This window comes from Drosophila albomicans, chromosome 2L, assembly GCF_009650485.2.
Source record: "Drosophila albomicans strain 15112-1751.03 chromosome 2L, ASM965048v2, whole genome shotgun sequence".
NCBI lineage: Eukaryota > Metazoa > Arthropoda > Insecta > Diptera > Drosophilidae > Drosophila > Drosophila albomicans.
Window position 1 is genome coordinate 30,251,206 of NC_047628.2, and position 141,923 is coordinate 30,393,128.

Here is a 141,923-nt window from a genome sequence, read left to right on the forward strand (position 1 = left end):
TATTAAAGTGAAATAATTTTTTGTTCTTTCATGGATGTCGCATTTGCATGTTTGCAAGTTGCGCAGCTTTTCATTCACTACGACATACGGCACATTTTACGAGTAAACAGTGTTAATGAAGTCGCATTAATTTGAGTGCATTATACACGACTACAACAGCAGCAAAGCCGGCTAGCAGCACACAGCACAATACGAGTATAGCACAAAGAAAGTATATAGCACGCAACGAATTTCGAGTAAGATGTGTTGAGCAGAGGCCAAAAAGGCAAACAACAATACCGAAACACATGTAGTATACACACGCTCTCGCCACAGAGCAGAGCCAATGACAATCCAAACATTTAGTATCTGGGTAAAATGGCTAAATGGCACGTGGAAGAGGAAGAGCAACAGGAGCTGCTTGCAAGCAGCCACCGAGCAAAAGAGTTTGAAAGCGGAGTCGTCTCCGTTGTCATCAGCGCCCTCATCGTCGTCGTCGTCGTCGTCGTTGACGTTGCCGGCGCTGGCCTCCTGCAGCGTCGTAAAAACGGTGTTGGCAACATGAAAATCTTGTCATATTTTTCTTGTTTACTGTCAACATCTTTGTACTTCAAGTCCCATTATGTTAATTATGATGAAGTAAACAGGACACAGTTGTTATTTATTATAATTACCAGCAGTCAAGCTCCGAGCTGAGTTGAGTTGAGCACAATGCCAGAAGACACAAGGCGCCAACGCAACGCAACGCAACATAAAATGAATTTGTTGCCAGTCCTGACCCATCTCTTCCATCTTTCCTCTACCCCAGCAGCCAGTAAAGAAACTGAAGTTAAAAGCCAGTAAGGAAGTGGCAAATTCTGCGACCAGTGAAGGGGGTAAATAATTGACCGGGTTGCTGGCATTGTAGTTACTATTAAGTTCGGCAACTGGCTTTGAGCTTGTCAAGCTTCTCCTTTAACTAATTCACTTTAATTGAAATCGTTGACATTCTTGCTATCTCTAGAACTTGCGACAGCAGCCAGCAGCTGATTGAGAGATGCAAACCCAAACCCAAACCCAAAGACACGTCATCGAGAGGAATAGGAGGAGGAGGAAGAGGAAGAGGAGAAAGCCATAATAATTTCCTAATTACATATGTATACAGTCAGACAAAGACACAACGCCCCATTGAAGAGTGTTTAACATGGAAACGGTTATGATGAGTTTTATTGAAACTTTGTCTTTTGTTTTCAATAACAAAAATACAATGGAAATTCCTAGCATATTTTGCTGCTGCATTGTTAGACAGTGCGATAGGCATAGCATCGGCTTGTGGGTAGTGACTGAGAATGAGTAAGGTGCTTTTTCGTATTCAGCACAACAACAACAAAATACAAAAACAATCAATAGAAAATGGTATGCAAACAACCTTTTGTATGCGGGTCTGCGCTTATTTGTTCAAGAAAGTAAAAGTAAAGAAAAGCAAAAGCCTCGCATCACACGCATACACGCACACACGCATATAAGCATACATACATATTCACATTCACACACACCCACAGACAGACAGCGAGCTATGAAAAAGCACATACGACAGCAAATCGATGCTCAGAAGTGTTTTTTACCGAGAGCAGTCCTCTAGTCCTGTTTCCTAGCTCTGTGGAAGGCAGTCAGGACATCGCCGTTTACTCTTGAGTTTGTGGTGCACTTTACAAGTGGTCGTCTGCACCACGCCAACGGTTCGGACTGCGTCGGATCTGCTCCGTTGCATTGTTTGTCCCCGCCCAAATGCATTTTTAATAATGCAACGAACGCTGTGCTGTCCAAAAACAATGACATTAATTAGCAGCTCTTTGTGATTGCAGAACAAAAAGCAAAATGCAGTCATGGTTTGTCTTCTGCTGCCTTGCTTCAGTTACTTGCCTCATTCTCATAGCTATTCTACTGATTCTTCTTCTACTACTACTACTGCTGCTGCTGCTCCCTCTCTTGTTGTGCTTATTGTGTTTTGCTGTATGCTCTGTCTATTTTTTGTATTATGTGCACAGACAGCGGAAAAATTCATTACACTTTTGCAAAGCGTACAATTTTTATATTTAGAACAAAAACGCTTGAAATTGAGTGTAAATGAGAGAAATGGAGCCTTGCATAAGAGCCACACTAAAATCAACGAAAGTACGATAGTGTGTATGAGTAATATTTCTTTACTTGAAACATATTTTAAACTGATTTTAGAGGCGATGAAATCCATTATGCAAGTTACGCATTTACCCTATGCATCTAATTTACTAGCCTTGTCTATTATTTTCCGGCTAACAGTTAACAGTCAGCCTGTAAATACAATAGCATAACCTTCAGTTCCATGGAATTGTTGTTCGACGTTATTGCATTCTTCTGCTCAATGTGCTGATAGACAGCCCAGAGACTATTCAATTCCCTCGCCTTTGCAGTTCACGCTCTCCTTGCTCCATGCCTAGCAACTAGTTGGCTGGAGCCCACACTGAGAATGGCGATTGATGTCCTGCAGGCAAGTTTTCAGCACACAGACCTCTTAAACATACAGAAAATTCAACTCCAGAGTCGCAAAAGCAGCAGCAACATCAAAAAAGTAGCAAACATGTACGTCGATTTATATAATATATCTCACACAATTTCAAGTGCTAGCTAGTTTGTGTGTATATGTGCATGTGTATGTGTGTATGTGCCACTGGTTGTGGGTGTCTGTCTATTTGAAAAAATAAACAAACCGCGCCATAAATTGCAACTTTGTAATTTCGAGAATGTAAACAGGAAATGTTTTGTTCATTTTACTCACGACTTTTCCACTGCAGTTTTTATTTATATTTTACTAAGGCGACAAGAACAATATCCTTCGGCTCAGTTTGTGGATATTACTGCTTTTAAAAGTACTCAACCAAAAATGTTTGATCACAAAAATAATGATATGGTTGACCAAATTAATGGGATACGTTTGTATATCAGTGTTTATTAAACCCATGCCAATAAATATGCTACACTTTATAACGTTATGTACAGCCAGTTGCAAAGATGGCATATAAGAAACTTCGCGTCATTAGTAAAGTCTTGTATGAAAATTCTGTATAAATATCAATTACTCGAATTTCGTAATGACCGCAACGCCAAAATGACGCCATAAGACAAAGACAGAAAGCAATCAAGCTAATTTATTTTTAAATTTTCCATGTCCCTGGCTATCTTAACAAAATTACCTTATTTAAATTTTACTCAAATGTGATGACATTATTATAGATTGCAGTACTAAAGTATAATTAGGCAATACATAAATGTGGCGTTACACTAATTGAAGCTCGCACATATGAGAATGCTAAGTACATAAATGGAAATATACAAATATCCTAGCGCTCACCGCCAATGCATTTAAAAGTTATTAATTCCCGAAAAATAAGTATTTCCCCAATAAAGCAGCGACCTGAGCTGGAGAAGAGAACGGCAGCATCGCAGAAAATATATATAAAACAAATTTATAACAGAGACGTGACGAGCTTATTGATAGACAGCTATGGTCATGGAGATGGTAATGGGATCGCTCCCCATACAAGTGATACAATCCTATATTCGAGTTTGTATTCGGACATACATAGATGCAATGAAATTTTATTGCGCATTGTAGTATGAACAAGAGTCCCGTATATTAACTTAGCTATGTACAGTATGCATTAAATCGTTAACTCTGAGACAAGGATAATTCATTTAATAAGTCATTTAATTATTGCACCTCAATTGCTTTGAGTTAAATTAAAATGTAATTCGATACTTCGATTTAGATTAAACCCTAAAGCATATCCTGTTGTAGTGTTCATATTCTAATATCCTTCCGACTGAACACATCTGAAGTCATCTTTATCTCCGAGAAATGAGCTTTCTTAAATCCAATTCAAAATACCTAATTTCATTACAAGACATCAATGTGCTCTCACCGAAAAATTTAATTTTCCAAATCACGAAGAGCATTGGTGGTTTTACGAAGGCTTCGAGTTGGTTGAAGGTGGTTTTCACAAAATTTCTGGTTTGGCAAAATGAAGGCTGAAGTGAACAAGAACAACAAAAAAAAAAAACGCAATTCCCATAGACTTAACACAGTTTTTCGAACAGCCCAAAGACGTGACCTTAGGGGCAGAGGGTCAGACCATCAGTTGGTCGAGTCTGTCGTATGTCGGGCGTATGTTTGTGAGTTTCGTTTTCAATGAATTGCGGCAATTGGAACCCCTAAAATCTACGGCAGCAAGTGCGAGTACGTCATATCTGTTATGTCCTTCTTGACCCTGCCCTACTTTACCTGCTCAGCGGCAATTCCATTTACCGAAAAAGGTTGCAGCGGACACGAACAACAACAAATGAAAATAAAAACGAGAAAAATAAAAGTAAGAGGAAGAGACAGAGACAGACCTGAGAAGTATATTGAACCAGTTTTATTTTTAGAGATTATAACAATTTTGTACCCGCTACCTAAAGATTAGAATAACGTGTTAGACAGTGGGAGGCACTAAGTTTGAAATCTCATTTATAATTCATTGCGCCTTAAATTAGAATATTGAATAACCAGTAGAATTGTGAAGGTCTAAAACATGAAAACCCTACAACTATATAATAAGCGCAAAAGTAATGAAACAATGAATACACTTGACTATTAGTTTTCTTCATTTGTTCATTTTCATTTTGCTATTCGTATTTCGTTTGTTCATTCATTTTTTCGGTCGTTCGTTGTCTAGTTTGTGGTTTCTTTTGGCTTGTGCATTCCAAGCACTTCTGCTTAACTCATACACAAATATACTCATATATGTGTGCAAGTGTGAGTGTGAGTGAGTGCACGATTGAAAGGTAAAGAACAGGGTAAGACATGCATGTGCCTTGGCCAACCCGTTGGGTGGGTAATAAGTAAGTAGAGTGTACGTGTGTTCGAATAAACAGTGACAGAGACCGTGGCAGAGACACAAGCAGACCAGAAACTAAAGAGATGCAGTGCAGCTAAAAGCAACGGCAAAAGCAAAAGCACGCGATCTCCAGCTAACGTCGCGCTGTCTAGCTGCTTCGCACTGCCTGCGCTGACAGTCGCCAGCGAAAATAGATTGTGGAGGCAGCTGCTGCACCAGTTAAAATGGGCGAACGAAAGGAAGTATTGCAAGTGGCAGAGCGGAAACGGAAAAGAAAAATATTGTTTCAATTCAATTGAAGTTGAAATTGCATGATTGTGACCAAGCCGGTCGATAGAAGAGACGTATCGAGGCCAGGCAATACCTTAAAGAGAGCATCTTCCTGCATCTCTTGTGATGCAATGAAGTGAGAAATTACACTAAGTACAAACACGACTACGAACAAACTCCAATCTCTCTGAGCATGTTTTATATGACATCCGAATTAAGGTCTAGTTAGTCAACTTACAACTTAACATCTTTGCCGAACTTTCAGTTGTTTACAAGTTAAGCAAAACTTTTGGAAACATGTAATGTTTGTAATAATAATAATAATAATATTTGTAATCAATATTTTAAATGTGTGCAAAATTAAAGAGAAACAATGTGCAGGTGAATTTAATGAAAAAGCTGATTTATCGATAATAAACCAGTATAAGGCATAACCAATCAAATTTTGCAATAAGTTGAGACTTCTATTAGGTTTCGATTAATTAATTATTAAATAGCGGCTAAACGTGAATGTTAAGCAAATTGAGAGCACGGCAGGGAAATGCGCTTGCTTAAACATTTATGCATAATCTACATGTATAACAATGGGAAGTTAATAAAAACAGAGAAGAGCACTAGAACGTATGTGTATTTGCAAGCAATGATTAAATGATATGTTTGAAACGGTTCTGTTAAAAGTTTCTCTGTTCCTCCTATAATAAATAACTGTGAATCAATACAAGAGAAGAGAGTGTTCTCAAGTCATCAAATCATGCTATCTCAAAGCGTCAACCGGGTTGTGTCCTGTCTTTCTTAACACGTAGCTCTGAGACCGAAGCCAGTATAATAATGTTTGCATAGCTTTTGGGTTTTATTACTCGGCTGTGTAAATGCAAGCGCAGCATGTTTGCAGCTCCACCGGTGCTAGGACAGCAACCAGCAACCAGCTGCCATTGCTGTTGCTGTTGCTTTCAACGTTATAGTCATAGTCGTGGTCGTTATGGTGCCACAAAGTCCTTCTAAATACCTTTTGTTTTACAGTGCTTGGCTGCTTTGCGGACGGCTACGAACCCGTCATCAACGCTACACTGACTCTGTGCGGCCATTTACATGTTTTACTCGCTTCAGGATTTTATCTAGAAGCTGTTGCCTCTGTCGCGTGAAAGAAGCATCAACTTCTCTTTAGTCTCCAAGTACCCCCAGTCTAGCTGTTCCCGTCTTGTTCGCCTCGCTCTTTTGAGTTGATATACTTAGCAGTACATTTGTTGTCGTCCTTGACAACGACATCAGCAACCTCCTTCGTGCTACCGCCTGCTTCGCGTCAACCTTTCTCTCTACCCCAAAAGATGTTTTGGTGCTTATCTAGTCGTACTTGTCAAAAATTCGGTAGCTTCCTCGCCCATCGCCCATCGCCCAACGTTTTCGCCCATTTGCCCACCGCTTATTGTTGTTGCTTTAAAAGCTAAAACTTATAACTCTTGTACTATTGCTTGTTCTTGGTCCTTCGGTCCTTGGGTTCGTCATTTTAGGCATTTTCTTGTGCGCTTTTGTTTTAGTTATTTCTTTTGTTTCTTCATCTTTTCGTCTTTTCTTGTCCTGATTCCGCTGCTGTTCTGCTGCTGCGGCTTTGAAGTTTGTTGTCTTGTCTTTAATGACATTGGAAATTGCGGTCAGGACAATTAATTTCCGGTTGAAGGAACATTACTTTAGTTTTTGCAACCAACGCACAATTCCTGACACTCCACCTGACCATCATCTGGCCACGAACCTGATCGACCATTGCAACAATATAATAAGTGGTCCATTTTGGGAATAGGGTTGCTAAATTTAAAGATATTTTTATTTATCTTAATCATTTGAAAGCAACCTATCAGATCAGCTCGGCAGAAATATAAACATACCGCTTATAATAAGCATAATTTAAGATCGGATTCGGATCGCAAAATATGCAAAAATTACTCAATAAATAATTTAATGGCATCTCATAGTTAAATACTCTCGACTCAGCTTTCTTCGTTCATTTCGATTTTTCATTGCGCATATATCTTACCCGGCATAAATATGAGAAGTTACCAAATTTCGGCGAGTCTTGTAAGTTCTATTGGCCTCTATTGTCCCCCACACAGCACAAGGATTGACATAAGTTACAAATCACTTACTAACACATAGTCACACTATGCATGTACAAGTATGCAAGCGGACTTGTGTGTGTGTGTGTGTCCCTATGCGAAAAGTGTCGGAAAAGAAGCCGTACCTATTTAGCATTCAAACGAACTTATTCACCAACACCCACGACGAGTATTCTATACACACTATACACACACATGTGTATGTTGTACGTATGGTTGTGTTTATGGATTCGGGAGAATGTACGTGCATGGGCCTAAGTGCTGGCTGGCTTGGCAATAGGAGCCAAGCCAAGCCAAGCCAGAGCTAGTCTCTGCGACAACCGAGCGAGCGCATGGAATACTCATTAAAATTTCAGCCCACGTACCCAATCTGCACTTAAAGGACCTTTCGAGATTTGAATTTTTCACATGTTTGCAGCCAGTCAGTCAACGATTATTTTTTCCGATGCCCAAACTCTGCCCAGTGCCCAAAGTCTGTACTCGTGCCGTAGCGTAGTTGCGTCACCTCAGGCCAAGTGAGTGGAGTATATAAAAAAGTGTAGCATACATATGGGCTGAACGGGAGTGTAAACTATACTCGTAAGTGCTATGACATGTTATGCACGCACTTCCGCGCATGCTGAGGCTGGGATTGTGAGTGTGAATGTGTGTAAGGGTGAATGCGAGTGTGTAGAGAGGTTTGTAGTTTGGAGGCCCATTGTTATGGACAAACAAACAAGCATTGTTAGCAGCAAGGAAGCTATTGGCGACAGTTCTTGAGTTCTTCACTGAGGTAACTGAGAAAAAATACAAATTTGAACTGTAGAAAACGGTTTGGCTCCTGCTTCTATGCTATTTTAAGTATGGCTGGGTGACTGTTGTCCTGGCATCGAAACCACTTGGACCACGACTCACCCACGTCGTTATGGTTACGGATGCGGGTCGTTGTCGTTGTCGTTCTTATTCTTTTTCTTGTTACTGAGGTAAGGCGGTTGTGCCTAGACTGGGCCCGGCCATCTTGACATGTCATCAAAAACACATTAAATGAGTTTTTATGAGCTCGTTTATCCAAACTGTTGTCCACCTTTTAAGCGGGATCTAGGCAAAAGTTCTACAACCAAAGTTATTCTCATCAGACCGAATCCGAGTCCGGAAATTGCCATTGCGTGGTAATTGAAAAGTTTTTTCTTTTCTGCTCAAGCTCTCTCTCTTGCTATCGCTATCGGGCTCTCTGCGTTTGGCAACAAAGTGGCATTGCTGTAAATTAGTTTTATAATTTTTTACGCTTGCCACAACAATAAGCAAACTTGACGGAAATTTGACAAGTTTTTGCTTTTTGTCCACATCCATTGTTGTTACCAACAATTATTTACAAATCGAAATAATATATTTAAACATTGGTTTCCAATTTGCTTTCCCGCTGACGCAGTCAAGGCCACAAAGGTAATATTATATGTCAAACGGATATAGAAGGAAAGCAACGATTTAAATTAAATTCTATCGCAATCTGTGCTATTAAATACGGTCGTAAGAGTGCAAACTGTTGCTATACTGCGATAAGTTCACCTCTCAGTTTTGTCCATTGGCCTGCGCATCCTCTTTACTCTGAGAAACTGATGCAAATTTAGCTCACAACAGACCACAGGCTCACCAAACTTTCAACCAATATTTATTGTGTAAAAATTCACGCCTAGTCGCAGTGCCCGGCATGCTGAGAGAGAAAAAAATTGAGATGAAGCACAAACTAGAAACTTTGTCCTTTACGTTCAACATAGTCATACTCATTAAATTTGCTAATTGAAGCTATTAGAGAGGAAGACAGAAAAGGATGAGTGCAGCAAAGAATTTATCTAGCTCGTCGAGCTCGTGGCGAAAATGTTTGTTAAATTATACAGCAAATTACAAGTAAATGCGATTAGTCGAAAAAGTTCAAGCAATCTTTAAAGTGCAACTTTCCTATTAGAAAATCGAAATTTCTAGCAGCTTTAAAGTATTACACCCATAAATTATAGAAGCGACAAAACCTATAGATAATAAATGAATTATTCGATGTAAATTACACACATTATAAAAAACAAAGAAACAAGGAGTCTAGACTGCACAATTGACCAACTGCTATGGAAGGCAGTTTAGTTGGCTGAGTTGACATTCTTTCGCTAGATCAAACTTTGCACAAATGTTGGCATTTCCATTGTGGACATTAATCAGAAATGCATGAAATTGCTAAAGTTTCAGAAAGCTCACGCCCTGCAGAGCAGCTGTATGCTATGCTTGTAGCTAGCTGCATTACATTGCTCAAGTCAAACTTCCAATCGAAAGATTTCGTGTGTTTTGGACATTGAAGCATAAAACAGGCTCCGGAGAATTGCTTGTACTTTCCAATGTGCTGTTTGTACTGCTTGATTCTTGGTCTGTGACCTCCAGCTTATTGATATATTAATAGCGGACCAAAGGGGCTCTGAGGTTTGATGGCCAAACGCCAGAGGTGGCAACGTGTTCTCGACAAGTCCCCAGCGCAATTTGCACACGCTCTACAACCATGTTTTGTGGTTGCTACACTTAAATCTTCGAGCAATCCTGGCTTAGCAGCATATGCATTTGGCCGAAGGAGCAAATAGCGAGTGGAAGCTTTTCACGTCCGCGCATAATTGCATGAATAATGCACTTAGCATTTGGCAAACGATATACGCTCTCTAAGTTCTCGATTCTCTTGCAAGCAATGGTTACCTTCCAATTTAAGGTAAAATCAAAGAGTTAACTGCCTGGCAGCAGGCTTTGGTCTGAACTGTAGAACAAGCAAGCTCACAAAAATTACGAAATAAATTACAAGACGTGCGGACATGCCTGATGAGTATAGGACAAGACAATAGTTACGCATATAAAGTGTTGGCCAAATCGAACACAAGTAATTTAGAAATAAGTGCTCTCGAGCAGTCTAAATCGAAATAAGCATGCACAGTAGGCCAGTGGGAGAGCGGAGAGCGGTAAAGGTTTGCATATGCGAATCGCATGTTTGCATTACACTGGAGTCGACTGACAAAACAATTGAACATGCAGGGCATGTTACAGCTTACGAAATGTACTGTCAAAAGTGCCACCCAAGCAACCCAGAAAGGAGCCCAGCAAACTCGACCCGAAACCGACCCGAGTAACCCAAAAACGCAAAACAAAACATTAAATGAACTTTTCATTTGCAGAAAGGCCAAGCAAATTTTGGGTGAATAGTTGGCATGGAAAACTGAGCAGAAAGCTCTGAGTAGAGCATGCTTCCGCTTAACTCTTGCGTTATTTTATTTAGGGGCTCAAGTTTGTTTAGACTTAGGGAACTGAGAAGGAAGTGAAACATTTTCAAAAATTTTCTATGCACTATTAATGGACGCAAATAAGGCCTTCGACTGCGAGGGGTGTCCAAGACATTTGTATGTATATATTTTCATTCCAGCACCATAAAAGAAATATGTGAAGCGACTTACCCTCGACTAATTCCAGTTTGTTTTTTCAACAGCACTAATTGGACAGACTCCTCGACGATTTTAGTTTTATTTGAAATCAAGCAGCTTCTAGAGAAAAGGAAATATGCATTAATATATAGCATAGGCAGCCGTCAGATAAACAGTTAAACAAGTGCGTCACAATCTTTTTGATCAACTGCCACACACGAAGGAGTCTCGTAATGGATCAAGGCGAGGCGAGCTGAACAAGATAAGTAATGAATGTGCTTCTTGGGTAAGATGTAAAAATTGTATATTTTAATAGTCAAGTTATTCTGCATTGATGGGAGACACGTCGACGGCTTAGCTAACGCTTGGATTGGTTCTGGCCATGCCGCTGTGGTTAACCAAAACACTACAAGGGGCCAAAAAGTGCTTGTCTTGGCCAGTCAACCGTAAGATCGCTACAGAGCGAAGCGAGAGCACTTGTAATCTAAAATCAAGTGCTGCTCCTCGTCCATTCGAAATTTGTTGTCGTCCTGCAAGGCAAAATGGCAATATGGCAATACGGCAAAACGGCAAACCGGCAAACGACTCTAGTCAAGTGCTCTAGCCTGGCCTGGCAGCCAATCTGTCTATCTGTAGCATTTTATTTATGCAAAAGTAGCATTTTTTCTTGCAAGCCCCAATTTAAAGTTGCCCAGCAGAAGCAGTCGAGGTCTTGCCAGCTGAAGAGGAAGGAGAGGACGAGAAGGGCAAGAGACGGCGTGGTAAGAAGAGGGCATCATTTGCCTGGCCCATGGCCCATTTATAAAACAGGCAAACGAGCAGCCAACCGTTCGACCAACAAACAACTTCGTCGTCGTCCCACAAGTCCTTGTCCTAAAGTCGGAGTCGCCATCGCTGGTTTACTGCTGGGACAGCTGGTCAAAATTAACAAGTTCCAGCGCATGCCTGGATTCTGGTCTCCAGCATCTCCTTCGCTATCTGTACGAGTGTCTATATGTGTGTGAATGCGTGTGTGTGTGTGTGTGTGTGTGTGCGTGCGGGCATCTGTATATCTATATATGTATAGGTGTATGTATGTCACAACATAAGCAATTTGTTGCAAACTTTCGTACAGCTGGCTTTTGTTAGGCCCCAGCTCAGTGCAAAAGTGTGTCGCTGTATTGGTGTGCTGTCGTGTCTCTGTGTTGGTAGCTTGGTGTATCGGCGTGTCGGTGAGACAGCCCGCAGAACTTTCGTCTCTGATGCGTGTGCGGAGCGAGCAACAATGGCCTCAGACTCAGCATCAGCCGCCTTTGGGCCAACATCAGCTTGTGTCCGGCCGTGGGCGTAAGCCTGGAAACAGGCGCCGTTTGTTCGCCTCGCTTACTTCCGTATTTTCGTCAGAGTCGGAGTCGGAGTTGGGAACGGTAAAGGGAGCGGGAATGAGAATCTGAATGCGCCGGGTTGGTTACTTGGTTGATGGCAAACTTTTTAAAAGATCTTAAATTTCTGTTGTTTTGTAAAATTGATGAAGTAATTTGTTTGGTGATTGCACAAACTTTGCGTGTCAATATTTAAAAAAGAAACACCAAAGTTAACCTAAGTTGGCACACACACATACACACCCACTACTTCAAAATTCGCATAGCTTAAAAAGGCTTTTAAGTACAACCAAGCAGTAGCAAAAATCGGTCTTCACTGCAACCACAGCACCAAGTTGCAGATCAGATCAATAAGTCGTTTGCACTGTTAATGATTCAAATAGCTTAGGAACTTTATGAGCACTGACTTTATGGCCAGTTGAAATCTACAATTTAGAGTGGACAGCGCCAAAAAAATGGCAATTGAAATTTACTTTAAAATTATATATAGGAAATATGGAACACGAAATGATACTATCAATTTTTGACATGAAGACATGAAATATTTAAACCCAAATAATGAAGAAATAAAATATAAAAGTAAAAGTGATTTTTAAGTTGAATTCGATATTAAAAAAAGGTAGTTAATATCGGACAAAATATAAGCAAGAAATATATGCTAGTTTCTAGCTAGTAGATTGTGGTGCACAGTGAATATAAAATAGAAGCAGCGAATGTCGCCAAATTTGTAAATTTGTGAAAGCAGTTAAAACCTCGCTCCAAATCCCTTTTGTATTGGCCTAACCAATTGTTGTAACATAAGAAGAGCAGTAGTGGAGTAGTAGTAAGAGTAGTCTAGTGTAGTTGTAAATGTTATTGTGAGTCAACCGCCCCACTTTAGCCCCGGCACTTAAGTGGATTTTTATTAAGTATTTATCAAGGAAATCAATATGTCATCTAACCGGTTGTCTGTCTGTTGCTTTGTACGTCTGTTTATCCTACGAGTCGAGTCTGACGGTCGAGTTTCAATGCTTCCGCTTGGATTGAGCTTATTGCTATTGCAAAATGCTCATTCATTCATTGCCTGTGTGGCTGAAGAGTCCCGCAAACAAACGTCCCATACCCATTACCTGCTTCTGCCGCTGCCTCTCCCATCCTCAACATCTTCCATTGAAGCTCACACTCAGAGCCAGAGTCAGAGTCACAGGGAATGCTCGCAAGTACGATTGAAATTGAATAAAATGACTTTTCAAATTATTTGCGATACAACAAAGCGCCATGTGGCAGAAGTGCTTATCTGCGGAAAATGTTAACTGTATGACAAAACATAAATTGTAGATATGCAAAACCGAAGAAGCACACACACACGCGCACACACATAATAGCGCACACAGAAGTCAGTCGTACAGAGAATTGTATTCTACTCATAGATATCTGGCTGGATGCTCACACACTCACACATGTAAGTGTTTGAAGGGTAGATGTGGAGTCGACTCACATGTACACATCAGCATATGTGTGCATTTGTACGAGCGTGAGTGCGAATATGCGTATGCTGCGGAAGAGTGAGAGGGGGAATGAGGATGGGGGTGCAAGTCTGAGGGGATATATAAAAACAAATAACAATTTTGCGCTCAAAATAGAATACAAACAGCACAATGCGTTCGAGGCATGCCAATGCGCGAATGGTGGATAAAGAGAGGAAGAAGTGCGGGGATGTGTATATTCGTATGTATGTGTGTACGCATGAAATGTAAATGTAAAGCGTGGAAAGAGAAAGCCGGGCAGAGTATCGATTTATGCATATTAAATTACACGCGCTGCGTACAATACACATTTGTATCGAACGAAAGCCTTACACTTGGCGCTCCTTTGAAAATATTTATACTCATCTCTTATTGGCCGCCTGACATCTCAATTGGCGGCTACGCCGATTACCGCCTACACCCACCACCACCTCCTCTACCTATACAATACTTGCGGCATACACATACATCCATACAAAACAACTACTACTCTCCCTGTATGAGCCATTATTACCATTGTGATCCCACACTTGCGACCAATTTATAAACGTTTGGCTCTTCGGCTTATCTTTGTCAGTTTTTCTTCTTGCGTTTCGTCTTTTTTATTTTCTTGCTGCTTGCCGCTCACCTTCTCTCCTCCTCTTGCGCCCATCCTCTGTTCATGTGTGCACACAAAGATAGTAAGTTTGTATATCTGGTGAAACTTAACGCTGCCCAACTGCTGAATTGCCTCAACTGTATTGAACCCAACCGCAACTCGCACTCAGATCCACTCTATTAACAATTTGTATTCAGTTAGCTGGACCCTCATTTCACTCTTCAGTTGGACAAACGACACCGATTATAGCCACTGCACTTGTTCTGACAATGCAAACGAGGCTGAACACACTTATACATATTGTATACACAACAGTATCTGTGGATATAGTGAACACCCCATATAATAATCATCAAATATAAACAAGAAAGCATGAGGTTCAATAGATCGGATATTCTCGTAGTAAGAAGACATTATATTTTCCTACTAATAAATTTTATAGGTCTCATAAATTTAAACACACAAAGTGTAGTTTGAGCAAACGAACTGAGTATTTGATATAGTGAACAAGCTTAATACTTTGCAGTAATCAGTTCACTATACCCAGACATGACTATAGTACATACACTGACGAGCAAAACTGTAACACGAGTTCGTTGTTGCAACTTCAAAGGTCTGTAACTTTTTTTCTAATGGACGGATTTTAAAAATCTTAGTCTTGTTTTATTGGTTATATAATTTACTATTATTAAGCAAAATTTAAAGCCATTTGTTATCAGATAAAGAAAATGACACGCCAAACTGTAAAAAAAGTCAAATGTTACAGTTTTGCACTCACAATGGCAAAACTTTGGTTTTTAACTCTAAAGCTAAGTTAACCGTTAATGTTTATTTGTTTACATTTTACTCGCTGAGTTTTTATATTTTAAAGCCTAATGGTAATTGAATTTGTAATGGCTAGTGAAAAAAATAAGATCATTCTTGATTTACTAGAAGCTGGTGAATCTGTTCGAAAAGTGGCTAAAAAATTCGGTGTTAGCCATATGACTGTGCAGCGACTAAAAAAATAGGAAACTAGGAAACTTTCCAATAAATCCAGGAGGCCGACCCAGAGTTTTGAGTGAACGTGACACACGCCACGTCGCTAACTTGCTAACAGGCAATCCTGATCTCACACCAATAAAAGCAGCGTCAATGCTTAATTTGAGTGCCAGTGCTTGGACAGTTAGCCGTAGCCTCAACAAATTGGGTGTAAAAGCTAAAGAAATTAAAAAAAAAATCAATTCTTACAAAAAGACACATAATGCTGCGTCAGAACTTTGCCGCAACATACACAAATTGGACATTAGCGGATTGGGATACTGTAGGTCATTGCTACCAGTGTCTAAAAAAGCAAAAAATTCCAAAATATTTTTGTTTCCAAGGTTATATGGTCGGATGAAACCAAAATTTATCGGTTCGAGTCAGATGGACGATCCTGGTATTGGACTAGAGATCCTACGATCCAGTCACCAAGGAATGTGCGACAAACCGGCAAGCACGGTGGCGGTTCCATCATGGTTTGGGGGTGCATTCACTCAAATGGAGTTGGTCTCTTGGTGCTAATCGATGGAATTATGCGAAAGGAGCAATATCTAGCAATATTGCAAGAAAATCTTCCGAAAGTTATTGGGAATATGGGTCTTTCTGTCGAAAAATGCGTCTTTCACCAAGACAACGATCCGAAGCACACGTCCATATTAGTTAAAAATTGGATTTCAAAACAGAAATTTCAATTTATGAAGTGGCTACCACAATCTCCCGATATGAATCCGATTGAAAACTTGTGGAGTCACGTAAAATCGCAGCTGGCGAAATATGCAGTTCCTCCAAGTGGAATGAAGGAGTTGTGGGAACGGACACAGGATGTAAGGTATGCTATTCCCCCGGAAATGGTACAATGGTATACCCAAAGTATGCCCGATCGCATAGAAGAGTTGGAAAAGTCCAAGGGGATGTGGACTCATTATTAAAAAATCATTAATAAAAATATTTGTTAAAAAAATAACCAGAGTGCAAAACTGTAACATTTGACTTTTTTTACAGTTTGGCGTGTCATTTTCTTTAACTGATAACAAATGTCTTTAAATTTTGCTTAATAATAGTAAATGATATAACCAATAAAACAAGACTAAGATTTTTAAAATCCGTCCATTAGAAAAAAAGTTACAGACCTTTGAAGTTGCAACAACGAACTCGTGTTACAGTTTTGCTCGTCAGTGTATGTATTAGTGTAAGGAGTGGCCTTGGATGGTGTGTGGTTGCGCCACCCGCACACTCTGCAATATTAATGCTGCTGAACCGCCCACAAAGTTAATGCCAAGAAAAGCAACTGAAAGTGGCCAAAAGCATCAAAGCAGCAGCAGCGAGACTTTGTTGGAATCGCGCCCTGAGCTCTTGGGAGTGATAATTTTTGGGTCACTCGGAGACTGCGACGACCATTGTTAATTATTCTGGTCACATCTGTTATGTAAACTACGTCCCAAGCATAAAAAAAGAGCAAGGACAACAACACGACGTACTTCAAAACGGACTCCAAGCGAACTCGTGCGCCCAAAGAATTAAAAAGTTACAAAAAGCGCGTTAAAAAGCCACCCAAAGTGTTGGATATATTTGAAGTGTACCTTTTTAAGCCCTCTTTTTGTAATTTGCCTTCAAACGGCCGCCAGATCCCAAAAGAATGTAGAAACTGCACTTTGTTAATTTTTTAAATATTTCGCTTCATGTTCAAGATGCCTAGTTATATATATTTCATGAAACCAAACATAAGAACAGACTATGCGAACAATAGGGTAAGTTTCCAAATAAAACCATCGGACAATTTAAATTGCCCTTACTACCGTTTTTGTGTGTTCATAAGAGAACAATCCAAGCTGCATGGACATTTCCCATACATACTGAACATATAACAATTGACGAGACTTTCGACATTCTACAAGTTGAGGACTAGAGACGAGTAATGAATATGAAAACCACTTACATATTCAGAATGCACAGTGATGAAATGAATCCTAGGGTAACAGCTTAAGTTTTCTGCTCAACACACTTTTTTGGAGATTGCTCGCGAGACCATAACAAAACACACATGAAACTGGTACGAAGCGCCTTTCAGCAAGTAAATACATTTCGCTCTTAATCATCTTGATAAATTTACAAATTTATATTTACTTAATTGAATAGACGATGATCTTAAAAAGCGCCCAGACAATTAAATGTCCAAAGATGATGTTTTGGGCGGGCGTTCGAACAGTAAACTGCAAATGGAAATGCGAATCATCTACTTCAACTTCTTCTTGGGGCGCAGGTTGTTTGTGTGTCCACACTTCTTCTTGCGGCAGTTGGTGGCACGTGGATGCAAACGTGCGTAGCATTTGCGGCAAATCATCTTGTCGCAGTTGTACTTCTGGGCTAGGATACGCAGAGATGGTTCAATGATACCACCACGCAGACGCAGCACCAAGTGCAAGGTCGACTCCTTCTGGATGTTGTAGTCGGACAGAGTGCGGCCATCCTCCAGCTGCTTGCCAGCGAAGATCAGACGCTGTTGATCTGGGGGAATTCCCTCCTTGTCCTGGATCTTAGCCTTGACATTCTCGATGGTGTCAGAGGGCTCCACCTCCAAGGTGATGGTCTTGCCAGTCAAGGTTTTCACGAAGATTTGCATTTTGACGGTGTTGCTGGAATCGTAACATAGAATGCAATTTAGATGATTGTGTTGGCAATTTGTTGTAAACGACACAGTTGAATTTCCATATCAATTGTCAATTTTGTCTACGGTGTCTCATGTCTCCCATTCGAGGTTATGTTCGACACAAGTCATTGGGCGGCGATTGTTTGTTACACTATTTTCACGGAATAAGTTGTGATTATAAGTAATTATGTTGCACAAACGCAATTATTACACTTTACCAGCACAACTGAATCCATGATTTCACTTTCTACCATTTATTTTTCGTTATTTTCCGCAACTTACCAAGAGAAACGTGCAACCAAATGCTAATTCACAAAAGAAAAGAGTGTGTACACTGTATACAAGCAGCGAACACGTATGTTTAACATAGATAGAACAACACTGAACAGTTTCGTAGCAACATGCTTTTGAAATTATGTCAAAAAATATATCGATAATATTATTAAATAATTCTACGTAAAAGAATAGTTGAAATAGAAAATATGCTAAATATATTAAAATAATTATTTTGTTGTGTTGAAGAAGTTATCTTTTTACTTATAATATCAGCTGTTTTTAACAGACTTGTGGGCACACTGTTATCTAACATTTTGAGTCAATTAAAACTAGTTTACATGAACTGTTAACACAATTCGTTCATTGCGAATGCAGAGTGTAATTAATAAAAACACTATTCGTTTAATTTTCACAAGCATGGTAGTCAAGCCGCTAATAAACCTGAACATTTGCAGTGTATCTTAAATTGAACAGTGAACAAGTTGAGTAGTTCGTAATTGAACTGGTTCAGAACAACAGACAACTCTTAAATCTAGGCAACGAGAAAAAAAGTTGTGTAAAAGAAACGTGTATTAATTAAAAGTACACGTACACGCAGTATGTCGAACAATGATGTCGCCGTGCCGGCGACGGGAGAGGCTCCTGTGAGTTTATATTAAATTTACCGAATATCGCCCATCTTAATTACCCTTTTCTCAAATTTAGGTGGCGGGTGCTGAGGGTCAACAGCAACAACAACAACAGCAGCCAACGCGCATGGAATCTTTTTTTGCCATGACAAAATCGTTGATTCTGCGAGCGCTGATCATTTACTTTGTTAGCTCGTTCTTTCGCCGACCACAGCCAAACGCTAGCCAAGACAACGCAGTGGCCAATGCGGGTCCCAAAATAACCGCGTGGAACTTTTTCGAGAACGGTACAGATTTCGACTTGCACGTTTGGCTCTCTGAGGAGCCAGATGTGGTAAACTTCCAGCAGAAGGCGAATTTGTTGTGGCTGCAAGAGGACCTCACCTATGGCGACTGGATCTCAGGCCCCACTGGCAATGGCATTTATACACACAACCTTAAAATCAAAGCCAGCTCGCATTTGATGAACAATGGCAGCGTTTATCTACACGCATTTGTAACCCGCGCCGGCGAAAGCCCCGATCCTAAATCACCGAAGTACTCGCGAAATGGTCACATGGGTCATCAGCAACACCAGTTGAACAAGTACAAGAAACTGCGCGTAAATCGCAACTATAATCTGCTGGCAAGCGAGAAGGAGAAGTTGGAGCACGAGCTGAAGCACGCCAATCTCAAAGATCAGATTGTGTCCCATTGGCATCCCAACTTGACCATTAACCTGGTGGTAGATCAGACAAATTGGGCCCAGGGCAGCGTGCCTGCTCCACTGGATGAGTATGTGAAGTTCGTAGATGGCGGCAAGACTTATTTGCCAATCGTGTTTGTCAACGACTACTGGAATTTGCAGCGGGAATATCAACCGATTAACCAGACAACGCCTGAGTTGGATTTGCAGCTGACCTTTCAGCCTCTAGGCATGTTCAAGTGGCAATTGTATGCCGCCAAGCAGATGAAGAGCAAATGGGCTGGCAACATGCTGGGCGAAATAATGGCAGCTGGTGCTCCCGAAGAATCAGACGAGGATCAGGACTCGCTGAAGGAAACTTTGCTTGATACAAACATCTATCTGCTGGGTATTACAGTTGCCGTATCCATATTGCACTCGGTGTTCGAGCTGCTCGCATTTAAGAACGACATTCAGTTCTGGAACAATCGCCAATCTCTGGAAGGACTCTCAGTGCGATCTGTGTTCTTTGGAGTGTTTCAATCCTTGATTATTCTGCTATATGTGCTTGACAATGAGACGAACTTCATGATTCGTGTATCCTGCTTTGTTGGTCTTGGTATCGAGGTGTGGAAAATCCACAAAGTCGTTGATGTCAACTACAACAACCAGCAAAAAGTGCTGGGCATCTTTCCGCGCATCAGCTTCAAAGACAAGGGATCGTACTCGGAGAGTTCCACAAAGGAGTACGACAAGTTGGCATTCAAGTATCTGGGATGGGCATGTTTCCCACTGCTCATCGGCTATTTCGTCTACTCGCTGCTCTACAACGAGCACAAGGGCTGGTATTCCTTTGTGCTGAACATGCTGTACAGCTTCTTGTTGACCTTCGGATTCATTCTGATGACACCGCAGCTGTTCATTAACTATAAGCTGAAGTCAGTAGCTCATCTGCCTTGGCGAATGATGACCTACAAATTCCTCAACACCTTCATCGACGACATCTTTGCATTTGTTATCAAGATGCCGACCATGTATCGCATTGGCTGCTTCCGTGACGACATTATCTTCTTTGTGTTCCTTTATCAGCGCTGGCAATATCGCGTTGATCTTAAGCGCGTCAATGAGTTTGGCTTCTCTGGCGAAATGGAGGAGCAAGCCGCCAACAAGCGGCAGCAACTCGAGGGTGAGAAATCCGCCGCCGGTTCAATTGAAGGAGTGCCCAACAATACCACAGAAGCAGGAACAGCAACAGCAACCAAAGCAACGCCGAACGCGACGCCGACCAAAAAGACAGCTGCACAAAAGAAGAAGGACTAGATAGCCGTGCATCCTAGACTATGCATTAGAACAATTTTAACAAGTAATAATCGTGACATATACTCCATTTGTGTGTATGTATTGTACTATATATATGCAAAAATAATCACACTTTCAGTATACATAGCAACGGACGGTTAAGCAGCCAAATGTTAGCCCAGTAGCAAACATATTTTAGTGGTAATTGTATGTGTATTTGTTTGTTTTTGACCCCATGATGGTCCATAGCATTCGTCATTGAAATAAATTCAGTGTGAGAAGTATATCTCTTAATCTTATCTTATCAATCAAAAAACATGTCGTTTTTATCTTCTACCTTTTTTTTGGGATGCAACAGGTGTTTCGAACTCGAGATAGGCCATTTTTCTCATGCGCAGTACCTTGAAAACTAATGCACCCCACTAAGAATTTTTTATTGGAGTCAAATAAATATTTGAAAGTTTTGACAATCAATACATATTAAATGCGTTTGCACCAGAGGATTAGGATAAATCAAAAGTCAATTTTAAATGCCCGCGTCAAACTGTAATCGAAGCTATCGAATAGTTACATGATGTTTTGCAACACTAAAAACGACCGCTGACGAACACTTGAGAAGAAGAAAAAAGAAACAAACCAAAATAAAGGAGTGTACAATTGGCAGCAGAAAAATATTTATAAAATTCATTTGAACTGCATTATACAGTCATTCAATACCAGGGACTATCCTTAACTTGGAATGCATCGTTCTGAACCATCTTGTCATTGCAACAAAGTTAATTTGTAACGAGCGACTACGAAAAGTTCAACTGCTTGGAAAGTGGAAAGTGTTGCGAGTGAACAATCGCCATGTACTCTGAGTGGGCTTCGCTGTCAACCCAGATTAGTGCCAATAGCTGTGGTGCGCAATGCTTTAGTGTTTTAAATAAGTTTCCCGCATCTGCTGGACGGGAAGTGGTTATATCTGTGGTAAAACAATTAGGCACAAATTTGGGAATCACGCAAAATGCAGAACCTAGCCACTTGGTCAAGGATGAAGAGGTAAATACGACGCACGCAGCCAGACAGAGAGAGAGAGAGCTCAACTATCATCTTCCTCTAACAGGTCAAATGGTGCATGGATGTCATTTGCTTTGGCCTCTCGTTGCCACTTCAGGAGCATGAAACCATCAAGGATTGCGTCAATGTTTATTGCGAGTGGTTGACGGCTTTGCATCCGCAGCCTCGCATTAGCGTTCCCAAACCCATTTGTGAGGATGCGAATCTCTATGCCAGACAAATCATAAATCATTTCCACAATCTCTTTGTGCCGCGCCAGGGTGAAAGTAAGTTGGCACAAGTTTTGAAAATAACACTTCACTACATATTGAATATTTGATGCCTGCAATCATACAATAAATCTATTAACTGCAAACCGTAACTATTCCATTTAAATATTTCAAGTCTTGCCATTTCTATACCAATCGAAGCTTGGTAGGTGCTGCTTGGATCTGTTATCATTTGGAATTAATTATCTTATAGTAACATAAATTCGAAATACTTGCAGGCAGTGACACCATCAAGCGTCAGGCTGTCCTTTGTCATCGCGTGCTGCGAACTCTTCAGCAAACTGCTCAAATATCACAGCAAATGGATCGTCAGACTTGGGACACACTGCTGCTGTTCCTGTTGGCCATCAATGAGATTCTATTGGCGCCACCAACGGTGAAAGATGATGTTGGCGACCAGTTATGCGAACGAGTGATCTCTGTGCTCTTCGAGGTTTGGTTGTTGGCCTGCGTGCGCTGCTTTCCATCGCCCTCGTTGTGGAAGACCTTGCAGGAGTCATGTGCTATGTGGCGTCACCGCGTTGCTCTGGTGGATCAATGGAACCGTGTCAATTTGGCATTAACGGCACGTTTGCTTGAGTTCAGTTACGGACCCGATTTTACTCAACTCAAGATTGGTAGGTGGCAATTACAAATATGCCAAATTTTATAATTGAACTAACATGCCTGGCATTTCGTTCACTTGCAGCCGACGAGGATAGTCAGCTTATACCTGCGGGCATGTCAAACGACTGTGTGGCCCAGACTTGGTATCGCTTCCTGCGCATGATCGGCAATCCCACCGCACTATGTTCTCCGCATTTGATTAGCAAGTCCTCGCACTTTGTGCAATGGGCGCTGACTCATGAGAAGGGCGCCGAAACACATCAACATCCGTGCCTGCAAATGCTGCCGCAGATCTTTCTCAATGCTATTAAGGGAATCTCCAGTCAAGTTGATGCATTTTTGGGTAAGATAAACCATAAACCTGTCTGCGGTATTTGATTTGATGGGTTTAGTAGTCTAGATGGTTCATTGCTATCTCTGTAATTTTCTCAATCTCACAACTTAAATTTTAAATTATCGGCGATGTAGGCGTTTATCAGCCAGCAGCTAATCAGCAGGACAACGTAGTTACGAATCTGCTTGAGATACGGCACTCCCTCAACGAGGCCACCTCGTCCACGCTTCAGCAATTCATACACTCGAGCAGCGTTTCAAATATTAGCACTCAACAAGCTGGACAGCAGCAGCATCCGCATCCGCATCATCACCATCATCTTCCGCATTTGCATTTACATGGCGCCGGTAGTTTTCTGCGCGACAACTTTGTCAGCAGCTCGGCTAGTTCTGCTTTAAATGCCATCATGGGCCACCATCATCAGCAGCAACCACAAACCCAGGCAACAGCAGTAGCAGCAGCACAAACTCAAGGGCATCTCAGCCATGGCCATGCTTCTCCCACCAACGTTTGCCACGGACCATCAACGTCAACAGTCCCTGTAGGCAGCGTAAGTGCAGGTGGCAGCCACTCAGCTGGCGTGGTAGGCTGCATTTCGTTCACTCCAGCTGAGCCAATGCTAATGCCATTGGCGAACTCGACTAGCAACAGCAGCTGTGTGACGCCAACGCCGCCTCTTCAGCGTCGCTTAGCCAAAAGTTTCAGCGTAGCTCCGTCTATAACGCAGCAGAAGGGTGCGATTTCATTAAATAGTCCATCGATATGTTGTGACGCATTTCACTGTTGCAGTTTATGTTTATTTTATTACAAATCTGCAGTTGACGCATTATTATGCCTGAATTTTTGTTTTTTCATTTTTTCTTGTACACCTGCATGATTTGATTTGCTGTGGTCCTCACATTAATATGTATTCTACTGCCTGAGTTTTTGAGTTTGCACATTCACTCTCAAGTCTGCGATGAGTTTGTTTGTACTCATACATACTCTGCTAATAGTACTCGTTCTCCCATGCATAATAGAATTTAATTTATCTATTGTACGCCCACAATTAAAGCCTCGCATGCTCCGCTGCATGTTGAAATATCCAACGATCCGCTGGCAGATGTACTAACTAATTTCTCACACGCTTTCCCTTCCCACTCGCTTTGCAGGCTTAAGCAAAACTGCGCTTATCAGTCTAACACGCAGTTCGGCGAATGCGGCGGCCCCCACAACGCCAACTTCAGGTCCGCCCTCATCGAGCAGCATCAATTGTGAGTGTTGTTGTGCCAAGTACTTGTTGCTTCTTTTTTCTCTCTCTATTAACTAGCTAATTACTCACGCTCTCGCTATGAATTCCATCTACTACCTATGCCTCTGCCTCTATAGCGTTGCCATCCATTGGAACTGAAGTTCGGACGACGTTGTCTGTGGCTCGTCCAAAGTGCAACAGTATTCTGCATTTATTTGGCGAGTGGTTGTTCGAGGCAGCGCACATAGGCGGCGACACTTGGTTACAGAACCGTAAGAGTGAGTATTCGCCTGCAGTTTGAAATACATATATAATCAAACAACAAATATTTTTTAACATTTGCTCCAGGACAAGCATGTGAAGCCAGCAAGCGACCGTCATCAATGATAATGGAAAATCGCAAGGGCTCAATATCGCTTTCACAACCAAATTCACTGAACGACCCGTCATCATTGCCGCCCACTCTGACCATAGACAAGTATGAATCTGGCCGTGCTGAAGCTATCGGCACTCTGTGTAAGATTTTCTGTGCCAAGAAAACGGGAGAAGAGATCCTGCCAGTCTATTTGGCCCGCTTTTATATGGCACTACAGCAGTGCCTAAAGATTACCGAGTCGAAAGAATGCGATGAAACATTGGCGAGTATTTTGCTGCACTCAGCCGATTTATTCCGTTTGGATCTGGATGGCATTAATGTGCTACTACCTGGCTATATAGCTGCATTGGAAATTGTGCTGCCCGACAAGGACTTGAAGCTAAAAACTCAGGCAACTGCATTTAATCGAACTGATCTGCGTCGCTCAGCAATTAACATTCTTCTGTCGATTATGGTGCTTCCCCTTCACTACCACAATTTGCCTATCCGGAATTTGACTTCGGACTCAAATGAAAAGTAAGCGTGCAAATACATTGAATATTCTGCGACTATATTTCCAAACTTAATGCTAGGCCGCTGACCTTCATTCAACTTAAAGCGCGCTTGATGAATATTTTAATGAATGCCCTGCAAGTTGAGACGGATGCTCAGAACACTCATATGCTGCTTGGCGGATTGTTGCTCTGTGTCCAGGATGCGGTTACTTTCGAAGAGTGCGAGTTAAGCGGCAATGAGCATTTAAGCGGACCAACTGGTCAAAATCATGAAGATAATTTGCTTAGCTCCGGTAAGAGAACATTGTCAGATTGATAGCAAATATTTAATTTGATACTTTTTCGTTTCAATTATTTATAATTTTTTGTGCATTTTGTTTTTGTTGATCTATCTGGTTTGAATTGGTGTTGCCAATGTGATTGTGTCATCAGCCTGCTCGGAGCGTTCCGCTTCGTTAGTCAGCGGCACAGTAAGCTTTGGTGGGCAAACCCCAGCAATGAGCTCGCGTGACACGGCCTCAGCTCACGAGTATCCGAGTCTGACTATATCCGATGATATATCGGTGGATTTTACACATGATTTTGAGAGCATTGCATCATATGGTAAAGTAGATCCATTTCAAAATTCCAATTATGTTATATTTATGTTTGTGTATTTGTGCTTCATATTGCATTTTTTCTCCACGTTAATCTTGTGCTTTTTCTATTAAATAATGAAAAACAATTCGAAATATTACAGATAACGCACACGCTTTGTTTGTACGGGCTACTTATTTGGTTTGCCACCGCCTCATTTCCTCGTGGAAAACGGATTTAAATGTTTCACTAGCGGCTCTGGAGCTGTTGTCCGGATTGGCACGCCTGCACATACGTGAAACAGGTAGAGTACTTGGCTTGCACACATGATTTATGATGTGTTTAATTCTCCTATAATATAGCAAATGTAAATTCTTCTCATCCTCACTGTTATTTGTCCTGTTCCTCACCACACTCTATTTTCCATTTGAACTTGTTAATGTTAATAACTAAAACACTGCAGCAAGGAAATTAGCAAATGGTAATTTACTAACTATACTAACAAATCTCACCACTTTTATTTTTTTCTTTTCTTTTGTGTTTCTCTTCTCTAACACCCACTCAATAATCCTTATCGGTTCATATCGCAACACTAAAAATATTAAATCACAATCGTACGGCGGTAATTGTTTTATTTGATAACTACATATATGCATATTTATATGTTTTGTGTTTTAATTTCAACGGTCACCATGTAAATAACCCACACAACCAAACAAACACCACCTGAACCCACATACATACATCTTAGATTCTTTAGTCAAAATTGTCGAACCAAGCCAAAATCTAACGATAATCTCCACAGACGCTCTAGAGTGCAAGCGGGCAGTCAAGTGGATATGTGACTATATTTGCTATCAATGCTCTCGACCTCCGCCTGCCCACAGTAAGGATCTGCACAGCACAATCGTTGCAGCGTTTCAATGTACAGCAGCATGGCTGATGCAGCATCCATACTTGCTGCAGGATAAAGATTGCCTGCAAACAGTCCTGGAGGTTGTCGAGCTGGGTATATCTGGTACGAAAAGCCAAAGCAAAAATGGCGATTTACCCAAATTCAAAGATGAAAAAGAACTCAAGCCTGCTTCAATGAGAGTTCGTGACGCGGCAGAGAATCTGCTTACAATTATTCTGGAGCAGGTCGGCTATTTCCCAAGCGAGTGCGGCCCAGAGTCCATATCTTCACTCTTAAATGAACTGGCCTTAATCAAACATTGCACGCATCCGACTGGAGATGGATCTGTTGGTGTTTGCAACACTGAGCAAGCAATTTCCAAGTTTAAGTATTTTGTTACCGAAAACTCGACTATTTTGGCGCTTCTAGAAGAGCCTTTAGGTAACGATCAGGATCCGCAACCAACAATCACTCGTAAGTAGAATTCGTACACTAATTTCATGATTTAATAATAATCCATTTCATTTAAATTCGCAGTCCTTATAAGGGGTCCATTTGGTCGACATGCCTGGACCATGCAACTGCGCCATCTACCGCGCAGCAAGTCTGGCATCAAGTATCATGCCGTTAATCCAGGTCGACCCATACCCTTGAATGACATAACACAACGTCCCGAGTGTGAGCAAAAAAATTTCCCCGAAGGTGTTGATAAAGTGCAGCCCTGCGTGGCCGACTACTCAATACCAACCATTGAGCAAATACGTGAGCAGTATGGTGCCAGTATAATAGGTGATTTAGAAGCAATGCTTGAAAACCAAAGCATACATGAGAAGCTAGCTTGGGCAGAATCTGACAATAGCATGGACAGTCTGTCACATGCTCAGGAATGCATACCTCCCGCTGTCTGCCACGAGTTCCACGCGGCTCGTCTGTTTCTATCTCACTTTGGTTTCCTTAACTTTGAGATACGTAATCCGCAGAATCCAAATGAATCTTTGGGAGCACCGCCGCAAAGGCCACTGATTGTACTTGACACGACTGCCAGCGCTTTTGCAGCAGACTTAGAGAATCTAGATAAACTCAGCGCTCGCACACACGATACTGTTTATGTATTCTACGTAAAGGTAAGGCGTAACTCATTGAAATCATTCTATCAAAATCGTTTCGAAACATTGTCTTTGCCTTTTTCAGGCGGGTCAGACAAGTGCGTCTCAAATAATTGGCAATATGGCAGAGGATCAGACATATGACTCCCACTTTGCCAACATGCTCCAAACATTAGGTTGGCCAGTTCAGGTGGCGGATCACTCGGGATGGACTGGCTTCGTACACAATTCATGGTCCCTCAAAAACACAACGGAATCGACAGATCGCAATCAATCAAATGTATCTAACGAATTGTCCTATAATGGTGCGCAACATGTACTTTATTGGGCGGATGTGTCCGCTGAGATAGCTTTTGTAGTACCCAATGCTTGGAATATGCGCTATAATAGTGACATTGATAGCTGTAGCCTGTCGAGCAATATCAGCGACCAGAGCACGGCGAGCAATGTATGGATGCGCGGAGAGGATACTGGGCCGTTAAAGTCGAAGCCAAGAAATCTCAGCTTAGAGCTTGACACTGGCAGTAGAAACAAGGAACCAATACCACCCACTCGACGAAAGGGTACTGTTTCGAAGCCTGTGTTGCTCGCTCAAGCTCCAACAAAGATATTTCTCGTATGGCTGGAGAGCTTTGAGGATTATTTGAATTTCCCTGTTGAAGATCTTCTGGCCTACGCACGCACTGGAGAAGAGCTACATTCGATGCAAATGCCAAAAGCAGCTGATTGCCATGTGATTTTTGTACATTCTCTGCAGTCTGGTTTGCTGCGAGTAAAACTCTTGGGACCATCTGGACGCATGAGCTTTGCTACACCACTTGTCGACGGCATGGTGCTCAGTCGTCGTATTGTGGGCAATTTGGTTCGTCAAACGGCGCTAAACATATCACGGCGCAGACGTTTAGATAACGATAAGTAAATACTAGTAATTTGTAACCAGTTTGAGTAAGTAAAATGCTAATTGCTTGTTTACTATTTGTAGTTACCAACCACCACACGTGCGTCGTCGCTTGAAGGTGCAGGACATAGTCCAAAAGTACAAAATGGATCTGACCGAGGCAGAGCTCTTGGCGCATTTGTTCCACCGCTCCATTTAAATAGAATCAACTAACAATAAGTTAACTTATTTTACTGGTATTGGCGCTATTCTAAATGCATTTCAATGTATTAAGCTAAAATAAACTAACAAAGTTAGGTTCTCAAAAACACAAGCAAACAAACAAGTTAACTTTTAAGCTATAAAGTCACACCTTGTCTCAACTAGCTAGCCACTTTTGCCTCATCGCCCACATGCTAACAAGACGCGATTAAAGCATTTACAGAATGCGCAAACTCCGTACTGAAATAACCCAACCACTACGTACAACTCATAGAGGCTGGCCTCGAATGCAGGCAGGCTGCATATATTTTTGACCGCAACTGCACAACGGCAGCAAAAGGCCTCTGCGTGTTATTGCAATATTTCTCAAAAGATAAGAATGTGACTATAGCTGGGCTTGGGTGCATGCCGAAGCTGAACGTTTGACGCTAACATTTTAGATCATACACAAATAAAATCGGGCAAAACATATTTTTATGCGCATTTTTACTATTTTAAGTGACTGCTTTACGAGACAGCCGCTGGTTCTTGGTTTCTGGCATGTCTGCCAGCTTGGCTAAACTATTTCCCATTCTTTTGGCAACCACGCTTTGTTTTTCAATAGGCACTGCGAGCGATTCAAATGACTTAGACAACGAACATGGCTGTCTCAGAACTCCAGTTTCTAAATAACGTTACCTCACATATTGTAACTAAAAGCTGACCCACAAAATAACTAATTCTCAAGTAAAAGAGCAAGTCTTAAATATACACTATGAAAGGCGGCATTTTAGAATCAATCCAAAAGATTGCTACCCCTTTACATGCATTTGACACTTGTCGGGATCATCTACTCGTAGTGTTCGTCAAACACGCATACTGGCATTTTAGTTCACACTAACACCGAAGCAAACTCAGGTCGAATCACCAAACACCAAAACAAAACAAAAAAATTATAAAAGGAGGCATCTACAAGCAAAACAACAGCGGCAAAGTAAACGACAACTAGCCATAAGAAAAATGACCAACGATAATTTTAATTTGAAACCAGTTTCTATGCTAAACGAAAATTCAGCGGCGCTGCCGAAGACCCAAAAGCAGCGATCCAAGGAATCGAAAAGAAGTGGCAAGCTAAACAACAGAAAATTATCAATAAGAGACAAAACTCATGGAGAGAGAGTATCCGCTAGTGAGAGAGCAGAACAAAAACAGTCACAAAACTAGAGCTTGGTCAACGCAAAAGAATTTCTTGTTTCCAAAAGACAGGAGACACTGAGTCACGGCGAACACCGAAACCGAGTGAATACGATCACAGCCAATAGCCAGCAATACTAGCAGCAAGTGAAGTAGTGGTCATGGGACCAGCAATATCAGGCGAGTAATTCTTATATTCTTATTCTTATTCTGCTTATATACGAGTTGCCGGTGGCTATAGAATCTCGTTGGATTGGCTATCGCACATACATACATACATATGTATAATATATAGCAAATGCTGGAAACCGCAGCTCTCGTGAAGTCTACGTAGTTATAGCAGCGAGAGCGAGAAAAGCGGGAGAGCTGTGTTAGAGCGTTAGCTGAGTTTCCGAACAAGAAAATGAAAAACGAAAATGCAACAAGTGAAAAATATGTTGCGGGCGACGGCAATGCAGCGGCAGCGCACTCTGTTCATTGCGCTCACTGCTCACTGTTTGGTGTTCAGTGCTTGCTCCTAGCATTGTCCGTCTATGCGCTTGCGATACAACAGGTAGACGGCTGGGTCTAGGGGCGAGACAGGAGGCAGAAGGCAAAAGGAAGGCGCAACAACAACAACAACAAAACAAGCTACCGCATTTGGTACGTTTATGACAAGAGCAAGAGAGCCATTCTCTCTCATTGTGTTTCTCCAGTTTTCTGTGGCCCAGTCCGGCTGTCCGTCCTTACTTCTCTCGGTATCGGTCTCGGCCTAAACCTGTCAAGCGACTTTTCGAAGCCAGGCTGCTGCCACTATGATCATAATTTTGTGTGCTGCTGGCTGCCTTTGAGTTGCAAGTTCTTCTCGCAACTCTCAGGCAGTTAGTAACGTTGCGACCACAGAGCGAGTGGCAGTTGGCTGAGTCTTTAGCTGGGAAACGTGTCCGCGTAAAATAAAGTCTTGACAAAAGTGAAGGTGCGTCGGATGCTCAAATTTCGTTCGCTCGTTCGATCACATAAATACGGTTACCCACACTCAGGCCCCCTCTGTTAATGTGTGTGCGTGTATGCGCACATGTGTGCGTGTGCTTGTACTTGTGAGTGTGCTACATATTAAACCAATAATTAGATTTATGTATAGATATTATACATACCCCAATACATAAGCACAAATTCCAAAAAATCTCTGATAAATTAAGTGCGACCAGCATTGCGTATGGGCAACACGGTCCGCGAGTGGTTTTAAGCCTTCTATCAGTTTATATGTGTGTGTGAGTTTGAGTGTGTCTCTCTTGTCGCTGTCGTTGTATTTTTATAAGTGAAAAATTCCAACAACGTTGCAGCCCGCACTGCACTGCAGCCACAATAAAAGAGCACAAATGAAGCAAAACACGTTTTGTTGAAAAAAATATGCTGCGTCTGTTGTGGCTTCTGACGATGTTGCATTTGTGTTTTCGTGAGTGCGCGTGTCGTATTTGTACTATAGGTGTACCAGCTCAACAAACACCAACAGCAGCATCGAGACTATCACAACACCCATTTTAAAATGTGAACTAAAATGGTAGGTATTTTTATTCGTCTAGTGCGAGTAGATGAAAACAGTTTTCTATTTCTATTTTCCCATTTGCTATTGCCCAAAAGGTCCAGTACAACTGACGAAACATCACAATAAATTTGTCAAGAATCAATTAACCTTGCAAGTGCTTACCTAAGGAATTTCATATATCTTTCTCTCTTTATGGCTCTCTCTCTCTCTCTTTGATTTGAGCTCTGCTCTCTCCCTATCTCTCTTCCTCTCTTGATGCGGGTAAAAGTAAAAAACTTATAAGTCAATCTAGAAAATGGCGTATATGTGGTATGTATGGTAAAGCAGCTTGTGAAGCTGCGGCGCATTGTGAGGTAAAAAGCTAAGCACAGAAAACTAATGGAGCGACAAACCTAACTTTGAAATTCAAACAAGATTAATTGTTAAAATATTATAAGGCAACGGTAACGTAGGCAGCGAGTCGTTATTGTAATCTTTGGCGTCTTTTGTTGTCTGAGGAGGCTGGCACTGTCAGTTGTTCAGAGTTGAGCTGAGATTGAAACGCCCAGCGTTTGTTGCTGTCTCGTAATAGCTTAAATTGTGTTGTTGGCGTCGTTAGAGACATGTAAGAAAGAAGCATAGACGGAAAAAAGAAATACCTTCTCTCTCCCAACTAACTAATCTTGTACCTTTTCTCTGCCGCCTGCTTGTCTCCCTCTTTCTCTCTATCTGGCTCTCTTTCTATGCACAAAAAGAAAACATTTGAAGCATAGACACTGCTCAAAAGCGAAATGTAAATGACTATGGAAATATGAAAACACGTTTTTGTCAGTCATTTCCCAGCTTTTCGGAGTAATAAAGCGAAAACGCAAATAAAAAAGAAAATACATAATAATAAAGATTATGTATTGATGATGATCTATGTACATGTATGTATATTTCTATCTGACCTTATGTACAATCAATTTTGTAGGCGCCTCTTACCAACGAGCATTAATTCCAGTTGATGGTTGATATTACCATGATTCCTTGACCATATGGCCAAAGTCAAAAAAATACGACTTTAACAAAATTCTATCTCCACCTGAAAGAGCCTTTGCTCGTATTAGCATTGCAAATTATACACACAGATATGGTATTTATGAGCTCTTATAAATAGTTCGCATAACCATCTTGAAGTCTATGCATAGTAAAATAGAAGCTGCTTCCATATTGATATTCAGATCAATCTTTGCTAAACCACTTATGTATATGTGGGAACTATTGAAATGGACACTGCAAGTGAGAAATATGTTTAATAAATATCTTTATGAAACTGATTAAAACAAACGAGAAGAGCATTGGAGAGAGCAGACTCATATTAGTCAAGCAAGCGGCACTCAATCGATAATTCACGCCAACTGAATTTATATCTTTCTTTCTTTTTTCTATTCCCATTCATTCACATGTTTATGTTCGTAGCCATGTACATACAGCTGTGACCATTGAAATAGCAGTGCGACAGAGAAAAGACTATGTAACCGTTTTTTTTTGGTTATTCCTTTTTGTTAGTTGATCGCTAGCACATTGTTTTTGTAAAATGAAGCATAAAGATAAGAAAACAGCAAAAACCCCGTTAGTTTTGATCAGTTTTTCTGAAATTTTGATATTTTTACCCAAGCGCACCACTTTTGGGCTGACCATTAGAATAGCAGTTTTTTCTTTTCTTCCACTAAAAAAGCCGAAATTGTTTTTAATTTTATGAAAAGTGAGTTTAATCTGGTTTATTATTGTAGTTTATACGACAATACACTATAACTATAAAAAAAAATTAATTTTAGTGTGTAAAGGACCTAACTGGTCCAATATAGAGAGGAGGTCCTTTCTTGAGCTTAGGAAGGAGCAAAATTGTATAAAAAAGTTCTGTGTCGCCTAAAATGTTTTACCAAAATGGTTTTCAATGACATAAATTATAAATCAAAGCCTGAAAACCGTAGTGTGATACAAAAAACCACAATTTTAGAGGACCGATGCATAGTGCTCTTCAGCTAAACTAATCCTTTTGCATCCTGTAGGGATATTAAAGCAGGGCTGAGTTGGGGAATTAGTGAAGTGGCTATTGGCCGAAGACTGGTGGATACAAATTTGAATACCCGAAGTCCAGAAAAGGTGCAATTACTTGGTTATAGACATCTCAAAGCGAGGTGGGAGTTTGCCAAGCGCCACTTGAACTGGCCACTTTCCAAATGGCGTAATATTCTTTGGACAAATGAGTCTAAACTGGTGTTAATTGTTAGAAAAGTTCAAGACAATATGTCCGTTGACCACCAATCACCGAAAATGACCTAAACCATACCCTTAAGACCGCTAACCATGGTGGTCTTCAAATCATGATCTGGGCATGTTTCTCATACAGTGGTGTGGGACCTATAAATATGATCGATGAGATCATTGACCAAGAAATCTTTGAAAATATATTAAGAAACATCATGCTGAAGTATTCTCAGGATGAAATGCCCCTTCAATATGGACTTTTCAGCAGAGTCACGAAACCTAAACACACCGGCCAACTGGTCACGGAGTGGTTTGGTCATGAAAAAACTGATGTAATGCCATGTCAGCAGAGTTCCCGGATTTAAATCCGATTGGGAACTGATGGAGGACTTCAAGCATTATGTTGCCAAGAAATCCCCGACATCTAAGCCACACCTTTGACAAGTTGTACAGGAGGTATAGGGCCAGAATCCCTGCAAGCGTTGCGAGGACGTGGTGGACTCCATGCCACGTAGCTGTGAGGCTCTAATAGCCAATAAAGGCTACACAACAAATTATAAGGTCGTATTCAACTCGAAATTTAAAAGGATTAAGTTATTTATAAGATTTTTTGAAATTTATTACATTTTTGTTTTTTCACTGCTATTTCAATGATCTTCATAATACGGACATTTTCATATGTTAATATCCACATTCGGAAAAATATTGAATTATCCAAAATGAAAAATATGTTTAATTATCGCAAATTAAATATATTAAGCTGATATAAAAAAATTTTGTCTCGAAGTTGTGTTTATAATAATATTTTTCAACTTTAAATGTGTAGGTCGTCTGCACTGCTATTTCAATGGTCACAGCTGTATGTATATGAAAGGGTATAATATAATACGAAACACTAATGCGTCTATGATTGAAAAGAAACAACAAAAGAAAACCAAAACGAAGATAGAAAAAACAACTAACAATACTCTTAGAACAGGTAGATTTTAAAGATTAATGAACGGGTTCAGTTTCAAAAGCTTTCGACGAATACAACATATCTAGGGTAACAAATTTACGATGGATGTGTCTTCAGTGCTTCAATGTTGATTAGCTTTACCCGCATAAGAAACAAGAAAAAACTAGGAGATATCTCTACATATATTTTAACGTGTGTTTTGTTTATAGATTCATTGGCATTGTGATGAAATCATTTTCTATGGTTAGAATGCAATGTTTGGGTCGAATTTATAGTATGTCAGTACTTACCTTTATCAATTCCATATGTAATCATCTGTGATCATGTTGTCTTTTGATGGCGTTTAAAGTTGCATAGACATAAAACATGTCTTTAGTTAAATCGCCACACACGCGATATAAACGGACGCTTTGACTTTACGATTTGTTGTTTATTGAATTATTAGGTCGGAATTCCTTCGAAATCACCTTTTGTTTGGTGTTTAGTAAGATCGATGAGCAATCAGCTTTCAATTAAATATGTGTTGATATCAATTATTCTGATAATTTATTTGTTTATAACTTCTGAAAGTAAAAAGAAGGAAGTGTTTTCATTACTAAAAGCGGCAGTCGAGTGTTACAAGCTTAAGCATTGGGGCCGTCATAGAGTCATAAGACCACAGCAAAGACTGTAAAAAATGTTATGCTCGACGAAGTATAAAATAGGCAGATAAATTGTTAGAGGCGTTAGCACGTTAACAATTAAATCAAAAGTATGTGTGAACTTAAACAGAGGGGAATGGATATAATAAAGTAATTTACTAGTTTGTATAATCATTTGACGCATGCTTATATATATAATATTTCAGTGATAAATTATTTGATTTTTTCTTGCTGTATCTCTTTTCTACTTATATAAAATTATTTTAATAAAATGTTGACTATATGAATATAGGTAGAATATTTATTTTTATATTTATTTATTTTAAATAATTATTCAACAAATTCTTCCTTCTTTATTGCAGATGTCTGTGAAGATTAAAATGAATTAAAAATATGACGTGTTGTAAGTTAAGTACAAATTGTCAAACAGTTAAAGAAGAGCAAAAGCTAATTGCTAATGAAAACTTTGCAAAGTAAGAAAACAAGTGAATGAAAGAAAATCTGCGAATCTCACCAAAATCTTTAAGGTTCTCAGAGAAGATGCACTCACATCTCTCGATCCGCCACAAAAAGAGATGGGGGATCCTGTTGCACTTGATCGTGCTAGCAAATTGCTGGCATGTCACATTTCAAGTACCTGAGGATTCAAGAGCTACGCTGGAATTCTCATCTCCCCGTGGACGCAGTTATGCGACAACTTATGAGCAATATGCTGCGTTTCCAAGGCGTCGTAGCTCCTCACCATCAGGTGAAATGCAATCACGTGCCGTGGATACTAGCGCCGATTTTGAAGTATACGAAGGACAGCCTCGTGGAACACTTGTTGGATTTATTCCAACGAAACCCAAATTCACATATCGCTTTAATGAGCCACCACGGGAATTTACACTGGATCAAATAACGGGAGAAGTCAAGACGAATGCTGTGCTGGATAGAGAGGGAATGCGCAGTCACTACGATCTTGTGGTGCTCTCCTCACAGCCAACATATCCCATAGAAGTACGAATTAAAGTGCTCGACATCAATGATAATTCGCCAGAATTTCCAGAGCCTAGCATTGCAGTTTCTTTCTCGGAAAGTGCTGTGACAGGAACTCGTCTGCTCCTTGATGCGGCAACAGATGCAGATATTGGCGAGAACGGTGTGACAGATCATTACGATATTGTGGCTGGCAATGTGGACAAAAAATTTCGATTGGTGACTACAACGAATCCCAGTGGAGATACTTCCTATTTGCATTTGGAGACAACGGGCAATCTAGATCGTGAATCACGTGGGAGTTATCAGTTAAATATATCCGCGAGTGATGGTGGGACTCCACCTCGACTAGGCTTTCTTCAAGTCAACGTCACTATACTGGACGTAAATGACAATCCTCCGATTTTCGATCACAGCGATTACAGCGTGACATTGAATGAAACAGTCATGCCAGGATCGCCAGTTCTGCAAGTGATGGCCTCCGACAACGATCTGGGTGATAATAGCAAGTTGACTTATTATTTGGCAGAAACAGAACATCAGTTCACGGTTAATCCCGAAACTGGTGTTATTTCTACAACGGAACGCCTAAATTGTCCGCAACAAACCACCGAACAGACACGAGAGCCCACGAGCAAAAATCATGCCCTGAAAAGTTGTGTTTTTACAGTCTTTGCTCGTGATCACGGTTCGCCTCGTCAAGATGGCCGTACTTATGTGACTGTGAATCTAGTCGACACCAACGATCACGATCCTATCATACGCTTCCAATACTTTCCGCCTACGGGCATCGTAGCTACCGTCGATGAGAATGCCAGCAATGGAACTGTGGTAGCCGCTGTGTCCGTAATAGATTCGGATGATGGCCCGAACGGTGAGACAACCACTCGAATTGTCTCCGGTAATGAACTACATCACTTTCGTTTGGAGAAGACGCCGCTGTTTCACATTGTGCGCGTAAATGGAATCCTTGATCGCGAGGAGATTAGCAAATATAATCTGACTGTTGTGGCCACCGACAAGGGAACGCCGGAACGCACAACGATTGCATATCTCATAATAGATGTAAACGATGTGAACGACCATGAGCCAGTGTTTGAGAAGTCTGAATATTCTGCTGTGCTCAGTGAACTGGCGCCAAAGGGTAGCTTTGTTGCCTCAATCGCGGCCACAGACGAAGACACAGGCGTCAATGCTCAAGTTTACTATGAAATTTTGTCCGGTAATGAACTCAAGTGGTTCAACATTGACACTGCCACAGGTCTTATTGTAACAGCCGGATCATTAGACAGAGAAGTCCAGGGCAGTGTGGAGCTAAGCATTTCCGCTCGTGACGGCGGACCAAATCCTAAGTTCGCTTATACTCAGCTTAAGGTCACTATTCTTGATGAGAATGATGAGGCACCACACTTTAGCCAGCAGGAACTTAACATTATCTTAAGCGAGGATGTTGAGCCCCAGTCTATGGTCGCCTTATTATCTGCTACAGATAACGACCAGGGCACGAATGGCTCGGTTACATATTCTTTGGCGCCTAGTGTGGAGCGACTGTACCCACAACAATTTGCGATCGACTCCATAACGGGCCAATTAATGACGCGCCGAACTCTTGATCGTGAGACAATGGCGAATTATGAAATTTTTGTGATTGCACGCGATCAGGGAGCACCGGCTCCGCAATCTGCCACAGCTACTGTGCACCTCGCTGTTGCCGATGTCAACGATAATAATCCTGAGTTCTATCCCAAGCATTACATATACACACTAAAAGACACCGAGTCAGATAACAAGGAAGGTAGTATGAGAGCTCTGCTAAATGTCACGGCCACTGATCGCGACGAGGGCGATAATGCCTTAATTACATACAGCTTGGAATCTGGCGGTGAGGATATTTTCAGTGTCGATTCAGCAACTGGTGCTGTCATCTTTAAGCTCCATGGCAACAATATGAAAAAATCTTACTACAGTCTGCGCATCTCTGCTCGAGATGCTGGACAGCGGCGTAGTACTCTGGACGCCATTGTAGAAATTGTATTGGAATCGACTACTGAACAACTCGAATTTAATTCACAAAAACCATACGAATTTCAAATAGTTGAGGATGCGGATCAGAAGACAGCAAAGGTCGGGCGGGAGGTGGGCATAGCGCAAGTAAAGCGTGCAAGTGGAGCCATTGAATATATGATAATATATGGCGACAAAGCAGAGAATTTTGCGATTGATCAGCGCAGTGGGCGTATAACCACAGCACGCCCAATTGATCGAGAAATGCAGTCACAGTATCAGATAATTGTTGTCGCTCGCAGCATTGATGCAACCACTTCTCAACATCGGTTCGCCTATGGCAAGTGTTCTATTCACATAACGGTACTCGACTTGAACGATAATGCGCCCAGTTTTGTGCAAGAACGAGATGCAGAGACTTCTATTTGGCTGCCCGAAAATACGGCTGCGGGACAGGAAATCTTTTTGTCACGTGCACGGGATCGTGATGCGGGTGTGAATAGTCGTATCACCTACAACTTGACCTATAATCCAGATCAACAGTTTCGCATTAACGCAGCAACAGGAGTTCTTTATTTGCAAAAGCCTATACGTGCCGAGCCTGGAAGTGTCTTGCAAGTGGAGATTATGGCCACAGATGGTGGGTCGCCAGCTCTAAGCAATAAACTTAGATTGCCTGTTCATGTTGCTGACATCAATGATCATACACCTGTCTTTGATCACACATCTTATGAGACTTCACTCTTAGAGACGACAAAAGTAAACACTCGTTTCTTTGCCTTAGCTGCTTCCGATAACGATCTAGGCGCCAATGGTCGAATTTCCTATAAGATCATCGAAGGAAATTCCGATCGTAAATTTGGCGTTTTTCCTGATGGATATTTATTTGTTCGTGCTCCTCTAGATCGCGAAGAACGTGACTATTATGCGCTCACAGTATCCTGCAATGACGGCGGTTCTCCTCAACGATCTTCTATGGTTCCCATTGTCATCCACGTCATAGATGAAAATGATAATCCACCACAATTTACCAACAGCACATTTACTTTTTATATACCCGAGAATGCACCGCCAGATACATTTGTTGGCAAGCTTACTGCAGTCGATCGAGATATTGGTAGAAACGCCGAGCTGAGTTTTAGTGTCCTAGCGAGCTCCCAGGATTTTGCTATAGATAAGCACAATGGGTTTATCAGAACACTGCGACCGTTCGATCGCGAGGCTCTAGTTCGTAACGCCCGTGGTGTGGATACCGCCGACGACGAGGAACGCAATATAAATAGTGGTGGCTCCAACTATCTGTTACTGGAGGCCATGGTTTCGGACAATGGTGTTCCCCCACTTCACGATAAGGTTAAGATTAAAGTCATAGTCACAGATGTTAATGATAATGCGCCAGAATTCTTGCGAGCACCTTATCAAGTAACCATTTCCGAAGAAGCCCCCGAGGGCACTCATATTATGCATGTTTTTACTCAGGACGCAGATGAGGGTCTCAATGGTGATGTATATTATATGTTGTCTTCCGGAAATGAAGGAAACCAATTCAGTTTAGATAGTGCTACAGGCCAGTTAAGTCTGCTTCGCAAATTGGACCGTGAATCACAGGAGGTGCATCACCTAACTGTGACAGCGCGGGATGCAGCACTAAAGAATCCTCTTAGCTCAACTGCCAATATTACCATTACCGTACTAGATGACAACGACAATGCGCCGGAGTTCACGCAGTCCAGTAGCGAAATTTCCGTATTGGAAACTAGTGTCATTGGAACTGAACTAATGCGTTTCCGCGCAAGCGACGCCGACTATGGTGTCAATAGTCAAGTAGTTTTTAGTATTACGGCGGGCAACAGAAGAGATACATTTCACATTGATAGCATTAGCGGAAGTTTGTATCTGCATAAGCCACTTGACTATGAGGATATCACCAACTACACTCTGAATATTACTGCATCTGATTGCGGCACGCCACCTTTGTCAACAACGGTACTTTACAATGTCATCGTTATGGATGACAACGATAATCCCCCGATATTTCCAAGCACGGCAATCGTGCGACAAATCAAAGAAGGCATACCACTAAAGACCCCAATTGTCACAGTCGTCGCAGATGATCCTGACTCTGGTCTTAATGGAAAGGTTACATACGTCATAAGCAAACAGGAACCAGAACTGACCGGTGGTCGGCACTTTGGAATTAACACGCAGACGGGAGTGATTTATACACTACGTGAAATCGATCGCGAGTCTATTGATAACTTTCGATTGACAGTTGTAGCTACGGATCAGGCGCAACCCTCGGATCGTCAACTGTCCACCGAAAAGTTAATCACAGTCATAGTCGAAGATATCAATGACAACGCTCCAATATTTGTATCAATGAATGCAGCTATTCTTCCTAGCCTACCCAATACGAGGGGCAATGGAGGCTATGTTATGCAGGTGTTAGCTCGCGATGCAGATTCTTCGAGCAATGGCCTGGTAACATATGAAATTGTTGGCGGCCATCAAGAACTGTTCTACTTGCAACGCAACACAGGAGTCATCACTCATGTCCATGCTAATCACTTGCAGGACAACTTCGAAGTGCGCTACCAATTAACCCTAAAGGCCACGGACGAGGCAAGTGGTGAGCGCAAGAGCACTGAGACTTATATAACAATTATAACGCCAGGAGCAGCGATGAGCGATGAACCAGTTTTTGATAAGCACAACATCTTATTTGGATCGGTTTATGAGAATGAGCCGATTGGTACTAGTATCTTAACCGTAAATGCTCAACTCGGGGGGGCAGAAATCGAATACTATGTGACAAATGTGACTGCACCTATAGACTCGACCTTTGGACAGTTAAGCAATAGTGAATCACGAGTGCAAGTTGATCGTCTTTTCGACATCGATGCAAAGCTGGGAATTTTATCGACGGCTGTGGAACTGGACCGCGAGGCTGGGCCTCCAGCCTATGAGATAGACGTGTATGCCATCGCATTGGGTGGAAGGCCTCGAACCGCCCTCACAAAGGTAAGTTATTCTATATATTCTTTATTCAAAACAAAAACAATTTTGAAAAATTGTGTAATAGAAACGTCAAACGCTAGATTATTTTGTAAAACATTCACTCTAGAAAAAAGCCATAAAATGTTAGCCGTCAAAGTTCAAATTCCTAATTGCTTATACATATGTACATATGTAGTATAATTTACTTATCCCAATAATAAGAATCTGGCTTTAAATAACAACTTGAAATATTATATATAATAATATAAGAATTATATGTCTTTTGTAGATACATTTAGATTTTAAAGTGAATATTTTTTACTTAAATTTTTAACGGAACTTATTTTGTATACACACAAAGTGCTATTTGCAGCTCAGATATTATACATACATACAAGTGAAACCTCAACTTTTTGTTCATTAACAATATAGCTGCAGTTCAGACTGGAGATGCAGAAGGAGATGTAGTTGTGAATGCTGTTGGGATGGACATTATTGGGCCTGTTTCAAGTGCTTATCAGTATAAGTTGAGGCCACGCTAATGCGCTTTTAATGTCTACTGTAGATATGAAATGTTGATTGTACGCAAAAGCTGGAAACTTCTCGAGATTCGGTCACCTAAAGAGCACATGGATACAACACTCTGTTTGCTAGTGTGTGCATGTGTGGAGGCCTTAAAATGCAAATCACATCAGACATGAGGAGCGATACCCATGTATTCTACTCAATGAATGCGGTGCTCGACTAAAAGAATCATTATATCCAATCATTCCTGTACCAGCCAGTAGGGGAGCACATAATAAATAGGCCGTAGGGATAAAATTATAATATATAAGTTGTTTCATTGGCAGTCGCCTTTAATTATGGAGAATGCCCCACCAGAATCCTTAAGATGTATTTCAGTTGGAGACCCCTTTCCGTGTTGGTGTGTAGCGCATACCACAGTCGAAGTCCTGATGTCAAGAATTGCAAAATCTTCGACCTGTTTTCACTCACAACAGTAAACATTTTCGGGTTCTCCTCTCGTCGCTCTCACATTCGTATACACATACATACATACATATATATACAGTCATTCTCGCCGTCCGGCCCTTCAACGGACGTCTTGTTATGCGCCTCACACTGTTGATTCGATGCCAACCCGACGCTGTTTACTGCTTTCCTCTTGGCTTTTTCTGGCAACCATTGGTGTTTCTTGATCCCCCTTCAGGAATCTTCCGCTTCCCTTCCCCCTTCCCCATGACCTGATGCATGCGTAGGTATGCCAGCAATGCACGCATGCAAATGTGTATACGAGTAGTTCCAGTTCTGAGCAGCGCAGCTTCTTGAAAGAATTGCTTGTACCAGCGAAGGTTTAAGTGCACGCACACTTCCTCATGCATACACCATATGTACATATATACAAATACGGGTACACAAATTCACACATCTTTCACATACATGTGAATCTGCTGCTTGCGTGTTAAAAGTATTTCAATCAATTTTATTGTTTCTTTGATTTAAAACGATTGTCATGTTTTTTCGGAATTTGTGTTAATTTTGAAAATATGCATTACCTGTCTGCTGAGTACATTGCAATGGCTTCAAATGCATATAAATGAAGGCATTGATATATATATATTTCTGAGGGGGGTTGTCGATCCCCTATTTCCCCACAATATATGTTGGTATATAGTAAAAGAAAAGAGACAATAAGGAGACGAGCCTGGCATTGCCTACGGAAATAGGAAAGTTAAATTATTTACAGCTTATTCAACGATTCCTTTGGAACCCCTTTATATTTGCAGGTCAAAGTAAATGTACTGGATAAAAATGACAGCCCGCCAAAGTTTCTTGATACGCCACTAATGTACACAGTGAGCGAAGACCTAGAGATTGGTCATACCATAGCAACAATTCGAGCGACTGATCCTGATCCGGATACAATGGGCAGTATGGTTTTCTCTCTAAGGGAAGGCCATGATGGCAAATTTACCCTTGAACCAACAACTGGTAAACTTCAATTAAAAGATGCATTGGACCGTGAAACAAAAAGTAAATACGATTTGCGTATACGTGTTAGTGATGGAGTCCAGTACACGGAAACTGATATTGTGATTCAGGTAAGCATTAACTTCGTCACTTCTTAACGGTAACTTATTACTGAATCTTTAAGGTGGACGATACCAATGATAATCCGCCGGTATTTGATGAGTCTATTTACTCCTTTGATATACCGGAAAATGCACCACGAGGCTATCAAGTTGGTGAAATTGTGGCCAAAGATGCAGACTTAGCACAGAATGCTCAAGTGTCATATTCAGTCATTTCTGATTGGGGCAATGATGTGTTTAGCTTGAATCCTCAAACTGGAACGCTTACTCTAACAGCGAAATTGGATTACGAAGAAGTAAATGTCAATTGACTATTTGAGATAATTTCCTTACATAAATATAAATATTTATATTTATAACCAGATACAGCATTACATATTAATTGTACAAGCCCAGGACAATGGTCAGCCCAGTCTCTCAACTACCACGACTGTATATTGCAACGTGCTCGACTTGAATGATAACACACCATTATTCGATCCTATGAGTTATTCGAGTGAAATATTTGAAAATGTTCCAACAGGCACAGAGGTGGTGACCGTTTCCGCAAAAGATATTGACTCTGGTAAGTAATATTATATATACAAAAATTAACAATAGAAGTCCGAAAATATCTCTTATTTTGTTATAGGTAAAAATGGTCTTATTGAGTTCAGTATAACAGGCGGAGATATGGATAACGAGTTCGAGATCAACAGCAATGGTACTATCTCCACTCGCCATCAACTTGATCGGGAGCATCGCAGTTCTTATACCTTAACAATTACTGCTCGCGATTGTGCTGATGAAATTGCCACATTCAATGATCTTAAGGAGACACAAATGAGGCTGAAATATCGTTCGCCAAGACGTTTCTATAGAACACATGAGGAGAATCATTTTCTGTCGCATCAAAAACAAGAGCGATTATCATCGACGGTACAGGTAAGCTACTATGCTCGATAAAAATGTAAAGGTAGATAGTTATAAAACCGAATAAAACTTAAGAGAGCTGTGCCATTTAAGAAAATAAGTCTGAGTCTGATCTATGGCAAGGTCTGTTTAAAATTTGTATGTTACTTTGGCAAGCCCTCATTAAAAAAAAAGAACTGGTTTCACTAAAACTGAAACAAGTATCATATCACATCGTTGGCCATGAAGATCGCAACATTATCTAGTTTACATTGCGCAATTACAGTCGACAGATTTTCTAATCTCAATTCTTTCTCTTACAATATACAACAGGTCACCATACTTATCAAAGACATCAACGACGAAGTGCCCGTGTTTATTTCCGCTAATGAGACAGCTGTTTTGGAGAATGTGGCCGTGAATACAGTTGTGTTTACTGTGAAAGCCATTGACAACGATGAGGGACGTAATGGCTATATTGATTATTTCATCGATAAGCCTGCATTAACTGGAGGTTATAATGGAGTAAAGCTGCCGCCGTTTACTTTAAACCCAACTGATGGAGTCCTACGTGTAGCCGATGCACTGGATCGGGAAATACAAAATAGCTACATTTTGAATATAACAGCTCGAGATCGTGGAGATCCACCACTTAGTACGCAGGCGCAGTTAACTATCAAAATACTAGACGAAAATGATAATACTCCAGTGTTCGACCCAAAGCAGTATTCAGCATCAGTCGCTGAAAATGCCAGTATTGGTGCCATGGTGCTGCAAGTGTCCGCTACAGATATGGACGACGGAGACAATGGCCGTGTGCGTTACTCTATCTTTGCAGGCGATCAGAATCGTGACTTTACCATCAGCGAAGATACTGGTGTTGTTCGAGTGGCCAAAAATTTGAACTACGAACGAAAGTCGAGATATGTATTGACTGTACGTGCTGAGGATTGTGGTGAACAGGAGAGTGCCAGTGATACGGCTGAACTGATAATCAGCATTATTGATATTAACGATAATCGACCTACATTCCTTGATTCCCCATACATTGCTCGCGTAATGGAAAACACTTTGCCGCCCAATGATGGATACCTCCTCACTGTAAAAGCTTATGATGCTGATACACCTCCTCTCAACTCACAAGTGAGATACTTTCTAAAGGAAGGCAATGTCGATCTGTTTCGCATCAATGCATCAACAGGCGAAATAGTTCTATTAAGAACTCTGGATCGTGAATTGCAAAGCGAGTATATTTTAACACTTGTAGCCATGGACACTGGATCCCCGCCCTTGTCGAATACTGGCATTGTCAAAGTTGAAGTTCAGGATATAAACGACAATGATCCCGTCTTCGAGCTTCAATATTATCAAACCATTATTCAAGAAAATCTTCCCATTGGGTCTTTGGTGCTTATAGCTAATGCCTCTGACAAGGACACTGGTCCCAATGCCAAGATTCGCTTCAATTTGCTGGGAGAACATATGTCTCACTTTCACATCGACACTGATACTGGAGAAATTGTCACGGCTGTAATTTTGGATCGGGAGAGCATTAGTGTTTATCACTTAACTCTCATGGCGCAGGACAGTTCTATTACCGAACCAAGAGCAACTTCTGTGAATCTAACAATTATTGTGGGGGACACCAACGATAATATGCCCAAGTTTGATGCGAGTACTTTCAATGTTGTCGTGCCAGACAAGATACAAGCGGGCGAGTTTGTTTTCGGCGCTAAAGCTACGGACTCTGATGAAGGATTGAATGCAAAGATCATTTATAATATTAGTGGAAAGGATCAGCAGTATTTCGATGTACATCCCACAACGGGTGTTATACGCACTAAAATGGAACTGGCGCATAAGAATACACCCCACGTTGACATAGTTTATAACATAAAAATTCATGCAACTGACCAAGGTAGCATGCCGCGCAGCTCCACAGCTGAGCTAACAGTTCAAGTGCGTCCTGCTGAACTCTTCCCTGTATTTTCGTACATGCCCATTACACAATTTACGCTACCTGAGGATGTGCAACCAGGGAAATTAATTGCCAAACTAAATGCTTCATCGCCAAAAAAGGGTACTGTAGCTAACATAAGATATAAGATTGCTGGCGGTAATATGGCTCAAGCTGCAGAAGTGGATCCAATAAGCGGTGTGCTAAGTGTTGGATCTGATGGACTCGATTACGAATTGGCTCATCAATACGAACTGTGGATTGAAGCAGCTGACTCTGATAAACCAAGTCTGAATACTGTCACTCTGCTCAAAATTAATGTCACCGATGCCAACGATAATCCTCCAGTTATGGAGAAACTTGTGTACAACAGTGAAGTCATGGAGGAGGAATCTCCACCACAGTTAATTGCAACTGTCAAGGCTAATGACAAGGACTCTGGTGATAATGGCGAAGTCAGTTATCGTTTAAAAAATGATTACAATGGCACATTTGAGATATTTAATTCCGGAGAAATATACACGACTATGCGGCTAGATCGAGAGGAGCTCAGTAATTACGCCCTGATCGTGGAGGCTGTCGATCAGGGAGCACCTCAGCTAACAGGCACAGCAAGTGTTTTGCTCCATCTGCTCGACAAAAACGACAATCCACCAAAATTTACACGTCTCTACTCACTGAATGTGACGGAAAACGCGGAGATTGGCAGTTTCGTTATTAGCGTGACATCTTCAGATCTGGACTTGGGGGAAAATGCACATGCCACATATTCGTTCAGTTCAAACACTGGAGACAAATTTAAAATTGATCCACATAGTGGAAATATAACGGTAACGGGTCACATCGACCGTGAGCAACAAGATGAATATGTTTTGAAGGTAGTGGCCTCCGATGGCGCGTGGCGTGCTGAGACGCCGATCACAATCACCATTCAGGATCAAAACGATAATGCACCTGAGTTTGAGCACAGTTTTTACAGCTTTAATTTTCCAGAACTGCAGAATGCTGTCTCATTTGTGGGCCAAATTATAGCTACAGATCGGGATAAGCAGGGACCCAATTCTGTAATCTCATACTCCTTACAATCGCCATCGCCCATATTTAGCGTCGATCCCGCTACCGGGGAAATATTTAGCAAAACTAAAATTCAATACAAGCACTCACAGTACACAAGTTCACCAGAGAACATGTTTGCACTCAATATTCTGGCCACGGACAATGGCAAGCCGCCTCTGTACTCCGAGTGCTTAGTTAACATCAACATTGTGGATGCCAACAATAATGCACCCAAGTTCGAAAAGGAGGAATATCTGTCTCCATTGCCAGAGCATGCTAAAATGGGACAACGTGTGGTTAGAGTTCGAGCAAATGACGACAATGATGTTGGCGTAAATGCAGAGATTGATTATGCTCTGGTCAGCTCCAATACAAGCTTATATTTTGCCATCAACAAACATGATGGTTGGATAAGTCTGAGAAAAGAAATTGGTGCTCGGCCAAACACACGATTTGAGTTTAAGGTCAGAGCCACTGATCGTGGTGTGCCACCACAATCAGATGAGTCGCATGTCGTTGTAATTGTAACCGATGAGAATCGTTTTATTCCCGAATTTATCCCACTCACTTATCAAGTGATTGTGCCCGAAAACGAGCCCATTGGCTCCACAATACTCACAGTTACTGCTACCGACAAAGACATCGGACCTAATGGCATGTTGCGATATGCTATTTCTGGTGGCAACGAGCGAGAAGACTTTAGTGTTAACGATAAAACGGGAGCTATTACCATAATGCGATCGTTGGACTACGACTTGTTGCAGGACTACCACTTGAACATTACTGTCCAAGATCTGGGCTATAAGCCACTGTCTGCTGTGGCCATGCTTACGATTATACTAACTGATGTCAACGACAATCCGCCAATCTTTAATCAATCGGATTATCATGGTTATATAGCGGAAAATCAGTCAGTGGGCGCTAATGTGTTCCAGGCCCATGCCACAGACAAAGATTCGCCAAAGAATGCTATTATACACTATTCATTCCTCGCAAGCGATCCAGATCGTCACTTCTTCACCATTGATGCCAAGAGCGGAATAATTCAATCTGCAGCTAGTTTCGATTATGAAGAGCGTCGTACTTATACACTTCATATAAAGGCTAGAAATCCCGACTCGATCATGGAGAGTTACGCAGTGCTGCATATTCACATCTTAGGCGTCAATGAGTTCTATCCTAAATTTTTGCAACCTGTTTTCCACTTCGATGTATCGGAAACTTCCATTGTCGGTACTGCTGTGGGATCGGTTCAGGCCACAGACAAAGACAGCGGAGAAGATGGACGCATCTATTACTTGTTGGTTGGATCTAGCAATGACAAGGGATTTAGTATCAATGCTGACACTGGCTTACTGCACGTGACAAAGAGTTTGGATCGTGAGACTCAGGATCGTGTCGTGCTTATGGTGATGGCAAAGAACTATGGCAGCATACGAGGCAACGATACGGATGAGGCACAGGTGATAATTTCCATACAGGATGGAAATGACCCCCCAGAGTTTGTAAAGCATTATTATACATCGAGCATATTGGAGTCGGTGCCGGTCGGAACATTGGTGACCACAGTTAAGGCTATAGACAAGGATGTGCGTCCGCAGAATAATCAATTTATCTATTCAATTATCAACGGCAATCTAAAACACAGTTTTAAAATTAACGAGGAAAACGGCGAAATAAGCACGGCTGCCTTGCTGGATCGAGAAGACATTGGGCGCTATAATTTAGTGATTGGGGCTATCGATACGGGATTGCCGCCTCAAACTGGCACAGCCACAGTACGAATTGACTTGGGCGACATAAACGACAATGGACCAACTTTTAGCGCCGAAGGTCTCCTGGGTTATATATCAGAAAACGAGCCAGCAGGCACAACTATAATGACCTTGGCAGCGAGCGATCCTGATTTGCCCAAAAATGGCGCACCTTTCAGTTATAAAATTGTAGGTGGCAAACACAAGACCTGGGTAAGTGTTGATAAAAACACAGGTCTCGTAAAGTCTACCACCAGCTACGATCGCGAAACAACTTCGACTCTAGAAGTTGTTATTGAGGCAGAGGACAGTGGCATTCCCAAGCAACGATCCCAACATAAACTCATTATTAAAGTCCTCGATCAGAACGACAATCCATCAACTCCACGCACTGTGCACGTCGCTGTCAACATATTCAACAACGAATTGCCAGCCAATATAAAGCTCGCTGATGTACATCCCAACGATGTCGATATTGTTGGAGATTATCGGTGCAGTTTGCACGGCAACGGTCAGCTGGCCATAAAGAGTGGCTGTGACTTATATACAACATCAGTGACAAGTCCAATTGCATATTCTTATAGTGTCAGGGGTAGCGATGGCAAGCACAACGAAGTGAACTCAAATGTAACTGTTGATTTCGAGAACTTTAATAATTTAACCATAGCCAACACTGTGTCACTACTTATAAGAAACATGTCTGCTGTGCAGTTCCTTACGCAACATTATCAACCCACTTTGGAATTAGTAAAGTCAAGATTTGCTTCCAACGATCAAGTGCATATTTATAGCCTGATAGATGTGGAAACCAACCAGACGAGTAATACAAATGTTGAAGCGCTTCTTGCGGTACGGACACAGCAAAACTATAAACAGCCAACTAAAATTGTAGAACGACTGCGAGAAAAGCGCTCCGCTCTCTCAGAGCTACTGCACTCCGAGGTGGTCATCGGATACGAGCCTTGCAATACACCCGAGGTGTGTGCCAATGGAGGTGTCTGCAGTGCAATGATTCGACTATTGGATATGAACACCTTCAGCATAGTTGACAGTCCAACACTGATTCTCAGTGGTCCACGCTTCGTCCACGATTACACTTGTCAATGTGCTAAAGGATATGCTGGAGAACAATGTGCCAGGAGACAGGACCCTTGCATACCCAGTCCGTGTCAAGGGCAGGCACCATGTCGACGGATGGGCAATGATTTTCAATGCGACTGTCCCACTAATCGAGAAGGCAAGCAATGTGAAAGGGAACGTAGCGATGTCTGCTGGGGCAAGCCTTGCCGTAATGGCGGTAGTTGTCAACGCAGTCCAGATGGCTCGTCATACTTTTGTCTATGTCGACCGGGCTACCGTGGAAGTCAGTGTGAGAGTTTAGCTGATTCATGTCGTCCAAATCCTTGCCTGCATGGCGGCTTGTGCGTAAGTTTAAAGCCGAGCTATAAATGCAGTTGTCCTTCTGGCCGATATGGCCGACATTGTGAACGTTTCAGTTACGGGTTTGATCCGCTCTCCTTCATGAGTTTTCCGTCTTTGGATCCTACCACAAACGACATTTCAATTGTATTTGCTACAACTAAATCGACTGCCCTTTTGGTCTACAATTACGGTCTGCAGACTGGCGGGCGTTCCGATTTTCTGGCGATAGAGTTAGTGCAGGGACAAGCGTACTTTTCATCAGGTGGCTCACGAACTGCAATAAGCAGAGCTATGGCTGGCTCCAATCTCGCCGATGGCAGTTGGCACAAGGTTACTGCCACTCGCAATGGGCATGTCATGTCATTAAGTGTCGCCAAGTGTACTGAATCTGGTGATGTTTGTGCTGAATGCACTCCAGGAGACTCCAATTGTTATGCGGATGTTGTCGGTCCAGTGGGGTAAGTCATTTTTTTTAATTTCTCAGAGAAAAATTTATCAAAAGCAAATTACAAGAATTGAAATTTTTTTCCCAATACACTCGCCTAAATTAAAAAGGAATGCATTCTACTTTCAGAACTCTAAATTTTAACAAGGAACCAGTGCTTATTGGAGGCCTCGCATCCGCCGACCCTGTTCTTGAGCGACCTGGTCAAATACACAGCGACGATTTTGTTGGCTGTATTCACAGTGTTTCAATTAATGGACGAGCCTTGAATCTGAGTGCACCGTTGCAACAACATGGCATCACCCCAGGCTGCCATAAACAATCCTGTCAGCCATCTCTGGCAGCAGAAAGATGTGGCAAGTTTGCTGGGCAGTGCATTGATCGATGGACAACTTCGCTGTGCCAGTGCGGAAGTCACTTGCAATCGCCGGACTGTGGCGACTCGCTTGAGCCTGTAACTCTTAGCGATGGCAGTTTCCTTGAATTTAAAATCTCAGAGCAATATCGTCGCATGCAACTTCTTGATAGTCTTTACCATGACAAGAATGCATGGACCACTCGCTCAAAACGTCACTCAATTGACAATAATAATGTCAATACATCGACGTTGTTATTTGAGCCACCTAAGCTGATAAGCTTGCTCTTCCGCACTTACAAGTCACAGGGTTTAATTCTGTATGCCGCAACTAATCACATGTACACCACAATCTCTTTGCTGAGTGGACAGCTTGTGTACTATTCCAAACATCATTTGTCCATTAATATGACAGTGTCCACACCAAAGGCGCTTCACGATGGCAAGTGGCACAACGTTAGTCTACACAGTCATAGCCGTATACTGCATCTACTCTTAGATGGCCAGCGAGTTGGCGATGAATTGGACCTTGCTGGAGTGCATGATTTCCTCGATCCCTATCTGACTACACTCAGTGTTGGAGGTACAACTAATGGTCAGTTAGATACTGAACCATTTGCGGGTTGCATTGCCAATTTCACAATAAACAACGAACTGCAGCCTTTGAACGGATCGGGAAGCATTTTTCAACAAGTGAAGCACCACGGCAAAGTAGAGCTGGGCTGCAGTGGAGCGGATCTTGGAGTTGACGCTGCCCAAGTTGCCGATCCATTGAGTATTGGCATCACACTGGTTATTGTATTCTTTGTTATACTGGTTGTGGCCATATTTGGCTCGTATATCATCTATCGTTTTCGCGGGAAGCAAGAGAAAATCGGTAGTCTCAGCTGCGGAGTTCCCGGATTTAAAATCAAACATCCTCCACCAGCAGCTGTGCCACAAAGTCAAGTGGCGGACCATGTCCTAGTACGCACAATACACACTAACGAAACTCCCACTCCCGCTACAGATCACATACGTCCACCTGGACATCATTTGGCTGGGCCCGAGCTAATTACAAAGAAGTTCAAGGAACGCGGTGACCTGCCACCCACAGCAGATCTTCCGCAGCCTCAGCAAAGGCCTCAAAGGCCGGACATCATTGAGAGGGAAGTTGTTGGGAAAAGTCCGCCAATTCGAGATGAACATCATCTTGCAATTCCACCACTGAATCCACTACATCCCCTCGATCACGGCAGCTCCGTTGACATGGGCTCCGAGTACCCTGAGCACTACGACTTGGAGAACGCAAGTTCAATTGCTCCCTCTGACATTGATATTGTATATCATTATAAAGGATATCGTGAGGCAGGTGGCATGCGCAAATACAAAGCAACCACTCCACCAGTTGCTGCATATACCCACCACAAACATCAGAGCACAGCAGCCCAGCAGCAGCATCGTCATTCTCCACGTCACGCTGTCAACGCCCCCTTTGTACCTCGCGTGCCCAATCAGAACAATCAACCACCACCCTCGACATCAACATCTAGAACGCATCAGACAACACCACTAGCACGCCTCTCGCCCAGTTCTGAGTTAAGCTCGCAACAACCAAGGATTCTAACCCTTCACGACATTTCCGGCAAACCTCTTCAGAGCGCTCTTTTGGCGACCACGTCGAGTTCAGGCGGTGTGGGCAAGGATGCGCTTCACAGCAATAGCGAACGCAGCCTCAACAGTCCAGTGATGTCCCAAATGTCTGGTCAGAGTTCGAGTGCAAGTCGCCAGAAATCTGTGGCTCCTCCCCAAGCGCCACCACAAAGCTCAATGGGTCTAACTGCTGAGGATATCGAAAGACTTAATAGTAGACCCAGAACTTGTAGCCTAGTTTCAACACTAGATCTATCATCGAGCAGCGAAGCGCCAACGCCGCGTGTTTCAGGCGGAGCACTTCATCTATCGCTTGGCGGAGATGTTGATGCGCATAGCTCAACATCGACAGATGAGAGTGGCAATGATAGTTTTACTTGCTCGGAAATTGAGTACGACAACAATAGCTTAAGCGGCGATGGCAAGTACTCCACCAGCAAGAGTATGCTTGACAGCCGGAGTCCTGTGGCTCGAGCGCTGAGCGGGGATCCAGCGAGAAATCCAAATGCGGTTAAGACTCCGCCGATACCACCACATGCGTATGAGGGATTCGAATCGTCTTTTCGTGGTTCACTTAGTACACTTGTTGCAAGTGACGACGACCTGGCGAATCACTTGAGTGGCATCTACAGAAAAGCTAGCGGCGCCGCTTCGCCATCTGCCACAACTTTGGGCTGGGAGTACTTGCTTAATTGGGGACCCAATTATGAGAATCTAATGGGCGTATTTAAAGACATTGCTGAACTGCCTGACACAAGCTCACAACAACAACCACAACAGACAACTCAGCCCGTGTCAACATTACGTATACCTAATGTACAAAAAGCACCAGAGGAGTATGTGTAAATGACTCTCTTATGTATCGAATTGTATGTATATTTTATGAAAACTATGCCTTCCTAAATGTTAAGTATTGCCATTTGATTTTGTAATGTACAACATAACCGCAAGGATGTTTTAATTAAGACCCAATATAACCATTGCATTAATATTTATCAACTGTAATTATAGTTAAAAACAATCATTAAACGCCTTGTATCAAGGTTACACACATCCTAAGTGCATTCCTACTTCCATAAACATCAAAGGGAATGCACTGACTGATTTTTGAATATGCCAATAGAAATAGTAAGCTAATGCACAACTACAAAAAGACACTATTCTTAGTTCTTAAATATGAATGCAAGTACTTGTGCATGTGTACTTCTGTTGTACGAGCATGTACGATATATGTGCTATATTACATTAGATTGAGCTATTCTATTTATTGCCATTTAAGTACATTGTAATTTTCACCAGCATTTATACTAAACTGCATTAGTCTCTACAACTTTCGCATGAATACAAAATTTATTAGGAATCTAGATGTAATATTCTGTAAATTACAATTAACAAATAAATACAAGCGTACATATCTTTAATCTCGAATTATTCCCAATTAGATGTTCAAACTGCTGATTAGTCAATTTGACACTTTTCATTTGCCAGACTTTATTTTCGAAGAGACAACCTGCGCTTGTGACCTGCGCAGAAAGTGCTTCTAATTTTTCCTTAAATAAGGGGTACATTTGCCACTACAAAAACAGAGCAAAATTAACTAAAAGTTGCAGTCGTTGCTGACTACTGGGAAACACCAGACACAAGTGAACAAAGTTGAAATAATCGATGCCTTAAATTTCTAAGTATATTTCTTGAAATACGAGAACTAATTATGAGATACTTTAGTTTGAATTTTAGTAAGCAAACTCAATTATTCAAGTGAAAAGACGATGCATATTGTGAAGCTCTGAAAGTTGGTTAGATAATTGCAGTAGTGTACCTGCGGTTCCGCCATGTTCTTTCAGCGAATTTTTGACCGAAAACCCATTTCACAGAATGGATACACCGAAAACAATGAAAGTGTCATTTATGATTTGAGTGGCACGAGTGTTGGCATTGACGATACCAAGGATAACAACAACAATAATAACAATCAATCAAATAACAGCGAAGTAGCCCCCGTCAGCGGCAGTGATAATAGTAAAATGCATCAACGACGCACAGAACCTACAGTAGGATCAGTGCAACTAACCCCCCTATGGGAACATGTTCTACGTACGCGGCGCTTGCCGGAAGCAATTTGCCCGGCTACAATGTTTGGCGAATTCCATGAACGTCTACAGGATCCAGAGTGGCAAGTGCGGCAGCATGCTCTACGCGTTCTCGTCGACGTTCTGGTGGTGATGAAATCGAAGGCCGACAAGTACAGTATTCATTTCTTAGTGGATCTGATCAAAAATCTGGGACATCAAGCGCCCACAGTGCGCAAAGGAGCTTTAGATTGTTTGAGAGTATATCTCGCAGAGACAGCCATACCCGAGGTGGTCATGCTGCAGATTTTAGACATCGGTTTGAATCACCAATCTATCTATGAGCGTTTGAGCTGTGGAGTTTTGCTGTCACTGCCCGCATTGCTTCAATCAATTTTACACACGCCGCAACGACACTTCATTGTGAAGCATACTATTGAGCGTATACTGCAGCGATTGCAGCGTAAGCAAGCCCAACAAGAATTTTCAATAAAAGTTCTGGCAAAAATTAGCGAGCTGCTTGGTTTGCAAGAGTTCGAGAGTTATTTGCATGACGTGAATGGTCAGGACGCCTTGGCCCTGTACAGGCATCTCTGCAAAGTATATCTAATTTCAAATAAGCCTACTACTTCTACAAACGGTAATGCTGGAGCCTGGCGAGCTATTCCTCGAGAATATACTTGGCGTGGCAGTGGATTTTCTCAAGCATCTGAGCCAGAATCTTTACTGATGACCGAGAAAGGCGGCAAGGTGATTATGGAAACGGAAATTAAAATCAACGATGATACCCTTACTATGCGCATCCTCGAAGCAGAGACTGAAACCGAGGAGACAGATAGTCCCATTATGGGTTCAACTGAGCTTGTGTGTCGACCATTAGCAAGTGCTACGTCTCAAAGAGATTTAAATGCGGGTATTCTGCAAATTATTAGCGACTCGGAAATGGAAGAAATAGCAGAGCCATCTCACAATGAAAACAATGAACTTGGCACGCCCATTCGTGGCTTGAAGCGCGTCACTTTTGGTGGCGAGGTTGTAAAAATGCGCACACCTGACAGCGATGCAGCATCTTCGGCACATAATAATGAGAGCACAACAACAGACCAAAGCAAACTCAGCGCTATTTCAGTATCAGCGATTAAAGGACATTCATTGTTATCAACGCCATCACCATCACCAGCAGAAGAGCTGAACTCAGAAGAGAATTCGAACTCACCAAATGAAAATGCCATGACAGAATTAACATTGGAAATTCCCATTGATAACACAAAGCCCTTGCCTAGGGCACATAGTGCACATTCCCCAAAGCGAAGTTACAGTGCCATGAGCGAGCCCCCAATTTCGAATTCCAGCAATTTCACATCACCAAAGCCAGAAATGACACAGTCTCCTGCCTTTCGCTGCCGTAGCATAAGTCCGGCTGGCAGCAGCAACGTCAGTCCGAAAGTGCCCCACAAAGAGATCGAAGTGCTGCATAACCTACAACGTGATTTAGATCCCTCGCCGCGTTCAATGCGTCGCATCGACTGTGTGGCAACTACAGACACAGTTACACCTTCGCCTACAACAGCATCTGTAATGTCAGTAGAACTGCCTTCTACACCAAATACGTGGGAAGACCTAGACATTGTGAGCTATAAAACAATAATGGACCTTCGCTCAGGGGTGAGTGTATAATCTGATTTTATTGAATTTATTTCTGGACTTATTGCTCTGGCAAGTTGAAATTATTATTTTGATTTTAATTTATTCAATATAATCGAATATAAAAAGTATTTATAATTATGCGTCTCATATTCTCGAGACAACTATTCTCTAATCTTCTACACTGGGCATGCTGTCATTAGTTTTATTGTTGCTTGCACATAAAAATTAAAAAGTGAAATTGTAACGCACGCTACCCCACTGCCAATGACCATTCTATATGCCAACTGGCTAACTGGGTTACTAGGATATATACATTTTCATATGCGTTCATAATTTGCCTTCATAATGGCCACCCAAATTTATTACGTACACGACACGCATTGCCCCCTCTTCCTCCAACATCAATATGTACACATAGCTGCTGCTATTATTTTACCGGCAAGCCGGGTGCTTACTAATGAAAACTTAGCGATAAGTGCAGGGTTCAGTCATACACATATTAATGGCAGGCAGAACAATGCTAGCCACTGCCACTGAGGAAAGCTGTACCCTTTTTGTTTGTAGTAGAGAACTCCAACCAATGACCTATTAATTTTTGACATGAACTATTCAAAAGTTATATATTTTATGAAACGATTTTGTGAGTACTTCGAGTAACTATGCTCGTCAAACTTTTAGGTAAATCGTGGGCGCTGCAAATTTGAAAGCAACTTCATTTGAATTGGAACATGTGATATGCTTGTAAAATTGAAGTTGAACTGTGACAGCAGAATACGATTTAAAGTCTTAACCAATCCTTTTTATTTTGATACTGTATAAACGTGTACACATGTCACAATCGAACGACTCGAATAGTTGACAAAAATTGTGCTATCTATATTCTCATAATAAGAATTAAAACATTAATTCAAAATTTATTTCTTGAGCATTCAAAACATTGGATCTTTTTAATTTTAATCCGAAGTTATTGGGAATGAAACTCAGGTCATAATTTTTTCTCTGTGTAGCAAAACTCTTAAGAATTTTTGATAGAGCTGCATGCTATTTGTAATGTGTTATTGGTAGCTGCTGCAGAGTGCCAATGAGTACGGTGCCAGTGGTTGGTCTAGCCGGCCAATCATTTAAATGCACGCGATATTTGTAGCTGGTAAAAAAAAACAACAACAATAACTCACTAACAGCATGCATACGAGTACGAGTACACGGCGATAAAATAATAAGAAATACATTGGGTACTGTTGGTTGCTGTTGATGGAAACGCAGCGTAACTTGGAATGGGTTGGGATGAAGAGAGCCAGAGCCAGAGCCAGAGCCAGAGCGTGCCAACAACTGGGTCAAACACAAAAATAATAAAACATTAACAAAAATTATAGCGCGTATAGAATACAAAAAGGCGCCAAAGAAACCCACTTACGGAGCATGGAGGATGGCGCATGGGTCAAAAATGATTACATTTAAAGTAATGTTCTCGTTGAATACTTTTGCATTACTTTGAAACATTTCACAATTCAACAAAAAGTGCCAAGTAACAATGGAGGCAATTATTGAAATGCTTCTTGACAATAAAGCATTATCCATTTTCACCCAACTCTCAGGACTGGCGCAATCGTTTGCAGGGAATATCACAACTAGAGATAGCATTGAGCTCATCAGCCAACTTGGTACAAGTGCTGCCCTGTTTGGATAGTCTGTTGCGCACCTTGTTGTCTTCCGAGCGCAATTTAAAGGTATCTGAGCTGAAGCGCGAGGTTTTAGTGAATCTTATCTCACGGCTTCCGTTGGACAATTTAGAGGAGCGTACACACCAAATTCTTTCAGGTCTCTGTCGCCAAGGCAACGTCGGAGCTAATCGTGTTTGCAAGGCACTTATGCAACATCTTCCAGCTGGCACAATTGTTGCCAAACTGACAGCACCAGAGTATTTGCATGCCAAGAGCTCCAAGGTGAGTATACTGTTCTCATATATATTTTTTGATGTTGTTAACCTATTTTATATTCATTTGCGCAGTTTCGTGACCATGCGTTGCAAATGTCCATATTCGCATTGATGACTTTTCCCGGTACTTGCTTTGACATCAGTAGCCTGTCCGAGCAAGTTACGTACGCCGCCCTTAATCGAAAGCGTCGAGTGCGACAGGCTGCCCTAGAAGTGTTAGCCGTGCTTGCTGATATATCATCGGCGGAGCAAGTCTTGGAAATCGTAGCAGACATTGCAGCTGGTGTAGAATCGGGAACTGTCCTGTTGACGGCTGTTAAAACACGTTTGTCACGTCCACAATTGCCCGTTATAACGTCGGACGGAGCAGTTTTATATATTTTTCATAAAATGGAGCAGATGGGCATCTCAAATACAGGAGCTGATATCGATTGGATTACCCAAGGGGACGGATCAGCCTCGCCCAATTCTATGAAAAGGCGTCACATGTCAAATAAAAAACGAGTTCTCCAAGAAAGAACGGATGTGGATAATAAGACTGGAGCAAGGTTAGTCGACACATATGATATGTATGACAAGATATGTAATATATTTTAACTTATATTATCTTTTAGTTTTAAGACTTATGAAAATTTGCACCGGCATTCCTTTCATTCGCCACCTGAAGCCCTAGACATGTCTAGACCAAATGTAAGTACCAACAATAATCGATTTAGAAAACAATTTACGCACTATCGTTTATCAAAATACAGGATTTTTCTCAAAAGAAAAACTACGGTACTAGTGGTAAGTACTACCGTACTTTTCATTTTATCTTTTGTATACTACAATATATTCTTTAAAAACGTAGTCATTCAAGGCAACTTCATGGAGCGCCGTCTAGTCACCCAGGCATACTCTGAATCTTCTATTGACGGTAGAAGCTCTGACAGTACAACAACAACTTGCAGTAGTGGAAGCGGGAGCGGAAGTGGAAGTTTTATACAATTGACTCCCTGTAACGCGGGCTTGAACCGACGATTGGTCAGACAGAATTCACGGTAAGAATATCAAAGCATACACTTATTAAACACTAAACGCATTTGCTCTCAGGTTTCCCGTTATGCGGCAACACACGGATTTCATCAATAATTTCATGCGTAATGGACAGCGAACTACATATCCTTATAGTTTTGAGGATTCCAATTATCCGAAAGTACACTGTGCATCCCACAAAATAGAAAAACAGCAGCCGACTAGAAAGCCACCGACATTGCATCAACAAGCTAACAACCAAAAAAACTGGATTACCACAAACAATGAATCTCAGGGTAAGTACATTTTAGTAACAAATTCATTAAATACTATTTATATTTCAAACTCAAAATATATACAGAAAACGCAAAGGTGAATGAAACAATTAAAAAGAATTCCAACATTGGATTAGAGGTAGCCATTCAAGATGTACCCACGAGTAAATCCATGTAAGTCAACAAAGAAATATGTTATGTGTCTAATATTAATTTTAGAAATTCGCGATTATAAACTAGTCAGGTCAGAAGTGGAAATACTTTTACTTCCGTCCTCATCGCACTAAGAATGGCAAGTAATAATAATAAATTGACTGCCAGCGTCAGCAAATGAGTTTGTCGCGCTTTTGACCCAAAAATTCGGCAACTTACGCATTCGATACATAACGTTGACTGTTGGCGACTTAAAGGTGCCACAAAGAACCAAAACCATTTCGTTATTTAACCTAAATAATTTAAATGCGCCCTGAAACATTTACCACGACCATTTAGGATATAGACCCAGAATGGTTAGCAGAGCCAGTGACGAACCTTCAAGTGACCACTACAAATACATATGTATACACACATAGAACTTTAGCTACCTATATCATAGTCGGTATTATTCTAGTTACAAAGTCATTCATTCCCAGCTTGTAAACTGTTTCTTCTGGGGAAATCAATTTTTTCTTTTGTTTTAAAAATTACATGCAATTATGGGATTTCTTCCTCACGCAAGCAATATATGTTATTCGGTCATTAACTTGCTCTAAATAGTTTCAATACTTGTTGCTTTATACTATCGACAATAATAAATGTTTGAAGGATATGGAATTCTTGAAGTTAAGTTTTTTCACTTACCATGCGCTTACAGGAGGTTAAAATGTCGACATAGCCGACGGTGGTTTTTTTCTCCGTCACAATCACACGAAGAAACCCGAACTTGGCTAAGAAGGTACTCGTTCAATAGAGAGAAAGTCAAACTGAAATACCACCAGTGCTTTGTTAGCCAGACCAATGGCTAACTCTTCGTCATCGTTGTGGTCGGTTAGCGTTATTGGGGGTGCTCCTTTTGTCGCAAGGAGTGAGTGGAAAACGCAATGTCCTCTTTTACATTTGCAACTTTTGTTGTTGTATTTTCCTGAAATGGAAATAAAGACTGTTGTGTATAGTAGGGAACTGGACTCGGCATTTCTGCCCTCTTGGTGAAAGAGACTGAAGAAGTGGTCAACGAGAGCGTTACAAACAGTTTGTAAAGCGACGTTGTTGCTTAAAGTGCTCAACCAGCCGACAGCCAGCGAGTGGCCTTAATAGTTAACAAGAATTTATTACTAAAATGTTTTCTTATTTAAGTTTTCACTAAAACGAAATCAGCATTCTACAATGCAAAATATATTTTCCTGTAGCGGTCAACCCGCAAATCTTTTGCGACAATTGCAAACTTTCTGGTACATAGCTAAAGATTATTTAGTGGCAAAGGCCACGGCAGCGCGTCAAACTCTGATACCCTATGATCGGTGTCTATGTCCATGTGGTGTTGGTCACACCAAGCCGCAACGCAGAAAATCGATTGGTAAAAGTGATACAAATGTCGCTGATAATGTGACGTGGCAAGTGTTGCAAACGCCCGAGGTAATTGATAAAAGTTCAGTCAATGCGTTGCCCTCTCAAAAGGATTTGTAAGTTTATTACCGTTTATTTACGAATTTAATGCAATCATATATTATTAACTAATATGTTATTGAATATTAATAAAATGAGTAATTTTTACAGGATTATGGTTGAGCCAGAAAATAAAATTTCAACAGCCCCATCAACGTCATCCTTGATGCTAGAAACTGAGTCAGTTAACGTTACCAATCATAATGTAGATGGCTCTCCACTGTCAATCAAATCGACAAGCTACTCTCAAAAATCAACAGCTTCAGCTAAATCGTACAGTTGCCACAGCGAAGATAGCAGGCAACCAATCGAACAATCTGCTACTCGGAATGATTTAGAGTCGATAAACTTAGAGCAACAATTTGGGGATCTAGTTGTGAACGATGTAGAGGACGAAACGGATTCACTGTCTCAGGAGCCAGTATTAAAGCGCAACGAAAGCGTCAATAGTCTGCACAGCAAAACAGAAAGCATCAAGACACAGTTAGAAGATGCCACGCCACAGATGTCTCGAGCACAGTCCATCAAATCGCTTGCTATTGAAGAGGAGATTGAAAGTACCAATAGCTTCGTAGTGGTTGAGGAACTGCAGCACGAGCTTGAATCGCCGGCTGTGGAATCTCCCGTCGTCAAGATGCAGAAAAAATTAATCGATAATCACGGAACACCCTCACGAGCTTCAAGCAGCAGAAAGTCCGCTAATGCACATGACGAAAGGACCATTCATTCACGAAGTATCTCTCTGGATTCTCTGTATGGCGCACGTCCCGTATCGAAGCAAGACTCACTGGATACCAGCCTCTGCACGACAGATAACAGCTCGCACACAGGGTCCCAACTGGAAAACATACATTTGCCTGCGAAAGTACAGCACACTCCATTAAAACAAAAGTCAAAAACATCATATTTTCTCCGAGGTCAACGGCGAATTTCTCCGGTGAAGCAGGCCATCAAAATGTCGCAGACGGAATTGTTCCCGCCGAATATGACACGTTTTGAAAAGCCACGCGACGCCCTGATAAAGACATTCGATCAATTGGATTCCAGCAATTGGGAGATTAACATGACTGGACTGAAATCCATTGTACGCTTAATCCGCTATCACTCAGATTTTTTGGATAGTCACATGCACATGACATGCATTCAGCTAACGCGATCTGTTCGAAACTTACGTTCCCAAGTAGCTCGGGCATCATGTCAAGCAGCCACTGAGCTGTTTACTTTAAAGTGCAAGTCGCTTGAGGTTGAGTGTGATGATTTAGTCTGCGCGTTGCTCCATCGCACTGCAGATACTAATCGCTTCTTGCGTGCAGATGCCACACGTGCCTTGGAGTCGATGGTCGATCACTTGCAACCGCCTAAAGTACTCACTATATTAACGACAAAAGGCGCTCAACACCAAAATGCGCTTGTCAGGACCACAACTGCAAAGCTGTTATTCAGACTAGTCGAACGCTTAGGAAGCGATCGCATCTATGCGATGGCCCGTGAAAGCCGTGACAAGTTTTTCATGGTGGGAGCAAATCTATTGCTTGAGGGCAGTCTGGAAACACGCAGCTATGCCAAGTCTCTGTTCCGCGCCTTGTCAGAGCACGCAAGCTATCAGCGTATTATATTGGAAGTTATTCCCCCTCGAACTTATCGCAATGTGGAGAAGACACTCAGAAGCATTACTCGATGATCTCTTTGATATAATATGTAAGCATGCGGATACAGTGATATGATATACATACATATGTACATAGACAATTAAAATAAATCTATTTATTCTTAACATAAAGCTGTACACTGTACGCAATAAAAATATACTAATTTATATGTGGCAATGACTTCAATTGCAATAATTTCTCTAACTATGCTTAACTGTGTGTAAAAAGTTGAATAAAAAATATTGATTAGTCAAAACTAGTGAAATAAATGTTATTTTAATTCTATACATCTTTTGATAACTATTCTAAACCTTAAATCAATCTTTTCTTGCCATGACTATAGCGTTGATCAGATCTTCGACTACCTCCACTGCTGTTATGCGGATGTTGTTGATGCATTCTACGTCGATTGCTCTCTATAATTGCACTATCGGATTGTCGTCTTATATCATTATTATTAAATTTGTTTTTGTTATCATGCATGCTGTGACGAGAATGCCTCGGACCGACATGGTCATTTAGTGGCATTGCAGGAGGACCCATGTCGTGGGCGAACGGATTTCGTTGGTTACTCCGGTTGGGTGTAGATGATTTTGATTTATCCAGACACTGCTGCCTAATTGTGACCTTCTTTTGGAACAGCTCCAATCCTTGGTATAGCTCTACTGCATACGGCACTGCACTTCTGTGCTGATATGTAACAAAACCAAAATTCCGTTGTCTTCCAGTATTATCCAAAGGAATACGTGCGCTTTCAATGGGGCCAGCTTGTAGAAATACTTCATACAGAATCTCTTCTGTAACGCGCTCGTCCAAATTATTGCAGAACAGGGTGCGCATCTGCTCTTCATCCTCATCATCTTCATCATCGTCATATTCCTCATCAGCAGCACCATTAAATGCTTGGAATTGCGGCCCAGCTTGCGGCCCGTAACCAAGGTAAGCGCCATTCATAAAATCCACGGCATGCGCATTCGACAATGTTGCATAGGCATTTCTTAAAGCGTTGCACATTTGCTGCTGCTCAGCAGAATATTGCATAGCCGTCAAAAAGTTATCCATTGCTTAATAATTTGATTTAAATAACTAAACTGTGAACTTAGCTTGTTCAGCGTATAAAATATAAATGCCTTTTTTTTAATCGATAAATTCAAATGCAGCTCTGTGCATGGCTGCCAACTCGTACAATTATGTCAATGTGACCACATTTAAAAAAAAAATTCAAATCAAATTTATCGAAACAAATAAGTATATTTAAAAATTAACAGCATAGTTTGTTAATATATTTATTCATTGGCTATACGAACAATCATCTCAAATTAGACAAATTACATATATTAATGGGAACTTTTGATTCGCAAATGCAGGGTACAAAGTAAACGGTATTATTCGTTAGACGATAACATTGATTGTTGTTGTTGATGTCTCTGCCGCAATTGTTCGAGTTATTTCAAATGATATCAGTACTACACAGTGCTAGTAATCAACACGAGACGATTCAAATCAAAAGTACCTTGTGTTTATTCGGGGTACGATTGCTGAATGAACGAACAGAACCAGAAATGAAAATAGTAGTTCTACAATTCTGTTTATCAGTTGAGTTGAGCAAATTTTTCGTTTTTGCGAGAGCCAGTCATGTTATAATGCGAACACACGGCAGCAAGTGTATAATCATTTTTTATTATCAGCAGACATATGTAGATATGCACAAACATACATACCTTGTATATATGCTTTACAAACACTACTCAAATGTGCTGAGTGCTGAGCCTAGGCTAGAAAAGAAATTGCAGTCCACTATTACAATTTCAATCAGTCGTCGTGAATAAGCGGAATAACATAGCACAGCTCGCAGAAATGGCTGAGGTCCCGAAAATCATCGATTTACATAAAATTGTTGAACCTTATTTACAAGGTGCTACACTTGAGTCTTATGAAAGTGGCTATCTAACAAAACCTGGCGATAATTATGGCAGTATCATGCTGACCATCAATTCAAAAATAAAGCAAACTAATGGTGAAATTCAGGATTTCCCACTGATAGCGAAATTGCCGCCTCTTACCAATGATTTGTATTGGCAGATCTTCCAGCCAGAACGTACATGTATCACTGAAAATGCAGTTTACAAGTATTTGTCTCCAGAGCTTAAGAAGCTTCAACTAGAGGCTGGTGTACTGCCTACTGATGCATTCGATGGCTTTCCGCGTTACTATGGCTCCCGCATCTCACTTAATCCGGATACCCCCAAGGTCGATCGAGATGCAGTTTTAGTACAAGAAAATGTCACTAAAAGCGGTTACAGACCTGGTAATAGGCATAAGCCGTATGATCTAGAGCACACTGTCCTTATTTTGCATTATCTGGCACAATATCATGCTTTGCCACTAGCATTGCGTCTAAAGAAACCAAAAGTATATGATCAATTTGTGCGGCCGTATTTCAAAAAATTTAACATGAACGACAATATGGAAGCAGACCTAAAGAATGTATTAAACGAAGAAGCTTTAGCAGACATTAAAGAGATCTTAAAGGATAACGATCGTGACATTCAGCGCGTTCAGGAGCTGCAGGATTTGAACGAAAAATTTCAATCTTCAGAAGATGTACAAGATGGACTCTGGACATCTATAGGTAAGTTTAATTTTGCCCATAATTGACTAAATATTAAGGATGCCACTCATTAATTTTAGCTCATATGGACGCTTGGATAAATAACATTATGGTTAAATATGGTGAGTAATCAATTAACTATTGTGCGTTGAATAAAATGATTTAATTTTGTTTAATTTCAGATGAAAATGAAGTTCCTGCTAAGCTAAAAATTGTCGACTTTCAAATTGCCCAGTATGAATCAGTTGTGCACGATATCATCTTTTTGCTTCTGTCGAGCGTAGGTGAGAGTAATTTTGTAATGTTAAATGCATTTACTTGATAATGACACATTTATCTTGACAGACACACCAGTACTGGAGGAAAATTATTACAATTTTCTAAAGATATACTACGATGCGTTCATAAAATCACTGCGCAGTGTTCATGTAGATACAAGTGAATATAGTTATGAAGGGTATGCATTTGTATGGATATTTAAGCGTTATAGTTGTAGAAACATATCAATTGTGCAAACGTAAATAACATTTATTAATTGTTTTCTTACAGATTTCTCGGTGAAGTTAAACGTGTGGCTCATATTGAAATCCCACATGCTCTGTTTATGACCAAAGTTGTTTTGGCTGAAAACGATACGTTACCCGACGACTATAAAGATGTGGATTTGACTGTCTTAACCAAAAATAGAGGAGTTGGAAAGATCATGGATAAGATTAGGGACATTTTGCGTTTGTCCAAAAAGTTTGGAATATTTTACTAAAATGTAAAGTGATTAGCCCGAAATATAATGTATTTCACCATTTTCTAAACGTACTCGTGCATTTTTGTTTAGTATTTATTTGACAAGCCCTCAAAGTAAAAGTCCAGCGGAAAAAAGAAATAAGTTTCAACGTAATCAGTTTTATAAATTACCACAACGACCACAAAGCTTATCAGTGCGATAACGATAAAGAATATAAAACTTAAAGCTCAGCGACAAACATGGGATGATGGTTTAAGTGTTCATTAAACTATAACATTTATTAACACGACACGCCACATTAAGACAACACAACATGGAAATTCTTCCAGAAATACAAGAGCTAAGTCAGGTGATTGAACCATCACTGCGTGGCGACAGCCTCTTTCGCTACGATGTGACCAACTTGACGCAACCAGGTGATAATTACGGAAGTGTTCTGATATCTATAAGAGCTCACCTGCAGCGACCTGGCGGGGAATTATATTTCAAGCGTTTCGTGGCCAAAGTCCCTCCAACCGACGAAAAGTATTGGCGATTCATTCAACCAGAGCGCACATGCCTTGTTGAGAATGCTATTTACAAAATATTGGCCCCAGCTCTGACCGTTTTACAATATGAAGCAGGTATTCCTAAAGATAAACACTTTGACGGATTCGCCGACTTTTTAGGCTCGCGAATCTCATTAGTACCTAACGCCAAGGCAGTAGACAAGGACGCCATTTTGATTTTAGAAGACCTGCGAGATAGCAATTATATTCCAAGTCAAAGAATGAATCCTTTTGACCTACCTCACGCAGAATTAGCGCTGAAATATATGGCGCAATTTCACGCGTTGTCAATCTCATTGCGATTAAAAAAACCAGAGATATTTGAGAAGGAAGTAAGACCATCATTTGGAAAGTTCGATTGGCATGCAGCGGCACCAGAATCAAAGGCAACGATGATTGCTGAAACATTACAAGATATAAGAGAAGCAACTAACAATGATGAACTAATGGTGGAGCGTATCGAGCAGTTATCAAGCGAGTTCTTCAGTTTCTTAGCAGCACCAACTAATGAAAATAATCCCTTTAATAGCATTATTCATTCCGATTTCTGGGCAATGAACCTCATGTTCAGACATGGTATGTTATTGAATTGATAAACTGTGAAGACTTATTTTATTCGTCATTGTAATCTATCCAGATTCGTTTGGCGAACCTGCGAAATTAAAAATAATCGACTTCCAAACGGCACAATATGATTCTATAATTCATGACTTGATATCATTTTTGCTAACAAGCATTTCAACCAATGTATTGGAAGATAAATACCAGCAATTGTTACATGTCTACCACGACAGTTTTATTTGTACTCTAATAGCAGTAGGTGCAAATACATCAGCATATAGTTTCGAAGCGTAATATAAACTCTTTTTAACAATGTACCTATAAATAATATTTTACCCCAATACAGATTCCTTACTGAGCTAAGCCGTATAGCCTACATTCAAGTACCACACGCTATATTCATGACCCGATTCATTCTGGCCGATGATACTACTTCCACAAGTCAACAAGACCTAGATCTATCTCAGATACTGAAGAATACGAACTCGAAGCATGTGCATTGGAAACTTGCCGAAATTTTGCGATTAGCACAAAAATTTAATATTCTCTAAATACTACATTACACATATGTTCTTATAGATTTCTTAACTTTAAATTGCTTAAAATATGTATTTAAAAAATACAAACTATTTATTAATATGAAGTGAATATTTACAATACGATTTATGACGATTTGATTTTAACGAAAATAGACGTCTGATTTCTGTGTTATATTTGATTTCGTAGAATCGGTCAATCATTGTCTATTTAAAAATGCAATGACATCAAATGCTTTTTGATTTGTAGCTAAATTACGATGTTGACTTTAAATATATTAAGCTAATGAGTCGACAATGTTTATGATGTTTTATTTTAACAAAGCAAAAAAAAGGTAGACTTCGAAATTATGTAATTGTTTTGTTTTCAATCGGAATAATATTAGTGTCTTAATGAGGCGTGATATTTGTTTCTCAACATTTTTGGGGTTTGTTAGTTATTTGCATGAAAATGATATTGCATTAACATAGTTTTGAGTAGGTTCTCGATAGAAACACTATGTATTTTACAAGCGATTATCAATCATTTTCAATTGTATTTATATTCTTATATACTCTTATGGAAAGTAACTGTAAAGAGGCAAGTTTCCATTTTAATTCATGTTGTTCTCAACCATTTATATAAATCATATAGAACTGTCATTATGTGGATTTGAAATATACCAACTGGACAGACGATCGCCCACGATTTGTCGTCAATATGACATTCTCCAATCAAAATGGCATAGGATCAATTACGACGATCAACGAGGAGGTTTCATCCCCAATCTCCAGTCTATTAATTGAGCAACAGGTTCCAAAAGAAAAGAAACGAGTCATCTACAATGTGACTACCAAATTATGTACACTACAAAGCATATTCAATTCTGTGCCTCTGTTCAAGCCTGTCCAGGAAAATATGTTGAAGCAGAGTAACTACACATTTAGCTGTCCGCTTAAGAAAGGAGTTTATGTTATGAGCAATATGCGCATTAATCCAAGAAACCCTCTGTTGGGTTTAATGTACCAAGTCAAAGGTACTTTTTTCGTTAAGGGTGCTTTATATGCAGAAATGCCCCATGATATATTACATTCTTTGTCGACTTACTATTTGACTGGCAGGATTATAAAAAAGAATTGCGTTAAAAATGATTAAATCTCAACTATTCTTTAACATCACATTTAATCCCTTTAAAGCACTATCTGTCTATTATGTATTGTAATGTAATGCAATGTATTTTTTTCAATATGCTGAAAATAAAATGTCAGATTTAAAGTTTTATATTATTCTTTGGTCAGTGCTATTTCATTATCACAACCGTATAACAGCAATCCAGAAAAAAGAATAGCATATTTTTGGGCTGTCACAAAAAACATATTTAAAAGGAAAAGTGTGCTGCATCGCAGTTTTATTAAAGAATCAGTATAATCGCAATAAGTTCTATGAATCCTTATATCTAAAATTTAATATGCTCATACACTGATTAAGTATATAGTTTAGCATTTTTATGTATTCCTATTTAATGATTGCCTGCCTAATGAGATGCGCCATTGATTATTGTTTGATTGATTTCGTTATTATTGAGAGTCGTACTTGCTCATACTCAAGTTGAGCTCAGAAGTGAATGAACTCAACTTAATTGAACTTGGTGAATTGTGTGCACTCTGTACTTATTGCACATATAAACAATACAAAGATGCATTGTGGATTCATTTGCATGTAGTATCTACTACATATAGGCACTCTTTCATTTTATCTCTTTAAAAATACAAAGAAGAAAATTACTGTACATACAGATTGGGTAGTTCAGTCAACTTAAATGGTATATATCATACATATAAAAGTGTTTATATATACATACATACATATTGATATTGTCGTATTCAACTTCACACACACTCATCCCAAACTGCGCTTATCGGGAATTCATTATCAGTCGAGCACTGCGCTCACAGTTTCCCTTTTAATGTATAAAAAACAAAATAACAACAATGGGGTAACAATTGAAAGCAATGTAAAACACAATTTTAAAATCTACTGTCTTCTATCAAGACAAAAGATACTCAGGCATCCACAACTATGATCCATTAGATCATCATTAATTAGAGTAAATGAATTGTTAAATAAAACAATTATTAATCTAAAAAAAACGTCAATTAAAATATAATAGACGCTAACAGACACTCCCAGATGATAAACTACCAGCATAGATGCGTCCAAATGCCGTTTTTTGTTTATTGTGCTGTGTGGTTCAATGTGCTAATCAACCAAAGGAAAAGAAGATCACTTGGCAGACGCGTGCGAAGCCGATGACGTAAAGAATCGAATCGCGTGTGCTGCGAATACGACAAGAACGCTATACTCTCAGTCAAAGTCGAAGAAGAGTGCAAAATACCTATTAAGTGAGAGTGAACGTATATAGTCCATTCTCTTTCATCGTTTTTATACCACAAATGTGTACTAATAACTTCACGTATTCACTAAACCGCAATATATCTACATATGTATGTATGTGCATACATGTGTATAAAGCTAACGAATATTGTTCACCAATTATTCCACAACCGATTCATATATATTGGACATTTGAAATATCCAGCATATCTACTAGATTATTAACAGCAAAAAAATAACTGATAAGAGAAACAGAATATTGAATAGCAATTCAAACAACTTTTCGTTGTAATGTTTGATTGTTTTTCATGTGACTGAAGCAAAGCCCCACTGAAAAGACACGCGCATTTGATAAAGAAATATGTATTCGAAAATAAAGAGTTTTTAAATAATATATAATTTTTTGCAATTGGATTTTTGGTTCACAAACATACGCTTTTAAAATAATTATAAGGTGTTTAGTCTGCGATCATTTGAAAATATTTTAAAACATGTTCAATAAAGTTGCTACGTGACCAATTTTTTAGCCAGCAAAATGAAATTTTACCCAAGCGAAATGGTTAGTAATTATATGTATATACCATATGTGTTCCTATCCTTAGATATTTATAGCTTGCTAATGTTGATGTTTTAGATTAAATTTTAACGACCACTTCAACGTTAACATAAGCTATAATTCGTGAAGCACTCAAGCAAGTATGTTTTATATAAAAGTGCCATAATCGTAATTGGCAGGTGAACAGGCGTTTGATAAAACCAATTGGTACAATAAAGTACAACCACCAGCAAAGAGGGCGACTTCACCATAATCAGGTTCGCATTTTTATATTTATTTTTTTATTATGTGTGACGTAGTCAATTATTCGGAATAGTAAACTTAGCTAATATCAGTAATTAGCACTAAATGCTGTTGTTTTCTTTTTACTGAATGGCGTCTGACCCAGTAACTAAATTTGATAATGATTGTGATTTCTTTCAGTTATAATTATTATATTAATGTCTATTAGCACATAGTCTTGATATTTAGTCAGCAAGTAAGTAAGATGTATGTACATACGAGTACGTTGTATGAATAGATAAATGTGTGCTGTGTGTCAATATATCTATATTTTGATAAAAACGTTTACGGTCAAGCAAAAATATCACGCAATTCGTGCGTGTGCCATTTCATACACTTGTTTATATATGAAAATTGGATTTTTGTTGTAGTTTTCGGATTAAATCAATCTAATTTTTGAAACCATACATTTTTCCCATTCTCAGGGGTAGACGAATTTAAAAAATGATTTATGGCAGCACGATAACGTTGCCTGATAGCTTCCCGATGTCATCTATTGACCGAGTTAAGAAAATAACACACACCCGGCGTCGTATCGCACAAATCAGAATCACTTTGCACAGCAAAAACATTTCGCTGGACGCTTATCAAATTCCTCTGGACTTTATACACCAGCGAGGTAATAATTATTTCACATTTAAAAAGTGTAGCAATTGCATTTAAATATTTCGTTGATTCGAAGTCTACTTTCTTCGCGATACGGCATAAAAAGGCATGATCGATTATAACATACATATTATTTGATATCTCAATTGCTTTACTCTTTTTATTATTATTTTTGGTCAACGATCCAGTTGTCATTAAATAGGTCTTGAAAATATCGAAAGAACATTTATGTTTTACATTATATGTTTCTTGTCGAAATCATTATTGGTCTTTAAGCTCAACTGCAGTTTAATATAAAATGTTTAATGTTTTTTTTTGGGATTCCGAAGCGGCATTAATCTATGCATTTATGTATGTATATACATAAGCATACGCTCGTTTAGTTTTTATGCAAATCTTCTAAAGAAAAACTTAATTGGACTAGCTTCAGCTGAAGTTGATCTCGATAGACCTGCATTGTAAGATGTCAACATAAAAAACTAGTTATTCGCATATAAATAAACTTCATTCATTTAAATAGTGATTGGTGCGGAAATCAAGCGTATTGCGTTAATAATTAGGCGTAGACTTATGGTTGTTTATGTAGCTTTAAAAACAGACAGGTTTTGTTGCTTGAGTAACGCATAATACCTTATCGGTTCAGGCATTCCAACAATATATATGAGTGTTATGTATTATTGTTGTAAATATTATGTGCAATAAATATGAAAATTCCAAAGGCAACACTGTCATGGCAGAATTCACTTCTAAGTCACTTCAAAAACTAATCTATGTAGCTAATGTCATGATTTTGCAACACGTGTTTTTCAATTGCAGGCTACTGACCTGATTACTTTTATATGCTTACCTTCTATATGCTTAAGTGCAATAAATTACAGTTACATTGTGTAGCCGTTATTCATATTCACACATATACTATATATTACACCGGGTAGCGATAAAAACAAACGAGCGAATCAAATATTGCAAAACATGTGCCAATATTGGCACAGCAAAACTAATATATAGAGGGAATACAAGCCAACCCATATCTGTGGAAGTGCAGTAACAAAACAAGCTGTGTTAATGCAGCAATCGTCAGTGCAAGTGTCACAAATGTCGTCAGCTCAAGGTGAAGTGCAGCGCTCAACCATTTAGTTGCGAACCTAAATGTTTGCACGGTTATCTAGAAAGAGTGAACAGACTTTTTGTACCGATTAAGGTCACTTCTCAAATGTACTTGAAACGTTACACATACTATATGTATGTATGTAGCTTTAATCAATATTTGATTGTGAAATATAAATCCCTCTCATAAACGTAAGTCCAAGAAAATAAAGTGCATTAGTGCCGTAGGCATATGTTATTCCTGTACAATGCGTATATATATATTATTATATGTATACATTCATTATACGGGCAAATATACAAAAACTTATATATAGTAATCTTGGCTAATATTATCTTGCCACTGATTAAAACCCACATTTTTCATTCTCTCATTTAGAGCAATGACAACTAGTCAATTACATACATATGTACATATGTGTTGTACATATATATGTATATTATTTTTAAAGCACAGACCCCAAATAACAAAACAAAGACATGTCATCAATGAAACATATAGAGTCAAAAAAAACACACCGTGGAATATTTTGGTTTTCAATTTTATCGTGGAATTTTCCAAAGAAACTTATTTTTAATTTGAATATGATAGTTGATATTTTCTTTGTAATATGTATATGTATGTATGAATATGTATTATGATTTTTGTCGAAATTTAACCAACATTAACGATCTACATTACTTGATTTTAGATTCATTCTGTTTAACAATAACAACGGATAGATCATGTGCTCAGTATATGTATATAATTCATTTTTTGTGCAGTATATGATACATAAATGTATGGCGCTCATGTAAACACACGAATTTTACACGATATATGAATATGTATGTTTAATAAGGTCATTTCATTTGTTCATTTTTCATTAACATCACTTGACGTTTTTAGTTTATTTACTTAATGGAAAATAATCAACAAAGTCAATCGAAATGCATTTTTGACTATATAAATAATGTATGAAATAAAATATATTTAAAACATACAATAATTAATTTGGTCATGCAGAGTAAACATAATTAATTTATACAATTTATATAAATTACAAAATAATAATAAATCAATAATATGTATTTTATTCATATTTTGGCAGAATATATTTCATCTCATTTTTAATCTTCACTATTCACTTCATACTCTTAGTTTTGCATTACTTAGATTCTAAACATATTTCTCATTTCTCAATTTATTTGTCTTCTTACACACAAACCAAACAATTCGTAATTTTAGTCAAATCGGATAAATGGCCAAACTATGCATACAACAGACCAACTGCCGGCCGCACGTTCAGTATTGTATAATGATTATACATATATATACATCAAAAATTGAACTCCCACTAGTAGCGTATAAAAAGGGCCCTTAATCTTCTAAACCCTCCTACTATTCCCTTATTCCAATAGGCACGTACGTACCAACGCACCACACACCGCATAAGGATCGCAGTTCGAACTGGGACGTCGATCCTCAAAGTATCCTTTGCCAGCTGTCGCTACACCACGTGGAACGCGAACACTTACAGCTCGGTTGGCAACGCCCCATGAGAATTTATCAATGCTAGATGTCTCTAGGCGACCAACCAGGCGACGCTCATTATCCTTACCCTCCTTAGGATCGTATGCCTTGATATGACGTTCATGTTGTTTGCTCAGTTTCTCGATTGCCTGCTCGATGGCTTTCATGCCGCCGTCAGCACGCATGGCTTTTGTGGAAAAATTTGTGTGGGCACCAGCACCATTCCACTGGCCCTCCATTGGTTTGGGGTCGAAGGTCACAACTACGCCATACTCTTCAGCTATGCGCTGCAGAATATAACGAGACACCCAGAGATCATCACTGGCCTTCATGCCGTTGCTGGGGCCAACTTGGTATTCCCATTGTGCTGGCATAACCTCAGCGTTGGTACCGGCGAAATCAATTCCTGCGTAAAGGCAAGCAATAGCATGGGCCTCTACAAGATCGCGCGCATAAACGCGGTCAGCTCCTACACCACAGTAGTAAGGACCTTGTGGTGCCGGAAAACCGTTATCGGGCCAACCAAATGGTCTGCCATCGACGTCAAGTAGTGTGTACTCTTGCTCGATGCCGAACCATGGTTCCTGGTCGCCAATCTTGTTTACAGCTTCCTGGAATGCGGCGCGTTTGTTTGAAGGCGTGGGTTTTCCATCAGCACTATACGTGTCACACATGACAATAATATCGTTTTTACCCGGCTTAAAGGGATCCCGGTAAACAGCTCGAGGCTTCAGAGTTGTGTCGGAATTCTCACCATGAGCTTGATAAGTTGAGCTACCATCATACTGCCAATCAGGAAGATCCTCCACGGAGCTGGGCACTTTGTCCAGTACACGATCCTTTAGACGAATGTTCTCGCCTGTTCCATCGATCCAGAGGTAAGTAGCTTGCACACGGTTAGAAGGAGTGTCCAGGTTACGATAACGTTGAAGTATACTCTTGTCCAGTGCAGTATTCGGTGAATTATTTAAAAATTGCGCCTTGTTGGTGGCCGAAGTGCGCATTAAACGCAGTTGCTGTTGGATGGGAGCTGTAAGCTCCTTTTTGAGAAAAAGTCCAGCGGCGCGGAATGCCATTGTGATGCTTTTTGGGTATATGTCAAGAAAAGGATACGTTTACTTGTTTGCTTATATGAGAAGTTCGTGTGTATGTATAAGTGTATACATAAAGTTCAAGGATAATAGTAATGCCAATACGGCTGTAGAGCACGAGATGACATCTTAATGTTACAGCATTTCACTTTTGATTTTTCTGCGCAGAATTATTTTCATTTACTTCGAACTGGTTAAGTTTTCCTTGAACTTTTTACAAACAAATTTACACACGTACATTTACATTGAAATGCATATGTACATCCGTAAATCGCTTGCATTTACATTTACATTTACATTTACATTTTACTTTGCTCAACTTACAACTTGCACTAGTCACACTGTACAGTTATATATTTTTTCAATTTTGTATTTCTCTTCTTGGTTTCCTTCGTCGAACTTGCGCGCTGTTTTTGTGTTTTTGTGTTTTCAGTTGGTCAGTTGCGGAACGGAACGACTGCTTGCTTGGGACGCCCAACCTATACAAAGTTAGGAAGGTTTGTGAATACAATTCGCGACACAACATTCACTTTTCTCGTTTGGCTCGCTGGTCTCGATTTTTCTTTATCGCATTTTCAGTCGACGCGACGGCGCTCAAAATGAAGGCAGCAGCAGCGACGAAGGCATCGGCTGTGACGAAGCGTCCTACAGTGATACCAACGAGAGCGTGTCCAAAACATACACAGCTGATACAGTATACATATACACATGACCAACGGAGAGCAGCACAATTACAAATATGCGCCCACACATATTCACCATCGCTATCTCAGAGAGCAAATGAGTGCCATACGGAGTCGCGACATTTAACTAAGCATGACTGCGAGATACCATTTGTTTGACAATTTCTACTACACAATGCTTAAATAAATTTAAAATCACTGAAACAGACTTTTCTAATACCAATGTAAAACTGTATTCTTTTGTTATTTTTAATTTTTAGCTTGGTGTGTTTCCTTATCCAAAAAAATGCAATCCCTATCATTATTTTCTTGTTGCATTTATGGAGGGCGCACTGTACAAACTTGTATAGAGCAACCAAAACGTAAACATGAAGAGAGCAGTATCAATGTTTACTGCGCATACTCTCTCATCTCCCGCTACGCTAAACATCCCCGACACCCGCATTCTCTTACTTTATCATTAAACTACTGATACAATGTTGTTTGACCTCTACCTAGGTGTAAACAATATATCAGGTCATATACATAGTTGCAGCAGGTGCCTGCAAATGCTCTCTCTTTTAAAAATGCAAAAGACTCTCTTATTTTGGTTGGTGCAAAGTCCAATTATGCCCATTTTTAACAAACTGTTTCAATAAAGAATCAACAGCTAGAAAAGAATACATATGGTAATAAGTTGAAACTTGTTCGTGTGTTTGTAGTAAGCACACGAAAACTAATTTCCATATAATTTATCTGGTATTTTTGTTGTTTGTCATGCAAAGCTAAAGGAACGGTATTTATATGCAAATCAGTTTGAAATACATGTAAACTCCTAAAAAAAAGCCCTACATTTTCTGCTGAGAAATTTGTTTCCCAGAATATATACTACTTTTCATTCAAATTGTTTATATTCGAATTTTAGATAATGGATATTTTCGAGCTTATCCAATGAAATTTCAAAATTCACAACTTCCGACAAAGAATTTCGTTATATATAAATAAACATTTTATTGATGCCTAAAAGTATGTTACATATTTATTAATGCTTGCGACTTTTATACCCGGTAGATTGAAACACAAAATCTATTTAAAAATCAAAAAAAAATATTAATATTTTAAAAATATAGAAAAGAGATAGTAGCCTAACTATAAAATCAATGTTATTATTTAGTAGTTTAGTAACTTAACTCAACTAAAGTTTTCAATTATTTGAATTTTAGGACTGAATGATTAGGTCCATTTAATAAATAAATAATTGTGTTATTATATTATACATAAAAAATTATAATATCGCCAATTCACTAACATCTATGGAAACATATGCTTAAGTGTAGCTTGTGGATTTTCATGTGTATTCGTTACATAGCCTGCCTGACGTAATTTTGGCTAAGTTTCAAGTTATTTTCCGCACACAGCTGTCTTTATATGTGCGTATACACAATTGCATATATGTATGTATGTGTATAGTTTTCCACCATACTCGGAGCGAGTGTTAGTGTTTGCAATTGCTGCACATTTTGTTGCCAGTCGTTCAATGCTTTTCCAGTTGTGTTGAATCGCTTCCAGTGGTTGCCGGTTTCAGTTTTCTATCGCATAAGCACAAAAGTTAGGACTTTTCATGTATGTACAACTAATAATTGGCCTACACTTCATCGACAACAATGTAGGTTTAGACTGATTTTGACACTTGTTGAATAATCGTTTGATCATCGCCTCTTAAACAATGAAATGATTAAACACATTTTAAGCGTAATGTAAAAAGTGGATTACAAATAATTTATATGTGTGGTCATCAGTGAAAAATCATTGAGATTATCATGGACAACCTCAAGTGGGAACAGTTCTTGGAAAATAACAATCTGTAAGTCGCACTAAAAAAAATAATGCAAAAAGAAAAACTTAAAGCAAGATCTCAATTACTTTGGAAAAAAGAAACCGGTTTTTCTTTTATACGTGCTTTACACCTTAAAATTATGATTAAAGGGTAAAATCCACATCTAGATTGTGGGGAGAGCTCACACTATGTGGAAAAGTACTAGTATTTGAAATATCTCTATTGCTTTACGGGAATAGCCGTAATAGTTCTTCATAAACTACTAGATGCGGATATCATGAACTGCGCTTGGAAAATACTTGTAATGGAAGTCTTGAAAATACCCGAAACCGGTTTTGTTTTCATTGCAATTCGCAATGTTTACGGTTGGTATTGCGAAATCCCAGGTCATTTATTTTGTAAGTCAAGTCAAAAAGTTGTTTAATACTGTGTGTATTGTATAAAATGTTCACTGTATATTAACTTCTTTTTGATAAGTTGATTTCATCAAGTTCCACCCGAATACTAATGCACAAGACATTTTCTCACTTGTATAACATGTAAGGTTTTTTTCAAACCACATTTGTTGTATGTTATAAAAAAATGTCGCCAACAATTTTTGTTACCATCCAACATTTAATTACTGCGTTGCTACAATAAATAACAAGAATAGACCTTATCTGCAATATCCATTTATCAAACTGGACATTCGATTATGTGTAGCTCCATGAACTTGGTTGGTAATCGTCCAGACGATAAAAAGTATCAAAGTCCATCCACTTCCTATTTTTGTTACGTGTGAAAATGAGAGAGCTTTTAAGAGACTCAAACCCGCTTATCATAGAATAACAACATTTATGTATGACTTGCTTTATCAATATTGTATGTAATATTAGTAAAGCAAGGGAGAATGTTTTTATGAAGTTCTATGAATGAAATCGAGTATGCATTCAAATAGAATTAACTTATAAGTATATGTATAAGTATAATGTTAATAAAATATTAGTGATAACCAACATAAATGATTGGAAGTCGAACACTTTAATTAGCAAAGGCAACGGAATCTCAAGGACAGGCAATTCATACAAATGTACATATTCATTGTATGTGCAGTATATAAAACTATGATTTTCCATATGTACATATATGTCCCGGCATTACCGCATAAAAGTTTTAAGTTCCTTAGTACCTTTCTAATTAATTAGAATGCTCCTAATTATCTAATTTCATGCATACAACCATTTATTTGTACGTATGTATGTACGTCGCACATTGCTATAATATTCAAAAGCACATGTACATGTTCATTCATTCATATATGTTTGTGTATACACATATTTATAGGTATGTATGTATAGTGTTTGCATGCAAACAATAAAAGTAAGCTCTGAGAACCGATCAATTCAGCAATAGGTATTCTCGCTTAACGCAACGCCTCTCTGAAAATGAATGTAAGAACACAAACTGACTATTGCCATCGCGCTCCAACCCTCAGTTAAGGCACTTGCGTCAGCATTGGAATTGTGTCAGTGTATGCGTGTGTAAAGAGTCAGTGTGGTGGTGAGTGTGCTCGCTCACTCGCTTCGAATTTTTAGCTTTGTTTCATTGCCACAACTGCGACGCATTCAGTAGCGATCGCGGCGCGAGCGTGTCAAGTACTCTATAGAAACTCGAAAAGCAGAATACCCGTGTTATTATACAAACGGGTGGAAAATTTTCTATAGCGACCTGAGGACGGTGGTTGAAATACTGTGGAAAATTGAAGGGGTGGCCATGCAACAGTGAAGCAAAAGAAATAATATTATAAAGCCTTTATACAAATACATACATCGAATACATCACTAAAGAATATTGTGATATCGAGAATAGTGCTTCATGTGACTTAGGCTTGCAGCGTTAATAATATAAATACTATAACTCTTGCTTGACATATAAAAAGCAAGATGGTTACGAACGAGAATAAAAATCTATTAAACGACAACAGATTGGGCGTCAGTGGAAATGGAGGCGCAGGACAAGTTAAAGCTCAGATTGTGCCTGCACAACCCAAGACTTTGCAGCATTTACCTAAACGACCAGCTGTAGATTTGGCGTTCCACAATTTGACATACCGCGTCAAGGAGGGCAATGGAAGCAGTAAGTACTAAATTGTTATATGTAATTATAATATTTAATCTGTTATATTTCTTAACATTGTGAACTGCACTTGTATATTTATTAGCTTTTAATAATTTTGTTGTGTTATTCACTCGAAAAGCTGTCAGCTGCTCTCTAATAAGATTTTACTTTATCACGCACTGGGCTCTCTTGAATTCAATTCTGCTGTTGTTGTTTTTGTCTGCTACGCTCTGTGCTGGTTTCTGTTTTCTTTGTTCTCATCAGCAGTTGTCCGACAGCGTTGCCACATCACTCAGACTATGTAGTGCTTGGCCAGAGTTTTGCGGAACTTTGGACTTGGTTACTCGTAGCTATGAGTAATTACGGGAACCTTGCCATTTAATGTATAGATAAAAACCCTTAGTGATTAACCCCCGTAATTGTTTTGAGGACAGTCAACAAGTTGTTTCAAATGCGCGTCAGGTCTGCCTGCTTTAGCCATATTAGATATACCCAATGACATACTATAAATATTTATTCTATGGAGACTACATACATCGTGTAGAAATATAGTCATAAAAGAATATACATATATACAGAAAGTTTTTTATGTGCATATGCTAAGGGATAGACAGAAAGTCAGAGAATGGAAAAAATATGTTCCATGTTCATAGGTCAATTCAAATAATGAATTAATTAAATACTGTATGAACATATTTTTGAATATGAAGGTATGTATACAACCTTGCATTGGAGTATCTACATTTGCCCGATTAAATATTTTTCCATTTACGTCACCCTTTTGTATCGACCCTATGAAGTAGTCTTCATTTACTGATATTGGAAGTTCAGGTCATAAATATAAGCTATCTTGCAAATAGGTAACGCATATATACATATAACTATGTAAATTCGTATGTCCGGTTGTAGATACACGGATACTACCTATTTGCAGTTAGCTTATATTCTTTGATTTTCAATATCAGTATATAAATATTTACTTCGTATTTCCAATGCGGTCGGCACATCTGTTATTCTTCTCAGGTATCCATCAATTAATTACGACACACTATAGAGAGCACACTCGCTTGCATCAATTTAAGGACTGTAATTTAATTTGAAATGGGGCACTAAAACTAGGGAGACTTGCTTGACCTGACAACCCTGTTAGTTACCGTAACCGGTTGCCAATCAGACATTGTATAAGTAGAAAAAAGCTTGCAAACTTTGAACAGACACATTTAATTACAGCTCAATATAAATTTTATAGAATAAGTAGTACTTTATGCCAATCACAGGCATTTAAAAATACAAAGGTCGAGAAAAAACAACTTCAGATTGTATTTATACTTATACAAAAATTCTTTGCTCCGCGCTGAGAATGTATAATACTTATTGTATATAGTCTCAATAATATTGAACTGCGGTTATTGAAATGCAAAGAAAAGAAATATACGTGCCACAAATAATGAACTAAGTGGCGAAAATGAGAAAAAAGCGGCAGCAAACAACATCTGTTGTAGCACGCAAATTATGTGATTTTAAAGTAAACACACCCTAAAGTATTTCATTTTTAAATCTCAAATGGCGCTACCTTGAAACTCTTGTATTCTTCTTTCTTAACTTTCGCCTTCGACTTTGGTTTTTAAATACTCTACCACGTGTTTCGTACATTTTGAAAACAGTTGTTAATTTTCGATTATTAAAACCTAGCATAAATACATATAAATATGTGTTTGCAAAAAACACAAGGGTGTATCTTTAAAATGGTGCTCGTAAATTGTTTTTTATTAGTGAATACTCAATTCACATTTATCTAAAATAGATGACAAACACCTAACGCAAACATTCCTAATTGGGGTCTAATGTGCCTTTTTAGGTCTCTGCTTGAAAAATTTTCTTGGCGTAAGAGGGACAGAAAAATGGTATAGAAACATAAGTGTAGAAAAGATGAAATTGCATTGAAATTGAAATAATGAAACTGCAGGCTCAACATTTCGCTTTCAACTAGTTTTTTACAAATGGCACATCATAATTGCTGCTTGAAAAACTCTAGCCGACAGACCGTACTATGAAATTATCAATGGACTAACCTTAACGCTTGGCATTAATTCGTCATGCGTGTCGTATTCATTTTTATTAAGTAGTATTAGTTTTTCCTCAGTAACAACCGGCTAGTCAACATATTCACTTTACTTGTTTTTCGTAGTACAACGCAAAGCGTTGTGTCGACGTAATGTCTATGCAATCTTCTATTTTGTTTTTTTGTCTGCCTGTCGAGGTTCACTGACAAGGTATGATATAAAGTGGTGCCAGGTTAATTAAGCACATAACAGACTTATTAAGTAAACTGACAAAAGTAATGTGCACTAGCACTGAAAGGTTCGAGTTATGGCGGCAGCCATCAATTTATGTCGAGATTGAGGTATCTTGTAATGCCGTGACTATGAAGCTATGACTAGTCGTACTATGAATATTTTACATATACATAATAATTAAAAGACACAAACTTTTTAATTTAGAAACTAAGTCATAGTGTACACGTATGTATATATAAATATATGCGAAGTATGTATAACTAAAAAATAAACTACCGCAACAACTCCGTTATTTCAAAAATAAATACATACGAGTATATTGCCTTCCGATTGTTTTCCACTTATTTGCTTTATATGCATATACGTATACAAACATATTTACATCTTCACAATGTTAGATACGTTGTCATTAATACTTTACTTCCCACTTTTTGACGGCAACAAAGTCAAGAAAGGCTAATGACCGCACGATTTTTGTTTATTCAAGTTTGTACATTTATACATAGTTTGTATATTTATGTTACTGATTTTACATTTGACCAATTACTGAGTATGTTAGCAATGCTGAGCAAGAGAATTATTATTCATTTTTATTGGTCTTAAGAATGTTTAAGAATGGATACATGAAGACGAAAATTTTCTATTGCAGATTCCAAGACCATCTTAAAGGGTGTCAGTGGACGTTTAAGGTCTGGAGAGCTCACTGCCATAATGGGACCTTCAGGTGCCGGAAAAAGTACTCTACTCAATATTTTGTCGGGATACAAGTAAGTTTTTGTACTTATTTTTAGCTTGTTGTATTTAATATTTAAGTTAGAGATGTTGTATATTTCTCCTTTATCAAACAAATGTCTTATTGAAACTGTAGATAACTAGTAACTAAGTGAAAAAGGCCAACTTATGTTTCCGGCAAATAATCACCAGTTTTCAAACGATTATTTTTATATTATTTACTACACTCTTAATATTGATCAAAGGGAACGAGCAAATGCTACCGCAAAATCGAACTTTGGAGCAACCGTGCACACACAGTCTCACACACACACACACACATATGCTCTCACGCTCTCTATATATGTTTATACCCAATTATTAGTAGCAGACTTAGGTTGTCAATTTTACGTGCGCGTGTTGATTATACAAACTTACATATATTTATGCGTACAGACATTCGTTCATAATCGTATATATGTACATAAATATGTACTTATCTTTCTCATGTGAAATGTGATTAGTAGCTAAATACATGAGTTCATAATACTGCATTCATGTATGTATTATATTGTACCCATATGGCTATGTAAATAATGGTGAATAATTAGAAAGACTGCTAAATATATAATTTGATTGATTAATCTGATTGACCATCAATGCACCTTCTATCTTGTAAGATCTAGGAAATGAAACAATTTAACAAAAAGTGTAGCACTGAAATTAAATTAAGTAACTAATAGAAAATCATCGAATTTGTTTATAATTTTTACGAATATTTAAATGTTTGGCTCTGTTTTTAGAACCACAAATATCGAAGGGAGTGTTACAATGAATGGATCAGAGCGAAATTTGAGTACCTTCCGTAAATTGTCCGCATACATAATGCAGGATAATCAGTTGCACGGGAACTTAACAGTTCAGGAAGCAATGACAGTGGCAACGAATTTAAAACTGAGCAAGAAGTTCACAAAGCTCGAAAAGAATTCAATGGTAAGTTAATGTAATATGAAACATTATGTCGTAGCAGTGGACAATTGTTATAAAAGCGTCTTAGAATGAACTCAACTCGAAACAATTGACAACTTAACAATAGAGTATTAAACTGAGCTCAACAAAAACTGAGCGTTCAGCAAATAATTCGATATTGTCATGTTTTCAACCACATTAATCGAAGACACTATGGCGTACTGTCCTCTCGCAGCATATTTGTTTTATATTTGATAAACGATTTCAATTTAAATCGTCAACAAAAATACTATATTTAACATTATATTTATATTTACAGATTGATGATATTTTGCTAACTCTAAGCTTGAGTGAACATCGCAACACAATGACCCGTAATTTGTCTGGAGGGCAGAAAAAGCGTTTGTCGATTGCCCTGGAATTAGTTAGCAATCCACCAATTATGTTCTTTGACGAGCCTACTTCTGGTCTAGATAGCTCCACGTGTTTCCAGTGCATTCATCTGCTGAAAATGCTTGCCGCTGGCGGCCGTACTGTCATTTGTACTATTCATCAGCCATCGGCCCGACTCTTTGAAATGTTCGATCAACTTTATACTCTTGCTGATGGCCAATGCGTGTACCAGGGAAGCACCAAGCAACTAGTGCCATTCCTGTCCACGTTAAATTTGGAGTGTCCCAGCTATCATAACCCAGCAAGTTATGTGATCGAAGTGTCTTGCGGAGAGCATGGCGATCACACTCGCAAACTGGTGGAAGCCATCGACAATGGCAAACGGGACATTCGTTCATCGGCTGATTATGCCGGCTTGAAGGCCCGTAATGATCTGGTTAAAGTGCAAAACTTGAAAGCTATTTTGGACAAGAACGACGTGTCTAACGTGAGCGGTAGCAAGTACGAGGAAAACCTTACTTTAAACAATGGTCTGCTTAATGGAATGGTTAATGACATTGTGAAGGAAACAAACGGATTGGGTGGTTCATCTGTGGTGACCACCAATGAGAAAGGAGACGCTATGATCGACGTTGAGAAGACAGACAATTGCACAACAGCTCTGCTTTCAGAGGAGATAATGTCACCCGAGCGTTATCCCACGTCACAGTTCCATCAATTTTGGGTGGTTTTAAAGAGAACTTTACTTTTTAGTTATCGCGATTGGGTATGTCATAAAAATCAAATCCAAATACACCTACGCTCTTATTGTATTATTGTATTTGCATTTATAGACCCTTATGTATTTGCGATTGTTTGCCCATCTGCTGGTAGGATTCTTAATTGGAGCTCTCTATTACGATATTGGAAACGATGGCGCAAAAGTGCTAAGTAATTTGGGTTTTCTGTTCTTCAATATGTTGTTCTTGATGTACACATCCATGACCATAACAATTTTGTCATGTAAGTTACGAATACATCATTTCTGTATATGAAAATCTATGAACTTATTTATTTCTAACGTATGCAGTCCCACTCGAAATGCCGGTGTTGCTAAAGGAGAACTTTAATCGCTGGTATTCTCTAAAATCGTACTATTTAGCTATATCAGTTGCTGATTTACCATTCCAAGTAAGTTCATTTCGCATTATACTTATATAATACGTTAATACATGCTATCTATTACAGGCGATTTTCTGTGTCATCTACGTATCCATAGTATATTACTATACGTCACAGCCATGGGAACTCTTCCGTTTCACAATGTTCTTGTCTGCATGTCTGCTGATCTCCTTCGTGGCTCAATCCGTTGGTCTGGTTGTCGGCGCTGCAATGAATGTTCAAAATGGCGTTTTCTTGGCTCCAGTAATGTCCGTACCATTCCTGCTTTTCTCTGGCTTCTTCGTTTCTTTCGACGCTATACCGGTTTATTTACGGTGGATCACATATCTCTCATACATTCGCTATGGTTTCGAAGGAACGGCTTTGGCCACCTACGGATATGGACGTGAAAAGCTCAAATGCTTCCAAACTTACTGTCATTTCAAATCTCCAATGACTACCTTAGAGGAATTGGACATGGTCAATGCAAACTTTACACTAGATATTGTTGCCCTAGTTGTAATTTTTGTGGTGCTGCGAATTTCGGCCTATCTCTTCCTGCGCTGGAAGCTCAAGACCACTCGCTAACGAGTACAACTAAATGTTATTTTCGGGTTTTAAAGCTTTTCCGTGTGTATAAGTATCCAAATTTATATTCTTTTAATAAGATTACAAAATGTGTAGTTTGTGTATAATAGCTTAAAGTCTAAGTTGTATTTCAAACATTTGTAGTCTAAGAGTGATAGGGTTTCCCATGTGTGATTTTAAATTAAACCGCATTTGTAAAAAAAGGTGCAATATTCATTTACAACTGATCAATTTTATGGGAATACGAATCCAAAATATATAATACATTATAATGCGTCATTAGTAACAACACGACCAAAACAATATGAGCATAAATATGAATGTATTAAAAAGCCTAATAACAAATGAACTTGTAACGCCATGTCAAAACACTTTTTTAATGGATGTTATATATTAATGCGATCAAATGTTACTTATAAATATCAAAACGGGACTATGTTTTTGAAAATATTTTATATTATTTTTTATTATATATAAAGTTTAATAAAAATGATAAAAACAAAAACTTTTTCTTTAGGTTATTTCATTTTATATACTCGTATGTATAGCCGACAAACTGCTCATTGTAATGTGAAGTGTGGCTAAATATTAATAATTAGTTGGTTAATTTTTAAAATTTCACTTTACACAATGTGGTAGTATTCTCTTTAAATTACTGCTACGGGTATTACAAATATACATAGATACTCGGACTGCATCGCATTGATACAAATCATGAGCTCTCGTATGCATTATAAATGTCTAGGTAAAATATAGTGCCTTGGTTTATTTATTGCAACATATGTATATTTGTATGAAATATGATACAACAGTTATTGTTGCAGGCGTTTTCAAGACACTTGGCAACCGCTTAATGAAAGTTGCTAAACAAAGCACGATGAGTTGACATTAAAAGCGGGAACAACAGGCTAAATCGAAAGCTCGTAACATTTTGCACTCTTCAACAACTCTTAACTAACTTTCGTCAGCTGTCTGACTCGCAGCATATTGTGATAGGTCGGAATAAAAGCCCAGGGATGTACACGTGTACATCGTATAATTTATATTCTTCTTTTGATATACTAACAACATATAATAAAGTTTATATAAACTTAAATAATGATACTAGACAAGTAGGCATTCACGAAACTATAAATGTTTATAGTTGGGGTAGAACGGGAAATATTCAGTTCATTCGTACATTAATATTTTCTAGAAAGGATTTTGATACTCATCCATACAAGTCCCTAGAAAAAGAAACCGGATTTTCAACGTTTAAAAATAGTTGTTCTCTTGTCGCCTAGAAGAATTCTTTCATTATTTTCTTTGTTTGCCGCTCACTGCGAAGCTCAGATGATTTGACTCTCAATTTGAGTGCGCAACTTGCTTTCAAAGTCCCGTACCCCGTACATACATATGCATGTATTCGTACTGTATGTATGTACATAAACACATATACGAATGAATATAGTATGTAAGTGTGGTCGTGTGGCAGGCCTCCACTCTGTTATTCTTCCTCGATTTGTTTTCAGTACATTTTCGTTTCTCGGTGCAACAAGTCGTTGACGTCGTCGTCGTCCCAACATTGATGTTGTTGCATGCATAAAAACGCCCGCTACACAGTGTTTAGAGAGTGGAAATCTGCAGCAGTTACAAATGCAGCCCTAAATAGAAAGTGGAGTGAGTGCAATGCAACGCAACGCTGTGCCGCACACATTATTTCAAATCGAAATTTAGTACAAAGCACTAGTGATACTGAAGCCTACATAGTGTCTTAAGTCCGATCAATGAACCTGAAAATTGACAAAGGCGTAAAACGTTCGACTTTACTACGGAATCAATGCATTATTAATTGTATGCAGCAGAACTTTGACTTCCGTCAATAATGTATCTAGTGTACAAGTAGAACATTCTTAGTATGAAACCCATTCTTGAATTATTTCAAATGCTTTCCGCGATAGATAGCCCATGTTCGTTGTGTAAGTAAATAAATAATATTGTATGTTAAAATAATTGTATAACATATAAAATGAATACTTTAATCAATTCATAATGAAATACTTAAATTACCTCACGCCAACCAATGCATGTCAAAGATCAACATTCGACGCTCTGTTGCATTTGCATGCACACTTAGTCACATTATACGCACATTGTATATAAATGCAAACAAATGACGAATACATACCAAAGTAGTAAACACAAACCCTAAATGTTTCGAAGAAGAGTTGAAAGAATTATTTTACTAACAACGAATAAATGAAAAATATTACGCATACATTCAATTTAGATGAGAATATGTTTACGCGCGGACTCGCAAACGCAATACTCTAATTTGAATGAGTATGTGTGAGTGTGAGTGTGAACAAAGTGTATAGGGCAATGCTCTAGTTCACGCTCTTGATATGCGACAAGGCAAATTTGTTTTACATTACATATGTATGTATATATATTTATATATGTATACAAGATATTTGGGAGATTCACCAAAATACGCGAGTCAACATTCGAATAAATCGACATATAATATATACTTACGATTCGATGTATACACACATCTGGTTATCAATAATTTCAATTTCGGGTTAATCGTTGTCAACTGATAAACCAGTTAAATAAAATGAAACATCAACGGCAGAGTTACGCACCCGACAAAAGCGCAGCCGCTGCAATCGTCTGGTGAATGCCTTAGAACTCAGCTCAATTTCCGCTGCCTGATAACATTTTAAAAGCTGATGCTTCTTTAGCTTCAATACCCCACAGCTTATCTGAAGCTCACATAGCGCAACGTGATAATTGTAGTACTCTGAGCAAATATTTGTTGTTATGTGAATACTTGTCTTACTCAGTCACTCAGACCTCTCACAATCGTCCCCAGAAGAGGTATATTGTCAGTCGTTGTCAGACCGTCAGTTAGTCATTTACTAGTTCCAAATCAATTGAGAATCTTGTTTCATACCTATAAGTGAGTGTGATAGGGGTGAGGGGTGAAAGCGTACTTAATAAGCTCAGTTCAGTGCAAATTTAGTTTTGAAGACGCTACGTGTTTTTTTTATAGTCAACAGAAGTGACTCTAATTAATTAAAGCGAAATATGAGAACAATTTGAAACCCTCATATTTTTGTATGTCGCGTCGCCAGTAAGCATTAAACACTTGTGGAGAACAGCTGAACTTAATCTGTCGCTTATTAACTGTGTAAGTGCTTTGCAAAAGATACCCCATTAATTATCAGTAATTCGTCTAACGAATATATATATATATTTTTTTTTTTTGTTCTTTTGCTGTGACATTAATTGTTGTGTATAATTTGTTAGACAACCAGTTCAATTTCCATGTTACAACTATAAAATAAATACTTAAGATTGAAAAAATAGAAAGAATGCAGTCGGAAGCAATTAATAGCAACTATTTACTATATTCAATTGATATACTATATAAATTGGAAAAAGTTTAAATGTAATTGCTGTATATGATTTGTTAAACAACCAGTTCAATTGGAAAACCATACTGAGAAGAAGAATAAATAATTTACCTTATTAAATTTAAATACTATATAAATGGGAAAACGTTTAAATGCTAGTGATTAACGTCAAATATTCGCAGTAATTATAAAGATCTGACAACAAGCAATTAAAAAATAATTGATAATAGTCACAGTTTTTATCTTAACAACGAATTTATATTTAGCTTATTAAGTTTTAGTCTCTCGACTTACAGAACAGTATACAGAAAACCACGAAGCTATTCAGATAAAGAACGGCATAACCAGACGCTCCTTCAGTAAGTATTTTTATACATTTATTACATTCTATTAATTAATCAATATATATGAACAATACAACTTCTTGCAACTCTTCAGCTTTAAATATGGACTGATTTAGAAATTAATATTTAAACTGTACATTAATTCTCGAATTCACAATGGAAATGGATGCTAGTGTTAAGACCACCACATACTCTCAAAGTGGTAGTTCAATAGATTACAGTAGCGATATCAATGCTATTAGTGTAGAACTACCCGAACCAGATGATTATCAATCTTTGAATGGCTTTAAATATTTGCCTGCCTGGCCAGCTGTTAACTTGGAGTTTTCAGGTCTTACATTCGAAGTGCCTGACGAAAATAATGGTAATTAAATATACAATCATTTACTCGAATACTAACTTTCAAGCTTGCACTACTTTTATGTCAGCTCCAAAAACAAAGAAAATCTTACGTGACATTCATGGGGAGTTCCGTTCCCATGAGCTGAGTGCAATTATGGGGCCATCCGGTGCAGGGAAAACCACACTATTAAACTTATTGGCAGGATTCGGGTAAGATAACAAAAGTGTTTCAACAATTTGATAACATAACTTATGCTTATTTACTTAAAGCTCTTTTAGTTCATCTGGAGAAATTCTAGTTAATAACAACCCGCGTGATATGAGAATCTTTCGCAAAATGTCTAGATACATTATGCAGGTGAAGTTTACAACCAACATCAGCATACACGAAATCAGCCCAACAATTTAATCTTTAAACTTTAAACAGACGGATATTCTCGACCTACAGTTCACAGTTAGCGAATTAATGTTATTAGCCGCCAACTTGAAACTTGGAAACGAATTAAAATTAGAACAAAAAATTGAAGTGGTAAGAACGCTTAAAATAATATATAAATGAATTTGAGTCCTCTTAACACACAAGCTTAGATAGATGAAATATTAGGAATGCTACGCTTAAAAGGTGCTCAACACACAAAAACTGATAAAATCTCTGGAGGTGAACGGAAACGTCTTTCCATTGCATTGGAATTAGTTAACAACCCACCAATATTATTTCTAGACGAACCAACAACGTAAATATTCATTTCATACATACATACATATGTTTACAAACGTAAGAAATGATACAATTGTTTATTTTTTATTTTATTTCAGAGGCCTGGACGATCTGTCTAGTTCCCAATGCATAACATTGCTGAAAATGTTGGCATCCGGTGGACGCACCGTCATTTGCTCTATACATACACCCTCGGCTAAGATTTTTGAAATGATTGACAAAGTCTACGTTCTCGCTGAAGGACAGTGCATCTACCAAGGGAGCGGTGTAAACATTGTCCGCTACATGAATCACATAGGACTATCATGTCCGCTCACCTACAACCCTGCAGACTTCATAATTGAAGTAGCATGTCATGAATACGGAAATGGATATCATAATCAGATGGTAGAAGCTGTACGCAATGGCAGAGTCTTCCGCTGGTCTCCATCCACGGAAGATGGTAAGAAGACTCCAACCAAATCAGATACAACGTCAGGAGCCTCAACGTTCTACGAAATTGATCAGTTCGAGGAAGAAATGAACCCAGAACTATTAATATCGAAATCAAGTTGGTGGATGCAGTATAAGTTACTGCTTGTGCGAATGATGATACAAATGTGGAGAGACAAAGTAAGTTCAGAATATATGTATGTATAATACATGCAATAATGGATTTCGCATTTACAGTCGCACATCAAACTGAAATTCTATATGAACATCATTCTTGCTCTAATTGTTGGTGGACTTTATCAGGGAGTGGGTCGTCAAGCTTCTAAAGCTCTTTTCAATTTCGGATTTATGTTCACCATTGTGATAGCCTATTTATATTTGCCAATGATGCCGGTGCTACTACAATGTATATTCTGTTATTTTCTGCAATTTTTGCGTTGTCAAGTAATGTTAACGATTCTTTTTTTATTTCAGTTCCGACCGAGATCAAATTATTAAAACGTGAATACTTTAACCAGTGGTATCGATTGAGCTCCTATTACGCCGCTATGCTCTCTGCCAAATTACCTTCAATGTTTATCTTGGCTGTTATTTATCTATCAATAGTGTATTTAATGTCGAGCCAGCCTCTGGAATGGTTTCGATTTATCATGCTCTTCATTATCGCTTTTCTAACGGCTCTCACTTCGGACAGCTTTGGCTTGCTGATCTCCAGTAGGCTCAGCTTAGTGGTTAGTACTAATAAAAATCTGATATGCTATCAAAATACTCAATATTTTAATGTCAATAATGGTTTTTATATATTCTTGACTTCCCATTAGAATGGCATGTTCATGGGACCTGTTCTTGCTGTCCCATTAATCTTACTTTCCATTTATGGCATTGGTTATGGCAAGGATGCCTACATTTCCCCGATCATGCGATTTCTAATGTCGCTCAGTTTCTTACGACACGGTATGGAAGGATTAGTGGCCGCTTTATACGACTATGGAAGAGGGGATACTATATGTGAGGATTCGGAAATGTTTTGTATGTTCAAAAAATCACAGTTTTTGTTGATGTTCCTCGGGTTTGAAAACATGCATTACTTATGGTCCGTCTGTTGCCTAATTGCATTTTATCTTTTCTTCACCGTTGCTGCCTACATATTGATACGGAAACGATTGAAAAGAACAGAGACAAATCATATCGGTGCTTATGTCTTACAACTCTTGACAAAATACTTCAATTTCACTTCCTATAATTATTAGCTATTGTCTAAGCCATGGGTAGTTTATTTTTTTATAATAATTTCAAGTGTATAAACTTACCGTATACAAATAACATTTAAAGTGTGAAAATATTCCAATTTTGTACTCCTCGTGTTTACATATGTGCAAATGTAATGGATTTTATATGAGCAAAAGTAAAGATGACGGGCTTTTACCAATTTCAACACACGCGCAAAAATAAACGAACACAAGAAAAAAATTCACTCAAAAAAAAAAAAAACACCACAATAGTAACGGCAATAATCGCATACGTGTAGAATATTTAAAAACACGATTTCACTCGCGGAAATACATACATACGTATGCATGTATACACAAATGCAATACTTTTTCAATTGCTTCTATTATGTGAGCTTCTGATTTATTTTTCGGTGCTCCTACTAAATTTCAAACACACACACAAACACACGCGCGCCATTTCACTTGCACCATTAATTTTTATACCATTAATTAGGTGCGTAATACATCATTTTGTGTATTGCCTTCATTTTACCGTATTCTGACATTATTCGAAATACTTTTTAACGTAAAAAACTCTATCGCGCACTCGTAATTTGTTAATTATTTTGCAAAAACGTATTCAGTTTACCGCTTGCCGTCGCGCGTTTTTCAACTGACATTGTTTTTTCATTCGAATTTCACAACACTGATGGACAGCAATACCAAAGCTAATTGCTGTGACCCTCAAGGTAAATTGCTTACCACCAATATGTTGGTTGGTGCCTGCGCTAGGGAAGTTTTTTGCTTGTGCTTATTTTAATGTTGATCAACACACATGAAAAATATGCACACAAACAAAAATTCACCACAATAGTAACGGTTAACGGTCAACACACGTTAAAAAAATTAACACAAAAAAAACAAAATAGTAACGATAACGGTAAAGCACGATTTTATTAAAATTGAAAACACGATATCACTCGCGGAAATACATACAAACGTATGCATGTATATAAATGCAATACTTCTTTTATTTGCTTCAATTATGTGAGCTTGTGATTTATTTTTCGTTGCTCCTTCTACATTTGAAACACACACACAAACACACACGCGCCGTTTCACATGCACCATTATTAAAACATTAATTTAGTGCTTATTACATCATTTTATGGATTGCCTTCATTTTCCCGTGTAGCGACAATATTCGAAACACTAACTACTGTAAAAAACTCGTTCGCGCACTCGTAATTTGTTATTATTATGGAAAAAGTTATTTAGCTTACCGCTTGCCGACGCACTTTTTTCAACTGGACATTGTTTTTTCACAAATGAATTTCACAACACTTATTGACTGCAAAACCGAAGCTGATTGCTATGACGCTCAAGCTTATTATTAAGAAGGCCGAATGACTTCGAATTTGCTGCACCAATTACCAGCAACACCATAACTGATTGCTATGACACTTTAGATGAACTGCCTAAAAATAAAATGGTTCTTGTCTGTGTTTACGAAGTTTTATACTATCCGGGTCAATGTTAACGTTTACGATCCAACGGTTTACAAGCTCTAAACATGTTCGTCCCAAGCATGACGAACTATGTAAATAAATACCCATTCTTATGTAGGAATAAATTATCCTAGTTTTATCTCAAGAGGTACTAATCATTACTTTGAACATCTAGAATCTAGTTTCTAGGCAATATACACCTCAAAAGGTACTAAGCATCTTATCATCATAAGGAGAATATGAATTGACTAGCTCGTATATCTCATTTACCTGTATGATAATGTAATAAAAATGAAAAGAAAAAGTTTACTTTGGATAAACATATATTTTGGAAGTAATCCACTATACCTCTCTGAATGGGTATTTCGTAGACGTAGCATATTTGACAATCATTGTATTTGAGTAAGGGAAATACACACACAAACAATGTGTACTTAGATATACAATTATTTGGTTGTATGCACATAGAATGTACATTGTCTTTTGCTGGCCAGATGGGTACATAATTTATGGATTTTTATGTTACAATAACGTATTAAATAATTTAAAACTTTCCACTGTATTTTAGAAATATATTTTTGTAAAGGAAAATACGGCAAATACAAAACTTGTTAAGTGTAAGTAATGTACAAATAGGTTGTCTACAATTCTGGTTTAATACCACCACATTGACAAGGGAAAGCATATTATTTATAAAAAGAAATATGTGCATGATCGTTGTTTTGTTTTACAGCCGTAAAAACCGAAAAGTCAAGAGAAATCAGCTGTTGGTGGTAGCAACAATTCATTGTGATAAAACTGAAGCTCTACAGTTAGTATTTGAGCCTTCTTTTGATAGTATTATATGCAAACCATTACAAATAAGTTGTATTAATGGTATCTCATATACATACATATGTATAATTTAAAGTGGGAGGTTCTAGCTTAGAAATGAAAGCCTATGTAGCTGACAAGCCTATTGCTTGCGTCACTTATTTTGTAAACTAAAAAAGAACTAAAAATTACGTCGTCGCTGCTGTTGATTCTGTTATCGTCCTCAATCTTTTAGCACATGGTGACTGCGGCATCGGCATCGGCTTTTCAGCGTCTAGTCAATTGATCTCCAAATGCTTTGCCTGCTCCCATGAGAAACCATCGCGTCCAAAGTGGCCATATGTGCTAGTGCGTTGATAAATCGGTTGGCGCAGATTGAGGTCTCTGTTTGATGGGATATCATTTACGTTAAAAATTTCAAATATTTATCAAAATCATTATTCATCATTATCACTCACTTGACAATTTTTCCAGGGCGGAGGTCAAAGTTGTTTTTGATAATGGCCAGTAGTTCCTTTTGCGACTTGTGAGAGGTGCCGTAGTCAAACACGGTGATCGAAAGTGGCTCTGCCAAGCCAATAGCATAAGAGACTTGCACCAAGCAGCGCTTGCAGAGTCCAGCCTTAACCAGCGACTTGGCTACCCAACGCGCCGCATATGCTGCCGAACGATCGACCTTTGTGAAATCTTTGCCGGAGAATGCTCCACCACCGTGGGCACCCCAACCACCGTATGTGTCGACGATGATCTTACGTCCAGTCAAACCAGCATCACCCATTGGTCCGCCAATGACAAACAATCCGCAGGGATTGATGTGGACAATTGTATTGGCATCAAAGTATTTGGCGGGAATGACAACTTTCACGACTTTCTCCATAACTTCAGAGCGCAGAGTGTCCAGAGAAATCTTGTCCGAGTGCTGCATGGACACAACAATGGTGTGTACGCGCTTAGGCACTGCCGATCCCTGGTTGAAGAGATATTCACATGTCACTTGGGTCTTGGAATCTGGACGAGCCCACCAGAACACATCGGAGCGGCGCAGTTCAGCAATCTTCTCGTTCAATTTGTGTGCCAGCACAACCGTTAGAGGCATACACTCCTCCGTCTCATCGGTGGCATAGCCGAACATAATACCCTGCAAATTATTGATAAGGGCAATTTAGTACTGATGATTATTTTGGAACAGCCAATAGAAAATTAACAATTACCAATGCCATCCAAATTGTTATTATTTAATGGGAATATCTTGCATTTTGGGTGAAGGTTAAATAATAATATGATTTTATAGGGGAAATAAGGATAATTGCTAGGAATATTGAAGTGAGTGCAGTTATGATAAGGTTGAAATATAAATTCTACACACTACCAAATGTTTAGATACAATGTAAGCAGATGTTCGTAGTAGTTGATTAAAAAAGACATAGGAATAAGTCATAAGATATCATGAATGCATTACATTAGACAAACAATTACAATTTCGATTAATTTTAGTGTCATTTGTTGTCTTATGAAGGCGTATGCAGAAATGAGCCTACAAATGATTTGATACACAGTTTCTTCAGCAATGCAATTGATGCGTTACATTGACATTGACATTGACTTACAATTAGCTACGCACATGAATAGTAAGAGTAAAGTAAAATAAGGAACACAAATTGTACATATTATAACACCCTTTCCTAAAGAACGATACGAGAACGTTAACTACAAAATCCATAACCAGTTAAATGAATAAGCACCTCTAATGGAAAGGGTATTTGAGAACTCGACATAGCCGAGACTGATAAATTTGTACTTTGTTCTAGTCCACACCTGATCTCCGGCACCGATTTCTTCCTCAGCGCGATTTACATGCACACCGGCAGCAATTTCGGGCGACTGTTGGTCCAATGCCAAGAGCACGTTGCAAGTTTTATAATCGAAACCTTTTTGTTTACGTTTTAAAAACCAGTTGCGAATTAGGTATTAAAGGTATCATTTATGGTTAATGTGTCGTGTGTTTGTTTGATTGTTTTATATGGAACGAAAGAGATAAAAAGTAGAGAGCACAACACATTTGAAAATACATAGAGATACAATGTTGTTGGTAAGTAATGTTTATGTAATGGTATATATCACCCCTTTAATTATAAGACGTGTTTACACAAATTGTATTCAAGGCTCGAATGCATTAACTTAAGCGAAGAAAACATCAATACCCATCGGCTTATACTTAGGTGATCCGTTGCTGGTTTCAAATTCTTTCTCAAGTTTTCATTAAATTCTAGAATCTAGATTTTTGATGAGCTGTTTATCTGTTATCTGAAAATTGGGATATTTGTTATGGTTTCTTTTAATGGCATGCCACGTGCAAATTTGTATGCTGCCTGTTTGAAATTAACTCATCGGTGTACAATGGATGGCTTTAGTTTTTGGTTTGTTAAAATGAAACACTATGGAGTCAAAACCCATAAATAAAATATGAAATTAGTATAACGCTTGTATCTGAGTCCAAATGCAGTTAAATCAGAAATTTAATATCTGCATTGTTTTTTGGTCAAGATACTATTTGATTATGAGAATGCTCGAAATGTTATTTAAGTCCTATGAAAAAAAAATAATAATTTAAGGGCGCCAAGATGATAATGTAATCATAGCACTTTTAAAATTTCCCAGAATGTGAATAATTTTTAAATCGAGTATATTCTAATCTGAATAAACAGTATGTGGGAATACCATCTGTAATACCTAATATATATACGCGATAACGAGCTTATGAAGTGTTGGTTCACCATTATGCGAGCAAATATATGAGAAACATAAGATTTAAAACTGACATTAAACGAAATGTAAACGTAACAAACGAACGCACACATTCTTCGGTATCACTTAATCGATATGAAGGATACTGATATGGTTTGATATACCTGGTCACCAGCGCCGACATCCTCTTCTTCGCGATTCACGTGCACACCATTAGCAATATTGGGCGACTGTTGTTCAATGGCAACGAGCAGATTCAACGTCTTCCAATCGAAACCTTTTTGATTTTGAGTTGAGTTGATTTTTATGGTATATCTTTTATTTTTCTTAAATATGAGTTTACTTAGCAAATCGTTGCTGACACCCACCCACAATATTCTCAACTCTTTATGTCAATCCTAGAAACACTTACCCTTGGATGAATCATCATAACCAATGTGCTCCACAGTTTCACGCACCACTTTTTGATAGTCCACAACAGCCTTGGAGGTAATTTCGCCACAAAGCAGGATCATTCCAGTCTTTGCCACAGTTTCTGTGCGAACAAAATTCTATTAACTTATAGTCACAATAAAGAAAGGGTATACAAAAATCAGGCAATGTCAGCAGAGTCGGACTCCATTAAATGCATAATTTTTGCATTAAGATTGATTAGTTATTTACCACATGCCACCTTAGCGTTGGGATCTTGTCTAAGATGTGCATCCAAAATAGCATCACTGATTTGATCACACATTTTGTCTATAAAAAGAAAATACAAATGAATGAAGAGACTGAGTACACAAGTTTTGAAGTAAGTTATGAAAAACGCCTATCATGCAATTTATATTCTTTCGAATTGTTGCTATTGACAGCGAAATTCAATCCGTTCAGAAATTTCAATTCCCTCGTCAAATCGCAGATGCCATATTGTGTCAATAAATAACCATAAGAATAAAGTGTGTGCTGGCGAATATGCTAGAATAGGCAGAATATGTCTCAGACATTTAATCATTACGGCCCTTATTAAATGGAGGCACACGATGACGACTGTTTAATAATTTTAATGGCGCATCGCTTTGATTTGAATTATACAAACATACATATGAATACATATGTCTATTATATGAAAATAGTATTAGTATTATTAATAAGGCAACAGTCGCCTTCTGTTTTTTGGGGTCCCGTCGAAGCTGATAACCTAAACCTTGCCTTTCTAGCTACTGTTTGCCATAATGACTTAAAAAGATCGAAGACAAAATTGCTGTCTCATGTCCGGTATATGTTTTGTGAAATGACCAGCGTATTTTCATCTCTGTTCTGGGTTTCATTAGATTACTCTTCATAATCGATTCTTGATTTGAATCAGGCTGAGCTTTCTACAAGCTGACAACTCCAAGATAAAATGAATGCAATATATTTCATTACAATACGAGGTTATATATGTACATAGATATAATCGCTTATCAGCTACATACATATTTATGTGAATACCTATGTACATATGTAAAATATTTGTGAAAATTATATTTTCATTGTCAGTTAACGACGGGAGCGTCCTTTTCAATCCTACTTGACTTAATTAACTTTCAAAGTGGCAATAGCAATCATCGTATCTGTTCCTTATCACACACCTATGTACATACGTATATGTATTCACACACACACACACACACACAAAACAAACTTACGCATATCCGCATGTCTGAGCATATTGACATGTTGGAATGTTAACACAAGCAAAGATCGCTGCAAATGTATTGACACCTATCTCAATATCTCAATTAAATGAAATTAAAACATGAGCATTTACGTTTCTAAAGCTAAGCGACACCGCAACACGTGTTTATTTTGCAAACGCGATAAGAAACTTCGTAATATGAGTAACTGCATAGATTTCAATTGTCTTAAAGTATCTTGGTTCATTTGGCCACTTTACACATATGTATGTATGAATGTATGTACATGGTGTACATTTGCATAAATACATATTTTATGCCAACTTCATTTATGCATATAATTACATACATACGTATATTTATTTATATATATGTATGTATGTATATGCACACATATTTATACAGACGGGATGCATACGATCGTTTTAAGAGAGCCGGCGACTACAAAGAGAAATACACAAGCGAGCACATGGCGCGCATGACGCAGTGTGTGGTTGTCCACAAGTTCACACAGTCAATAGCCAATACACGTATAACCATACATATGTATGTACATATATATATACACATACATATGTATGGTTATGCATGTGTTTGACTATAACACGTTGCCTGGCATCACACTGGCACTAAAAACACAGAAGAGTGACCAGCTGTAATTTGCTGGCTTCGCAAATGCATGTTCATATAAACATATACATATGTACGTACATGTGTGTGTATGCGAGTTCGCTAACGCCAACTACAGATGTTGACACCTAGAAATGCACGTATGTATGCATTTTTACAAATGCATAGTTCACAGTATTTGGTTCATTGCTTAAACACCGGCCAATTGGTATGCGTGTATAACTTGAAGTTGGTCACACTAACAACCGCTTTGGTAGACGGCTGCTGAATAAACAAGCACGTTTTGCCGAGAGTTGGCTCCAGAAATTTTCGTTAAAAACCAAATGAATGAAATATCTATACATATATTAAAATATGTTTATAAACTAGACACTCGTTAGAATTGACGGGGCAGATAGCGCAACTTCATTAAAGCTGAGACAACTTTTCTTGTTCTTGTTGGATGTATGTATGCCTGTATATATACTATATATGCAAGTGTGTGTGCGTGTATATACATAGACATACGTTGTTATTATATGATGCAATAAGGAGGTCGAAGACAACTCTCGATTTGGCGTCCTCTTTTGTTTCAAATTCACTACACTGCAACTAATGCATATCGATATAATTTGTAATGTATATTTTGCACTTACCTGGGTGTCCTTCTCCAACTGACTCGGAAGTAAATAAGAACGTCTGTCCATCCTCCATGTCGTAGGAATTTCCATTGCCGTTGCTGCCATTGCAGCCGTTGGCAGCGCCGTGTCCATTAGTCTTTTGTGGCATTTTGAATGTTTTTTGTTGTGGATAAATGGTTATGCTATATAAAAACAAAACAATTATTACACATTTAAAGTGGTATATACTGTTATATGCAGGTGTAGACAAATTGATTTTCTCATAACCCCGGATTGGTCACATGAAATGTTAGTCCCCTCGGTGCGAAATTACGTTTTTTTTTATTTTGCAAATACTATTACTTGTATTTTTATATAACCACACAAGGCGCACGTTATATTCATTTGATCATGCGTTTGATGTCAAACTTTACACACAATACGCACAATACAGTACATAAATATAAATATGAACGAAGATACACACCGCTAAACACACGAACTAGAAAACGCCAAAGCCTATTCGAAAATTTATATTTTGCGGGCTTGTAATGTTTTTCTTTAAAAAATAAGTCGGCCTCGGGAGCAGTGTACAATGATTTTTCTTATATTTTAGCCGACGGCCAATGAAATAAACGAAACTAACACGCACGTCCTATCGCCGTCACAGTACTGTAGAAAAAGAGCGCACACTTTTTGCCAGCTAGAGAATTTATAGCCGCGAAGCGGTTGCGGCCAACGATAGCGGTGTCAAACGTCGGGTAAGAGCGAAGGTTCGCTCTCTCTCTATCGCTTCGAGTAGTAATATACATACATATGTGTATAGGTAACAATGTGTGTACAACATAAGCATACACGATTATATATATGTATATTTATGTACCTTGTTTTGGGCCCACGTTGGTGCTCGAATTTAGAGCTACTAATACACTAACTACTACCGTACCGATGCTAACTTTGGCAGCATCTCCACGTTTTTCACTGCTGATTGTGAAAACAGCTGATATGATACAGACGTGGGCGTTACAGCGTTGCCACTGCGTATCAACTTCGTGTGACATAAAAACTAGTATATTTTTAAAACTCTACTTACGTTTTCTTGATGTTTACGTAAAACTTCCTTTTTGGTCTTAACAGTTGCTCGACCAGAGCTTCTCTGGGTTTGTGTTGAGCAAATGAACGTAATTTATAATTTATTGCAGTCGAATCCGGAAAGATGATTGGGCAAAATTAAACGCTTATCAGTCTTAAAATATTGTAAAAAAAATTAGTTGAGTGACTATTTAAAAACCCTGTTTTTGTTTTTCCCAAATATGTATATGGATGGCTCTTTATTTTGCGTATGTACATTCTATGTACATATATTTAAATAATTGTATCACGTGTTGTCAAATGTTTTACGTGTCTTTCAAAGCGATACAATGGTAACACGTGCCCATTGGGTATATTGGTGTAACCCCCCAGTGGAGTATTTTTGAAAGACGCTAACGTAAGTAGTTACGTACAATACGTACGTATTATGTATTATATACATACATACATACATATGTACAAATGCTCTGTTATATGAGACTCCTAGAGAAAGGAAGTATGACCAAGTATGCGGTCGACAACAATTTGGTTGATTTTTAAATAACAAAGAACCTTAGAAAGCTCATGTCATGCTAATCACAAAATAAGGTCGCTCAAGATCAAGGCGTTCTATAATCTGTTTTCTGCATAATAAATACACAAATCTTTAGAAACTGAAACTGAAAAAACAAGCTCTATTATCATTGAATTGATTTTGACCCCCCTAGATAGAGTCGTAGGTTATACATAGGTATAAATTAAGTTGTAAACAGATGTCTATGTAATTTTTAATTATTTAATTTAATTTAAGTTATACACGCGCACACATGAACATACAAAATATCGTTGAAATAATCAGTCTGCCGATATACCGATAAAAATTCTGATACAACATATTTCGAGGAAATTTCTTGCAGGCATACCACTCTTTATTCGCCGTAACCAGTGTGGTAAAATACCAGGAATCAAAGTAGAACGTTAAAACAGTTGCTCATGACGTGTTTGTACTTCAGTAAAGAAAATAATAAAGAATTTCGGTATCGCGTTGTAAAAATACGTTGTTAAACATGAGGAAAAGACTGGCGCACTCGTGGAAAAGAATTATAATATTTGTTATTTTCGCTGTCTGCACCACACAGGCGTTGGATTCACACGATGCCAACCAAGACACTACTGGTAGTCTGGTACAATCTGCTGGCTCGCCACAAAACACAATTGTTAATACATCTAATGTTAACAGTAACAATAGCACAGGCAACACTAATAATATAACCGCAAGTGTCTCACCTGTACTGTCCACCGCAACTTCAGTGGCGCCAATAAGGAGAAACACAACTGGAAACTCGTCTACAACAGTCACGGAGCCATCATTAATTGATTCTCATGCAGTTGAACAGGAACACAATTCGTCGCTATCGCTTTTTTTTGTGATATGCGTAATTATGCTGGGCATACTTTTGATACACTCAATGCTTCAAACTGGATTTCAATATTTACCCGAATCGATTGTCGTAGTCTTCTTGGGTGCCTTTATTGGCCTCTCGCTGAATGTGATGTCTGGCGAAAATAATAGTTGGAAACGAGAAGAAGTATTCTCTCCAATGGGCTTCTTTCTCGTCCTTCTACCGCCGATTATATTCGAGTCTGGATATAATCTGCACAAAGGCAATTTCTTTCAGAACATTGGCTCCATATTGGTGTTTGCTATTTTTGGTACAACAATATCTGCCTTGGTAATTGGTGCTGGCATTTACTTATTGGGAATGGCTGAGGTAGCATATCGGTATGTTTTGTAATTGATTTATTTATTAGCGTGTCTTTTTGTTTCCAAATACATCTCTTCTTTTTAATCTTTCAGACTTAATTTTTCCGAATCATTTGCCTTTGGTTCGTTGATTTCGGCCGTCGATCCTGTGGCGACGGTGGCTATCTTTCATGCCCTTGATGTCGATCCAATCCTTAACATGTTGGTCTTTGGAGAAAGCATACTCAATGATGCCATATCCATTGTCTTGACAGCATCCATCACCATAAATGCGAACGCCGATGCAAACACTGGTGAAGCAATGATGAGCGCCTTAAAAACGTTTTGCGAAATGTTTTTTGCATCTGCTGGCATTGGAGTCATATTCGCACTCATATCAGCACTGTTACTCAAACACATCGATCTACGAAAGCATCCCTCTTTGGAGTTTGCAATCATGCTTATGTTCACCTATGCACCCTATGTCTTGGCAGAAGGCATACACTTGAGCGGTATCATGGCTATACTCTTTTGTGGCATCGTGATGTCACATTACACGCATTTCAATTTATCGACTGTGACGCAAATCACCATGCAGCAGACTATGCGAACACTGGCATTTATTGCAGAGACATGTGTCTTCGCTTATCTGGGACTGGCAATTTTTTCATTTAAGCATCAGGTTGAAATGTCATTCGTCATCTGGTCGATAGTGCTATGCCTAATTGGACGAGCCTGTAATATCTTTCCGCTGGCATATTTGGTGAATAAGTTTCGTGAACATAAAATTAACAACAAAATGCAGTTCATCATGTGGTTTTCTGGTCTACGAGGAGCTATTTCGTATGCCTTATCACTCCATCTGCATTTGGATAGTCAAGAGAAACGGCATGTTATTATCACAACGACTCTCATCATCGTACTTTTCACAACACTCGTTCTGGGTGGCTCCACCATGCCCCTGCTTAAATATCTTAAGCCTGGAAAGAAACGACGGGCTCGTGGATCTGTGCGATCGACGAATGGAAGTTCGTTCTCAAATCGAAAACGTAGCAAGTCAATATCCCTCTCAAAGACTAGAGAATGGGGCCAAGCAATCGATTCCGAACATTTATCTGAATTGACCGAGGAAGAGGATGTCACGTTTACCCAGGCTAGAGATCGTTTTGGCCGCTTAGATCGCAAGTATTTTATTCCGTTTTTTACACGGCGATTCAACAGCCAGGAACTTAACGAATGCAAGTCTCAAATGGCGGATTTGACCAACAAATGGTATCAGGCTATACGCATAAGTCCTCTAGATTCAGATGAATCAGACGATGAGATTGGGCTCTCAGCTACAACAAGTCAAAGCAATTTGACGCGATCTTAAATTTACCAGATTATTCTAAAACAATATATCTTAGTGGCCAAAATTCAAATATAGTCAGGCATACTACAAAGAGTACTAATTATATTATCAATATTTTGTAAAGTGTGCAAGTGCAATTGTTTTTCAGTAGAAAAATCATTAATTTTAAATGTAGAGTTTAGTATGGATAGTATTTGTTGTAAACTCAACAATGTTTTAATTTATGTTAATTGATTGCCCTTGGTATACTGTTTCGTATATCTTATATATCACTAATGTTACCTCATTTTAAAAGTGCATCAAACAGTATTCATTCTGTTTATTTGTTTTTTATTCAGCTGTCTCCTAATATATATAAAAATAAATATGTATTGAATGTTTATAATACTTTACAATATATATATATATATATATATATATATATATATATATATATATATATATATATATATATATATATATATATATATATATATATATATATATATATATATGTATGTACATAATATGAAAACCAAAAATATTTGTATTTCCTGCGAAAGAAATTGTGATAATAAATGTCAGTATATTTACTTATGAAACTGCAACAATTTAATGTTTATTTATATGTATACATATGTAAGTTAATATGCGCCACATGAAAATACATTAATGTTTCATATATCAACTTGCAATGTTCTGTTGTAGAATTAGGTTATTTTCAACATCAGTTTTAGTTTTAGTACGCAGGAGAAATGGAATTTAGTGCAGTCTACTCACAAAGAGTACAAGTCCTCTTATCAAATAGGCTTATTGGAGAATTTCCAATCTCGGTACATTTGAGCTTTTAGAACACAATACAATTCTTGCGTTGGCGGAGCAAGCAGTCACGTTTGTTGCGTTCCGGTATATAATTTACGCACCAAAATACAATTTGTAAAATTTTTTCTATTTTTTTTTTATATGAGATGTTTATACATACATACATCATATATAAGTGAATCAAGTGTTGTGCCAATTTATTTTTAGAACTTTGGGGATTATGCCTCAAGCGCAACCTTCGCACAAAGAGTAAAAGTCCTCTCCAATATGAATTTCGGAGGATTTTTGAATTTTAGTACATTGACAGATTTTAGAGCACAAAGCAATTGGAACTGACATTTTAGTTCTTCTTGCATTGTCGGAGCAAGCAGGTCACGTTTTTTCTTATTGAGATTGCGTGTGTTTAAATATTTGATTTCAATACGATAATTAATATAAAATGTGAACTTTTTTAATTACATCGTGCTATTGGTGTTCGCGATTATGAATGTTAAGCATATTACTTTGCTACTCAATCGTCGTAATTATGCTAAACGAAAAGAAAAAAAAGTGACGCTCGGCGAGAAAAATGGCGCTAAACTTGTAAAATTTTGCGCGTTTTTGCATTTTATATGTGAGTTAATTTGTGCGCTTGGCACAAGTCGATATGTAAAGGTGATAATTGATTTTTCAGTGTAACTTCTGTATTATAACATTGCAATTGGACTCCTCGTCGATAAAAGCAAATCACTTGCAGATAAGTGCCAACGGGTCAAAGTCTCTCTTCGAAGGAGAAGATGGCGATCCCCTAGCCAACATGCTGTTTACGCAGAAAACTAAGCGCGTTTTTGTTTTAGTATTTTTATTTAGTGAGTGTGATGTGCACCTTTGGCAAATGTGCATATGTGTATATACATACATACATACATATGTATGTATGAAGGCGGAAATATGTAACTGTTTGAAGTGTGCTGCAAACAAGTGCCATGTTTTGCGCTTAGCGTATACATAACGGCGTATATGTGACGGCAAATATGTAACGGATCTTGCCTTGCGTTACTGGCGTTCTCGTCGACAAAAGAGTAAAAGTCCTTTCCAATATGAATTTCGGAGGTTTTTTCAATTTTAGTACATTGACAGATTTTAGAACACAAAGCAATTGGAACTGACATTTTAGTTCTTCTTGCATTGTCGGAGCAAGCAGGTCACGTTTTTTCTTATTGAGATTGCGTGTGTTTAAATATTTGATTTCAATACGATAATTAATATAAAATGTGAAATTTTTTAATTACATCGTGTTATTGGTGTTCGCGATTATGAATGTTAAGCATATTACTTTGCTACTCAATCGTCGTAATTATGCTAAACGAAAAGAAAAAAAAGTGACGCTCGGCGAGAAAAATGGCGCTAAACTTGTAAAATTTTGCGCGTTTTTGCATTTTATATGTGAGTTAATTTGTGCGCTTGGCACAAGTCGATATGTAAAGGTGATAATTGATTTTTCAGTGTAACTTCTGTATTATAACATTGCAATTGGACTCCTCGTCGATAAAAGCAAATCACTTGCAGATAAGTGCCAACGGGTCAAAGTCTCTCTTCGAAGGACAAGATGGCGATCCCCTAGCCAACATGCTGTTTACGCAGAAAACTAAGCGCGTTTTTGTTTTAGTATTTTTTTTTAGTGTGTGTGATGTGCACCTTTGGCAAATGTGCATATGTGTATATACATACATACATACATATGTATGTATGAAGGCGGAAATATGTAACGGTTTGAAGTGTGCTGCAAGTAAACAAGTGATGTGAGTCATGTTTTGAGCTTAGCGTATATATAACGGCGTATATGTGACGGCAAATACGTAACGGATCTTGCCTTGCGTTACTGGCGTTCTCGTCGACAAAAGCAAAGCGTAATTAATTTAGTAGACGATTTTTTGGAATATGCTCTTTGTTTAATATGCTAAGTTCAAACTAAAAACGTCGCGATCCGGTGTATAATTTACTTTTGTTTTTTTTTTTTTATGTGAGATGTTTATACATACATGTGTATATACATAAGTGTATCAAGTGTTTTGTAAGGTGCTCAAAATATAATTTGTTTTTTTTTTTTTATATGATTTGTGTATAAGTGTATCTATCAAAAGTTGTGAATGGTGATCTGATAGAAAATGTGCAAGTGCACTGTAAAGTAGTTTCTTTTTGTTTATTTTTTTTATGTGAATTGTGTTCAAGTGCATCAAATGTTTTATAATATGTGATATGTTTTTAATGAGTGTGTGATGTGAATAAATTAAATATACTATGATTTCTCAACGTTCTCAACAATATAACATAATAAAGGCTGTACTAACGGAGGTAAGCTTTTTCCTTTATTTAATATTTGCTCGCCATTTTATAACTGTGAGCTAACGCATAAAAATTCTCTAAATGAAACATCAATAATTTATTTAAAATATTTTATTTTATTACACATATTTAATGGTACTCGTTTATTTTATAATTGGTAGCACAAAATACACAATTCACTCGTTGCTAAATAGATTTTTTAGCGCTGTGTTAGGCTAAACAAAAATTGTATATGAAGGTTCTTAAATTATGAAGTCATTTAACCTAATTATATCTCTTTTCAAGTTTGCAGCATTACAAATCCACTTAATACTTTCGTAACAGTATTCACATATAGCTTACTTGTTAATCTAATTGCTAGACTGGGTATATGAGGACTTGGTTGATGTGCTTGCTTTTTTAATATGTTTGTGTTTTTTATAGATTTCAGTTATTGCCAAAAATAATATTATTTGATGATAAGTATGTACATATGCATATATGTTCATAAAATAAGTTGACATTTCTTTCATACATTTTTCTAGTTTTCGGCTAAAATGCAAATAGTTATACTATGCGATTTTAATTAATGTAGTGAATGTGATATTAGCTATGTATATGCATTTATGTGTGTATACATATGTATGTCTAAGTTGATGAGTGTACAGAGGTCAATTTTGAAAAGGTTGATTTATTATTTTGTGGGTATGCAAAGTATAAAATCAAAAGTTGATATAAATACCCATAAATTAATGGTTTATAATACCTTCACCACAATTCAGAAGTGAATTGGACTTAAATTTAAATAGTATAAATGTGACTGCCAAAGTTGACAAAAAATTAATTTATAAGAGTTTCTGACAAATGAAGTTATCAAACTATTTATAATATTCTAAAAGGCAATGGTTTAATGTTGTGTGTACATTTTACAACTGTATATCATAACATATAATTTACTTCTCAATAGTTCTTAGATCTAGCATCTAACATTACATAGGTAACTTAAGCTAATATTGCGTTTTGAAACTACTTAAGAGAAATTCCATTTAAGTAGCTACACCATAGGAATATACAGTACACATATGTACACATAATATAAGGGAATAAATAATTTTAAATAACATGCTCCAAAAAACGAATTCAATTTATTGCTGCGTTTCAACTAATTAGCTATTGTGTACGAGTATTAAAGATGAAGAACGAGTGAATCCGTATTTTGGCATACTGTCAATAACAAAATGGTGCTGAGTACCAATTCAATTTTGTCAGCATAGATGAATTGCTCATATACGCGTGGAATTTGCTATCGGGCAGATTAGACTGAAAATTTAAGACTTTACGGTTGTGGCTCCTCAACCTCGTTGTCAATGCGTGATGAACGGATACCAGATTTGCCAGTCCACGGGTAGATATCGGGACAGGGTTGACATGTTTTCATATAACGTACGCCTGATTTATGCCAGAGGTTGCACACTTTTGGATTGTTGCAACGCTTCGGCCGGTCCTGTAATAAGCACAATATTAAATCAAAATTTTGAAATTCCAACGTATAGATGTTTGAGCTTACCGAGTAGTCGCATTGAAATGGCTGGAACGAATTGATACGTGATGTAGGTGTTGGGTCTCGGACCCATTGTAGAGCTTGCCAATTAGTTATGATCCAAACGTCTTGCATGGCATTAATGTTGTCGAGAAATTTAATGAAACCTTCTTTGTGATGCGGCTGTGTAAACCAAGCGGCATGGTAAAACAATCCAAAGGGAGCCCTAATTAAATAATTCAAGAAATGTACAGTTTTGTTCCAACACTCAATTTTCAATAAATACCTGTTTGTGGTATAATGTCGTTCAAAATTCTTCATGATCATTTTTGTTACACCCTCTGCATCACTGGGATTCGAACAGGCGTCACCCATAGAGCAGCGTCCACCATTCAAATCTTGCCACATAACCATGGGTACCTGCCAAACACCTGGATAGCTTCGAGTTGGGCATGGTGGTATCATACAATCATGAAAGATTTTGTAGTCCAAAGTATATGGCCAGGAAGGTGGTCGATTCTCATATACCGGCATTGATGAGTCGTATGTAAAGTTTGAATCGTATAACATCTTGTACATTTTGTTACCACCGACAGAAAGAAAAGGAGCACGCATTCCACGTACATCAGAAAGCTTTACACCACCATAAGCCGCTAAGATTTCCCGCTGACCAGCAATTTCCCGAGTCCATTTCTTTTGTGAGAATTGCTCGCCAAAGCTGTGGCTGTAGATATATGTAGTTATAAGTATATAATAGCTATACAAAATTCTAGATGTTCGATGTTTTCGTTTTGCAAACAAATAAGTGTGTTTAGTCAAATGAAACTGTGCGTATGCATTAGCGGTGTTTTAGTTGTGAGTAAGCAAGATGTGTTTGTTTGGTCTATCTACACTCATATTGTAGTGTCTGTTATTGCTCTGTGCTTACGACGCCGCTTAGTTGCCGAGATTCGACTACTTACGAAACTGTGTGTGAAGCCATTTCATGTCCATCTGCGTATAGATTTTGTACTTGGCTATAATCGGTCCATTCATGAGAGACGTAGAATGTGGCAGTTATGGGACACCCATTGGGGTTAACGCGCCCCTTCTCAAAAAGATCCGTATACAATTGCTTATTGAGGTCGTTAACAGAATCATCAAAGGTCAATAGTACAATTTGAGGTATGCTTTCAACGGGAAGTTCGCCTAGCAACCATGACCATTATAATGATGCAGTGGAAATGATGCAATGTGAAGAAAAATAGAAGGGTAAATGATATGAATATATAGAAAATTGAAGCGTATATTTAGAGGCATAAGAATAAAAGATAAGTCCTGTTCTTTGAGGTTGATGTTGATGTAGTTCACTGACTGATTTTAACGAACAGAAGTGGAGAACTCAAGAACTTACGAAACCGTGTGCGAGGCCATTTCATGTCCATCAGAATACATATCCTGTACCATGCCATAATCGGTCCATTCGTGTGATAGATAGAAAGTACCACGCCAAGGACAACCATTAGGATTCTTTCGTGACTTGTTATTGAATATCTCTTGATATAGCTCAATGTTAATTGTGTTGATGGCATCATCAAACGTTATCAAAACAATTTGTGGTGTAACTGATACATTCAAACCGCCTACGTTTTGTGGAGTAAGTTCATTTTTGAAATAATTTCACATAAAGCTTTATAGGGCTATTATTACGCTATTTAACTGCTAGGCAACGAACTGGAAAGAATTTTCACTTACCAGGTATATCCTTTCCACCGCAATAGCAATCAGGCAAAAGACATACATCTTTGCGGCATTTCGCTGCAGTTTTATCTGGCGTAGGCTGTGGATAAATAGGATCCGGTCTTGATGCTGGATATCTATAAATGTCTACAAACTCTTGAGCCTTTGAGACTATTGTGCCAGAGGGCTTAAGCGTCGGACGCGTTCGCCTTTAAGTGTTAATATCAAATTAATGTATGGCTTGATGTAACAAAAATAACTTAAGTACGTACGGTGGATGAGTTCCTCTGTTGGGCGGTGCGGCGGCATCACGATCCTGATTTGTGTATATAGTACTGCCGCGGTTTCTATTATTGGTTCTAAATGCAAGTAACACAAAATTAGAGATAATATTATTTATAAAATAGAAAAATTGAATATCACGTGCGGAATGCCAATTAATTTTTATGGACAATTGCTACACAAATAATAATAAGAGGTTAGTGTTATTTATAAAGTATTTTGCACAACCCAAGTATTTATGTAGGTATGTATATGTATATTGATATGTTTATAGGTGTGATTATGTATGTATGTACACGTGAATAAAATAGCATTTCACATCAGCAGCCAATTTATTGTAAACTTAGTGAGAACCAAAAATGTGTAGTATACTTATATGTCTGTGTGGCAGGATTGGGCTGAAAGTCTAAGCAGAGGATAATAGATAAAAAGAACAGTAACAGTTGATATTGTTTCGCTTAGTAAACCGCTGTAAGATATTTTATATAGACTTTCAATGATACCCGTAATTATTTAAAAAGTTTTATACCATAAGGGACGCTGTTTGGTTTTGTTTGACGAAATTTTTAAAGCCCTTTCTGGGCATATTAAGATATTTGTGTGAAGCCTCATACATCTTGGCTGAGACTATAATTCCTTTATTGAATTTCTGTATTAGATATTTCTGTAACTATAAATACTAAATAAAAGCTCAATAAAATGTGCAAGTGCTGTTTTACCCCTAAAAAATGTTTAAATATGTATATGAAATTAATCCAAAATAGATAAAATGTGAACTACATTGAACAATAACAGTCAAAAGTAAAGGTGTAAATTTGAATTTTTAGTTCTCACAATATCGTGACATATACACACATACATTTTTGATGTATGTATTAACCATTTAAGTTTGTATAAGGAAATAAAAAATGCGGAAGGAATGTCACTAAAATCATAAAGAAATCAAAAATAAAAAAAAATGAGAATACTCTCAATAATAATACGAGTATGCAGATACAAATACTAGTATTAAAAGTTAAAAGGGCCACCACCTATCGGTTACGAATTGTTTACATACTTTTTCTTACCGCTCTGTACAGTGTTGCAACATTTTACAGATCAGCTAATATTTAGTATATATAGTATGCATGTATCTTTGCATTAAAAATCAACGAACAACTATGTGACTATGTTGGCATTACAGTGGTCTTAAGATTTCAGACATTTCGCCTGATGGTTGTTTAAATAACTACTAAAGGCGTACTAGAAAGCCAACAAACAACCAAAGTTCTACATAAGTGGGTGAATGTGGGTAATGAGAAACGAAAGCTACATAACAAATACAGTTGTTGGGTTTGTTGTTTGTTTAAGACACTAAATCTGTGTTGAAAAACAAGATTACGGTGAAATTGTAAATTGTAAAAAAGAGAGGAGAGTGATAATGCAGTGGTATCAGCAACTAAGGAGCTTTATAAAGAAATCGCTATTGATTTTATACCTTGAGGGAATTTCGTTGCACTTGGCGCTCAGTGTGCTGTCGGAGCACTTCACCGAGACGGCAGCGGTAGCGACAGCGCCATTGTTGTTGTATTGATGTTGGTTGTTGTTATTGTTGGGGGCGATGGCATATTGGAATTTGCTAACTCTACCCCCTGGCATTTGATAGGCTGTGGAGGTAGAGCCTGGGCTAGATGATTGAGCGGCAGCAGCGGCAATCGACGATTTTATGGCATTGTTAACCCTCGAAACTCGTGTAGTAGGAGTAGGTGGAGCAAATATAGGTTCAGAGGAAGTGGCAATTGTGGTTGTGGTTGTTGTTGTAGTTGGAGTAGAAGGTGCGCTACTAACTTCGGGGGTGCTAATATTTGATTGTTGTCTTATGGTCGGTTCTGTGCTTAATATGATCATCGTGGAAGAGGGGGAGAATAATTTGGAGGGATATGGTTTTGATGTCAAATGTGGAGCACGAGTAGTGGAGTGGAGCAGTGCAGGCAATGCCGTAGTCGATCTCATAGGCACTGAAGTTTTCTCTGAGCTGTTGATTTGTTTAATTTCATCAATGGTAGCAGTTACCTCAGGTGCAGCATTTTCATCGACAAACTGCGGTGATCCACTTTCATCACTGTCACTAGCAGCAAGAAATTGTTGCAATTGTTCCAATACATTAGTAGTACGAAACTTTGTGCGACCATTTGCTGTTTTTATATAGCCAGCGTTCTGCAGACTTTCAGCCAGTGTACGTTCCGCCGTTTGCTGTCGATACTTATTCGAGTATAGAAACTTGACAGGAGGACGATCGGTAATAATCACAATTTCCGTCGAGCTAGAAATATCGTTGTTAAGAGGCGATGGTTCTGTGTTGACGCTTAGTTCTATATCATTGCCATGCTTAGCTTCAAATGGGCGCTGTGCAATTAATGCTTCAGCACGAGGTGAGTTCTGATAATGGGTCTCATTTTCAATAGGATTACTTTTAGGTTTATTCGTTGGTTCTGAAGTAATTAGTATGGCTTGATAGTTTTTGACTACCTCTTTAGCCTGCTGAGTCGCTTTGAAGCTTTCATACTTCTCTTGAGACTTCGCTGTGGGGCCACCCTGCGTTTGTCGCAGGCTGTTTGCAACTCGAGACCTCTGAACTTTTCTTCTAGGATATGGGTTAGGTGCTGAGCTTCTTAGATCCGAATTTTTGGGTATTTTGAATTTTGGAGCATACGTTGTTGGCTCATCAACGCTATCTAAATTATAGTTTACGGTAGCTGCTGTGTATCGAGACCGTCCTCGGGGACGCACAGGAGTTTCAGTTACTTGAATAGGAGATGATGTCACTAACGTGGAAATTGTTGATTTTAATACAGTATCCGTTATAGTAGAAATATTAATTGATGAAGTAGGAGTAGTACTCCTGGCTATTGGTGCTTCGCGGCCCACAGTACTGACTGTTGGAACAGGATTTTGGGGACTAAAAGTGCTGAGAATTGCATCACTAATACTAAAATTACGTGCATTTCCGGTTGTCAAGGTAGCAATAATTGTCTGGCTTGAGTTCTTTTGAGGCAAGCTCATAAAAAGTGGATTTTTATTTGACTTCGGCGTGGTTTGGAGAAACGGTGGCGATCCATTTCCACTACGTGATCTCGTCGTCGCTCTGAGACTGTTCTGTGGTAATCGTTCATCATGGAGTAGGCTCTCAAGACTTTTGTAAGGTGACACAAATCGCATTGAAGGGTTGCTGGTTACACGACTAAGGTTGTCCTTAAAAAGATTTGCACGAGCCGTAAAACTTTGTCCAGAAGTGACTCGCTCTGTGCTTGACGTTGAGATAATCGCAGCTTTTGTTGGGATACTTGTGGTTATTATACTAGCAAGTTCTCTTTCGCTTGCTGTGGTCATTATTGCTTGTTTGGTACTCAGGGCCTGTTTAATAGTTGGACGACCATTACGCCAGACTCGCAACGGAGCATATGTTGTGGGTACTATGTCCTCATAGCTCTCGGTATTTGTATATGCTAGTGTAGGGGGTAAATGTTTGGTTGTTGGAGTTGGTATAGTCGTAGTTGTTGTTGTCTTAGGAGTGGTAGTTGTTGTTGTGTCTGTCTTTTGTAGTCGTTCATTATTGTCAACTTGATATATGGATTCATTTTCTTTATTCAATGATTGCTCCGCTTTCAAGCTAAATCCGTGCGATCCGCTCTGTAGGCTATATTGATAAACATTGTTAGGCCTTCTAGTACTTGAGCTATCCAATAATTCGCCTGGATATGATTCTGCTCTGCTTTTTGCTATTGCCCTAAAACTCTGGGGCTTTATGTCGGAGAGTACAAAGTTTTGTATACGTTTGTTTTGATTTTGCTCTACGGAAATTGGTTCGTCTGTTTCAAAATTATTGCTTGAATATGTGGCCTCTTTAGAGTATATTGGTTTAATAGGCTTCGCTGTTGGAGGCCGGACTGAGTTACTGGATCCGTACGCCGCAGCATTGATGAAATCTAGGAACTTGGGAGAAGTGCTTGTTTCAACCGCACGACTGGTTGGAATCTCTGCAGTTTGCACTTGCACATTCTGGCTTTCGTCATAAATGGTCTCTGGAAGCTCACGAGTACTACTATTTGCACTGTCACCTACCAACAACCACTTCTCGCTAATTTGATAGAATGGAACTGTAGGTCGGTTTTGTGTCAAGGTATTCTGTGTATTATTGCTTTTTTGGTTTTCGATGTTTTCACTTACAGCACTAACTAGAGACTTAGCCAGTACTTGAAGCTGGGATTTGAGAAAGGGATTGGAACTATAGGTAGGGGATGGCATCGTTGTACTTGTAGTGGTCGAGGTCGTAGTGGTTGTTGAACTGGGTGTATGTGTGGAACGTGGTGGTGGTGGTGTGGTTGTCTTTAATTTGATTATGACATTTTGCTTAATGCTTTTATTTGCATGCGTTTTGTAGCTGTTGAAGAAATGTGTATTTTTAATAAACAACAATCACATTAGAGTTAGTAACTTATCCATTCAAATGCTGTGTACTATGTATAAATGCGTGATTTTCAAGAATGATATATCGTAATCCTTTGGTTCTCAATATACTATTTGTCTAATATGTACCTTAGTTTCGGTGAATCGCATCTTAACATAAAGCACATGCCATGCGAATAACGCGAAGCCATGCGCGAAATAAATAATGATTACATTGTACATTCATATGATACTATAAAATTCATGCAATGAAATTGACTGCACGTTTTTTTTTTTTTCCCATTTTGCACAGGACGACAACAGAATTGGTGAAAAAAATGTTGTAAAACTTGGTCTTTTATAATGAAAAATAACCAAATAAAAATATATGACCTTTGCTAATATTATCATATGTATGTTTACAGCTAGCTAAATTGCTTTCTATTATACTATAGATTCTAGCTGCTTCAGTGTATTTTAAGGTCGAAAAATGTTTTGTGTGTGTTTTTTTGTTTTTGTTTGATTTGTAGTGTAAAATGAGATCTCATATTGTACTTATTTGTAATGATTTAAAGGCAAACAAGCTTTTTGGGCATAGAGGAGAGCCGTATGGACAGACAGCTAGTCATAGACATAGTCTATAAATTTAATTAGGTGTAAGAGAATTTCACAAATCGTGTGGCATGGGAAATACCTTGAAGGTTGCAGTGTTGTTGTTTTCACGGGGGGCTTTGTAGTGGTTTGTGTGGTTATTGTGGTAGTTTTGCTTGTACTTCTGCTTGTCACCGGAAATGACTTTAAGGTCGACTTTAAGGCTGGCGTTGGTGGCGTCGTTGTATATTTTTTAGTTGGTCCAACTTTAAATTGTGTTGTCGACTCTGCGACATCATTGGCGATCAAATAATAGTCGCCTGTGTTCACTGATTTAGATGGTTTGTTTTGACGCACAGTCGCTTCTGAGTCGTGCTCACTATGATAGTAGTCTTCTTGCGAATTATGGGCATACTCAGCTGAGCTGGAATAGCTAAAATCAGGCTCCTCATAGCTCATATTTTCCGTGGTAAATGCGTCGTAGTAGTTGCGTGCATCATGTGTAACTGCAGGACTCGAAGTTGTCGATGCAATGGCCCGGCCATCTAGAGTCTGAATGGTCACTTCCTCTGCCCTGATTGATAGATTTGTTGTAGATGTTGTTTGTTGTTTGTGTAGTCGGGGGGTGTTGTTGAATAAGAGATGAAAATGTTTGATAAATTTTGATGGTGATTTTGTGTATTGTGTAAATTTCTTTTGCTAAGGCACTAGGAAAACATCTGCATTTATAAATTCCTTAAATATCTAATTATGTATACTAAATATTGAGTCGAATGCAAATTGTGTGTACGAAACAATTTTCTGACAACTAGTTAGCATGTTAACAAGTTTCTACTCAATTTGAGTCGCGATGTGCGATTTGAGGCCTTAAATAACAAAAACTACTTACCTTTGCGGGGTGCGTGTGGGATGATCATATACACTGTCCTGTTCAATCTATTGGCAATTTATAGATGAAATGGTGCACTATACAATCTATTGAAAAACTATACATACCTGCGCATTGACATCGGTATCATCGTAGTCCGTGTTGTAGCTCAATGCAGGCTGATTACTGTAATGTGGCCTTTGTGTTGGCGTTGAAGTTGTTAGTATCTCCAAGGGCCGATAGGTCGATTGTTGTTGTTGTTGTTGTTGCTGGCGAACAGTAGGCTGGTATTGCTGAGGTTGTTCCTGCTGTGGTTGTTGCTGTGGTTGTTGCTGTTGCTGATACTCAATATCCCTGTACAAATCAATTTCGTCGTCGTAAACAGAATAGTATGATGAATCATAGGGATTTGATAAGGCATGCGACTGTTGCTGTTGCTGATGTTGTTGCGGTTGTTGGAATGGTGTCGGTTGTTGTTGCGCCTGCTGTGGTGTTTGGTAGCCAACCCCGTGATTGAATATGGATGTAGTATTGTAGTAGTTACGATTGGATTCTAACTGTGGCGGTGGAGCTTGTGAGCTGGGTTGTACAAATATGTTATCGGTTGTCTGCGCCGTTAGCGATGACGGTGAGGATGAATCAACTCTTTACACATACAATTTTTGTGAGTCGAGTTGGCGGCGCAAGTTATTTACATTAACAAATATTCATAATTATTTAAAATATTGATGCAATATAATACATATGACAATAAAGTAGGAACGCAATGATTTTCATATGATACAAGGGGAAAAAATGGAAAATGATAGTAGTATGGTAATAGTAGTAAGAGCTTAAATTCAGAGTACATAAAGTATGGATAGTTTATTAGTTTATATGATGAGTTAAGATGGTTAGAGCGGTAGAAAATTTGGTTAGGGTAGCCCAGTCCATAAAAAAATTGTTTAGTCAACTGTACAGCTTTTGTAAGTTTCATCGGTTTTGATTTTTGGTTTGTTTAGTTATGGGTAAGGTCAGAACGTAAACGTATAAACAGTTGTGCCTGCGGGCAGTTGTAAATATAATTATGTACATGTATTTGTATTTGTATTTGTATTTGTATTTGTGTAGCAGCCAAAAACAATTGAACAGCAGAATCATCAGCGACTTGTATAACTACCTTTGTCTATCCACATTTGAGGAGCTGTGTATCGAGTTTAAGTGCTGACCGCCCAAGCTACCAGAGCTTATGCTAGCTTTGCCATTAGCAGCCCCTTGGTTGGTTTGATTTTGAGAGCGCTCTGTTACAACTGAAGTATCCACAATGTGTGCTTGCCACTTTTGTTGTCCGCGGGTGCGTTGCGGCCGCACAGTGTGACGTATTTTAGCTGGAGCAGGTGTTGTTGTCGTTGTTGTTGTGGTAGTGCTAGTCAAATGGACACGGATATTTTGGTTGGCAGATGAGGGTTTCCCTTGCAATTGGGGTAGTCGTTGCTTCAGTTCTTGGAATATGTCGCTTGGAAAACTGATGAAAGCTGGAACTCCAGCACCTGGAATAGGCTGGTTGTGTTGTGCAAAATGAGGAAAAGGTCGACGAGTTGTTGTTGCTTGCATGAATCCTGTCTGAAGCTGTTGTTTTTCTGGCATGGAAGTAGTCGTTCTATCAGTAGTCACTTGCGGGCGGGGTGGAGCCATCGTCTCGGACATGGGCATATAAGGAGGCATTTGTGATGGTGGCAGTATGTCCTCATCAACTCCATCATCATAGTCCTCGTCATAAAACTCAACAGGTGTGTCCGTAGTAGTTGTTCTAGAGCCACTATTTTTGAGTCGGGGCAAGGGAGTAGTTGATGTTACATTTTCCTTTGATTTATGCATTCTTATGCTGTTGTCGAAGCTTTCATATCCTTTAACAATGCGGGTCGTTGCTAAAGTGGTTGCGAGTACTGGCTCACTGGCCACGATTGGTCTGGTTTTCTGAGGGGATCGGGTAGTTGTGACTGATGCCGTACTGGTTACGGGCCGACGAAGAATCAAAGCATTACGCACATTGCCACTTCCATCATTGCTTACCTGTTTAAAGTATTTGATTAATGGATTTACTGCCGGACTTAAACTGGCTAGATCACTTGCTTTTAGGTTTGCCATAAATTCATTAATGTTAAATTGAAAATTTGTCAAGTGTGGCTTCGGTGTTGCCAACGATATTGGTGACTCTAGTTTCGGAAGCGCAGTAGAACTCATTGATTTCGTAAACGTCTGATATGACTCAGGTAAAGTTGTATTGGACGCATAAGTGATACCCACTGGAAGATTTGAGATGTTCCGAAACGGTATTGGATGGAGATTAACCTGCTTGTTGTTAGACAAATCGGGCGCTGAAACAATGTTAAAGTTTGGAGTGACTTGCAGTGGGGTGACTGGTGGTCGCACCTTGACCGCAGCATGCTCTATTTGATTCAGCTTGGCCGTATTGTAAACACCTTTCATCTTTTGATTTGCAATTATATTATACTGAAAATAATTGCTTTCTGTAGTACTTTGCAGCTCTTGGCCTTGGCCAATGCTATACTGAGATATAAGTTTGACCGGATAGCTTGAATGGTTTGGTGCCTGCTCTGCTTTATTATTGTTGTTGTTGTTGTTATAAAATCCACCCATTGTACTGTACTGGGCATAGTGACCTATCGGAGTTACTTGTTGCGGTGGTTTAGATGTGGAATAATACTCTATAGATGTTCGTGGAGTCGTTGTGTGCACTGCTAACTGAGTAGGGGCTATAGGTTGGTTGTCCAAGTGAAAGTAGGCAAAATTTTCAGTTTGAATTTGCTTACGACGTTCTTTTAGTTCTTTCAGCTGTTGTATTAGGTAGGGCAGCAAATCGCTATTTTGCGATTGCTCCTGATAACCTACTGATGGTCTCGAACTAGTTGAGCTAGCTGCACCATAGTAGTTGCCAGGAATGGGTCGAAAGTCATCTTCTATCGGAGGCGGTGGCAATGACAAGTTATAGCCTGTATACACTAATGTTGGCTTTTGAGCGTATGGGTAGTTCGGGGCTTGCTGCTGATGTTGTTGTTGTTGTTGCTGATGCTGATGCTGCTGCTGTGGGTAAGCCTTATAGCCAAGGTTCTGGCTTAATTCGTTATAATTGTGGTTGGGAGACGTTTGTTGATTGGGCGGAGTAAGGTACGGATTGTAGTGACCAAATGTATAACCATTTTTCTGTGTATTCAATTGATGCGCAGATGGGGAGTCAATGGATCGATAGTTATTCGTTGGCCATTTTAGAGAAGCATGCGAAAAAGGTCTTAACTGACGAGGTCGTCGCTTTGATTCTGCAATGTCAGTATCATTCCTATCATCATTTAATTGTTCATAATCAGAGTCTGCGTCTTCGTCTTCGTCACCGAACTCAATTTCTTTTTGGTTGTAATCATATTTTTTTATACTATATTTCGATGAAAATTTTTGTACGTGATTTATAGTTGGGGCAGCCTCATCGAAATGTTCTTGAGAGTTATTTGAGTCACTGCCCAAATTAGTGTTAGTGCTGCTGTCTGACTCCATAACCTCACTAGAAATATTTGAATCGTTTTGGATTTCCGCTGGCGTAGTTATCGCTAGTCCAATAACACTGCGTCGTTTGCGTCTCCTGTCTAGATCAAGTCGATTATGTGGCAGTTCAGGTTCAATTGTTATGTCGTTGTTCAAGCTTTCGCTGTTTGCGTACAGAGTTTAGCCAAAAAGCATTTTTCAGTCAGTTGGTGTGTCGTTTTGAGCAAAATATAGATATAGTGCAGTATGCATTGTATGAGAAAAAGAGAGTAGTACAATGAGTTGAAGAGAATTTTAAATTTGGTTTGCAGTTTTTGGAAACTATAAGAACAGTTTAAAAAAAAAAAACTAAAGCGACGAACAATGAAGAGCTAGTTAAAAACGATAGCCAAAATGATACTAGACATACCTGTAAGCAGAGCCAAAAGTATATGACCCAATTTTCCCATGATTTGGTATGGCATTTATGCTGGCCTGGTGTATTATTCCGTCGCGATCCCGTTGAACTTGGCTAACAGTACTCGGTTGGCCACGATAAACACGCTGTTGTCGATCGCTTTCCTCCTCCTCAACGGGTGGTAGTGATTCCTCTGCCTCGGTGTAGAGCTGGAAATACATAAGCAGTTGGTAGACGACAGATCTTGCTATTTGCTCGTCAGCCACTCACCTTGGCTATTTCTTCTTGAGACTCCAAAAGCGTCTTCGGTTGCCCACGAGACGTGACTATAGGATTTGGCGGCACACGCAATTCTGGTGGCGGTGGTATATGCTGAACTTGGGCCTGAATTATCTGTGGCGGCGAGCGATGATATTGTGGTGGCACTGTGGCTGCCTTTTGGGTCGAGCCTGGGCTAGTAAATGCGGCTCCAAAACGAATGCGGCTAGGAACGTGTTGTTGATGTTGCTGCTGCTGTACTTTGTTACGTGGGGCGCTACCAACATCTGTCGAGCTCGCTGACGTCCCACTATCCACTAATTCACAACCCACGTTTCGGGGCCAGTCGCAGGTCTGCAGCTCATGTGAATACATAAGACCCCCAGTGCAGCTTTCCAGGAGTGCGCCACCGAATACACAGACATAATATTGTGTGCAGTCAGTTGGGTGCGGGTAGTATCCGAATTCTTCGGGACAATCAAAGTTAATACCATTTGTGCTGGTTGGCTTAACATTGGTTCCAAAGCTGCGTGAATTGGTTAGGCGTGAAGCGCGTTTGCTTTGAGCATCAATACATTCTGTAAGGCAGGGAAGAAGGGATTTGTTAAAAACATTCAGAAGTATGGCCAAAGTATTTTTGTATTTTAATCCAATGCACAGCAAGTACCTAAAAGATACATTGAAATGTTTCAATCTCCCAGTTAAGTTAGATAAAATACCCAAATATCAAAACGTACTAAAAAAAAAAAATACTCAAGTAATGGTTGTCCAATTCCACAAAAATCATAAAAATCTTAATAAAAACTTGAATTTGATTATTATTTCAAGCAATTCATGCTCAATTTGAATTCAATTGAACTTCGATGCATTCAAACTTATTGCACCAAAGCCGCAAGCCAATGGCGCGACCAATTCCAATTGCTCGCCCAACCTAAGATATTGTCATAATTGGGGCGGAAGTTGTTTTACTCTTATTACCCAACTTGTTGAACTTTTATTTGCCAAAGTATATTTGTATAAGCGTAAAATCTTGCAAGACAATAAAGTCTTACAAGACAATAATGTTAGGCAAGAAGCCGTTCTGTAACGATTTCAGTTAACCTTCGTTTATCAAATAGTTTGTACTCAAATTAAGAATGTGACTCATAATTGTAGATGTATGTCGTATTTAGTGCTTAAATGGAGTAAATATATCAATGACTCTATATTAGCATGTTGCTTCTATAACATAACCTATATTGCTTCAAGCAGCTAGTGAGTTATGAATTTTCCATCGCTATTACAACCTACAAAATTTGTGCATTTGACCAGACATGTTATTAAATCTAGCTACATAATATATTTGGCTTGTTAAAGAAACTTTTCCCAAAACAAATTTACATTCACTTTTTTGAAATAAGAAACCGTTTGAAAGGCAGACACAGTCCGTAACTGCCAAAAAGCTTTTCAGGCATTGTTACAATAATTGACCGTAGATGAAATGTTAATTTAATGTTGCGCTTTACTACAGTTATAGAGCAAACAATGCTGACACAGGGAGTCAAGCGTAAACTTGAGCATGACAACTTCTTTATATTATATTATACATACATTATTTCTAATACTTTTGCTTGCACGTCACATATGGCTAATCATGTCAAGGCTGTTGGAGAAGATCTACTTAGCATGCAGTGCAAACAGTGAACAGCAAACAGCACGCATCGCAAATTGTGTAATTATCGCGAGAAACATTGTACGTCGTCCCGTACGCCAAATGCAACTGTATACGACAATCTTTAGTGAATGATATATAGTACTTTATATATGTATACGCAACTACAGAGTCTACTGCTGGCGCAAAAAGTAAGCTAATCACGTGCCAAAGGCAATTGGTCATGCAAAAGCCTAAAGCTGTGTTCACCTGGGATGACATTTGTCTTAGCAAGCGTCAACACACACTTGGCAACACAACAACTGTCGAATCATTGTTGCTTTGCTGCCTGTACTTTCTGCTCCACTAAGCAAAATGTGTACCTGGCCTGGCTTTACTCAGCCCGAGCTAGAGCGTGGCTGGGTAGTTATGCAATGCTCAGTAATTCGGCCATAAGCCTGATTGGCTTTTTTTGTGAGTTTATTTGGTGCTTGTCGATTGCTACGCTGTTGCTGCTCTACTTATTGAAAAATAAGTGCAACACATTACGCGACTTTTATTGAAAGTAATACACAGCATAGAAAAAGGCAGCCCGTTAAATATCCAGACTGTTTTTATTGTAATTTCTATCTATTGATATGGCAGCTTTAATAAAATTTACGACATCCATATATTGGTCAAAAGTATGAGTATAAATTAAAAAGTGTTCTATGAATAATAATAAAAATACATTTAAAATTACCAACTTACAAAATTATTTAATTTGCCTACTCTATTAATTAGGTAGATACATAGAATAACGAAGCACTTATCTTATAACGACGATAGGTGCGGTCCACTATAAAATGTACACTTCATAGATAAATAAATAAATCATTCGTCATTTTTCGGTTTACAATCGATTGCACAATTCCACGAGAAGGCGTATTAGATACCTCAAGGCAACCTTAATTTTGCTACATTTTTTGTGGTTACTATTTCTTTTGTTAGCAACATTTAAGCTGCCTTTCAATTGCTTTGCATGTGCGCAGGAAGTCTGCGATCGGCAGTTGGGATTTTCCTTTCTAATCGAGTGCCGTTACCGTAACTTCCTGGGTGTTAAGCCACGACAAATGCCAATTGCTAACACAGTCTAACTCTCTCAATGTATGCGACCTCTAAATACATTAACCAGTATTAGTTAAAAAGCTGCTAATTAAAATCCTAAGCTGATTATTGACCTGTAGCTGTGTGATCGAACACATTACTGTACTTTCGCACATATTTTATTGTAGTATAAAATGATGATATCTAAAAAAAAAAATGAAGCCTCTTTTCATTTCGATATCTGAATGTGCTGATACTAGTCTAGTATTGCAACAGCGAAGTGAAAAAGTGAGAGTTATATTGGAACCCACTATTTTGTGGACCACAAACAGGAAATATGCAACTTGGTAACACTTGCCGGTTTTCTGCATATTGCTACAGTTACTACGGTCAGCTATATGTATGCTGCGAACCCCACTTTCAATGGTTACACTTCAAAAGTAACTTAAACGTTTTTGGCAGTTGTGCAACAAAGCTCCTGGCTAGCACTGAATCGCTTCATATATATGTACATGTATTTGTGTTGAAATTTTGTATCATAGCTATCAAATACCCTAACACAATAAATTACTTAAAAAAAACATTTTTGAAAATAAAAACTTTTGATATTTCTTTTACAATCTTCTTGTCATTCGGAAATTTGAGGTTCATGATAACACTAGCTCTTGAAAAGATAGTTGGCATTACTGTTCATATAGGGATGCCTGCTTATTCATTTGATTGCTCAAGCCGCATGGAATAGTCACCTGTACAAGTCATTACATTCAGTTAAGAGGTTTGATTTTTGTAGCACGCAGCATTTGTGAAAGCACTGCAGTGGCGAGTATGGCAGCCCGTCGCTTGGTGTTTACTTAACTGTGACTGGCAATATGACACTTGTGGCACATGATTTTTTATCAAATTTGCAGCTTTGAAAAATGTTAATTGAAAGCAAACTTTCAAATATAGGCAACTTATTGCTGTCATGTTGCATCAAATTATGTAAAAGCATAAGTCTTGTATTTACAGTACAATATGTGGATCAACACTGTTTTTAGAGAATTACTTAAAAAACAGAATGGTTTGAGGACCCTAATGCGAATTTATATTCTATTATTAGTGAAGATATTAGAATATAATCATGATCGTATTCGGACATTATACATTAAAAATAAATGAATTTATTATATATTCAGGAATTTATTGAATACACACAATCTAACACGTTTCGATCAAATAGTTTTTGGTTAGAGTGAATGTTGCCCAGCAACGCCTGCTTAGACCACAACAAAAAGTATAAAAACAACTACTAAAAAAGTGGGTCAAACTGAGAATATTGCATAAGATGTAGACACAACACTCACCAGCATACAGACAAGCTATTTCAAATCTTGCTGCTAGTTGCAACAACTAGACCACGCGACGTCGCCATTTCTGCTAACGACAACTAAAACGACGGCGACAGCGACAAAGACAACGACATCAAAGTTTGCTGCTGTGGCGCAAAGCTCTTAGAGCGCATTATAAATGCGGCAAGCCACGCCTGCTTCAAAAACGATCACTTTCGAATGGAGTCGGTTGCCACAACAGCGTTACCGTGGGCTGTAGTTTGATATATACTATATAGTGTAGCGATTTGAGTTGAAGCAATGAGCTTCAAGCTGTAACTATTGTTTGGCTAACTGCGAATTCGACGGTAGATTTTGTTTTAAAATATTTGTTGCAAGAAGTGGTAAATGAGATGTATTTTAACTTTTCAAATTTAATTTTATACACACACATTCATCTTTCGCGATCCAATGTAAATGTAATAGGTCTTTGCCCCAATGCTTCAAATTTTGAGAGTTAAAGAGGTTATCGTCTCTACATAGATATAAATGCCAGTAAATCATTCATTTTTAAAAGCCAAAATTATCAAGCGATCAAAAATTTACATACAGCCAACAATATCAACCCAACCGCGATGCATTTAAACTGTACATTTTACAACATTTGCGGTACCATGCCCATGACGCTCATTTTTAAGTTCACTTAAGTTTAAAAGAAAAACGCCCATTGACTGCAACTGTAGAGGTCAAGGTACTCATATTTGTTTGTGGTGTATGCGGCTATCTTCGTCAGAGCACCTCATGGTTAATGTTGCCAATCTCAAGCCAAGATACTTGTCCAATGTATTGCTGTATTTTGTGTTGCCCTTATTATTGCTATTTGTTTGAAATGCCGGATGCAGTTGTACTGGTATGTACACATTTATGTATGTTGTCCAACGTACATGTATGTACATACATAAAGGAGAGAGCTTCATATACATAGGTTAAATTATGCCTTGTCTTGGGGAAAAGTTTTTTCAAAATATGTAAAAAACTACACAAATATAAAATTTACAGTTTAATGGTTTTGGTTGATTATTTCATCTGCCAACAGAAATAACTTTAATTTTCGGAATAATATATATTTATTACGTTTTTTTTCAGAGGTACAAGTTGCTTTTGCATTTGACGTGACATTAAAATTGACTCTCTGTTGACATATGGTACATATGGTATCATTAGGTTCTGTATGAAAATCTTTATTACTTCCTAATCTGCATTTATTAAAATAGGCAAAACCGACATCAACTTGAGATATGATTCAGTTTGAGTCGGAAATGTAAATCTTGCACTGCAAGTTTTCGCTATGTATGCACTTTAGATTAGGATTTCGCTGCTTACCTTTATATATAACCATCGACAACAGGTTAATCCACTCCTTAACTTAAATACCAAAAGTCAAACAAATCTGATATAATTATCCACCCATGAGGTGCTTGAAAATTTAAAAAAAATTAGAAACCATTAACCCACTAAGGCCACGCCCAACCTGATTTAGGCAAGAAAGAGAAGTAATTGAAGCACATTTTGTGAACCATCAAGTGTTTGCATATTTACGTACATATGCATATACTGTATGCAGCGCTCAGCAAGTTTAATCATTTAAGGCTTGTTTGTTTTCTAATATTTTTATTTGTTTATTGTTAAACAAAATGCTTATCACATCATGAATAAGATGAAATTTACCACTTTTCGGGAGCCTCATTTTTTCAAATACATTTTTTAACTTCCTAAAGTTCTGTTCATCATGCCGCAAGCATTTATAATATTGCAGTTAATTGTGTAAATTGAATTGATTAAAACAGCGTACAAATTGTTTTATTGTCTTCTCATTCTAGAGCACCAATAATTTTAGACTCAAAACAAGGTTTTCTGAGTTACTTAGGTACAAAGTAAATTTTGCATGTACACAGCGCATACACTCTCACTTACATGTGTATGTCTTTTGTATGTATTTGAATGTAGTTTGTAATCATCAAAAAATGCGCTGTCTTGGCATTAGAATTCAAAAGTGAACGGAGTTCACTCAACTGTGTCCGGTCTTGCGCTGTGAATTTAGGTGCCACAGCATATTTTGGGTGTGCCATTTGGAAACAATTGCGATTCAAATCTGTAGCACAATCAAAAAAGTGTGCGGTATAAGCGCCAATAATAAACTGTGTTAGACTGTGGAAATACTATATATTCTTTTTCTGCAATTTTGGTGGACTTATACATGAACAAATCGACAATCGCTAGCTCGACACATAAGTTAACGGAATAGTCTAAATTAAAAAGCGTTAGCTCCAAGCAAATCAAATGACATTTTAATTACGTACATATATTTAATTCAGTTTACGTTCTCGAGGGGAGACAGAAAAGCATTCAGGGTCGATCTACGCCTCAGCATGGCAACCAACCACCATAAAAGTCGAAGAGTCGAGACGGCTGCTGCTATTGCTCAAGAGGTGAACGCCAACATGTTCATAGTACATATAAATAATTGTTTCTTTCAAGCCGGTCGCTATCGCAGTCATATCTGCATTAGGCGGTAGTAATGGATCTTATTCACAGAATCAGAAAAAAAGACAGGTAGAATAGAAGTTTTTCTTAATGAAACAGGCAATAAGTATATAATAATCTAAAACAGTATTAAATATTTCTGTAAGATTGTGTTCTTTCTTTATTTTGTCTTTTAAAAATGTTCTCACAGTTAAAGCCATTCTTATATAGGGTATGAGAATCATCACCCATTTATAAAGATTCAATTGTAATCATTGTTCAATTTAACATAACAATTGTTTGGCATTAAAGCATGTTAAATCCCACACTAATTTTTGCAGCTGAGACATTTCAGAGTGCTGAGTTCGTTCCCATGCTTACGTAAGCCTTGGGAGTGGCCAACTATACCATGTAGCAGCCGTATTTCATAAATATAGAGCACAACGACTGCAACAACTAATGCTGTTACCATTTCTCACGACTATCAATGGTCGCGAGTTAAATCCTTGAAACTCACAGTAATAATAATGTTAATTAAATTAACTGGCGCAGATAACCTAAGCTGTAGTCCGAACAAAGGTGGTAGAACGAATAATATACAAATGAATTAAGCACTCCTATTAAATATCTGTTCAATCTTCAAACAGACATAATCATATGATACTGAAAAGGCTTATAAATAGCTGTTATGTAGAAGGGTACTAGAACTTTGTGCAGGAAATGTATGTTACAGTCAAAAGGGGGCATCGCCGACCTTAAAGTATATGTCATATTATTATATATTGTATATACTTTGCACTGTATGGTATATTTTGAAAGTAATACTGTACCACTAAAACGCCATTGGTATATTTTTAGTATTTTCGTGATATATTAATTTGGTATATTTTAAAATTAATACCGCACTGTTTTGCTTTTATTCAAAATGGTTAGCGGGTACCTCAGAGTCGAGCACACTCGACTGTAGCTTTCTTACTTGTTTTAACTGTGTGCCACCTTAGCTCTCGTTAACATTTTTAATAGAGGCAGAAATTATATTGCACATTTAAAATACCATATATTAATGGTTTAAAATTTCTACAAAAATTCAGGTTATTATTTCAGTATGAATAACTCAATAGTACGAATAACCGAAAAACCTCATTTAAGAAACCTTAGTAAAACAAGCACCTCTGAGCGACATGACTTTAGTTAACATCCGAATATGGCCTTCACCTTTTCATTAGCCAGTAAGGCAAAAGAGATATTTTACATGAAATTAAACATGTAATCGATACGATCGGCTACAAAAATCATCGGGGTCATTGCAATAACAAGCTATTAAATCAAACTAAAATCTGCAAGTAGTTATGCGTTTGATATTTTCAATGTTGCTACTAGGTTTTTTCAATTATATATAAATAGTATACATACATACTCACATATACATAAATGAATATACACAAAATAAATGTGTATACACACAAAGCTGAAAGTGGATGCCGACGGCTGAATTTGAAGTGAAAAATGTTGTATGGTCGATGCCTGGCAAAAGCATGTAGTAAACAAGCTGCGCCTGCTTACTTGGGTTTCCCGTTAAACTTGAACAAACGTTATGTAGTTTACAAAACCAAAAATATGTTATTGCAAACAACAATTACGAACCACACATGTAGATAAATACTTAAACGTGTTAAAACAAAATTACAGCCATGTATGCAGCACCTAAATGTGTCTCAAATGCGTTTATAGTCAAGAATTAAGTGCAGCACAATTTGAAAAAGGTCTTAGGTGTTGCCATGGTTTACAAAGCGACTTTTCTTGTACAGCTTCGGGCTTAGGTTTATGCAAATTACTCTTTATTTGTGTGTACATTTCAACAAATAGTGAATAAAACAAATTAAGTGCTTTAACAACAGAAATAGAGTAAATGTCGTTTTAATTTAAAAGGGACTTCAAAATTTCGTTATTTTCACGATGCCAAAATAATTAACAGACTTTGTTACGAAAATGGCTTTACGCTTAAGAAATGCTTTTCATAATATCCATTAACCTAGTAAAGCTAAGTTACATCATACTTGTATAATGGAATTTGAGCGTATTATAAATACTATATATCTATGCTTACATACGCTTCAACTTCATTAACAGCGTTTAATCAAATTGTTTAATTGGCAAAACAAATATGATACATAATTTAGTCCGCAACTGAAGTTATCAAATGTATACAGGTAATACAAAAATTAACTTTATTAGGCGCTATACACAGCACCAACAAAATATAATAATTTTAGTAATAAAAGAAACTATTAACAAATATATTTTCGCAAATATATTTCAAGCAAAAATGCGTCGTTAAAAAAAATATTTTCTTAATATTGTACAGATTGATTGAAAAACGAGCCAGACAGGTGTGTGAAAAAGCAAAGTCAAGGCTTAAAGTCGTCAAGTTTTAACAGAAGAGGGGCTTTTTTGAGGTTGGGACTTGAAGTCGGAAGTTTCTATGTTGTATCTCTCAACGATTTTGACGGACATTCTTTAAACATTTACACATACACATGTATATATATGTATGGAAATACTTATAAATATTGAATACAAGATTGGTGGTTATTAAGTTATTTCACCTTTATAACTAAGCAAATGTTTGTCTCCCTGAGAATATTTTGTATTTGATTTTGTTTTATTTTGTTATTGTTATACCCGCTACTCATAATGTAAAAGGGTATTATAACTTTGTGCCGACAGGAAATGTATGTAATAGGTAGAAGGAGTCATCAGCATCAACAGCCGAGTCGATATACGTTATATACGATATTATGATATATAAACATCAATATACGGGGCTTCGTTGCTTTGGCTTTTGTACATTTTTCCCTCTATGGTATATTTTGAGTGTAGTACTATATCAATATACCAAATATAACATTTGGTACATTTTTAGGTTTTTATGGTATATTAATTTGGTATATTTTAAAATTAATACCTCATTGTATTGATTTTATTCACAATGGGTAGCAGGTATCTCACAGTCGAGCACCCTCGACTGTGGCTTTCTTACTAGTTGTTAATAATTCGATGACTAATAACATGTTTCGCAGAAAGATTGTCTAAGCGGATATCATTTGTTAAAAAAATTGTTGTCTCGAATATTTATCCGGTTTTCGTGATTGTGAATGTCAATCTCAAATTTTGAAGACTTGTTGGTAAAATAAAAAAATCCATAGGGCTTTTTTTTTATTATGAGCACATACAGAAAAAGTTGAAGGTCTTAAATCAAGTAAACTCATTAATATAAATATATTCTTTGCGATTAATCAAGAAATAGTTTATGCAATACACATAAATATAAAATAAAAACTTGCACTTTGTCAAAGAAAAAGTGTTATATGGACCCTGTTCACATACCATGTGTCCACGCAAAATGTTCAAACAGATTATCCGAGCAATATCTACCATTTTGAGTCATGTTCTGCTAAGTTTGCGCTTGAATGTCAGGGTACGAAAAGAACAACATAAGTGACGGGGATAGTCAAGAATGAACATGTTCAAAATTATTGCTAGCATGTAATCTGGACAAAGGTATCTCTCCAAGTGCAAGAAGGCGTGCTTAAGGCAGCGGCTGGTAGATCTGTAGGGGTATTCAAACTGACTGGTTTGGCTTGTCGGCGACTGTCACTATTGTTGTGATGAAGTACTTACATTACCAGCAAATCCTACGTATCCACGATGACTAGCAGTATACATACATGTAGCACATTCATCGCCCTTTGCCAAGATTATACAAATTTATTGCATTTTTAAACTTTACTTTTATACACATATGTAAATATGTATGTTTTAAGTTTGTCACCTCTTACATTGCGCCAATTTAAATAATGTCTATTTGTAACAGAATTGTACAACTCAAACAATCGATACAATCGATGTAGTATATGTATGTACATGCTTGCTGCTGCAGATTGTATATAATGAAAAATCTATAATAATATTTATTATTTTTACAAAGATATAAATCTTTTTTGCATTTGAAAATGATTCAATAAGATTTGCATGCTTTGAACTAAACGTGATAGCATGTAAGTTGTGTGGACTGCACGGCAAACAATCACCCAAAACTTTTATTGCAAGTAACACTTAGCCGCTGCGTTAATGCTTGTTTGACCAGTGTCAGTAAAACCGCATCAATAAATTCATTTTATAACAAATAAAGAAGCTCAAGCTCCGCTACTAAGCGCAATGTCATCAAACTGAGCGCTGTAATCACAACCAGTTACTAAATGTATTTTGCGGTTCGTCTCCCTCGTCACCTTTGGCGGCATTGAAAATGTACGGGCCCCCATCAGGTTCCTGCTGTGATTAACAGAATTGACGTTGCTGCAACGCTGTAAACCATTAACTAAAAACACGAATGACTGCATCAAGCAATTGGCTTATATGGCAATTACAAGAAAATCACAAACTTTAACCAGCTGTGCACTGATAAAGACCTAGAGTTGAACTATGTAACGTTAATAAACGTTTGATGACCCCAGCACATGATCTGACATAATTTCGATACTGTATTGCTGACTATAGCCACGATTGGTTAACCGAACAATCATAGCTCTTTGGATGATTAATCGTTTGCTGAATGTTGAAAGCCTAACGCGCAATCAGTTCACCAAGCAGCTCATTACAATTGCCCACCCAATGGAGCACCAAACTGAGAAACAGTATCTTATATAATATAATCTACTCTAGCAACATTCATCGATAAATATGTTGTCACTGCAAAGCTGTCGCACGATTAGCTAAAGTAACTTCATATATTCATATGTGCATTCGTATACAAATACATAATATTAAATATGTGTTGTAAGTGAAAGTGAAAGGCTAGCACTATACAATACATATCGCTGCATTCGAAACTATTTTAAAAATTGTAACCTGTTGAGAGTTTTTTAGCTTTCGAAGAAGCAATTACAACCTGAAACAGAAAACTTGCCCTTGGCAACCTTGCTATATTTGACTTCCCATCGTTAAAATGACTACAATAACGAAAATAAAAGCGTCAAGGTTATTGAACATCTGCAAAATCCAGTTTATCAATAATCGACGCGCAGAAGTGACAATGAAAGATATGAATGAGCCTTTAAAGTTAACAAACCCTGTCCTGTTCAGCTTTTGTGAGTACAACGGCTATTTCTATACTTACTGTACATATACTGCATATATGTAAGTGTATTTAAACTTAATAATACAAACTATTTACAAAATAAAATAGGAATAAATAATCTAAATATACCTTATTTGTAAGTTGTATACTGAGTCGTATACAAGTAAGAGATTTTGTATGTATTGATTCACGTTCTCTGTTCTCTGTTCTCTTTAATACGTTGTTGATCTGGCATGCCATTTAAATTGGACTGTGTCCTTGCCGTATTTTCACGCCCAAGACCCATGACGCTGTTGAAATCATTTAGCATGACTGCCTTTCTAAATTACTGACTTAATATTTATATACATATGTATATGCAGTAGCAACCTTGAAATTACTGCAATGAAATTACTCCGAATGCAAGACAGTAATACATAACCTAGAGAGGTTTTGGTTTAAAAGGTTCCCTATGTTAATAATAATAATGTTCTTATAAATTTTTGTAAGCACCATTACTAAAAGCTGTATTATTTGCTGTTGATAATAAAGTGAATATGTATGATAATAGTGTATATCTGCATAGTCTTAATACAGAGTCGAATATATATTTTATGAGAACAATGTACAGATTTATATGTGGCGATAAATAATAATTGCCTTACTCTAGGTATACATCTATCATACAACGGAATGTCATTTGTTTTTCGATTCTATTATGAAAAGGCAAAAAAGAATGTTGGGTCCACAGACTATTCAATCAATTATAAAGGCACGGTGTGGAGTCGGCTGTTCATATGATATTGTGTTACGAATGCCCATCGGCGTTGCTGGTGATTGTCTGTTTGAAGCAACGAGCCGTAAATGTGAAACGCGCATAAAATAATCATAAAAATTAAGAGTTTTACGCAATCTTCACCAGGCATTCAACCATTAGCTTTCAAACATGAGTGAAAAAAGAGAGCAGTCTGGAGACAGGTGTTAGAGTGTAAAGTGGAGCAGTTGTGCCAGTCAAGGTAACTTGCTGTTGTTATTTCATGATTCAAGTTATAGAGTCGTCAAAAGTTTTTATATATTGGTTAGGCATGTTGTTATAGCACTCGTTACGCATTGAAAATATTGTAGTTTTGTTTGCAGACACTAAGTAAATTCGACCGCGTTGTACTTGCATATACGACTTAATAATACAATTAAAATAAAAGAAATGTAATTCAATGTAATTTAAAATATTAACAAGATGTATTAACACTTATAAAAAATCTATATTAGATAGTTTCAATAACTTTACTCGAGCTAATAAGGCGTTGCTCTATTGAACTTTTGATAAATATTATAATATAGCACAATTCCGACATCCATCGCTGTTGAAATGTAAAAGTCAAAGACCCTTTCTTAACATCACAAGTATTTTCACTAAATATAGTACGTGCATGTGATTGAACATGTATAACATGTGCATTTTTATGAATCTTCGTAGTGCATTTGAGTAGTTCGTTGCCTAAGTCTTTTGTTATGCTTGTACCCAGTGGGAAAAAACGAAAGTGTACAGTGGCTACTTGCAGTGTAAGTGATGTTACGTCATAAACTCGTATCTACATATGTATGTATGTCTGAACAAATTCAGCTCTCACATTATTATACTTTAAATAAAAACAAAGAGTAAGTCTGGAGAAGGCGGATTGTCAACTAATCTTATAATTTAATAATGCCCTTCCGCATGCTACAACCGTTTCGCACGGTGTTCATTAACACTTTCCTCACATTGTTTTATTTTCCAAATAAAGATTCAAGAGATCAGACCTGATTTGGCATTGACTTTTATTCAAAAAACAGATAATTCATAGACATATTTTCAAGCTCGTATTATTAAGAAAGAAGTCATCATTCTTGAATACACATATTTTGAATACGAATCAACAATTATTTATTTTCATGAATGCGACAGCGTTTAATAATTTCTTTTCGTGAATTCGACCGCTTACCGCATGTTGTCAAAAAAAAAACCCAAGTTGATATGAGTATTCAAGCGTAACAAAATGGAAAGCTTGTCACTTTTCATGGAATTTTTTGATGGGATTTATTTACTACCTAATTTTCTTATAATTTATGTACCAACAGTTTTATTTTACATTTATTTTTGTCGCTTTATTTCATAGTGTCATTAAGGGCAAGAATGTTAGATGCCTTTCTGATGTGAAGATTTATAATGATGTCACTGCAGTTATGCATGTTTCATTTTTCGGATCTATGTACTATGCATAATTTATTGTAAAATTGTATAAAGGTCTCAAAATTGTTTCAACATGAAGGAAAAGACTCGACTAGGTACCTCTTTCAAAGCATTACACCCTTTTAATTCGATTGCTGGCAAATTACTTCGAAGCTGGGTTATCTAACTTTAGTGATCCTAACTTTATTAATTTAGGTGCCACCAATAGCTACACAAAACAATAATGTTTTCAAAAGTGAGACTCAAGCATTGTGAACAGGGCTGACAGCTGCTCAATATATGCTCGCACTTTCATTTCTCTTATGGAAACGGAAATTTGAATAATTATCAGTAATGCGAAACTTGATAGCACGTACTTTGCATAATAATAATAATACGTATAAGTAACTGAATCGTATGCATACGACAACTTGTGGGTTACCTATGCAATTGCTGTGCTGTAATTATATACAGAAACTTTTAACTTCAGTACTCGCGTGTTTGGACAATGCCTCTTCCGATCATTGTATTTTGATTAAGCATACATAAAGTCCACAACCATAAAGTACGTTTGTATCTACGGATATAGGATTAAAATTTACCAATATGCTAACAAGTGCTTATAGGTACGAGTAGCTAGTGAAAATCGAAAGTGAAATAAAAAGCATTTGCTCACTAAAAACCACAAATACGATATTGAATGCACGTAGTTTTTTCGTGACCTTTAATTAAGGCAATGAAAACGTAAAAAGTATCAAAAGAGGGCACATAGTAGTTTTTTATCAGAATATAATATGGATTTAAAATAATACTTAATAAATAATAAATCCCGCATTAAATTAAAATGTTGGACTCCTATTTTATTGGTATATTTTGTATATTTGTAACTTATGTATAACTATTAGGTTTGTTGTGTTTGCAAATATTAACAGTTATTATAACCGCAATTTATTTGATGGCAAATATGGTTTCATACACTCTCTCATGAAAACACTAACTCCATTCATTCATGCCACTCGAGTCACTGCGTGGTATGCAATTAATATCTATGTCATAAGCAAGCTGATTGGCATAGCTTACATAAGTCATAGATACTATATACATACATATGTATGTATGTACATCGTGCGTTTCGCTTGGTGGACAAAACAAGGTGACCAATCGTTTTGAATGCTTGTTATGCTAGAAATTGATTGTGGTACATTATTTGTTATTTGACTCTATATGCCTTAAATAAATGTATCAAGTAATCGAAGTAATCCACACCATATTTCAATATAATCTGTAAGCGAATGATCGAAAGCTTAAGCTTAGATTGAATAATAAAACGAAGTCTTTTTAATTTTGAGATAATAAAATGGATGTTTTGTGGTTTTAATATGGTTCATAGAAGTACGCATTCATAAAAAACGTGTTATTAAAAGAGCACGATCAATACATTTAGGCTCATTTAGGCACGATCAATACATTTAGGCTCATGTAAATTTGCATATGAAAGCTAAGCAATAAATAATGCGAATAATCACCATTCATCAAATATTCCTTACTTTTTAATTAATAATTAATTAATTAAGTAATAGCTTCAATTGAATATGTATGTTCTTCTAAGATAAAGTATTTATAATGTATATTCGCAGTTACCGTTTTATTCATGAGAACATTCTAACAACCGTTAGCAATAATATTTTAATTTTTCTTAGATATAACTGTTTATAAATAACTGTGAACAAATTAAGATTGAACATGAAAATAAAAAAGTCAAATATAGACAATGATGTGCTAAAATTAATAGCTTCACATGAATGTATTGTATATGAAACAACATCAAACTTCGCTCAAGTCTTGTATATCGTGAATTTTACTTAAATCGAAACAAGTTTTGGTTGTTCATAATTTCTTAGGCAGACGCGAAAAAAATTTCCATACTAATAATATTCAAAGAGTTTGGCGTATCCAACTTACTACCCAAAATATACATACACATAATTTACATTTTTCTACAGAATAATGAGCAGACTTTATGTAGCTAATTAATATACATTGCTCGTGTGCACTATTTGACAGTAAAAGTTTTATATGATCTGAACACTTTCTTAATATGAAAAACATTTGTTTGTAGAATAGTCGCTCCTAAACAATGTTGGGAAGTGACCCTGAAATCTTTTTTATCATAACCAACCGACCTACTATTATTTTTCTGTGTATAGCAAATACTTTAAGCCAACAGCTTCTGTTAACATATTTGTATTCTACTTTATGCGTTGCAAACACGTAAGTGTTTACATAAGTCTTAAGAAAATTCCAGTTTCGCAGTCGGATTGCGAGCTCTTAGAACTTCATGTTTGAAGTTTAAGCATCCTAATGTTACTTTCATATGTTTTATAATTTATATATGTTAAATAAGATTTCCTAACTGAACTAGCTATGCAAGTAAAATTAAAAACAAACTCACCTGTTTTGAATAAGAAAAGACATAATCCCAGAAGCCAGTATAAGCTTTGACGCTGTGTTGAAAACTCCATGTTGCTCTTGTTATTGCGCGTCACTGTAACTGTAACTGTAAATTTTCTTGTAGTTGCATTTACGTTTTCAGCTTAATTCGCAGAATTTGAAATACAAAAATACAAGCATAGACTGACAGTCAAACAGCATGGCAACAGCAGCAGCCTAAAAAGCCAGTCTCTACTTTGAACAAAAACAGATATCTAAACATACCAACGTACTCACATACACGTATGTATGTATATTTGTATGAACGTAATACACATGCAAGTAAGAAGACAATGTCGCAATTTTTCAATTTAGATTTTTTTCGAACTCAAGCTTTTGTTTTCGGTTTTACTGGAATTGTTGGCGTTTTTCTTGGCTTTTGTTACTGCACTTTATTTCAGTTTTGTTTCTATTTGCCCGTAGTTGTTCAGTTATTGCTGTCGTAGCTGCTGGTTGCTCTCTATTATGTACACTCTCGTCAAAGTTTGTGGCACACAGTAAAATTCACACATACACACACTCATATTGCAACATTTACGATATACCCTTTGTTTCGAGAAACAATTTATTCTGATTTCTTGACTATGTTGCAATGACAATTGCCACGAAAATTATATTAAACAAAACACTGCACAACAAATGAATTAGCATTAGCGTTGTTGGTATATCTTGGTAGATTCGTTGTTTAGTGGCCACATTTGAATTTTCCACGCGTTTTAGGCTGGCGCTCACAAAAAAAATATGTGCGCGCAAGTCAATGTTTAGAGAAGAAAATACGAAGCGAACTGCGATAAATAAACAAACAGCAAGACTTGAGTTTTCGTTTTTGTTTATGTTTTTTTTTTTTTTTTTTAGCAAAACTTTCTTTTCGATGTAAAGCCAGTCTATCATCGGTTGGTATTGCTTTTTTTTCGCGCACACATGCGCGTTTCTTGAACTATAAAATGCAGTTGAGGCTGCTTTCTATATGTGGATTTGATGTATGCAATATTCACTATTTTAAAATCTCAAAACATTGTAGTTTATTATAAAGCACTTTTTTGTTTTTTTTCTTATGCTTAAAAGCAATAATGGAGCTTGACGAAGTTCTTATACCCTAATTAATTGCAGTACTAATTCTCTCAGTCAAAACGCTTCTTACCGTGAGCTCAAGCGAACAACACGTCCTAATCGAAACAGCTAAGCAACACGACTGTGCCCAACAAGTGCTCGAAGTCAGTCAGCTGCGCCAGGTTTCGATGCCAAGCTTGACTTTAAGCTTACAGTGGCGCAGTTGCTGCTGCTGTTGTTTTCGTTGTGGCTTGTGGCTTGTGGCTGTGGACGAGGCCGATTATTTTGTTTGTATCTCTTAAGTTTTTGAAAGTAAGAGTAAAACGGGTCTCATTCACAAAAGCTTCGATGGTTATGGCTTATCGTTTCTCTTAACTTAAGCTTAACAGACTCAAGACTTTCAAACAAGCAGGCTGCAAGCATGAAACAAATATCTTTCTGTATGTACCATATGCAGCTAAATAAATACAGTTTAAGTTTCTCGTTGCATTAAATTTACATTCTTATTGTTAGCTAATGAAATCATAGTGACAAACCTATTCAAAATTATAACAACAAATTTTTTTATTACAAGTCTTGCAAACTATTATTTTCGCACAAGCATTTTTAAAGTGCGATATATTTAATGTACTGAATAAAGCAATAGAATACAATTGTCATTAAGCGGTTTATGATGAATGACTGAAAGTCTTTATGTTCATCATTCGTTAGTTACGAAGACATTCGGCTAGACGTAAAGTTCAGTTACACAAATATGCCAAATTTTCGCCAGATACCTTTTAAGTTTAATGCGCAATTTTATAAACAAATTATTTTAATGGACTGTAATGTCTTAATTGCAAAAAGCAAAAGTTTGAGTAGTTACAACTATTGTCGACATTTTCAGTTCCACTTGGCATTGCAAAAAAATGCAGATAGTGCCCCTTAAATATTTGTCATTCACGTCGTTAAATAAAATACAAAATAATGTTGCTTTGTATATGCATGGACATAAAAATTGGATGGAAAAATATTTAGGTTGATTTTTGTTTCACTAGTATACGACACCCACCAAAATTAAAATTTAATTCTTTAAATATTAGAATATTATTTTTGATTCGCCTGAACTTCTGTGAATCCTTTTTGCAGGGTTTAAGCCATGGTTATAAACACTTGTACCATTAAATAATACATTCGTGAGTGTTGTACAGTATACATTAGAGTGACGAAGTTCGATTTCTTTGCTCTAGCTCTGACTGGGAAATAGAGCGCGAAATTAGATGATTTTGTGGTGGTATAATGCGACATATAAATGTCCTTGGCAAACAATAATTAAAATACCCAATCAATTTAACTACACATTACGCATTGACAAAAGTGCCCATAATGTAAATACATCTATACATGTATCTATACAAAGCGGTAAAAAAGTTAACCTTGATAACTTCCCTATAAATAATTATATTCACCAGTCTACAGTATGGTAAGTCTAAAAACAAACATTAACGGACTAACACTACCAAATCTACATTTGTAACGGCCTTCATACCAGCCAGTCATTGTATCTACTTACTGTGGTCGAAATACAGATCTATTGTACTCGGCGTCGACTGAAAATGGGAGTGCTGCATTTAAAAAGCTCATGATACAATGGCCATGGTAAATTATTAAGCTTTTGGTGCAATATGCCAACAACTTAATACATATTGCCACCAATACACAAAAGTTTATACTCGAACCTTCCATTTTAAAAATAATATGAGAAATTCTCAAGCGAAAGCGGTGGTAATAACATCAAGGGATAAAGGCTTGCCACACCTTTGATACAAATTTTATGTTAAGTTAGCGAAAACCAGACTCTAGTATTTCCTTTTTTTAGATTAGACGCACCCACTCACCAAGGTAGCTAGACTCTATAGACGCAGCCAACAACTCAAAATCAGAACAGTGACAGAAAATACAGCAACAATGTGAATGTAAGGCAACAAAGGCAGCAAGCAACCGACTTGCTGACCTTCTCGACACCGCCGTGGAGTGACGGTTTTGCAATAATCGACCGACCACTCAACTTCTGGGCGGCTTCTCAATGATACAATTGCTGAACAACCATAGCTTATGCATATGGGAGCAGGCGAGCAAGCACGACCGCACAATTTAAATTGTGGTAACCAGCAACTAGAATTTACGACAACAGGCTAGTAAAAAACAGATGGAATATAACAGAATATAATGTGAGCTGCACTGCAAAGTCTGCTGACCGATCAACCACGCCTTACCTTCACACAATGGCTTAATTCAATTTCGTCGTCATAACTTAAACATCATAAATGCACTTATATAAATTTAAAATCAAATTCATTTACCATATTAATTTACTAATTAAAATATATTCCAAAAAAGTTTGGGGGTCTTTTCATAAATATTTCTGAACGCAATATTGAACACCCTGTACACGTACACTAGTAAGTTAATAAAATGGTCACACATTGCAGCTCAATGTAGAAATACTTAATACTCAACGTTATAGGTTGAATAAACCGGATTAAAAACAAAACTGTAGCAAATGTTAGTGTAAAGTAAAAGATACAACTATTCTGATTTCCAGCACGCTTAAAGTTAAGAAACTCAATGTCACTGGTAAATTCGAACTTAGAGACAACAAACTTAAAGTTAAAAGACTTTAAAAAAAAGCTTTAGAACCCAGAAAATGTATTCTATTCCGTTAAAATAGTTTAGAATACGGAAGTTACTAAGTTTACTCTCTAATCTGAAACACTAATACTTCCTGGGCTGGTATGCACTATTTCTGGTTACCTATTGACTACTATTAACTATAATATTGCGTGACGCGGATATTAACAGTAAAAATACCAATATAATTCTTTTCGGGTATAGCATGCATTCCATTCACGCGTACACTGCAAGCAGCCACTGTGGATTAAGCGTTCACCATATTACCAGAGG

At 38.1% G+C, this 141,923-nt stretch overlaps 15 protein-coding genes across 57 annotated transcripts; 10 read left to right on the forward strand and 5 right to left on the reverse strand.

The window, feature by feature from the left end:
* Positions 1-17,206: 17,206 nt before the first annotated feature.
* On the reverse strand, positions 17,207-18,226 carry LOC117565509 (ubiquitin-60S ribosomal protein L40). Its single transcript, XM_034244642.2, has 2 exons — positions 18,085-18,226; positions 17,207-17,788 (listed from the first exon to the last, which is right to left on the reverse strand). The coding sequence occupies exon 2, from the start codon at positions 17,773-17,775 to the stop codon at positions 17,389-17,391; it is 387 nt and encodes a 128-aa protein (XP_034100533.1). The 5' UTR covers positions 17,776-17,788; positions 18,085-18,226; the 3' UTR covers positions 17,207-17,388.
* Positions 18,227-18,325: 99 nt separating this feature from the next.
* Positions 18,326-20,956, forward strand: LOC117565503 (putative lipid scramblase CLPTM1). The gene is made up of 2 exons (XM_034244635.2): positions 18,326-18,722; positions 18,784-20,956. The coding sequence occupies exons 1-2, from the start codon at positions 18,678-18,680 to the stop codon at positions 20,689-20,691; spliced, it is 1,953 nt and encodes a 650-aa protein (XP_034100526.2). The 5' UTR covers positions 18,326-18,677; the 3' UTR covers positions 20,692-20,956.
* A 363-nt stretch (positions 20,957-21,319) lies between these two features.
* LOC117565497 (ral GTPase-activating protein subunit beta) lies at positions 21,320-29,177 on the forward strand. Of its 15 annotated transcripts, XM_034244606.2 has the most exons (17): positions 21,344-21,711; positions 21,776-21,995; positions 22,114-22,143; positions 22,217-22,615; positions 22,687-22,947; positions 23,073-23,672; positions 24,090-24,191; positions 24,307-24,447; positions 24,518-25,061; positions 25,118-25,332; positions 25,472-25,642; positions 25,779-25,919; positions 26,079-26,096; positions 26,421-26,984; positions 27,048-27,634; positions 27,702-28,531; positions 28,599-29,177. In XM_034244606.2, exons 1-17 carry the CDS (start codon positions 21,520-21,522, stop codon positions 28,711-28,713), a joined length of 5,130 nt encoding a protein of 1,709 aa, XP_034100497.1. In that variant the 5' UTR covers positions 21,344-21,519; the 3' UTR covers positions 28,714-29,177. The 15 variants fall into 15 exon arrangements, with proteins under 15 accessions (XP_034100499.1, XP_034100500.1, XP_034100497.1 ...); XM_034244604.2 differs by lacking the exon at positions 26,079-26,096 and having other exon boundaries at positions 26,367-26,984; XM_052003350.1 differs by lacking the exon at positions 26,079-26,096 and having other exon boundaries at positions 26,376-26,984.
* Positions 29,178-30,771: 1,594 nt separating this feature from the next.
* LOC117565496 (cadherin-related tumor suppressor) lies at positions 30,772-54,249 on the forward strand. Its single transcript, XM_052003349.1, has 9 exons — positions 30,772-31,428; positions 35,607-35,717; positions 35,772-41,247; positions 43,011-43,325; positions 43,379-43,612; positions 43,680-43,881; positions 43,948-44,240; positions 44,541-50,854; positions 50,971-54,249. Exons 2-9 carry the CDS (start codon positions 35,638-35,640, stop codon positions 53,672-53,674), a joined length of 15,618 nt encoding a protein of 5,205 aa, XP_051859309.1. The 5' UTR covers positions 30,772-31,428; positions 35,607-35,637; the 3' UTR covers positions 53,675-54,249.
* On the forward strand, positions 53,607-63,207 carry LOC117565499 (uncharacterized). Of its 2 annotated transcripts, none has more exons than XM_034244617.2 (10): positions 53,607-53,697; positions 54,703-56,562; positions 58,140-58,487; positions 58,553-59,028; positions 59,095-59,170; positions 59,233-59,266; positions 59,331-59,520; positions 59,573-59,790; positions 59,856-59,943; positions 61,522-63,207. In XM_034244617.2, exons 1-10 carry the CDS (start codon positions 53,686-53,688, stop codon positions 63,089-63,091), a joined length of 4,872 nt encoding a protein of 1,623 aa, XP_034100508.2. In that variant the 5' UTR covers positions 53,607-53,685; the 3' UTR covers positions 63,092-63,207. The 2 variants fall into 2 exon arrangements, with proteins under 2 accessions (XP_034100508.2, XP_051859318.1); XM_052003358.1 differs by having other exon boundaries at positions 59,248-59,266.
* Positions 63,208-63,305: 98 nt separating this feature from the next.
* Positions 63,306-64,192, reverse strand: LOC117565506 (RNA-binding protein 7). The gene has a single exon (XM_034244637.1). The coding sequence runs from the start codon at positions 64,119-64,121 to the stop codon at positions 63,372-63,374; it is 750 nt and encodes a 249-aa protein (XP_034100528.1). The 5' UTR covers positions 64,122-64,192; the 3' UTR covers positions 63,306-63,371.
* A 658-nt stretch (positions 64,193-64,850) lies between these two features.
* On the forward strand, positions 64,851-66,479 carry LOC117565505 (uncharacterized). The gene is made up of 5 exons (XM_034244636.2): positions 64,851-65,691; positions 65,751-65,792; positions 65,853-65,954; positions 66,016-66,127; positions 66,220-66,479. Exons 1-5 carry the CDS (start codon positions 64,917-64,919, stop codon positions 66,428-66,430), a joined length of 1,242 nt encoding a protein of 413 aa, XP_034100527.1. The 5' UTR covers positions 64,851-64,916; the 3' UTR covers positions 66,431-66,479.
* Positions 66,480-66,535: 56 nt separating this feature from the next.
* On the forward strand, positions 66,536-68,173 carry LOC117565508 (uncharacterized). 2 transcript variants are annotated; one of them, XM_034244641.2, is made up of 3 exons: positions 66,536-67,536; positions 67,598-67,811; positions 67,868-68,173. In XM_034244641.2, the coding sequence occupies exons 1-3, from the start codon at positions 66,726-66,728 to the stop codon at positions 68,070-68,072; spliced, it is 1,230 nt and encodes a 409-aa protein (XP_034100532.2). In that variant the 5' UTR covers positions 66,536-66,725; the 3' UTR covers positions 68,073-68,173. The 2 variants fall into 2 exon arrangements, with proteins under 2 accessions (XP_034100532.2, XP_051859327.1); XM_052003367.1 differs by lacking the exon at positions 67,598-67,811 and having other exon boundaries at positions 67,868-67,982.
* A 329-nt stretch (positions 68,174-68,502) lies between these two features.
* LOC117565022 (uncharacterized) lies at positions 68,503-69,199 on the forward strand. The gene has a single exon (XM_052003369.1). It carries the CDS (start codon positions 68,758-68,760, stop codon positions 69,190-69,192), a length of 435 nt encoding a protein of 144 aa, XP_051859329.1. The 5' UTR covers positions 68,503-68,757; the 3' UTR covers positions 69,193-69,199.
* A 4,311-nt stretch (positions 69,200-73,510) lies between these two features.
* Positions 73,511-76,111, reverse strand: LOC117564787 (glutamine synthetase 1, mitochondrial). The gene is made up of 2 exons (XM_034243697.2): positions 75,911-76,111; positions 73,511-75,578 (listed from the first exon to the last, which is right to left on the reverse strand). The coding sequence occupies exon 2, from the start codon at positions 75,569-75,571 to the stop codon at positions 74,372-74,374; it is 1,200 nt and encodes a 399-aa protein (XP_034099588.1). The 5' UTR covers positions 75,572-75,578; positions 75,911-76,111; the 3' UTR covers positions 73,511-74,371.
* A 3,578-nt stretch (positions 76,112-79,689) lies between these two features.
* Positions 79,690-86,403, forward strand: LOC117564081 (ATP-binding cassette sub-family G member 1). Its single transcript, XM_034242709.2, has 7 exons — positions 79,690-80,200; positions 83,129-83,246; positions 83,994-84,183; positions 84,479-85,318; positions 85,386-85,554; positions 85,622-85,722; positions 85,780-86,403. Exons 1-7 carry the CDS (start codon positions 80,008-80,010, stop codon positions 86,278-86,280), a joined length of 2,112 nt encoding a protein of 703 aa, XP_034098600.1. The 5' UTR covers positions 79,690-80,007; the 3' UTR covers positions 86,281-86,403.
* Positions 86,404-87,790: 1,387 nt separating this feature from the next.
* LOC117563679 (ATP-binding cassette subfamily G member 4) lies at positions 87,791-102,735 on the forward strand. 8 transcript variants are annotated; one of them, XM_034242106.2, is made up of 13 exons: positions 87,792-88,238; positions 89,318-89,455; positions 89,978-90,040; positions 90,120-90,389; positions 90,454-90,577; positions 90,638-90,725; positions 90,795-90,896; positions 90,956-91,101; positions 91,184-91,697; positions 91,755-91,923; positions 91,992-92,248; positions 92,339-92,546; positions 102,670-102,735. In XM_034242106.2, exons 4-13 carry the CDS (start codon positions 90,182-90,184, stop codon positions 102,732-102,734), a joined length of 1,881 nt encoding a protein of 626 aa, XP_034097997.2. In that variant the 5' UTR covers positions 87,792-88,238; positions 89,318-89,455; positions 89,978-90,040; positions 90,120-90,181; the 3' UTR covers position 102,735. The 8 variants fall into 8 exon arrangements, with proteins under 8 accessions (XP_051859326.1, XP_034097997.2, XP_051859322.1 ...); XM_052003362.1 differs by lacking the exon at positions 102,670-102,735 and having other exon boundaries at positions 87,793-88,238; positions 89,963-90,040; positions 92,339-95,261; XM_052003361.1 differs by lacking the exon at positions 102,670-102,735 and having other exon boundaries at positions 87,793-87,939; positions 92,339-95,261.
* Positions 94,542-101,857, reverse strand: LOC117563680 (S-adenosylmethionine synthase). Of its 4 annotated transcripts, none has more exons than XM_034242110.2 (7): positions 101,775-101,857; positions 100,718-100,884; positions 98,458-98,535; positions 98,207-98,329; positions 96,865-96,977; positions 95,508-96,187; positions 94,542-95,433 (listed from the first exon to the last, which is right to left on the reverse strand). In XM_034242110.2, exons 2-7 carry the CDS (start codon positions 100,848-100,850, stop codon positions 95,328-95,330), a joined length of 1,233 nt encoding a protein of 410 aa, XP_034098001.1. In that variant the 5' UTR covers positions 100,851-100,884; positions 101,775-101,857; the 3' UTR covers positions 94,542-95,327. The 4 variants fall into 4 exon arrangements, with proteins under 4 accessions (XP_034098001.1, XP_034098000.1, XP_034097999.1 ...); XM_034242109.2 differs by lacking the exon at positions 101,775-101,857 and adding an exon at positions 101,565-101,720; XM_034242108.2 differs by lacking the exons at positions 96,865-96,977; positions 101,775-101,857 and adding exons at positions 97,959-98,071; positions 101,169-101,366.
* Positions 102,736-102,815: 80 nt separating the features above from the next.
* LOC117565107 (sodium/hydrogen exchanger 8) lies at positions 102,816-105,191 on the forward strand. Its single transcript, XM_034244065.2, has 2 exons — positions 102,816-103,535; positions 103,611-105,191. The coding sequence occupies exons 1-2, from the start codon at positions 102,820-102,822 to the stop codon at positions 104,866-104,868; spliced, it is 1,974 nt and encodes a 657-aa protein (XP_034099956.1). The 5' UTR covers positions 102,816-102,819; the 3' UTR covers positions 104,869-105,191.
* Positions 105,192-108,082: 2,891 nt separating this feature from the next.
* Positions 108,083-139,137, reverse strand: LOC117564552 (mucin-5AC). 17 transcript variants are annotated; one of them, XM_052003189.1, is made up of 16 exons: positions 139,072-139,136; positions 137,893-137,997; positions 121,582-122,147; positions 121,324-121,520; positions 119,490-121,077; positions 118,537-119,429; positions 117,506-117,731; positions 117,399-117,445; positions 116,613-117,083; positions 112,971-115,913; positions 111,484-111,570; positions 111,227-111,420; positions 110,886-111,114; positions 109,779-110,216; positions 109,520-109,718; positions 108,083-109,456 (listed from the first exon to the last, which is right to left on the reverse strand). In XM_052003189.1, exons 2-16 carry the CDS (start codon positions 137,960-137,962, stop codon positions 109,289-109,291), a joined length of 8,316 nt encoding a protein of 2,771 aa, XP_051859149.1. In that variant the 5' UTR covers positions 137,963-137,997; positions 139,072-139,136; the 3' UTR covers positions 108,083-109,288. The 17 variants fall into 17 exon arrangements, with proteins under 17 accessions (XP_051859149.1, XP_051859147.1, XP_034099269.1 ...); XM_052003187.1 differs by having other exon boundaries at positions 118,537-121,077; XM_034243378.2 differs by lacking the exon at positions 110,886-111,114 and adding an exon at positions 110,455-110,680 and having other exon boundaries at positions 118,537-121,077; positions 139,072-139,135.
* Positions 139,138-141,923: the final 2,786 nt, after the last annotated feature.

Excerpts from the sequence above, each read along its gene's own strand:
- LOC117565509 (XM_034244642.2), bottom strand. The coding sequence starts at position 17,775 with ATGCAAATCTTCGTGAAAACCTTGACTGGCAAGACCATCACCTTGGAG.
- LOC117565503 (XM_034244635.2), top strand. The coding sequence starts at position 18,678 with ATGTCGAACAATGATGTCGCCGTGCCGGCGACGGGAGAGGCTCCT. Across the intron at positions 18,723-18,783 it reads CGGCGACGGGAGAGGCTCCT|GTGGCGGGTGCTGAGGGTCA; the intron begins GTGAGTTTATAT and ends TCTCAAATTTAG.
- LOC117565497 (XM_034244604.2), top strand. The coding sequence starts at position 21,520 with ATGTACTCTGAGTGGGCTTCGCTGTCAACCCAGATTAGTGCCAATAGC. Across the intron at positions 22,144-22,216 it reads TCTATACCAATCGAAGCTTG|GCAGTGACACCATCAAGCGT; the intron begins GTAGGTGCTGCT and ends AAATACTTGCAG. Across the intron at positions 25,643-25,778 it reads TGAGAGCATTGCATCATATG|ATAACGCACACGCTTTGTTT; the intron begins GTAAAGTAGATC and ends GAAATATTACAG.
- LOC117565496 (XM_052003349.1), top strand. The coding sequence starts at position 35,638 with ATGACGTGTTGTAAGTTAAGTACAAATTGTCAAACAGTTAAAGAAGAG. Across the intron at positions 43,613-43,679 it reads CGAAATTGGATTACGAAGAA|ATACAGCATTACATATTAAT; the intron begins GTAAATGTCAAT and ends ATTTATAACCAG. Across the intron at positions 43,882-43,947 it reads CGCAAAAGATATTGACTCTG|GTAAAAATGGTCTTATTGAG; the intron begins GTAAGTAATATT and ends ATTTTGTTATAG.
- LOC117565499 (XM_034244617.2), top strand. Across the intron at positions 56,563-58,139 it reads TAATGGACCTTCGCTCAGGG|GACTGGCGCAATCGTTTGCA; the intron begins GTGAGTGTATAA and ends CCCAACTCTCAG. Across the intron at positions 59,521-59,572 it reads TTGGTCAGACAGAATTCACG|GTTTCCCGTTATGCGGCAAC; the intron begins GTAAGAATATCA and ends ATTTGCTCTCAG.
- LOC117565506 (XM_034244637.1), bottom strand. The coding sequence starts at position 64,121 with ATGGATAACTTTTTGACGGCTATGCAATATTCTGCTGAGCAGCAGCAA.
- LOC117565505 (XM_034244636.2), top strand. The coding sequence starts at position 64,917 with ATGGCTGAGGTCCCGAAAATCATCGATTTACATAAAATTGTTGAACCT. Across the intron at positions 65,692-65,750 it reads TGGACTCTGGACATCTATAG|CTCATATGGACGCTTGGATA; the intron begins GTAAGTTTAATT and ends CATTAATTTTAG. Across the intron at positions 66,128-66,219 it reads AGTGAATATAGTTATGAAGG|ATTTCTCGGTGAAGTTAAAC; the intron begins GTATGCATTTGT and ends GTTTTCTTACAG.
- LOC117565508 (XM_034244641.2), top strand. The coding sequence starts at position 66,726 with ATGGAAATTCTTCCAGAAATACAAGAGCTAAGTCAGGTGATTGAACCA. Across the intron at positions 67,537-67,597 it reads GAACCTCATGTTCAGACATG|ATTCGTTTGGCGAACCTGCG; the intron begins GTATGTTATTGA and ends TAATCTATCCAG. Across the intron at positions 67,812-67,867 it reads TCAGCATATAGTTTCGAAGC|ATTCCTTACTGAGCTAAGCC; the intron begins GTAATATAAACT and ends ACCCCAATACAG.
- LOC117565022 (XM_052003369.1), top strand. The coding sequence starts at position 68,758 with ATGACATTCTCCAATCAAAATGGCATAGGATCAATTACGACGATCAAC.
- LOC117564787 (XM_034243697.2), bottom strand. The coding sequence starts at position 75,571 with ATGGCATTCCGCGCCGCTGGACTTTTTCTCAAAAAGGAGCTTACAGCT.
- LOC117564081 (XM_034242709.2), top strand. The coding sequence starts at position 80,008 with ATGGTTACGAACGAGAATAAAAATCTATTAAACGACAACAGATTGGGC. Across the intron at positions 85,319-85,385 it reads TTTTTAGTTATCGCGATTGG|ACCCTTATGTATTTGCGATT; the intron begins GTATGTCATAAA and ends TTGCATTTATAG. Across the intron at positions 85,723-85,779 it reads TTGCTGATTTACCATTCCAA|GCGATTTTCTGTGTCATCTA; the intron begins GTAAGTTCATTT and ends TATCTATTACAG.
- LOC117563679 (XM_052003362.1), top strand. The coding sequence starts at position 90,182 with ATGGAAATGGATGCTAGTGTTAAGACCACCACATACTCTCAAAGTGGT. Across the intron at positions 91,698-91,754 it reads TACAAATGTGGAGAGACAAA|TCGCACATCAAACTGAAATT; the intron begins GTAAGTTCAGAA and ends TCGCATTTACAG. Across the intron at positions 92,249-92,338 it reads CCAGTAGGCTCAGCTTAGTG|AATGGCATGTTCATGGGACC; the intron begins GTTAGTACTAAT and ends ACTTCCCATTAG.
- LOC117563680 (XM_034242110.2), bottom strand. The coding sequence starts at position 100,850 with ATGCCACAAAAGACTAATGGACACGGCGCTGCCAACGGCTGCAATGGC. Across the intron at positions 96,978-98,206 it reads TTATGATGATTCATCCAAGG|GTTTCGATTATAAAACTTGC; the intron begins GTAAGTGTTTCT and ends GTAAACAAAAAG. Across the intron at positions 96,188-96,864 it reads AAATCGGTGCCGGAGATCAG|GGTATTATGTTCGGCTATGC; the intron begins GTGTGGACTAGA and ends AATAATTTGCAG.
- LOC117565107 (XM_034244065.2), top strand. The coding sequence starts at position 102,820 with ATGAGGAAAAGACTGGCGCACTCGTGGAAAAGAATTATAATATTTGTT. Across the intron at positions 103,536-103,610 it reads ATGGCTGAGGTAGCATATCG|ACTTAATTTTTCCGAATCAT; the intron begins GTATGTTTTGTA and ends TTAATCTTTCAG.
- LOC117564552 (XM_052003187.1), bottom strand. The coding sequence starts at position 137,962 with ATGGAGTTTTCAACACAGCGTCAAAGCTTATACTGGCTTCTGGGATTA. Across the intron at positions 111,115-111,226 it reads CGGTGGAAAGGATATACCTG|GCGGTTTGAATGTATCAGTT; the intron begins GTAAGTGAAAAT and ends CACAAAACGTAG. Across the intron at positions 109,719-109,778 it reads CGACATTATACCACAAACAG|GGCTCCCTTTGGATTGTTTT; the intron begins GTATTTATTGAA and ends TTATTTAATTAG.